The sequence below is a fragment of the Serinus canaria genome, chromosome 1A, assembly GCF_022539315.1.
Source record: "Serinus canaria isolate serCan28SL12 chromosome 1A, serCan2020, whole genome shotgun sequence".
Lineage (NCBI taxonomy): Eukaryota > Metazoa > Chordata > Aves > Passeriformes > Fringillidae > Serinus > Serinus canaria.
The window spans coordinates 42,936,128-43,047,256 of NC_066314.1; the positions used below are offsets into that span (position 1 = coordinate 42,936,128).

General features: G+C 39.6%; 1 long non-coding RNA gene across 1 annotated transcript; it reads right to left on the reverse strand.

Moving 5' to 3' along the window:
* Positions 1-10,907: 10,907 nt before the first annotated feature.
* LOC115485210 (uncharacterized) lies at positions 10,908-110,065 on the reverse strand. Its single transcript, XR_007780001.1, has 11 exons — positions 109,672-110,065; positions 107,369-107,529; positions 90,731-90,986; positions 89,532-89,752; positions 89,269-89,344; positions 69,357-69,488; positions 24,324-24,451; positions 23,594-23,739; positions 20,561-20,658; positions 15,049-15,250; positions 10,908-11,505 (listed from the first exon to the last, which is right to left on the reverse strand). It is a non-coding gene; the product is annotated as an uncharacterized LOC115485210 (long non-coding RNA).
* Positions 110,066-111,129: the final 1,064 nt, after the last annotated feature.

A 111,129-nucleotide genomic window follows, 5' to 3' on the forward strand; every position in this document is an offset into this window, starting at 1 on the left:
CTGAAAAGTAATGCTGGGTTGTCTTCTTCATGTGAGGAGAAATGATGTTGCCAAACACTGTACACAAAACATTTCCAACAAGCAGAAATTGACACTGTATTTTGATCACAACAGATGTTTAATTTAGGGGCAAGTACAAAGTTGGGGTTTTTTTTTCCCCTCTGATAAGACTGATCAAAACTGTCACATAAAAGATCTACACTTTTCTTGGGGTCTGAATAACAGATACAAGCATAATTTGTGTGCTTCTTACTGCAGACTTGTAATAATCATGCAGACACACTGTAGTCAGAAAACTGGCAGGGATTCCAAATTGGTGTATGTGACAGACCTCTGGCACCAGCCTAGAGATGATCAGTGTCTGCAAAGCTAGTACACATACAGTGCCCTTGCATGCAAACAACAATCACACTATTCCTAAGTACACTTGTATCCTGGATTTTATCAATCCCATCGAAACTCTGCTTCACTCATCCTTGGGCTAAATCTTTGCCCAAATGTTTCTCCCTCTGGTTTGGCTTAGCCTTTCTTTTGACCCAATCCTGACTACCCTTTTTTGCCTTTCACTGCTCTTCTGCTCTGTCACAGGTTGCCTCCTTGGCAGCCAGCACCAGCTATTTAAGCAAAATCATTCATCTCCCTTACTCATGCCTCTGTTTTCTTCAAGAGGTCAGGGTGGGATGAAAGGAGATGTAGCCTCCTCGTGCCAGGGCAACCCTGAGCCACATGAAGAGGTTAGCAGATCTGAGGGGTGGAGAGGAAACCCCTGTCAGTACTTCTCTTCCCATACACACTTGAGCAATATCCTGCCCTGGACATGGCCTACCCTCAACTCTCCTGTATGCATTAGTATTTAATACCATCCTTTTGTTATCCTTTTAAAATATCCTTTTGAATTCCTTTTTATTTCACCTTCTCAAGTGCAGAGTATACTTCCCATAGTATCGGGAATAGAAAAAGGGTCTCTCTAAGTGCCTGTCTAGCTGAGTTTCTGATAAAAAGACCTCAGAGATTTTGGTTATATTATTCATTATATGAGTGTGCTTAAAGCCTTGGCTACATAAATTCCATGCAATTCAATTCCAAACATACAACTTTCAAGAAATATTTTACTCCTGAAATAAGAAGCGTTTTGGGAAAAAAAAAAGGGGGGGGTTGGTTGGTTTGGTTTTTTTTTAATTCAAAAAGATGGCATTTTGATCTAAAGCAAGGATCATTTCTGTGGTTTTGAAAGCCAAAAAATGTCTCTTGAAAACCAAACAATTGACTTGAAACACAGATGGGGTTCTTTTCATTAAGTAGTGGAATACATTGACCAAAAGAAGGATCTTCTATAAAAAAATTCTCCTCTTCAGCCAAAAAGTTTAAATCTCCTGAATCTCCTGAATAAATGCACAGCACATACTAGAACACCAAATGGAACCATCTTCATTAGGTAGATATATATATATGTGTGTGTGTATATAACCACTGAAGAGCAATGTGTTCCATATAAAACCAGAGCATTATCAATTCCATATGTGAGGTGTTATGTAACTTAAATGATTTTCTCTTTCACCATTACGCTTCAGCTTTCACCAGAAACTTCAAAGACAAGTAAAACATTAGTCATTTAACTGGTGATATATAATACTCCCATTTGTCATCTCTGGCAAGGTTCTGCTTTCAAACTTAAGTTAAAGCAATTAATTTGTGTCCTGTGAGACATAAGAACCTAAACTTCATTGCAGCAGATCTCTGATAAAGCTGAACATAGAGCAAGGTCAGACCTTGGAAGGAAAACTGAGCACAGTGTTGAATGACTGCTACAATTATTTTGTTTTTCTGTAACTCCTGAAATCTTGTATGCTACTCTGCTGACACTTCCTTGGAAATAGCTGCATCATTTTAGCTAAAACATTTCCTGCCTTCTCCCCTCAGCAACCCACAAGAAACAGCCAAAGGCATTTATTTAGCATTGAAAACATCTGAACAATATATTCACATTTCAGAAAGTATGGAAGAATTGAAAACAGTATAATTTAGCGGAAAGAGCTGGGTCATTTTTTCCTAGGAGCTATTACCCATGCTCTGCATAATGGAAATGTTGCCTTTTTTTTTTTTTTTTTTTATCAGTAACCACTGCCTTGTCACACTGCCACTCTCTAGAATGGTTAATATATAACTCACCAATGTGTCAGTTTTTCCCTAAAGTGGTACTTCAGGCAGTGCAGGGGAATTCCCTTTGATATCTGTGCCAGAGCAAAGGTACAGTGGCAGCTGTAGTTATACAAAAGGGGGACTCAGCTGCAAGGACAGCTTGGGAACCTCTGTCTCCCATCCCTGCCTTGCCTCCGGCTGCTTCTTCACACTCCTGCTTCTCTGCAACTGTTTTTGGGTTTGTGCTGTAAATCAGGTCACTGAGCTGATCCAAATTACAAGCAGGCTTTTTGTTTACAGAGGTGTTCTTAATACAGGCTGCTTTTCTTACCAGAACGATGCCAGAAATTGCAGTGCTGGTGCAACTGAGGAGGCAAAGTCCTGGGACAGAGAGGAGAGAAAGGCAGTTGGGATAGAGGATACTGGGGAGGAAGCGTGCCTGAGTTCATGGAACTGCTGGCTCAGGTGGTGTCTCTTCAATTAATAACGGTAAGATGCAGTCAGGAGGTTGTTGTCATAAACCATTAACACACAGCAAGTTCACACAAAAAGATCATGCACTTGTTCTAAAAAAAAACCTGAAATTAAACAGTAAAACAGCTCCATATGTGACTTTTGCAGGAAAAGTAGCTATATACATAGGTGTTAGAGAATGTGTGTAGGCATATGCACGTGCATATACACACAGATGCATATTCTCACACATTTACACACACAAAAACCATCTCTAAATTTAAAATAAATGCAAAATAAAACTCACTTCAGCGTTTTTGACAGTCTTCAAAAGCATGCAGCTCTGATCCCCTGGATGGCTGGTTCGTGTAAGCAACAACCAGAGAAGCCTATAGAGGGAGCAGGCCGCCTTCTTTTCCTCAGCAAGAGGAGTTAACAACCTTAACTGATGATCCTGAGAGAAAGGAAATAGAAAGGTAGAGGAAGAAAATGTCTTAAGAAGCAGAGCCATATGCAAGGGCCAGAGCAGTTGCCCTGCAAACAGGGGGAACAGCACCAGAGCTGCCTCTCAGGGCATGGGCAAGAGAGCTGCAGGTTCACACCTACCATCTTCCTCCTCCCTCTTCTTTGTGTTCACACTTTGTGCCCTAGAGGGAGTCAGGAATTTCTTAGTGTTTCCCCCAGTCTCTGTCCCATCATTTCAGCAGCTTCTCTGCACACTGCAGGATGGAGATTTGCTTGCCTGGAAGTTGGGTAGAATTTCATCTTCCAACCCTACAGCCAAAGTAATAGAGCAGTGCCCAGAAGAAAAGGAAAGATGCAATCAGAATAGCCTGGCATTTCCTGTTGAACAAAAAGAAAAACTGAAAAAAGGCTGACCATGTCACAGACAACATAAGAGAAGCATATTAAGCAGAGCCAATTCAGAAGATAGAATACACAGAAATGTCATAGTTATTGTCAGTAGAGGCTATGTGACTGAACATTTACATGCATTTGAATTCACAAGTGCATACACAAAAATTTTTAATTCTTTAAGCCACGTATACCTGTACTGAAAGTCCAGAAAGCTGGTAGTTATTTGTATGGCTATAAAGCCCAGAAGGCCCATCCTAGATAGGTTTGTGTTTGCTGAGCATAACACAAATCTGTACCAAAAATCTCTACCTTACTGTGTTTATTATAGTCCAAAAAACCAGAGGATATGATCTTTTTCTTTTTCTAACAGATAGACAGCTGTGACAAAAAAGAAAGTTTAACAGAAACTGGGTGTTATTAAACCGACCAAGTTTCAGTCTTGGAGACCAAAGGACTAGCAGCTAAAAAAACCTGTTCAGAGCTTGACCAAGCAGTACATGCATTCTTAAATTAAAAATAACAATCAGAAATAAAAAACAGATCACAATGCATGGCAAACACACATGCATTATTCACCATGTTGCACCTGTGAGTTCTTCTTGTAGAAAGACTGGCCACCAGAGTGTATCACATAACTTATCTTTTGGTAAAAGTCTAAGGATGGGTATAAAGTATGTAATATTTATACATAAAAAATTGTACTCAAAGCTTTCCCTCCCATGCACTTAGGTCTAATAATACTTTAGTGTGTTTCTCCCAGGGAACAAGAGCAGGTCGTAGCACTGCAACATAAATAGTTAAGTACAATCCACGCAGCAGTAAAAAAGGAATACACTATGCCCTTCAATTCTAAAGCAATGCAGTATGAGAAATATAATAAAATAAAAGGATACTATTACTTTTCCTCATAATATGGTTCATTTTTTTACTTTTAATGCAGGTTTGCTGCTGCTTTCTTTTTGTTTGGGTTATTTTTTTTCCCCCATCATTAGAGAAAGACCATTTGAGGAATATACTCTGTACAGTGATGTGATTCAGCAACTTTCTGGAAAACAAAAACACAGCTCTATTTTTGGTGTACTAATGAAACACAACTGGCACTAATTTTCATTAAATTGAGCCTAACTGAAAGCAGGCAATGTACCATGTTAGCTAAAGCTCAGTGGTCTTAGATCACAATATTATTTTTCATGAATTTTTATTCATTATGTGCTGAACATAACCTGCTGCTAAATCAGGCCAGTGATAACAAATATATTACTGTGCAAGCTGTTGTGTTACCAAGAATGGTTCAGTAAATACATTTGCCTTTTTATCCAAATTTTAGATAGCTTCTGTCCATACCAACATGTGAGACCATTGTTTCTGAACATCTCCTAAGGGCATGTCCATAGAAAGGTTGTTCAGCAGTACCACAAAGGCAGAGTGCCCTGTCACGAGCTTGCCATGTCAACATTTTTTCCATGAGGACATAAAATGCTACTCAGACACACAATATAATTTTACATATTTGGTATTCTTTACCAGTAGTGCTCCAAGTCTGGGAAATTACATCAAGATCAAAAGGAGGTAGAAAATCCCCCACAGTCACCCACAGAGTGTGTTTGTAAAGGAATTTAGGAAGCCTTATGTTTCCTGGGTGTGTTTCCATTAAAAATATCTGAATAAAGATATTGTCACTTATCTAGTCTGATAGAGAAGTCCTGTCTCCAGGCAGGCATGATGTGGTAGCCAACCTGGCAAGCAGTGAGCGCCTGAGCTGGGCTGTGCTACATGTCCTGCCTTAGGGCACATGCTGCTTTTTCTCCAAGCAACATGTGGAGTGACAGGCAGCATGTGTCCCACGTACCACCAGGATCATTCCTGCCTCGAGCCACAGAAGAGCTGCCACTGGAGCCCTGCAGCCCACAGTGAGTGCAGCTGGGTGCCACACCCTCTATGAACCTTCTTGAAGATGAAAAGTGCTGCATGGGTGCCCATCCTTATCGTTCCTGGCAGAGCTGCACAGGGACATCGGCACCCAGGACCTGTGGGCTTGGCTAACCACCAACCAGCACAGAGCCTCTACTCTTAGAAGCACCAAGCAGTATTCCCCAAACATATTGTCATTTGCAAAAGAAAGAGTCATTTTGACAGCAAAGTCCTCCAGTGACTAAGTGGCCATGGTGTTACTGGCATTAAAGAACTGGCAGAATTTCTAACGTAAGTATTTCTATCAGGCTATTGTATATCAGCTGTAAAAACTTGCTCTGGGCTGATATTTGGAAAACAAGACCCAGCAAGATAATCCTTTTTTAAACACATTATCCTATTTGAGTAATCTACAGGTATGTAAATCAGGAAGTCTGCAAGTGTAGGCCGCACTCACACCCTTGCTGATTCTCCTTTGCTGATGGCCATCAGGGAAAGTGAGCACTGGCCATCCCAAAGTTCTTGGTCTGGGACTTTCCTTTTACCTCCAGGTGGCCTCAACGGTTCAGACAAAATGCTGGGGAGACAGGGTAGAGCAGACAAGCTGCTGTCAACAAGGAAGCATGGAGAAGAGCTCCCCCAGGAGAAAAATCCATCTCCTGAGAAGGCAAAATATTTAGCAAGGTATGGATCACCTTTGCACACAGGTGAAGAACAGCCACACATTCAGTTCCTGAATCCTGCCTAGCCATGCATGCCTCCTTCCAGATCTGGAGCAAGCCAACTTTTCCAGATAAGTGAAAGAAAAATTACACTTATTTCTATCTCAAAGGAGATTTCTGCTGTTGCTTCCAAATTAAACCAGCTTCTTGATCATAAAACTGTAACATTGTACTGGCCACACTGCCTTCTTGTTTTAAAAGGTTTGTCACATGTAGCACATCTGACATACACTTTGGTGAAAACATGTCAACTAGCCCTTCTGAATGGAGATTTCCAGATGTGCACAGAATATGCCCAGGAGAATTAAGTGGTTACATGCACCAGAAATGGAAAACTCATTAGCAAACAAACAGTAGCAACTTTTCATGTATTAATGATAAAGTATTCAGGATTTATAGTTAGAAATACTCTTTTCATTGATTTCATTATTAGAAGTCTGTTACATCTAAGCATTTTTTTAAATGCTGAATCTCATTTCCAAATACCCTTAGGGAACAACAGCCACAACAACAATATTAGAAACACATTACTGAAGACAAAATTAGAATAACTAAGCTCAACACTATACAAGGAAAATGCAGTGTTAAAATATATTAGTAAAATTGTTTTCTAACTATCCCAATGTTAAACATCATTTTGTCCTTGGAATGAACAAGGACAGAAATTTGTGGCATGCTCTTAGAGTACTAAACACAACTGTGGTTTATGCAAGTTATGTGCTAGATCAGTATATTTTCTCTGTATAGTTAAGGCCAAAGAGGTTTAGTAAGGTATTTTGAATTCATTTTTAGCTAACAAGTCTTTTTTAAAAAATGCTTTTAACCCTGCCTTCCTTTTGGACCACGATTCCAGGAAGTCCTGAGAAAATAGACAGTTTATTTTTCAGTACTGCTTACAGAGGAAACCTGGAGGGATATCTCATGTGAAAGAGATTCTTCAGTAAGCATGGAAAAGGCACTGCTATCACACCTGTCACACTGGTTGCAAAAGCAGCAGGAGGTGACAGATATCCACCAATCTGTACTGGGGCAACCCCTCAGATACTCTGTAGTATCTGTAGATTTCTGAGGTTGGTAGGACAAATGTTTCAGAGCACACATACTACCATAGCCTGGGTTAGAGATAGGCTTCCCTTATCACCGCTGAATAAGTCTCCACAAAACAGACATTCTCACACCACCTGTGCATAGTGCATGCACATGTGCAGGCTGGACAATGATAGTTTCCTATCACAATGTTGTTGGAAAATTCATTCCCTTTCTTTTTTTTTTTCAGGAGCAAAAATAGAAACCACATATTTCCAAAACCAGAACTGTGTCATAATGGCCAACACAGGACAAGAGGGAAAGGGGTTGTTGTGGTCTGCACTATCTTCTCACATTAGTAACCCTCCCTTCCTCCCCTTCTGCCAGCCCCAAACATGTGGCTGTCTCAAACTCTTTTAGGCAACATTGTAAAATACTTTCACCAAATATTCTGATAAAAAGAATCATTCAAATAAAAAAATATGATGATGAAAATACTCTGTTTAGAGCATTGCTTCATATTGGTGAATAGCTCACTTGCTATTCCTGGGTATTAGAGCTCAGTGCTTTTGTAGCAGATATTTTTAAATAAAGGTTAAAGAACATGTTTGTCCTATGTTACATACTTGAAATGTCTGAGGAAATAAACAAGCACCTGCTTCTCAGGGCAATACCTATGGTAGGGTTAGTAGGTCTTGAAACAAGCAGACAGGCCAATACACATGGGTTTCACAGATCATTCTCCAGCAAAAATCTGCACTTATGAGCTGACTCCTTATCTCCACTTCAATCAAATGAGCTTATTGTTAAAGTTTTACAAAGCAACCCAGCAGCAAGGTGAAAGATGAAGAGATTATTGAATAATAGATAAGAATATTTTTAGTCAGCTCAGATGTATTCATGTGTCTGACAAAGCACCAGGAAAAAAGCCCTCAGAAAGGTGCTGGCTGAATTCCAGCAAAAGCAACCTGACTGTCAGGGCCCTGCAAAGGCTGGGGTCTTCCCATGAGAGAATGCAAAACAGAGCTGCTGGGGAGGCACCAGGAAAGCCAAGAGAGTCTCAGGCACTGGGTAACTCTGTGGGGACATAGGCTTATGGTGGTCCTAGCCTGGGGCACTCACAGTGAGCAGGGCTGTGGGCAGCTGGAGAGTGCCTCTGCTGAAGCATCTGGGGCAGACACCAACAGCCCCAGGGGGCTGACATGGGATCCTGGGCTGTAGTCAGTGTGGGGGGAGGCCCAGAGGGCTGGGCAAGGCTAGTTAGAAATGGGGGTGCCCTCAGGGCCCTGATATAGTTATGCAGAGATGCAAGATTAGTACAAAAAAGTTGTACGTATTTCTGCTCCTGCAATTGATTAACTTTTGCTTCTTTTTCACTCAAGCCAACAATCCTGCCCTTAAATTCACAGCAGCTGGGACTGTAAACCTATTCCAAGGTCATTCTTCCCATCAGATTTCCTACAATGTAGTTAAATGAAGGGGCAACAAAGCATTTGTAACGATCTGGAAAGCACCTTCCCCATGCACAAAAGAAAAAAATACCAAATTGTCTGATTTCAGCCCTGTTCTTCTTCTTACCCTGCATCCATTACCCAGTGAGAGTCACTGTTTCATATTATGGTCTGAAGAGACAAAGAGTTTTAAAAGATCTTTTCACTGTGTGAGCCAGCCCTGTCCCTGCTGTCTTTCCCTTCTAATGAAGATCACAGAGTAGTTGACATCTTTGATCCTGAGAGCCTCTGAAGAAGTGAAGGTATAATGACATTATTCACTTAAAAGCTAGGGAGATACTGACTGAAACAGCATCTACTGAAATGAAGTAGCTGTGAATAATGAAGTGTCACTTGGATATTCAGAACTTCATTCATTAAAAAACATTTCTGAAAGGAACTGGTTCATGTGTCCCTGGAAACACTAACACAAGACGTGCCAGGCTAAATCAGACTTGGCATTTAGTCTGGAATCAAAGTACTTAAACATAGTCCATCCTCCCACAAAGCTAACTACAGAGCACAAACCCCTTCTTTTGCCTTGTGTACAACTATGCAGCAGTGGGCTAGAGACTCTCTTAAAAGGCAGGTGTAAACAGGGAATACTTATCTCAGCAATATTCAAGAAGCATAGTTCCTCACAGTGTAAAGGTATGACAGCCCCCAAAATACTGTATCATGTGAAAAGAACCAAACTTTTGTCTTTTGGACCAGTCAGAAACCTGTAGCACCATGGAGCTCGTTGCTGCTTAATCTACCTTGATTTTTTGACAGGACATTTTTTATGAACTCCTTGTTCCTTACCTAGACTGCTGTAGAAAACTGAGTTAACACGTTCAAAATTAGCTTGGATGTGTCTAAGTTATACCTTGGATCCTGTAGAGAAAAAAAAGATACAAACTGGGAGTTGAAACTACAGCATTGACGTAGCCCAGCATTTTGAACCTCTGTCCAGAAAGGCATTTCAGTACACATGTAGCTGTAAGGCTCTGAATGGACTTGGCAACTGCTTTAGCTTAATAATGGTAAAGCATGATGTGAGCTCCCTTCTGGATGGGAAATTGTCTCTGAAGGGTTTTATAAAATGCAGTAGAGCCTCAGGAAGCAGGAAACAACATTTATTCAATTTCTCTCCTCTCAACCTGAATGCACTGGAACTAGGATATATTGGCATAAAACTCAGACATATTTAAGCAAATGTCAGAGGCCATCAAAGTCTCAGCAAAGTCAGTTTTGGTGGGTTTGGGCAGGTACAGAGAGGGTCCTTTCCCAAAGCCACACAAGCCCAAGTGCCAAGTGACAGAAGTCAGGAGGAACACCAGAACATGGAACAAGGAGCCACATCATCTTTCTGTGAGGACTTGGGCAGGCTATTGTGCCACTGCAGAGTGCAGGGCCCAGAAGAGTGCTACAAGTAGCACAGCTTCTTAAGAAAATAGCAGTAAGTAAATCTGTATGCAATGCTCTCCTGGTGACAAACCAGTTCAAAAGAAACTCACAATTAGTACCTTCAGGAGAAGAACACCAGTCAAGAGCCCATCTGTGCACACTCACAAACACACAGAGACACCAGCATATTTATCCAAAACAATCCCATATAGCATCTCACTTCAGAACTTGTAGATCACTTGGAGGCACAGGTTCATCTACATGCAGATCATTCCTTTTGCACCCCTACGGATCCACCATTTGCCATCTTCTGCTTCCCAGCTCCCTCAAAGTGAAGTTTCAGACAGACCAAAATACTGAAAATCCCTGCCTGCAGACTGCAACTTTTGGAAATGGCTGTGTCAGCTGATACTCACCCCCTGTAATGACACCATTTGATATTTGAAGCTGTATTTTCATTTCTGAATAATAATGCACATGCCTCAACTCCCTTCTCAGATGTGTCATCCCACTGCTATTCCTTTCTTCTTTAGGCTACAGTTTGGTATTCTTTTAAGTGAACGTGATTACCAATAAAGCATTCCCCACTTTCTCCCACTCCCACAATTTCTCCCAGATCATCTGTTGTACTGTGCCATCATAAATATTTGTGTGGCTGCATGGTTAACCAGATCAAGGAACTGATCCAGATGAAAAACAGCCCCTGGGAAAAAATGTGCAATTTTTGCAATACAGTTCCCCACAAAGTCATACAAATGCTTATGCTGCAGTTGTATGAAGGTTTCCATAAGAATAGGGACAACTGACTGAGAAAAGGGAAGAGGAACAATCTGGTTTTTAAGCAGTTTTTCTGGCCTTAATGTGGTGCCATGGTTTGGCATCTGCTTTCACCAGCATTTGTCCACAGAAAGCACATAGAAATTCCTGCTTTGGGGAGTAAACAAGCACAGCTATTGAAAATTCTTTCTGAATACCCAGGGAAAAGTTCATTGCACAGCAAAATCTAACTCTTGCCAGCATTGGTGCTCAAGTCCATAAAGCCCAAAACAGGGTTCTTCCATTTGAAGAAGAGCATTCTCCTATCAGTGACAAGCTCAAGGATCCTTTGGAGTCGACTGTTAGCACTTTGGAGGCAAACAGCCTATTTCTCTTTTGCTTTCTCAGGATTTAAGGACTGGTGAAACAGAATGCTGCCTCATTACCCATTCCACAGCCCTGTGGTGTAAATGGAAGAGAAAAACATGGAAGCATTACCATTGGATTGCATTTTATCAAAAAGCCTTTTGAAAACAGCTCATCTCCCCATTTAACAGTTTTTAACAAACTAAGCCTAAAACTAGAGACAGAAAGTCCCTCAGTTTCACTTTTTTGTTTTTCTTCACAATAAAGTGACAGTCCCATTGCTGACATTTCTCAGGACTCGTGATAATCTTTTGTGAGACACGTGAAAATTGCAGTTAAATGCAAGCTTGCTGGTGAATAAAGCTCCACAGAAGGCAAACACTGTCCTCCTCCACCTGGAAAAAAAAAAAAAAAAAGGAGAGTCAAGAATTACTGTTTTCTCCCCACTAGTTTGTGGTGTGAGATAGTGGGGATACAAAACCAGCTGATGCCATGAGTGGGAGGACTGATTACAAAGAGTGTTCTCATTGTTTCCAGTAACTGTACAATTAACTTAAATTGTGGCTATCTTTTCACCAGGGGCTTAAGATATTCAGACTAAGGATAGTGTCTAAGTGAACATTACAATTTCCTGGAGAGATTGCAAACCAGTGATCCTCCCTGAAATTGTATATCATTGCTCACCCTTCACTAACCCAAAACACAAGGGCTGTGTGTTACCATAGGCTAGGGGACTTCCTCCACACAGTGCCTGTGCCATGGCAAGCGTAGGAACAGAGCTCTGACACAAATGCTGGGCATATTTAGCATCAGGCAGTAAAGATCAGGGGAAAATGTGCAGAAAGGTAACAGAAAAGGACTGATCTTCATCATATCTACTATTTGGGTAGCTCGGCTAATTTTGATGAATGCCAAGAGGGACTCAGTGATAGACTGCTAGGTGAGCATTTTTAGACATTAAAGGTCAGCTCGAGGGAGCCCAGAGAATGTAAAATCTACTGCTGGGCAGAGACTACTTAAGGAAGTTAGAGGCCTGCTTTTAACACATCCTCAGGAAAGCTGGCAAGAAGAATTGTCTTTGAATTTTTCCACCAACTGCCAGCTTTCTACACATCATTCTGTCTTTACTTCTGGTTGTATTCATGTGGCTTTTAGAGCTGTGATGGCCTGAGAATATGACCAAGGCAATATTTGTAAGGGCAGGTCCTATTTTTATTAAATGAAAGAGACAGGAAGCAGATAGATTTTCAGGCACATAAACTCATCTCCATGTCCCTGAAAGTCAATGTGCTTGGAAGTGTGTCAGAGTTTTTTCTAGCTATACCTGTCTAGGAGAATATGATATTCCCCTTCAACACCCCTCTACTTGATCTGATGCTCAGCTTTCTCCCTCCCCAGTAAAGCCTCCTCTAATCCTATCTCCATTCTGACAGCACTCCCAGCCTTGTTTGGATGCACTGAGTTTTCATACCTTCATTTCCACCTATCTTCCCATTTTCTCATCCTGCCCCACCACCTCTTCAAGGCCTCATTGAGCCAATCCTCAGGAGCCCTACTCTTATTACACTGAAGCTCCTTTGACAGGCCCCTGTCAGGCAGGAGCAGCTCCACAAAACTTAGTCTTCTGCAAGGCAAAGCCACCAGAGAGGTTCACACCAAGCCAGAACCACTTTCTCTGCCAGGCACTGCCTGATAACCAGATGATGGTGCTGTCCTGCTGCAGCCATCAGGAATATAAATAACCCTCAGAAATGGAGTTCCCTTCAGCTTTGATTATTTCAGCGAGAGGGTTCAATCCACTTCCTGGCACACAGTTGCAGGGACAAAGCCAGCAGGATGAAGCAGGGATGGGAATGAAAGGCTGAGTATAGGGTGAAGGAGGAAAGTGGTGAGGTGAGCTAGAGAAATGCTTAGGGTGCCTCTGCCCTGCAGAGAACAGGGGGTCAGAAAGGAGCATTCACTGTAGCAAGGAAGCAGCCTGTGCACAACAGGCATTATTTCCCCCTGCATCTCATAATAACACATTATTTTGTGAGCTTTGTCCACAGCTGCTGTGCAGAAAATACAGGAGCATTTTGCAATACTTTTAATGTTGTTGTGTCATAATGTTCTTCAGTTCTGCATGAAGTTAAAAGGCACAGGAACAGATTAGGACCCAGCTGAGTAAGGGGGGGGGAAAGGCAAAGGAAAGAAAATGGCCAAATACTTGCCTCAATGGGCCATCAAGAACTGAAGGGGCAGCCCCTGCAGACATGCACAGGTTGGCAGCGCAGCAGGACCCATCTGATACTGTGCTTCTGCAACTGAAGACTGAAGAGAGTCTCTTGAAATGAGGGAAAGGTGAGGGTGGGGCAGGAGAAGGAAGAATTTTGAGCAATTCACTGCAGAACACTGAATCTCCCCATAGTCAAGCTTAGCTAAGGGCAAAGAGTGGTAAAGAGTAGGAATACCTCAGATAGGAAGAAAGGAGAAAAAAAAATGTCCCAGGTTTCTGTCTAGCATGGACTGTATGGAGATTGAGCTGCTGGTGAATCAACATGAATCAGCCCTATTACACTCCAGACCACAACCATGATGTAAATTGAGGTGATGCAGCAGCTGAGTCAGAGGCACCTTGCACATCCTGGGTGAGGCACAGAGCTGGGGACAGAGCAAGCTATCAGCAATACCCAAATAAACTCATAAAACCTGAGCAACAGGCCTAAAGTATTTTGCCCTCTCCAGTTCAAATAACCAGTATGTATCATGGCAACATTAAATGTGCAATGGCTCCCTGCCTTCCTTTAAAAGAGCAAGTTCTCCTTCAGGATTGCTTTGTCTCACCAGTGACATCACTGACAAATGGAGGTGCTGTGACTACAGCCTGCCTCACCCCACTCAGGGGCTGGTCAGTACATATGATCTTCTCCCACCATGAACATCTGGAAGCAGAGCCACGTGAGGCAGCAAACCACACAGCAAAATAATACACATTATATTTACATTTTACCATTAGATGTTCTGTTTTTACTTTCATGCATACTAAAAAGAATTTTATGGGTTTTTTTTAATTGATATTGTGGAGGCTGCTGAAAAAGCAGGGTACATCGCTTTGAGCCCTGGACAAAGTGCTCCTCCTTTGACCTCGGATCTCTTTGTGCAATATGTTGTGGTCTTTTTGGATATCATCTCATTGGAAAATAGTAGGGACTGACAGAGTTGGAATACCAGGGGGACACACCAGATGGATGGGAACCAGGGACTTCAGCACTTTCTTTGATGTCTGCATTACTGCAGCTAGAGTGGGGCTGCCTTCTCTTTTGCTCCCTCTGCATTTTGCACATGAGGCCACACATCTGGAAAGGAAAAGGGCTCTCAGCAACAGCTTCATGAGCAAGGAAGAAGGAAACAGGTATATGTTCAACATCACTATACAGCCTACTACCACTACAATGTGGCCCTGATCCTGAGAGATAATACCAGAGCTTTCAAGGACAGTCTTATACCACAGAAGGCACTGCCTGCTTTGTCATTGGCTATGGTAAAAGCGGGCATGGGTATCACAGAAAATTTGACAGTGGTGCAGGTAGAGGGTTACCTGCAGTTTGTACCTAGATATCACCCTTTCAGCTTTCACAACATTTACAACAAATGGTAACAAATCAAAACACAACAGCCTACATAGTGCTGTCTTTACGATAAGGCAGAAAAGAATAACAAAAAGTTCTTCTTAATAAATAAAAATTGTGTGTATGTGATCTTTTTTCTACTGTGTTGAGCATACCAAATGTTCAGAGGGCCTCTATCTCTGTTGAACAGTTTTGATCTTTGCTTTGTATTTGTGCTGAATTAAATGCATGCAAAGGCCTGATGGAGTCAAAGGATGCCTGAAACAGGATTTAAGGTTGAATCATACAACCACAAAATAATTAAGGTTGGAAAGGACCTCTGGAACTCACCTAGTCCAACACCCTGCTCCAAGTAGATCCACTGCCAACACCCTATCTGGTCACTTGATCAGCTTTGCCTTTGCTTTCACAGCACTTTCCTGGGGCTGAGGCTTTGGCAGCAGTGGTGCTTTTGCCAGCTGAAGCTATTCCTACTCCATCTCCAATCCTGGTTCTCACAGTGTCCTCCCAGCACAAACATTTGTGTAGTCTCCTAAGGAAGTGAATCAGCTGAAATATAATCTGTACCACCAATGTCATAATAATTTTTCTATCCAGAACAGTTTCCCAGTCCAACATATTCTGCAGTCATACTCACAACCATGGTGGAAGAAGAGCCAGACAAGGACAAGCAGCCAAGAGGATGAAGGGAAAGAAGTAGGAAAGAGCAATGAAAATGCCTGCCTGAGCCAGAGCAGCAGATTAATGAATTCTGTGTTAATACTAACCCTCAGATAAGCAAGATTCAATTCCTGTTCAAGCCCCTTCACCACTACAATTTCCTTTTCAGGTGTGGGGCAGGGTGATTAGGTATTGCTTATTGAATATTTTCACACACCTGAACTTGTTTGGAAAACTCTATCAAATGTATAGGAATCAGGTGAGTCTGTATATGTGTCAGAAAGAAGAAACAAGCAGAAAGTTGACCTGAACAGAAGAATGAACGAAATAAAATTTTCCAACAGGAATAGCCAGACTGGCTGAGCTACAGAATCTGGGATGTCTCCACCCAACATTTTGTGGAAAGGTGTTTTCTTCAGAATTAGATCAAGCCTGAACAAAGCTGGAGTGAACTAACCTACCTTCACTCCAGCTTTCCCATCTTCACAATATTTCCATATTTGCCAAAAGGACTCAAAACATGATTTAAAATAATTGACAAGAAGATCAATCACTGACCAAAACAATCTGAAGAAATTCCAGACAAGGATTAGATTACTGAAAATTAAAGCAATTGATGCTCATTAGTGCTACTGCCAAGATAAAAAAAAATAAAAATACTTGATTAATTCCATCTAGCAGCAGTATTTAATGCAGACACCTGAGTCAGAAACCAGATCACACCAGTCCCTCTGTGTAATGCATGAAGAGTAGCAAGCACCTCCTGAAGATGATTCACTGCAACATCTAACTTACCATTTCTGTACAAGCCCATTGGAGGTCAAAACTGCCCTCCAAGCAATACTCAAACACCCACGCTCATCACTGACCAGTGAGAGGCTCCATGCACTGTCCTCTCACTTTTTATTTCAACCTCAGTCTCTCATTGCTACTGGTCAGAGTTCAAAAAGCAATTTTAAAGCCAAATACAGACTGAACTAAAACTGTTCACCAAAGAATAACTTGCTAAAAACAGTCCAAAACTGAAGCTTGAAATAATATTTTAAACAACGTAATGACATTGATTTGTTCAAAGATAACACTCCTACCCAGAGTGTAATATTGCTATATAAATTCAGCAGAAGTTGAAGTCTCCAACCAATCCTGACTCTCATCATTACCCTGATTTTAACATTAAATGTATCCTTGTAAACACTTCCAATCCAACCAAAAGTGGTAGTAGCAATAAGTTCTTGGCTCCTAACTGTCAAAAATCCTAACTCATTTCCCAACACTTACCACAGAACAGATGGTACCAAAAAGCCACCTTAAGAGCAAGGAGTAGCTTTAACTAGAACCCTGTGCCAAACCTTTAGCCTCTGTCTACAGTTCTTACAGGTTCAAACTGATGGGTGGCTTGAAGAGCCACAGCCCAGAGATCAAAGATATCCAAGTACACGATAGACACAATGCTCATGTTGTATACACCCTGACATAAACCAAACTGTACTGACAATACTTCTCACAGTAAATATCAAGTGCAGAGCTGCATTCCATTAAAAATAGAATACAGTATTTAAAATCAAGATATTCCCTTCCTAAAGTGTTAAGAATAACTTAACTTTCCAGGATTGATTATAAAGACACGACCTGTATAATCAGGGAAAGGGAAACTGTCCTAATTCCAATTCCTGCTAAATCCCATCCCACAAATTACTGCCTTATTCAGGAAGCCAAACTCACCCTGCTGATTATAAATTATTCTCCTCCAATTAGGTAATGGAAATAATAACAAATATCTTAAGTAACTAATGACAGCTAAATAGCACAGCTTGTATTATGGATACCAAGTATTCCATACCACAAAAATACTCCCAGAATATGAACAAAGAAAGTGCAGTCTGCATGAACTCCGCAAGAGGAAGAGGTACTGACCAAAATGTAGATAATTAAAAATTATTTGGGACTAATCTGAAAGGCAGTTAATCTATCATCCTTCAGAAGCATTCTACTCCAGTGTGTTACTTCATTTCAAAGATGTTATATGGGCTATTTTCTGCCTTTGTACCATGCCATTACAAGATTTTAAAAGTGAGTCATTAAGTGAACTCTGCAAGACCAGTGAGTAGAATATTTCTGTCTGACTAGTCTGAATGCATGCAAAGGGGAAGACCAGACTGAAAGCTGATTACACTGCTTTTAACCATGTCCCTGAGTGCCATGCACAGTCTGCACAGTGACTTTTAAGTGCCACGTGATTATTATGTAGAAGCAAGCTAATCTTTGGTGTATATTAGCTTGAAGCTTTCAAAGAGCATAATATATTTTCATTTTACTAGTCCTGAATACAAAGAAAAATTTAATAAAAACTCCAATTAGGAGCTCTGCTGGATATGAATATGGTCAAAAGGGTTTTGCAATTTGATATCCAAATGCTAACATATTTATCTTAGAAATTAGAGAATTCTGGCAGCTAACTAGTGAGATTGCAGCAGGGCAGCAACACATGAAGGCAACCTTCATTCTGCCCCCTGGCTAGCAGATTATTTGTAATAGTTCATGGATGAGAGGACAGGAGAAAGATACCAAAACTCAGCCTTTGCTGTTCAGTATTAAAATACTCTTGTGTGCTCATAAGCAGAACTACAGTTACCATATAAGAGCAGGAATTAAGAGGGAGGATAAAAGATTAGTTCCCCCTTTTGATAAGGAGGAATGGCCAGGGATTCAGACCCTCACCTCTAGCCACCCAACTGACTTCAATTTCTTGCCAGGTCAAGAGACCCACTGATTGTGCCTTCTGCTGTAAAATGGCAATAGCAGAACATCAGGGGCAGGGCAAAAGGAAGCCTGGAGACAGAGAGGTGTTGAGATGATATGAGTATAGCCAGAGGCGTAACAGAGAAGATTTGTTTGCTTAAAGGGACGGCTGGTTGCTCTAAGGTGCAATGGTCCTGCTCCACCAGGCTGGTTGCTTTAAGATGCAATGGTCCTGCTCCACCACTTTCTCCCCCTTCCTGGTCTGTTTCCCTTTTCCCACACACACAGCTTCAGCTCCTCTCTTGTGCAACTTATGATGCTCTATTGGTACAATAAAGCCAATTCAACTTACTAAGCAGTAAAAACCCTATGCTTTGCTTTTGTTTTGGAATTATTTTTTTATTTAGTGCTGCCAAGTTGAATCAGGTTAGATCTAGAGACAATGAAGAGGACAGCTGGAACTATGCAGCCTGAAGAGGGATGGAGCATGGGAGAGCAGCAGGATCTTCCCTCTTCAATAATTCGCGAGACTGGGAGCTCTAGCATGTAACTGCCCCCGACTGATGGACACCTCAGGTCCACAGGCACAGAAAAAAGGAGCAGCTGCTCTTTGCTAGGAGTGGAGATCAAAGCCTCATCCAGCACAGGCACCAGAACTCCAAGAGACCCCAAGAGATTGACAAGGAGCTTGCAAACACATAACAGAGCTGGAGCTTCATATAAATTTTTTTTAAAGAAGACTGAAACAGTAGCAGAGCAAAAATATAGGCAGGGAAGTTTACTGCCAGCTAAGAAGAATATCCTCTTTCCCTTCCCAGAGAAGTTATTAAGTCTTGGTTTCAAATGACTGCACAGTGCTACCCCACCAGATTTGATACTGTTATTCAGTTTGTTTGCAAATAATATCATTTTCCTAATCTATTTTGTTTTCATAACATGCTTCAAGGACACCCTATGCATTTATACAAGGGGGTACCAAGTGGCCATCTTCAGCAAGAGAAAGCTTTGGATCTGTGCAGTAGAAATTAGTAAAGACATTATTGGTTGAATAGACGCCTTTGCATCCAGTGAGGCCCAACAGAACATCCAGTGCCTCATTAAGAATTGTTGTTAGTTTTGGGATAATGTTCCAGAAAATTATAACCACTGTGTTAGCAGAGTAACAGCACATACTGCTCTTAGATCTTACCCCTGGGAAAGCTAAGGCTGTCTCCCTTTGATGCAGAGACTTTCCCAGTCTAAAGTATACCATGCATCTTGCTAGGGGACTCAGGAATATTTTCCTGATTACCACTTAGTCCATCTGTAAGAGGGCAGTGATATATACCTACAACACATCCATCATTCTCCTGAGTCCTGGGTGAATACAGCTAAAAGCATGCCCAGAAACACGCAGAAGCAGCAAGGACCATCATGGGACTGTTGGCACCACACCTGCCCACCTTTCACTTGCCAGCCTGCATGACTAAGCCTTCATTTAAAGCTGGATCCCTTGGGAACCACTGTCAGCACACATTTGGAGCACAGCCTGTACTCATGACTCTGGCTCAGTGGCCAGGTGTCCTAATTCCTCTGCTGCCAGGCCCCTATGGACTGACACAAATTACATTATTAATGCCTGGCTGTAGCTGCTGGAAGCAGTGAAGCAGGTTTATTGAGCAGATAAATGCACCACCTTGAAGAATAATGTATACTCTACCTTTCACAGTATTTTATATATACTTTATATATAAAGTACTTTCCCTGCAGTATTTATCCCTGTGGTGGTGAATTACACTGCATAAAGAAGGCAATCAGATCATAAAACCTGTATATATTCCTACACAGTGTGATTAACACAGAAAGGAAATTGCAATTGCTCACACCTGCTATATACATTGTCCCAGATGCTCAGAAAGAATGGTGGTTACATTTTTTTCTCACTTTTGAAAGATAAAGAAGAATATCATCTGTCAAACTTCAAGAGTAGATTAACCAGCCTCAGGTGAATTTCAAAATAGCAGTATTCAAAGGGCAGAGAGCACACCTCGCAATATGTGCTGCAAAGCTCCCAGTACACTAGAAGTGCAATAAATAAATGATCATAACAATAAAGCTGTCTTGCATGTAAATAACAATTCACCTTGATGTTTAAATTTAGCAAGCACTATTTCCCACTGTACATCAGTTTTGATGTACTTATAAGGCAAAATCACAAAGTGTTGTTCTGATAATCTCAACATCATGGTGCAAGGAATGGCACATAAAAACTAGGTAAGGAGAATTTAGGAAACTGAAAGAAATAAAAATATATTCCTGGGAAATTAAAACAACACAAAGTAAGTGTCTTCATGGCAGTTCACAGAAGACTCGAGGTAATCTATTAGCTGTTTAAAAAGTGATATAGAAAGGATAAAACTGGCATCACCCAGTTTTAGGCACTTCACAAGCATGCAACTCTTACCACATCCAGCAGGGAGGGAGAAGCTCCTTCACTGGCTGATCAGGACTCTTAACTCAGGTGGTCTTGGTTGCCTTGTTCTTGGTCTCACTCTCTGCAACCTACAGAAAAAGTTTCGGCAGCCTGGTTGGCTGATGTTGTGGCTGAGGCCACAGGATTCATCAGCTGGGCTGCCTCAGACACCATGAATACTTGCCCTAAGCATCTAATGCAAGTAAAAAAAAGTCTTGCCTTCCTTATCTAATACTGCATTAGTCTGACATTCTTTATTCATACATTATTTCTCAAATAAAAGGTATTGAAATAATTAACTAGTTTTGTTTGGGGTTTTTTTTGTGTGTTTTCTGAAGCATCTCCAGAAAACACACAAAAAAAATTTAATGTAATTTAAACATACCCAGTGCAAAATTCCAGTAATATGAAAAGCAGAAGGAAATAAATCCATAAAAGGTAGTTACATTTTCCCTTGACACAGGAGCCTACAGGATCCTAGGTGGCCACTGCTTCCCATCAGGCAGTGTCTTAAGTTCAGACCCTTTCTCAAAAAAAGAAGACAAAATTTGAGTTCAATTTTTTTTTTTTTTTTTTAAAGCTATGTAATTTCCAGACGTGTGTTTAACTCATTGTTTTTCAGAAACTTTTCATTTGGTTATAGCTCTTCTTACTGAAATTCCATTTTCTGCCTTCTCCCAAAGGTATGGTTTGGTTGTTTTATCTGGCACACTGAAAAACCCTGATGGAGGTAAGACAAGGTAGTCTCACAGGGCTGAAGCTGCCTGGTCTGGAGTGTCCTAGGCTGCCTGCTCCACTGGGGCTGAGCATAAAGCTCCAACCCATGTCTCCCAGACCATCACAAACATCACTATCTAAAACCCAAACACTCATTCCTCTAATGTTTGGAAATACATGGGAAAAAATGCAACGAATAACGTTCAGGTTTGTAGCTTAAACTATACACACAGTTACAGAAACAAAATGTGCTGCCACCAAATGAATGCAGCCAAAGGGGAAAGAGAAGGAAACTGGAGAGTCAAGAGGACCAGAGTGGACAGCACACTGCACAGAAGCAGTAAAAATGCAATGTTCTTCCTTCCCCTCTTGTTTTGCAGCTGGGCTAGGTTACTTTTACTTATATAGACTCTCTTTCTAGAGTTCTGTACTCCTGCTCATTGGTGGGAATACCAAAATCCAGCAAAACAAAACAGATTCTCAGGTAATGGCCTAAGCAGGTACAGATGAAGGTTAAGGGTTTCTATGCTCTTTAGAGCAAGGACAGGTGGAACACAGGGCTGACTAGAAATACAAGCCCTGATATTCCCTTCTGAGCACTACTCAGTTTGGCTCAACCATAGTTCAATCCTGCCCAAACCAGCTATATTTTCGAGATGTCACCTTCTGCTAGAAGTCACCCAAACCTGTTCAGCATTATCCCTTTATCTTCATGTCCATTCCAATATCAGTCACACACTCTTCACTAATTCACAACAACATGGTTTGGAAAAGAGCATTTCTTCTTATCTGGTATTTTTCCAACTGTGTCATTCCTATTCCACTACTACTTGCTCCAAGAAAAAATATTCAGCAGAACATACAGTTAGTATCCAGCAAAAGCTGCTGTGTAGTGTTCTTGTTGAGGAGAGAAAAGCAGCTAAAGACAGAACTGCAGCTCAGACTGTTATTCCTGAACTCAGGTAACTAAAACAAGAGTCTTCATCACCAGCTTATCACCATTATTGCAAGGAACACTAATTTATTTTTTAATTTTTCAACCAATACCAATTTGATTATCTGGTTTTGTGTATAAATGCACCCAATGTAGATGTTCCATGGTTTTACTCCATTCTCTAGGACATTTTTCTTTCTCTTCCAAGGCATCCTGTTTTTTTGTCTTTTCACACTGTTCCAATTAGGAATGCTTTTTCTTAATTCCATATTTTCTATATTGTGTTTAGAATTAAAAAAAAAAAAAAAAAAGCCCTGTAAGCCTAAAAACAACAAACTGGCACCAAACTGAAGTAAAAAGCTTTTAAAATGCTTCTAAATTTTCTTTCAAGACAGAAGCAAGATTACAATGTTTTTCTTGGCATGACATGTTCTCTTTGAAATACTGAGACTATTCTTGATATGTTCTTGTTTTCCTTGTATTTTATTTTAACAAGATGTGTCCTTTGGGAATGCATCACGAGTCCCTTTTCATAGGTTCACTTTGTCATCTAACTGTGGCATCTCTCCAGTGCCAAGTATGCAAAGTATATTTTTTGCTAAATGTTATTTAAGTGAGTTTGAGAAATTTTCACAGACCTACGCAAGTCTCACAGACTTTGACACCAGATGTGATATCTAGTGGTAACCCCAAAAAAAAAGAAAAAAGTGGTTTTTGCAGGAAATCCAGGTAAACAAGTGTTGGAGCTGTTGAAATAACATGAAAACCTTCTTGAAACAGTGAAACACTGAATTCAATACGGCTCTCAGTTACGAGTTGTTCAGAAATGCCAAAGTCCCAACACCCTGTTTTAACAGAATGCTGTAAAAAACAGTTTCAAAAACTATACTGACAGTAGATAAAGGAATGTGGACACATGGATGGAAGGAGAAAAATGTGTTGATCAAGATGATTGCATTTGATCAGAAAACAGTGAAAATGTGACTTTAAAAATGCAACTTTAAAAATCTGTTCCCTAAATTTCACAGTATCATGATTTTTAAGCCAGGGTCAGGATCCTTTGAAGGGCCACACTGCTAACCTTACAGTGACTGGGCTGCCTGTACTGAACACATATACATGGTGAGCAGTCCATGCAATCCATTGGTCAAATACAACTGTAATGACTGCTTCAAGGCTTTCTAAAGCTTAAATGTGTTTGTGGATATTGGATAAGACAAACAAAGAGCTATGTAGGCTGTTTGGAACAAATTGTTACATTAGTCTTCAGAGATCCTTTCAGTTGTGGATATAGTTTGGAGGCTAACATTTTTCTAATGTTTAAAAAAAAAAAATCAAAATAAAATTAGTCTGCACTAGCAGAAAATTAAAACCTTGTCAGGGATACTTCAGGACATTCAGTGACTGTGAAAGGCAAATCATTCATCCAGCTTGCTGGCAGCTAATGTTCAAATACATTGTTGACACTCTTCTTTTTTTCCAGAGTACAGTACTTGAGGATCTCTTGAACAAAAAAGACCTGTAAAAACAACAAACATACAAACAAAAAATTACTTCTAGAATGGTTATGATCTCTACTTGCAGTTTCTTGTCGTTTCAAACAATTCAGTTTCTCTTTCCTTCTCTCATTGCTTGATGCAAATATAGCACAGAGTACTGTAATGCAAAACCATATTCTCAGTTTCCCTTTGATACAGTTTTCTGGACATTCACAGCATATGGAAATCATGTGAGTTTTCTTGCTTCTCAGTTCCAAGTTCAGACTGCCTTGGAATTTGGAAATATCTATTAGAGAATTGTATCATCCTATTGTAACCCTCCCAAGCTTAGTCTTCATTTCTACTTTTCCCCCAAATAAACAAAAATTAATAGTTATTGTTGCTATTCATGAAGAGGATGAATTCCAGGGTTATGTGATATGGCAGGTAAACAGAAAAACTATCCTTCTTATGCAAGCCATCCATACATTATGCTAAACTTGGTGTAGAGAAAGCAAACCTCACAAGTTCTTGGCAACCTAATTCCATCACTGCTTGCAGACAGAATGAGATGACTGGTGGTGGTAGGAAGGCTGAGAAGAAGAGAGGGTTTTAAATGACATACCCTTGGTAATTCATTGCAGAAATCAAGCCTACTAGGTACAGCTGCTGCATGGCTGTGAAGATGTTTCACACGGCCAGCACTGCCCTTGACAGCAGGTGGGGTTTTGGATAAACAGCATCAGGAAGCAGCTAGCAAAAGACAAAAGAAACACTCTTGGAAAAACTATGTTGGAATTTGATCAACATGTTTTCCAGACAGCTCAGCTCCTAAGAGAAACACAGATTATTTCAGTTCAAAAGCAATATCCAACTGGGGAAAAATCCAAAAGATAAAAAACTACATAGCAGTAATGCTTGGTCAAAAGAGTTTGAGCTACTCTAATATTTGTGTGATACATATCAGTCCCTACTTCAGCTTTAGCATCTGAATTTGAAGACCCAGTGTTAGACTTCATCCTAAAAAAGAATGGAATAAAGGAAAGGAGAGATATACCACAGAAATGGTGCTTCCAATGTGGGCTCCTCCTGGGAGCATTTTAAGCTGGGTCCAGCCATCCCTCTCACCACTGTATGTTGCAGAGAGACAGCAATGCAAGTGTGTAAAGGCAAGATTCAGCTGCTGTGAGAACCACACCTGGATGGGTATATGTCTAAGACCTGTTTTTAATCTGCAGGCTTGCTTTCAGTGCATGCCTGTTCCTGAGGGATTCAGACATTTGGGACCCCAGACACTCATTTGAAAGGCTGCCTGCAGAGAGAGACAGGATGAGGAAAAACAGACAGTAGCTTCATTGTGCAGGTGCAGCATGATTATCCATCTCCAAAGAAAAGCTCTGCAGAAAACAGGGCTTTCTCAGACCAGTTTCAGATTTCTGGATGAGTTTCCACTGGAATTATCTCCAGCACAAAGCTCACTATCTTCTACTCTGAATGTGAGTCACTCACATACAGAACCACATACACATAATATAACTATTTTAAAAGAGGCCAAAAATAAAGAGAGCACAAAAGTCCTCTTTAGAATGAATGGGATAGAGAAAACCATATCTAGCAGATGACAATTGCACCAGTTAATGCACTTCTGGAAGACATTCAACCCTGTAATGTGCAGCATATAAGAACCAAAACAAAAGTTACATAACATTGCATTACATTGACATAGTTTTCTAGGTAGAGGCACTGGCTGGAGTTCATATAAACATATCCATGGAAAAATAATATCTCATCCACATGTACAAGATTTACCAAATAAGAAGAAGTATCACAGCACTTGGCAATTATCAAAACGTGCACTTCATAAAGTGTAGCTATGAAAAACAATATCCAGTGTTTCCTAATAGGAAATAGCTAATATAGGAGAAAGTGGGTTTTATTCAATTGTCTCCTGCCTTACGAGGAAACAATTTTATCCCATGGATACCATACAACACACCCCACACAAGTCTAGGCTTGGTAGCACTCCATATTTTGATTTTGATGCAACACCAGGACATACTTCACGTTGTCCTAATTCTTACTCTGCTCCATGTAAAGCTATTTCGGAAGCATTTAAATCTCAACATCCGAAATAGAAACTTTAATTAACATTTCAGCTATGAAGACTATTTTTAAAAGAGTAACAGTGCAGTTCTTATTCTGCTAAGCAAAAACTCAAAACATTCAAACTGCATGTTAAACATTACAAAACAGAAAGGGAGGGTCACCAGCAGCATCATTTGTAAGCATGTATAAGTATTTTTGTTCTTGATAATTAGGAACTAAGCAAAACCTTACCATGAGATTTGTCAGCAAACTTGTGTAGTTGCACAACACCTTGGAAAAAGACGTAAATAAAGCCAGCCTTAGCTGAGAATTTAGAAATATTGCTTCCATTATATTTCAGGGTCTGTATACTTTTTTAAAAGAGTTCTGAATCAGATCTTAATAACTTCATTATAAACCCTTGATAGAGAGCTGAGCATTCTTCTTTTCATATTTTTTCTCATGTGTTGAAACAAAAGGCATGAAATTATTCCAGAAACCTTGATCCAAATAGATAAAAGGAAGGAACTGAAGGAGTGCCCGATATTACATAAGACTTAATGTAAACTAAATTTTATTTCCCCAGGCTTTGATTGCTCCTATTCAATCCAGATACCTATGCTTCTTCTGGCTCTTTTTCTACCACAGCAATCTGCTCAAAGAATTCTCTCAAGCTGTGTCTATACTGTGGGAACCAACAGTGTTTTTGTAAATCTCAGGTGTGGGCATATCTGGCATGTCTTATCTTGACCTGGGGTGTATCAAGAGCCTGAGCCACTTGTTGGCATCCAGCTTACAAGGAAGGAAAGGTATACAAATTGCTTTCTCTTCACTTTTCATCCTGCTTTAAGAAGAGAATGTAGGCAGGCAGAGTGGGAGGGCATCACAGTGCAGTCCAGCAGGTGCTCCCATTTAGACCTAAGAAACTGTACAAGGAAGTAAAAATTAATCCTTAATATGGTGCTTATCCATGATTTTGCACATCTTTAAAGCACTAATCACTCTACAAAGTTACAGGCAAAAACATAACTAAATTTCTGCCCACGCAACCTTGTTATGAGGACACATTGTGATAGGACAAGGGGGAATGGCTTTAAACTGAAAGAGAGTATGCTTAGACTGGATAGTAAGCAGAAATTCTTTACTGTGAGGGTGGTGAGGCAGTGGAACAGGTTGCACAGAGAAGTTGTGGATGCTCATCCCTGGATGTGCTCAAGGCCAGGTTGGATGGAGCTCTGAGAAACCCAGTCTAATGGAAGGTATCCCTGCCCACAACAGTGGGGTTGGAGCCAGATGATCTGTCCCTTCCAACACAAAGTATTCTGTGATTATGACATCTTTACTAGCAATTAAATAATTCCTAAATTGTGAAATTACTTAAAAAAAAAAAAAAAAAAAAAACGAATCAAAAGAGACTCACAAATCCAGTTACCTGAAATGAGATAGCAGAAATCACAACTTCTACACCTGCAACATCAGGCTGAGTAACTATTGGAAACAATGACACGATGGTGGCTCTGAGAGAACGGCTTTAGTGTCTGGAGTAGCAACAAGACTGCACAGGAGCAATCATGAGGAACACAGACACATTGATTTTGGAAACCACTGAGACTTGTCACAGCAAAATATTATTCAGAGCTGCATGATCATAAATGAGGTTTTCATAAGCATTTAGGAAATTACATTCTAGCTAATTCTTAAAATTTGTTAGATTACAACGAAAGATACTTCCCTTATTTCAAGACATGAAAGATGAAGTGGCAAGTGTGCCACCAAGCACCTTTGTCAAATCAGGAGCACAGTCCACAGGAAAGGAGTGTGTGTGCTTCACTTACAGGGAAATTTCTTGATGCATCTTAAGCTTAAGTAAAGGAAGAAATGTAAGTTCCTTATGTATGTCTGAAGTAGGAAAAAAAATCAGAACTCCCTAAACATACTAGACAATCTGTCCAAAGCTCTGCAAAAATCAAATATTTTAAGAATAGAAGGCACTTCACTTCAAAATGGCACTTCATTTATTTCATTAAGCCCCTACAACTTACTGTAGGAGGAAGAGCATACAAAACATTTACAGCTGGAGATGCCTGAGATGAAAAATTCCCAAGAAAGTCCAAAAAGAGCTGGCAAATCCAGCTCCTCAAAATTGCTAATGTAATGCTAGCAGCACTTCTATTATTACATAACGGATTTTACAGGTATTCAGCCATTATTTTTTCAGGAAGGACCAGAACTATTTACTGCCTTATGAAAGTTCCAGATGTAGAAGAACGTTAATTAAACAACAGTTTTCAGCTCTATAATTCTGATTTCAGTAATGACTGACTAATTACCCAGCTTTATCAGTTGAAAGCCAACTGTTATCTTACAGAAAGTTATTGAAACCATTTAAAAAATATCTCCATTTGCTCAGCCAATCTAAATATCAGAGGTTGTTTTTTTGTTTTTTTTTCCCAGAATCATAGAAGATGATTTAAATTCTTTTCCTGGAACTGAAAATCAATGCTATGTGCAACCAGGGTGTTAAACATGGTTTAACATCAGAGCAAGAATTACACCACAACCAGCAAAAGGCTCTTGTAACACTGCAGTCAAGCCAATTGTGTATTGTCCCTTTCCAAGAACTCCACTGCTCAGAACCCTTTCAGATTTGTAAGACATTCCTGTTTGACATATTTCAAAAACAGTGTTCTAATGCATAGCTCTTCACTATGATTAAATTTATCCTTCTATACTGAAGAGAGACATAGAAACTTCTGCTCAAAATTGTGTGTTTTCTCCAGTCATAAGCATAACTCCATCATTTCTGAGGCAGTTAAAGACTCCCAAAGGCCACCATTGCCTCTTAACCTAGGTGGATTCCCTTCCCACATTGCCCTCTCTAATTTCTTTTCTTGTTCTGCTCTGAATATGAACACTTTTAAAATAACTTTTACAGGGTTTATATTCAAGAGAAACTTAGTGTTTTTTCATGGCAGAAAATCACCAACTACAAAATTCAATATAGCTTCTGAAAGGAATGTAACTGTCATTACAATGTATCACTCTGTTTCCCTTTTCCCTTCCCCTCCCTTTCCCTTTCCTCTGCTCTCCTCTCCCCAAACCATTCCTAATGTCACTGTTGCTTTACCCTACTACTGTGATAAACCATGAAACTCTTAAAAGAGTGACTGTCACACAGCACACCCACACAAATTTTTGTCGTGCTATCTACTCCATCCAATGCAATCTATTTTTACTACATCTGGAAGTGGGTTGAGATTAGGACAGGCAGTTAGAGCATAGTGCTAATAATGCCATGGGTGTGGGTTCACTTAAGAGTTGGACTTGAGGATCCTGTGCATCCCTTCCAACTCAGAATACTCTGTGACATTAAAGTGAATGAACAACTGTTAATGACAACTGACATAAAATTATGTCTGTCTTTATTGTTAATGCTGTCAGTCTGATAATACTGCTCTAATTACAGGACTATACTAAACCAATGAAGTTATACTAAATTACTACCTGTTGCCACATCCTAAAACTTGCATAACTAAGGTTTATGAGCTGCTACATGCAGCATCTTTGAGTTCTGAAGCCTCTTCTCACCAAAAAGCTGCAGAACCTTCTCGTGGATTTCACACACAGAAAGTAGAGGCAGATGGGATGAGCTGAGCAAATATACTTGGCAGGATTCATGCACTAATAGATCCAAAGATACAAAAATGGAAATTAGTTTTCTTCTTTTTATGTTGGAGTCATAGATTTCAGTCAATACTTCATGGATAGACCCAGTTCTTCATTGACAGGCTTCCTCCACCTGCCCTCTATTTAGGGAAAATACTTATCATTCAAAAATAACAACTGATCTTCCTTGTCATAATTTCAGATATAGATAGCAGCTTCTCTGAACAGGACAGTACCACCAAGCATGTTTGTTGGTGGGTTTTATTAATCTCAAATCATAGTCATTACTTATCCTGATACTGGTTTGTATTCACACAGTGACTCTGCTTCTTGCTTACTGTAAATCTTTGGTCTTACTTTTGTCTGTGCACTTGCTGATTCTGCTGGCTGACACTGGCACTCTGTCCTGCTCCACCTTCTCCCCTGAGTTTCCTTCCTCTCCTCCCTCTAATGATTGGTTTCCCTAAATTCCATTCATTAGAGAGGTCAGGAACAGACAGCATCCTAGCCACATGGAAAAGTGTTTCTTCTAATTCCCATTTTAGGATAATCTCTGTTCCAGATGTTTACAAGCATTACCTGGTTGTGAATTGCTAGTGTGCATTTGCTCTAAAATAGGCAACAGAGTGTAAGAGTATTAAATTGCAAAACACTGAGAGAAACAGCAGAAATTGCCATGTTGGTTGTTACAGCTGCTTGCCACACCTATAATTAGCATTGTCTCACAATTCCCATTCAGTGGTGGGTTTTTTTTTAGTTCTGAATACTTCACCAGATCTCCATCTCTGTAGCTTAAATTTTCCATCTGGACATCTGCTTTGAGGCAGTATCAGTCATAATAGAGCAACAATGTGTAAAAATGAATCCAAATAAAAGTCTGCTTTGCCCACATTTTGCTCATGTCAAAGAACAAAGGTTAACATTTTCTTTAGGAGCTTTTATATCCCCATATTTGGAGACAGAAGTTTGAAGCTTAGCAGGGAATAGCCTGGTTTAAGAGAACTTTTTCTCACATACATGGGAGGAGAGGAGACATGGAGGAGGGTAGTCTGGGACAGAAATCTTAAGGATTGAATTTTGGAGGAGTTAAAAGGTCAGAGTGAAGAGAAAAAAGCTGTCTACAAAAGGCAGAGAGATCAAAGCCTTCTAAGATGTGGTCCCCTTCAGAGGAGGCATCTCACAATTCTGCTGCAGCAAACACAACACAGGCAAACAAACTCCCTGCACCCTGGGGAGGGCACACAGGAAGGGTGGGTCCTTGTCCAGTTAACCTAAAGGCTTCAGATGGCTCACACAGGATATCCATATAAGTGCCATCTCGGTGCAGATGCTACTTTGTGTTTAAAAATCTCATTAGGTAGGGCTTATACTGTGAAACATTTTCTATTCCTCTTAAGCCCTGCGAAGTGGCACACAACAAACCTGTCGCTGAAAAAAAAAAAAAAACCCTGAGACTGCAGAAAAGAACAAGGAAATTATTTAGTTGTTTGGATCACCCTATCTTCATTTCCCCCTCAATACAATATCTTTTCTTTAAAATACAGTTTTTCAGGAACTTTCAGTATGTGCACTGCAGGAACACTTACCATTGGTTTCCAAAGACCCTGTACCTCATTCAATGCACACCAGATCTTACACAGAGATGCCTTCCAGAGAGCACTGTTGGCTCTTCAGGCTTGCTTCTTCTTCTGCAGAAGTTGTAAAGCATGTGGTAAAGAAGATTTATATCTTCCAGAACAGAAAGGATCATTCCACAGCTGAATACTTCCAAGAATAAATGGATTCTATATTTGTCTCTGCCACAGACTTCCACAAAAGGTACTTCGTGGACCTGTGTTCTTTCAGAGATATGTACAGCTCCTTAGTACATGTAAAGAGTGAAATGCCTGCGCTTAATAAATCCCTTGACTATACTTGTTTTTCAGCCTGTCTACTGTGTTGTTCCCAAATACCTCAACTGGAAGCCTGAATCTCTGCTACTCAGAACACAGGACAACCAGAAGACTCAGAACTAGAGATGGCTGAACTGACGTGTCCTGACTCCCAAAAGTGTGGGAAGGAGTCAGAGTCTGCAAATCCTTCAGCCCCACAGCTAGAAAGAGCAGCCACACTGAGATCCAGACACTTTTCCTGAAGAAAGCATTTAATGATTTGCTCCTTCAGATAAACCTGGACAGCCACTGCATGTGAGGCCTCCTGTAGCTAAACCACACTTTTTCTTCTTTGTCAGGGTCCTAGGTGCACCAAGATTCCTTACTGGTGTTGATGAAACTCACTGGAGGCCTCTCCCACCACCCTGCCCAGAGTCTAGGACTCCATTTCAACTCAGTCCAGAATCATCAATCCCTAAGCTAGAGATGCCATAGGAGTGCCAGCCTCTAGCCCTGCCTCTTGCCTGAACTTCAGATCCACACTGCACTCTTGTCTCCAACCCCATCTCTGGCCTCATCTCCTTGTTCCCAGACAGATAACCTGGCTGAATCCTGGATGTGGGTCATCACTCCTCCAGTCTGGGCTGTTGATGGAGCCTGTTCCAGCACCTAGCTATGCCCATCATGTTTGGGTCTCATTGGAAAGTATCCCATTGGTTAGGGAATAGCCTGAAGTGGGATGACTGTCAGCCCTGAGGTCTCTGTCCCACAAAGGAGAATGCTGCTAAGGAGTAATACACTTAAGGACAGCCTACACTTGGGTTCACTTATAACACACTCAGTCTCCAGCTAAGAAATTGGTCAAGCTGTGACAAGAAATCATTCTCCAGAGCACCAGGTAAGACAAGCACTGCCCAAGTCTTGGTTCTCCTGGACACAGGGTATATGCCAAATTAAAATCCTGTTTTCTTGTTCTTCCATTTTATAACTGCTATTCACTTATAGGAGTCACTGCTGACTCTAAATCTATGAGAGCTGATGTATCTCATTCATCTCCCACATACTTCCCCTTTTTGAAGAGTACAAAGTATCATTAAAACACCTTTTACAGAATGCTTTGGCAGTGCATCAGATCCCTCCAACCCTAAGCACCTTTTCCTTTCAGAAATTATATCTGAGTAGGACAGTGACACCTATAAAAAGCACTCTCTTGAGTGCTACCCATCAATGAGCCTTCAGCCAGGCTATAAAACAAGGGCACAGACAAACACGTGCCAAAACACAGGGTACGTCAGTTTGGGCATCTACAAAAAACATTCCCCGTGACATAAGCAGGGCAGAAATCCTAAATGATTCCTCAGCCTCTTTTGCGTCAGCCTCCTATCAGAGTTGGCATTCAATGCTGGCTTTCCACCTTTTTCCATCCGTCAGCTTTGACAAAGAGAATTTTATCTGCCTCTGCCAGTTTTAACACCAGAGTCAAGATGCTGAGTGGTCACAATGAGTGCAAACCCTGTGATGCAGTTTGAAACAAGTAGAGACAACGTTTTCCTGGAAAAATGTATCCAAAGCAGATGTAAGCCTGCTGAATGTAAAGCATGAGTCCACAATAGGACTGGTGATAGGAAGAAGGCCTGACAATTAGGATGGAGGATGCTCACCCCAGCTCTGCTATTAACATGCTCTATGACCTTGAGTTATTTCTCTCCCTGCTCACCTCTGTCCTTTTGATCACCTTGGCCATTCCAGTTACAAAGTCAACACTTTCCCCAGGTCCCTCATTTGACCAATGCTATTAGCATTCCCAGCACATTTTAGGTGGTGCAACCACCTCCAGTGAGATGGTACATTCCTGCATGGTGAGTCCACACCAGGGAAATATGGATAGCTTGGTGGTTGGTGATGGTGATGGCTGTCTCTTGGAAAGAGAGGTGTGCATTCTTGGCAGTAGCAGCAGCAATTTCTGACTCTGTGCTGGCCAGTGGGCAAGTGCAGGAGGAGGTGTAGGAGTGCCTGACAGCTGCCAAAATATCTGCTTCCCATCCTCTCACAGATAAAGACAGCAGACTGGATTTTGTTGTGTGTACCACTTCGACACATCTGCAGTGTTGCCAGAAGGTTTCAGCTGGGGACACCTGCTGTGGCTGAGCCAGTACAAGCCTGAAAACCAGGCCAGGGCTGTGGAGGAAGACCAGTCCATCCCTGCAACACCTCACTGGACTTGTGAGACAAGGGCAAACTCACCTGGCACTAGACCAGGACTGAAGGCATCCCCTGGCCCTACAGGGTAATGTCCCAGCTTCAGCTGTGAAACCTGAAAAAGACAATTCTCAGGGAGATGCAGCAAGTGTGGGGGGAGCAGGGGAATGCCCAAGGGTAGCCTCCAGTAACCTCAGCAACAGAGCAGTGTGAGGAGAGGTGGTACTGAAATGGCTGCTAGGGACAGCAGGCAGTAAAGCCACAGAACTAATCAGCACATTTGACTAATGATCTTGGTTGCCAAATATATTTCCAAAAATCCCATGGGAAGCTCTTAGAAATAACATTCATACTGAAGATGGTACCTATTTCTATGTCTCTTCTGACTGCAAAGAATGTTTCATTTTATTTGTATTCTTAATACTGAATGAGCAAATAAGGAGTCATGAAGCAGAACAAGTGAAAACTGCCTCTGCAGAGAAATTTCTTACCCATACCATTTTCTGCACTAGTTTCATGAGGAGCCATCTCTGGGAAAAGAGACAAATTACGAGGTTGGCACTTGCAGGTCCCATGAAACTAATAATGTTAGTGAGAGGATATGATATACAGTGACATTTCTCTGGCCATCAGAAGTTAAGGGAACAGAGAAGGGATGAAGATAAGTAAAGAAAACAGTTCTAATCTGAGATTTTTGGCTATGTGGTATAAAATTAACTATTAAAAACAAAACAGGCAAGTAATTATAGTACACTCTTCCAGCGTATTATTTTGCTTTATCTCAAAATTTCTCTTTCCTAAAGTAGATATTTTAGATATTTGAAGATTTGTAGCTTCTCTTATCTCCTGTTTTGATTAGAGCCTTTAATAATAGCATTAAAATAAAGAGTCAAAAAGAGAAGACAAACTGGGAATTCAACCACTAATCCCAAAATAGAAAAGGAAAAGATGTTAGTCTTGTTTCCTGACATGAAAGGTCCCAGGAGGAAAGACAGAAGGCTGAAAAAAAGAGAAAAGCCTCTTCCTTCCATGACATTTTTCAGAATTTTTCCATTATTTTCAGACCAAAATATTGTCAAAATCAAATCCTTCTCCCCAACACTTTTGCATTAAAATAGCATTTTCTAGTGGAACACTTCTGTCAAAATGTCACGACCAACTCTATTCAGCAACTTCTGTTGCCGTGGAGATCTTATCAAGGTTACAAATGCAGCATTAGAAATAATATTTTCTCAGACAAGCTGCTCCTTGCTTATCCAGCAAAGGAGTTTCTCAAATCCTTGCTCCCAAGAGCATTCACCTGCAAGGAGGGAGGGGTAGGGCAGCCTGGAGATTGCAACACTTCTCAGGAAAGTTGAGTCATTTTGAGATATACCTAGCCTACTTAAAACAGTTATTCCTGGCTTTATTTTTTTAATTTCTCTTCCTTCCTAGATAAACATATCTGGGAATCTCTAGGCTCTGAGTAAATTCTTGATAACTTTTTCCTCTAAAGGTAACAAGCCAAAGTCTCCATGCCTACATCTGCCTTTTAAGCCATACCTCCTTTTTCCCTTGGAAAGAAAAAAAAACAACCGATCCTGTGTTTTTATGGTTTCAGTTTATATTGCCTCTATCTCTGTCTATTTTTAGGGATCAGGGAATGGAAGGCAGCAGATAGCTGCTGATACCAGGCAGCGCTGAGTGAGAACCAGGCTCCAAGGACAGTAATTAAACTGTATTTGTTACTAGTACTTCCAGTATGAACCTTCAAAGCATAGATCACACCCATCTAGACATCGATAATTTAAGTTTCTCAGAGAATGGCATGGTTTTGTCTGTGTTTGTACACATGGATGTACACACCTCTTTACTCAAGTAACAGTCACTGGCTACATCACCCCTGACCTGATAAAACCAAAGAAGAAGGGTGTTTAAAGCAGTATCCTTTCTATCCCTTAGGGAAGTTACTCTGGGATATGTCTGTAATGTGAGACAGACCCACATTCTGCTTTCATTCATTAAGAAGAGGGCTACCCTTTTGAATCCAGACATCCCTTGCTCCCTACCTTTACTGACAGTGTAGTTTTCATGAAGCTCCCTGATTACCAGCTCCAAAACCAGATCCTCTTCACCTATCAGAGAAATGTCCTCACTATTCCTTGCCCTAAATGCACCCAGCCCCACTTTTTCTGGTCTACAAACCTTCAACAATATGGTAAACTCTCCTCTAAGGCTACAGGAAACAGACCCAGAAATGCCACAGCCACGGAACATTAGGCACTCATCCAAATAAAATTCACTCACCAAATAAAATTCCAAATATAAATTCACTCTGCTGGTTCAAATGCAATAAGAGAATTTTTGTAGGATTTATTGACCTGGCAAATTTTATGCTAGATCAAGAACTGCCCATCTTTGCATGGCCCCTCTAAAGTGGGACTAAACACACAAAGCCAATATCCACATCAGAATGCACTCAACAGGAATGGGATCATGTGCCCACCCATCACCTGGCTCAGATTTGTTACCCCATGTGATCCAGAAGGGGATATGTCGGGCAGGAACAGTCATGGTACCAAGGCTGGGAGGAATTCACAATCCATACAGAAGTGAAAGATTCTCCCCTGGATTGTGGGATTATGATTGGGTCTGTGGAAACTCCAGTTTAAACCAGAACCACCTTTGGTTTGCTCTCCTCATAAGGGCTTAGGAAAGGGCCCACACCCCAGCAATGCAGGCTAGCTGGTTGTACCTTGAGAGTTTGGCACCAGTCCTCTGAGTAGGGCAGTTTCCTCATCCTAACTGGACCACTCCTTAGTGACAGTATCTGAACTCTTCAGAGCAGAATATTTACAATGATTAACAGAGTCTGTCATTCCACTTGCAAAGCTATTAATGTTAGGTTTATCACTCCTCAAACATGTCTTTAGGTTGGAGAATTTTTAGCCATTTGTGGTTTTACAACTTTCCCAACCTTTGACCATGTTATGCTTAAGCAATTCAATAAAAATGACTGCTTCAGCAACACTTGAAGATAGGAAGCAGGGAATAACCAGTGTGCTTTCAATATCTTAGTGGTCAATAGTGGAATAAAAAATGTTAATCTGCTCACAGAGTGAACCTAGAATGGTCTCACAGTAGCCCTACTGAAAAAAGATGCTTAAAGAGTAATTGTGCAGGGTGTCTTTTAGGTAAGCCCAAGGAAGCAAGAAAAGGGCTCTGCTCTTGCTAGGGAAGATGGAAAATTTGAGACCATAGTTTCAAAGTAACAAATTATCAGAAAAAACATCCCATCCTAGAGTTCCAACTTCATCTCCCATTGAAGGCCAAGCAGGTCCTTCACAACTTCATTGTGAAACACCACACCTGCACCACCACTGCTGAAACCCTACTGTGAACCCCACAAAAGAGCCAGTCAGACTTAAAAACAAAGCAAAAGCTAATTTTCACAATGGATTAGTTCCTTGATCTGGCTCATGACTTCTGCACTGGCTGACTGAGGGGCTAGCTCCTTGCAGTGCAGGGGAAGGAAAGAGTACACGGAGGCAAGGAGAAGGAAGCAGAAACCCTGTTATCTATCACTGCCACAAAATGCCTCATATTGTGGAACCACAGCCTAAGGTCCCTGGTCTCTAGGAAGTCTAACCTCTTGAAAAGAAGTCTAACCAACATCCAAGAAAAAAAATCAGGCCATCTTGTGCTGATAGGTTTGAATGTGGCACCCTGACACACCACTGAACACTGCCTGGTAAAGAATCCTTCGATTTATAATGATTTTGGCAATTGTCTTTTGACTAACACTTTTCCTTTGTAAAACAAACAAAAAAACCAAAACCTCTCTCTCTATGTTACAAATACTTGCAACGACATGGGAAATGCCAAGGAAAATGCTATGAGAAATTAACCGATACTTCAGAGGAGTTTGGACACAAGGAAAAAGTAGACCATAAAAACCCCAACTAAGTGTGTTTCAAGAAGCAACAATAGCAAAAACTCATAAAACATGTAGTTGTTTTAGGAAAGCAGCAAAGTGATTGACATGCTCTTCAATCTCATCTAGGAAATTCATCTTCTATCACCTAAATCCAAGAAAAACAAATAGCTAAAATGCATGTATAACTCGTCCTTAAGTCACCAAACTACTGGGCAGTAGTTTATCATCATTCAGTGTAGTTGCCTAAAGCTTTCCATTCAGCTGTATGACCACTATAGAAAAACACTGTGAACTGTAACTGCTGTATTCAACAGATGATAGCCTCTGATGAAGGACTTTGTATCCTCAATGTAGGTCCTATTACTAAGGCCAAGGAAAAGAGAAGATTTTTATGACCAGATCTCTGCCACATCCTTATTGAAGAAATAAATATAACCTTCAGTTTTATGTATTTGTACTCAAAAAGGGAGCCAATAAAATTCAGGAAATCAATCTTCAGTGTTTCCCAATAAAAGCTACCTGCTTGTCAGGTTTTGTAGGCCAGTTAAAAATAATCAGTGAGATGAAAGTGTAAAGGAGGGAGCTTGGCCTTTTACATGTTCTGTTCATTAAGATCTTTGAACATTCCTTCTTAACCTCCATTCTGGAATAGCCTCATTAGTATAGTTTACAAGTCTTTAATTCACCTTGTCAATATTATCAGAAGTTCTCTTCCATACTTTGTCACCTACTACCAGTTCAGAGAAAGGCCAAACCTGGCACAGTTACAATAAACCAGTTCAGGGATGTAGGTTGCATTCATACCTATGCTGACAATTGCTCTGCTGTCCTGCAAGCTCTCCTATCACTTGTCCTTACCCTGCTTCTGAGATTTGGAACCAGACCCTTCAGATGGAGGGCTGTGTCACAGGGGCAGCCTAATGTAAAAGGTATGAAGAGGCCTTGAATTGAGAATGAGGAAGAGCCCCCCTCAGCAGGGAGTTTCCCCAGTCATCCACAGCCTACCCATACTCTTACTTTTGGGCAACACTGGTCATCTACCCTGTTACTAAAGGGCACACTTAAGCACTTAAAAAGAGGCTAGATTCTCATTTAGCCTAGGCATACTCCCACAGCCTTGGATAAACCAAGAAAAAGAAGTGGGGTTCAGACCTGCTGTGTAATTCAGCATTTCATGTATGATGTTTTAGGTAGTTGCAGACTGCTTTTTATTTTACTGAGACACCTGCTTTTCCACGGGTTGCCATGGAGCTACAGGGTCTAACAGCAGGTTGTAAATTCCACCTGGGGAGCCAAGATCCTGCAAGGTAAAAGCCACTTTGACAATGTTCAGGTTCCTGGCAGATTTAACCATTGGTACCTTCCCAGTGACAGAAATAAATAACTTTTACTTTCATCTGGCAGAGATGCAGTAATTAAATCCACAAGTTATTCTTCTGTTAATTGTGTCAGGTAGTTTTCTGCTAACAACTACTTGCTGTGCTCCCTCTGGGCCAGATTTGTCATTTGTCCCCCCTTGGTACCAATGCATTTGCAAGTCATATCCTTCACGGTCATAAACTTCCTTAATGATTAAGTTAACAGCATGAAATTCCAACTTGTAGGACTGACAAAACTGGACTTTGGAAAACTACTGCAATTTTTCTTTTTATCCATGAGCTAAAAAGGTGTTAAAGACACCATGCCATGTAGAGCTGCTTTCTGTTTCAGTTTGTTGATATTTTTATCCAGCATTCTGATTTTTGGACAAAATAAATAATTATTAAGACAAAAAGACATCATTAAAAGCAAGCTCTGAATTATTTTGGTTAAGAATATGAATTTTTTTTCCTATGTCTTACCTAGAGAAAAAATAAAATCAGGCTATGCAGTCCAAAAATAAATAATCTTGCAGAAATAAACTATTATATTGTAGTACATTTGAAAAATAGAAAAAATATTTTAAGATATAACTCCGGAGATGCATGAGAAAAATATTTATTGTGTTTTATCAATGCTTCAATCAAAAAAAAAAAAAAAAATTCCTTCCAGAAGAAGACCCAGAAATAAGGAGACCAGGCATGCTTACAATACAAGGCTTTGTCAAGCTCTACACCTGCATATGATAAAGACAGCCACATGAAAGGATAAGGCCATCAACTAGCTGATGATAGAGACTTAAGCCTTCTAAATCACATGGCAAAGATAAATTAGAACTATCTGCCACCTACATCAGATGGTGAAGGAGGCAGGAACACAATGCTCTGGATACCAATTAGTGGCATAATGGAGCCAGTATCTCATGTTCTAGTGTGTCAAATTCCAGCAGTGCCAGTGAGATCAGAGCAGAAGTCACAGCAAGGTCGCTGTGATCTGTCAGCAGGACAGCTTCAGCCAAGTACTGCATCCTAATCCCCATCTGCTGAGAATCTAGTGGAGGAGAGATGCCTGCAGTTAAAATATGCCTACAGCAATATCCTCCAAGGGCATCGGGCTAGAAGCAGATGCTATACAAGATCATAAAATGCAGCTAACTTTAACGTAAATGAACAGTTTTTGTTTTGGTACATGAATGTGTTGAAGTCTGTCTGCTCACAGAAACACCAAGGACCTCAGCAGTGTGTCAGGGACACATTACAGTACAAACACCTTCAAATCATACACCTCTCCCCCCACTTCCAGACTGAAAGAATGACCTCTATATGGAAGGATGACTTTGCCTGTACTCATCCCTTTGGTAGCTCACCACAAAGAGTCAGTAAGTTCACAGCATAGCAACTACACAAATGCTTTATTCTCCCAGCACCGATTGTCAGGCAGAAAAATAATGTACCAAGACAGCACACAAGTACTGTGCAGTGCAGTGCATGAGGCACAAAGCAAAACCCCTTGCCTTATCTTTTTTTTCAATGCCAGAGGTAATTAATCAGAATTATCCATACATGGCATCCTACCCTTCCACAGTGTGGTCACACTCCCAAATGTTAACCCACATCTGTCATGCTTCATACCTGTCCATGCTGTACATAGCTCCAGCAAGCCATACAGCTGCCAGAGCAAAGATGGTAAGGAATACAATTTTTCTAATACAATCAGAGTGGCTGCAAAGTAGGATTAAGTCTCATGCTTGGGCTGTGGCATGGGGCACTGGGGTTGCTGCTTTGTATATAGATACAATACTTATATGCATGATACAAAAATAAATAGTTTCCTTTTTTCCCATGTGCACTGGAAACCCTTGAGGTTAAAAAAGTAGCTGCCTAACTTGGTCAAAGTATGTGCAAATATAATAGAGAGAAGGACCCAGCCCTAGGGATTAGGAGACACATTAGTCCCATCTTTGTTCTTTTTGAGGTTCACCGGCTCCTGTTGTTTATTCATTCTGCCATTAATCTTCTGTCTGCTGGGAATTATTCTTAGAGGGACTTATCCTCAGGGAAGAAATTTGGAGTTAAAATTAACTTCTGATTATTCAAAACAGTTGTTGGAGTAAAGGAGGTGGGGAGGTCAATTAGTAGAAGACATAGCAGCAGTGGCTATGCAGTGCCCTTCTCAGACTTCTGCAAGCTTCCACTCAGATAAGGTTTCACTTTGCAGCTGGCCAGATCTAAGAGCCAGATCTTGCTGCTACAAGGAGTGGGCTGCCTCCTCCACCATTCCTTTCTATGCAATCCTGTTCCATTTCTTGTGTGGCTTCACAGCTTGAGCTGCTCTGGCTCACTAAAGCCTCAGAAGAATATTTACTTACTCATGTAGAATGAGGGAGTTTGTGGGCTCAGTGAGATGAACCGGCCTACCAAGGGCCAGAGGACTACCAAGAAAGAAAAGAGGAGAATTGTGCAGTTTATGACAGGAGGAAGAGTAGGAAGAGGGGAAGAGAAAGACAAATTAAAGAAAATGGCTTCTACATGTGATGTTAACCTTTAGATCTGCTGTACTGTACTATGACATATGACCCTTACATACCAAAATTGAAGGAAAATAAAAGCAATTTAAAATCTGTGAGGTTCCGTTTGTACCACTGAGATCTTTCTCTGCCTTGAAGTGAAGGAGCCAAGGCACAGGACAGAGACTGCATACTACAGAGGGACACAAGAGATGCTCTTACAGCAGAATCACTGTCTGGATGTCCAAGCAAGTGAAAAATTCTGTCATGTTCCTCTCCAGAAAGAAATTAAGTCAGCTAGGCAACAGCCTGATATGTGAGGACCTACAGGCTGTGCAAACAGGCAAGTGATTTGAACAGGTAGGGAGGCATGCAGGCACCTGGAAATTTAGATTTGATCAAGAGGTGGACACACTGTTTTAAGTCTGTATATAAATGCTTCCAATTTTGAATAGGCCAACTAATTCACCTGCTGAGAAGTGCTAGATTTCCTCATTTTTTCCATTTGCAAGCTATTTTGAAGTACACAAAGCAAATAGGGACCCCAGAAATTAGTTCAGAGAAATAGCCCATACAATCCCAGCAGAGCCACTCTACCAGCTGAGAGCTGTGGTCATGTGGAGAATCTATCCAACAACAAAATGCTACTTGCCTTCTTTGCCACCTCATTACTAAATCAAACAGTCTGAGCAATGTGATCAGGATGAAGGAAGAAGAAAATGGAGAACCATTGGCAAATGAGCAATAGTTCAGTTTCCAAACAGAACACTGAAGGCAAACCTCCAAGATCGTACAATCATCAAGTATCCTGAGCTGGAAGGGACCTCCAGGGATCACTGAAGTCCATCTCCCTGCCGTGCACAGGATATCCCCAAGAGTCACACCAGGTGCCTGAGAGTGTTGTCCAAACACTGTGAACTGAAGTTGGTGCTTTGACCACTTCCCTGAGGAGCCTTTTCCAGTCCAGCCACCCTCTGGCTGAAGAATCTTTTTCTAAGATCCAAACTAAACCTCCCCTGATTCAGCCTTCTGCTGTTTCCTCAAGTCCTGTCACTGGTCATGAGAGCGAAGAGATCAGTGTCTGCCCCTCCACTTCCCCCTGTGAGGAAGTTGTGGGCTGTGATGAGGTCTCCTCTTCTCCAGGCTGAACAGAACAAGTGACCTTATACAGCTTCCCCTAAAGGCCCTTCACCATTCCATGGAGAACCATAGTTCTTTGAACACTCCCCAATAGTTTATACTGTGGCACCCAAAACTGGCCCCAGCTCTCGAGGTGGAGCTGCCCCAGTGCAGAGCAGAGGGGACAATCCCCTCCCTTGCTTGGCTGGTGATTCTGTGCCTGATTCCCCCAGGACACCCCAGGTTGTCTGGTGCCTCCTGGCTGCCAGGGCACTGCTGGCCCATGCTCAACTTGCCATCCATCAGGAGCCCCAGGTCCCTTTCCGCAGCTCTGCTAGCCAGCCTCTCATTCCACAGTCTGTCCATACACCCAGGGGTGCCCCATCCCAGGTGCAGAATCTGGCAAACGCCTTAGGTTTGAAACTGTCCTTTGAAACAGGAATAAACACAACTGTCTCCATCTTTTTTCCCCTGAGAGATCGAGTCCTAATCTGTGCTGCTCATAGTCTCTGCATGATATACATCTTGTATATAAAAGCTGAATCTTTTCCAAGGCAGGGGAAGGCCATTTACCTCCCACGGTCTTTCTCTCTGCTCCTTTGCTGGCTGCCTGAGTGGACTGGTCTTTGAAGATGTCATGTTCAAAATGGATACCTTTACCTTTGCCCCATGCACCCAGGGGAGACCAGAAAATTTCATTTCATCACTGGATTTTTTACCATTGTATTTCCCACCAACACCTGCTCAGCCTCTTTAAGAAAAAGAGGCTTCTACACTGATCTCCAGAATCCCCAATTCTCTGGTCAAACAGCAGCAGCTTGATGTTCAGTGTTCCTCTTCATTACTAAAGAGCAGGTTTTGTTCTCTTCTGTTCAGACTGACACCAGGTATTTGATGTGCTCCTGCAGTCAAGCAATTTGTATGAAGATTTTTGGATTTCTGAGGCCCCACTGCTCTGCTACTTAAAATGTAGAGATAAATTAAAATTAGAAGACTGTAGGCAGGTTGGGATATTAGACACCAAGGTTTTATGTCACCTTTTTCAGGCCAATGATGCAAAGAGTGAGCCAGCACAGGTAAGTAGTGTATTGAAATGAGTGCCCAGAGGCTTAAGGGAAGGTGTTAAAAGACTCATTACTGTTTTGTGTGAGTACATGCCTTCAGTGAGACACCTGGCACTAACAGCTGATAAAAAGCCACCAAGGCAGCTCATGACAGCGCTTTCATGTGTGGCTCTGACAGCTGCTTTAGATTCAACACTACATCCCATGTGGAAGTGGAAAACCCAGGTTAAATACAGAATTAGCAGGTAATGAAGATAGGATCTGATGGAAGAATCTCTCCCAGTAGCTGAGTCTTCCTTCATCAGCAAAGCTGAGCAGGAATATTCCTGTCACAGTGAGGACTAATTGAAAAGTGAGGTGATCAGTTGTTAATTTCATAGCCTCTCTAGTGACCATAAAAGTGCATCTTTGTCATAATCCATTCATAAAACATTTCTCATTGTGCCAGCACAGACATCTTCTTATGCTGTTGTACCTCCTTGTGGAATTAAAACCAACAGCACAGGAAGTCTGAGTAACTGAGCATGAAAAACACATCAATAGCAGGGATAATGCCATACTGTCACAAAAACTTACCACCATGAATAGCTCCCACCAGAGGAAAAATCTAATTTAGAACTCTGCTTCAATCTCAGTTATAAAGGCTGACAAATGAAGGAAGACTTCCTTCATTTTTTTGTTGGAATCTTGCTCTTGATGAAATTTTGAATTCAATTACTGATCACTCGACAGGCTTTTCTTTAGATCTACTCAGCATTCATTTATTACTTAAAGACTATCTGATTCTGAGAGAAACAAAGATTTTGGTAAATAGTTTAAAACTAAGACTATCTTCTCTAAAATAAGTGCACTGTCTATTGCCCATCATGATGAGCATTTATTTGATGAACAAAAATGCCAATATAGTAGGAATTTATTTCAACATAAAATGCTTACTCTAACATTATTAATGTAAGTCTACTTTTGAGAAGTTAGGCAGAAGGAACAAGCAAAGCCTTCTGAAAATAATGATGACTTCAGAGTGTGGCACCAACTCTGTGCAGCTCAAAGCAGTATATGGTTACAACAGACATCTATTTTGCAGGGATAGGTCTCATGATAGGCAAGAGTGTGTTACATGATGAATCCACACTGAATGGTGTCAGTAGAATGGAAGCTGATTTTGGCTTCTTCACTGTTACAGGAAACTGCTCAGCTGACCAGAATTATGCAGTATGTAAAAACCAATCCCCCACAGAGGATCTTCGAAGAAAAATCACTTTCTGATTAACAAGTGTAAGTACATTGATAAAGGCACTAACTTGTATCCCATTGGACAGTAAACATTCCCCATTACTCCCAGCATTCACATTCTGGCATTCTAACCAGCTGCCTCAATAGGCAAGCAAGATAACTCCAAGACAGAGACTAGAAACATGCTCAAAGATGGAGTGTTACATGGTTTTCTGGGGTCCCAGGATGAGGGAAGAGACGAGACAGTTGACTCCATGCATCAGAAGGCTTGATTTATTATGATATGATATATAAGATATGAAAACTATACTAAAAGAATAAAGCTAGAGATTTCACTACCAAGGCTATCCTAAGAATAGAAAAGAATGTGTAAACTGAAGTCTTCTCAGCCCAAGAACAGGTGAACTGTGATAGGCTCTTAATTGCAAACAGTCTGACGGGGCCAATCACAGATTTCTCCCCGTTGCATTCCACAGCAGCAGATAAGAATTGTTTACAGTTTGTTCCGAGGCCTCTCAGTTCTCAGGAGAGGAAAAATCCTAAGTAAAGGATTTTTCATAAACTATGTCGGTGACAATGGAGAAGTTTAAATCAAGGTCTGGGGACCAGGAAGTCTCAGCCCTAATTCCTGTTCTACCACTGCAAGGCAAATGGTCATATGGCAAGTCATTACATCAATACCACCATGGCTCATGGAAAGCAAGGGTGGTTCATCCTCCTAGAAAAAAGAATACCAGTTGCATTACCTGCTATAGAAAAGCACTTACTGAGAACAGTAATTAGGGCATTATTCTTTTATCTGATCTTTATTGCAATCTATTTCTTCCACTATGTAACACTATGTCCACTACTAGCAATGAGAATTTCACACATGTAAAGAGACAAATATTATAGCATAGACCTCACTTCCGAAATCATAGCTTTTTTGGGGTTTTTTTCACCCTCTAAGAGAATCCAATCATTCTAGTGTGTGGATGAAACAGAACAGATCATATGCTCCAGTGAATGAAATAACATGGGGAAAAAAAATAGAAAAAATAGACCCAGATATGACTAAGTAGAGAGAGTCAAGAGAAACACAGCAGCTACAGAAGAAAATAAAAATAGTAAAAAGACATACCCAGTGACTGAAAATGTGAGTTATGAAACAGACTCAGAACATATGAATGAATGCTTGGCTTCCACACTGGAAAAAGAGAAATCTTTTCATTTCAAGAGACAGAATTTTAAGCCACTTCTTAAAAAAAAAGAACCAAAAATCCACAGTGTTTATAACAATAACTGACCTTCTCTTATGAACAACTGCATGTTTTCTTCAGTCTGCTGATCCCTTTCTCTAGTGCCAATACCAATCTAAACAACTCCCACCTTCTTCCCACCACCACCAGTCTGGTCCTGCTCCCTTCTTCATAAGAGCAGACATTTAGGAGCTCCCAGGGCAAACAGTTTTCAAACTGTTTTCAAACCCCAGTCCCCATCTAAACCCTGTTTTTTTCAGCTGCACAAGCAGTAGCTGAAAGACTTAGGAATTACAATAACTTGCCTGAAAGATGGGGCTGTGTCCAGAGGTTGCTTAGGACATCATAAACACACTTGCCATCACTTGCCTTAATTCATAATTCAACAAATGCTTGTTTCGGGATCAGCTGGCTCTGCCTCTCAGAGAGGTAGTCCCTCATCTCATGGGTCCACTCTCTACCCCATGTCTCCATTTCCTTTTGGCAGACACAGATATGTTTTGCAGCTTTACAATAAACAGGACTGAGGAACTTATGCACAGGAAAAATCGATTTCACCTTTTGCTCAAGTCACTTCTCAAGGGATGCATCTTCCACCCCACGTGTAGACACTTGAGAGTGAGAGCTCGTGCCTGGGGACAAGGACACAAGATTCTCTCTGCCCAAGACTGGCTTAGCTCATGTGTGTGTTCATGGAGTTACACTGCAGCAAACCCTAGAGCTGTCCTCTTTAGCTGTACATAGGCAGTCACTTGTTTGCTGTAACTGTATACACAATAAGAAAATTATTAAAGTAGCAACTCACAAAAGAATAAAGTGCCTCTCATGTTCCCTCTAGTTACTTCTATTTTGGGTGATTTCTTAAAGCAATTGCCCATTCTGCCAATAGATACCTGTGGATCCTTATTGCTCAGAGTCACTTGTAATTAACAGGATTCCTGTCAACAGAGACAAACAGAAAATCCAGCTCAAGACAGTTTTTCAAATATCCATGAGTGGACACAGTTTCCATGAAGCTAGAGATGATCCACTACTCTTGCCTATTACTTAATGTTCTAATCTTTCTCTATAAGAACTGCTAAATGCAAAAGCAAGGAAAAAACGTTTCCTAATATGCTGATAGAGAAGACAATTTGAGACTTCTTCAACCAATACGGCATGTCACAGTACATGAGAATTAGAAAGGGCAAAAAGAATGAGTTGCTGGAAAACAACATAATTCTTCAAGGCTGACAGAGAAGTTAATCCAAAAGCAGAGAGTAGAAAGACAGGAAAGGCATTCACTCATCTAGCCTAGGTAATGGGAATTTGAAAAATACGAGGGAGACAAGTTCCCATGATCTTATGAAAGAAACAATTCACAACGTGTTAGGTAAATGGGACAAACAGCACAGCCAGTGCCAGGCAGAAACTGGATAGAACACATAGGACTGGCAAAGATCCTGCTGTCTGACCTAAGTCTGGTCCTGAGCCTGAAGTTTCACACTTAGCCACCATGACAAGCCATAGATTCTGTCCTCCAAAGGTGACATCTGCTCCTCCCTCCATGCCTGGTCCTGCCTTCCTGTCACCTGTAGCACTCATCCAGCCAGGGGCTAACTCCAGAACAACTGGATGACCCACATGAAAACTCATCAATATATTGCAGGCAGGACCATTTTTTTGAGCTGCAGCATGGTCTTAAGCTTGCTGGGAAACCATACCTGAGTCTATAGCAGATGTCTGAACACCAAAAATAGCCTACAATATATATATATACAGAATTGCAACTTTTCCACTGCATGGAAATGATTTGTGATTTTAAGAGAGGCTGCTTCTTTTTAGAAATATATCTAATAAGGGAAGGGTCCCCTTGTCCTAAACCCTGTAGATCTGAAATACTGGCATAATGCTGGACATCAACCAAATAACTAATCAGTCAGAAGCCCTACTGGGTTAAATACATGGGCAACATGATGCTGATTGCAGATTTCAGGGTGCAGATGCTTTGAGAATGGATGCTGGGATGAAAAACAAGAATTGCTGAAGCTCTCTCAGAACATTCAGAATATCTTTTAAAATTATATGACTTTCAAAAAATAAAAAAACAAAAACAAAAAACCCCAAACCCAACAACAACAAAAAAGGCACCAAAAACCAAACAAAAAAATTCCAACCCTGCTAACTTTGAACATACTATTGTAGCTATTTGGCTGCTAACTCTGGGACCCCTCAGGGTTCATAAGGAAAAATAGCAGTAAACAGAGAGCCAGGGTGTAAATCCTACAAGGTTCTGTAATTTACCTACAGTCTCAGAGTTTTTAACCAGAATAAAAACTGTTAGATCACTGAATGAGGGCCAGCAACCTAAAGCAGAGACACATGCCTCTACCTCCTGGAACCTGAGGAAAAGAAAGGATCAGAGGGTAGCTCCCAACAGGGAGATTTTCCTCACCCTGTTTTTGGCAAGGATTATCAGTCCCCCTCTGCTGCCTCATTCTTTATTTTAGGAATAAAGATAATTAGCACTATCAGCTGTGCAAAATTTCAGCAGTTTTGTAATCTCTCCAACAGAAAGCCATCAAATGTGTTCTAGAACAAGCTGGACAAGCTGGGAACTTGCACCTGAACATACACCTTATGAATACAGCTACAGCACTTTCCTACATCAACGCACCCTCCATTTGTTCCACTAGCTCAGGGACCAACACATGACAAATAACTTCATAGCACCCCTAGAAATAATATAAATCTATGGTGACCTAGCTAGACTGCATGCAAAAGCCAGGAAGAATTATACAAGCAAAGGCTCATTCCTCTCCCTCTTTGAAGTGACTTTCAATCTATTTGAAGACTATCACATTTCCCCTCAGTCTTTTCTTCTCCAGGTAAATAAACCTTCTCTCATAATTTTTCATCACAGGTTGTGCTTTTAAGGCTTCTGATAGTTTTTGTTGCATTCAAGTTAACTGTAGTTCTAAAAATTAGTCTTACTCCAAGGAAATGTTGCAACTGATCTATCACTGTGCTGCACCAATACAGCAACAGCCTTAAGCAACCTCGAATTTTACTGTCAAACAAGCTTTGCAGAAATCAAAACTATTCTGTGAAATGGATCTTGCAGGGTTTTGTAAGAGCAAGCCCATGATCCTGCTGTAGTATCAAATCAAGGCCTTCTGAGGCAAAGGATTTTCAGTGGAAGAAAGAGACACAAGGATCTAATGCTCTAAAAGTACAGCAAATGAAAATGTTCAAAATGTCTTTTATCTCATTAAATGCAAACTCACGAAGAGCTAACTGTGACTCTACCAGCATGATACTGTAGAGGTGCTTAAAAAGAAAATAAATAAATAAAAGGAAATACAGAGGTAGAGTATTTGTACTGAGGTAGGAACTGAAATAGCGTGCCATCATGAAGAGACTTTGTTTACAATGGACAGTTTTCCACAATGACATTTACTGCTGCCACTAAGCTAAAAGAGAGATCAACATATTCACTCACGGAGAGAAATAGTAGATGCACCTTCTATTACAGGGGTTTTCTGAGGTCTCATGATGAGGGAAGAGACGACAACGTTGACTCTATGTATCAGAAGGCTTTGATTTATTATGATATGATATTTAAGATATAGAAACTATACTAAAAGAGTAAAGAAAAAGGTTTCACTACGAAGGCTATGCTAAGAATAGAAAAGGAATGTGTAAATTGAAGTCTTCTCAGCCCGAGACGGGCTGAACAGGTGAATTGTGATAGGCTCTTAATTGGAAACAGTCTGACGGGGCTAATCACAGATTTTCCCGTGGCATTCTACAGCAGCAGATAAGAATTGTTTAGTGTTCCAAGGCTTCTCAGCTCTAGGAAAGGAAAAATCCTAAGTAAAGGATTTTTCATAAAATATGTTGGCAACACCTTCTGTTACTGGGGAAAATGTCTTGACACTGAAATTTCATGGCTTTATCTGTACTGCAGGTTATATTGAGTTCAGTTAACAGTTTTTTGTATTGAAATTAGTTATTCCTCACTTAGCTACCTGACATCAGACATACTGAGTATCTACTACTTCTACAAACTGAAATGAAAAAAAAAAAAACAAAACCACAAAGCAGGAAAAATAAAATTCTGACAGCTATTATGAACTACATCTTTATTCAAAATCTTCCAAAACGCCTCTGAAGCAGGGAATTTATGGTTACTTAGTCTTTTCTTGTTACATCCTGTAATCCAGACACACTCATTAAACTCTAACTTCCTTCCAGTTTCCTAGGAAACAACCAGTATTCTCGTCTTAGAAACCTCAAAGTTCAAAGTATCTAATTGCAGGAGAGATCTGGATTTTAAAGCACCACCAGCTTTGAAGGCAGGCTAGGTCATGCAGAAGAATTTTATTTACCCAATTATTTGACTGGTTCCTAATTTTTTTCGTAAAACAAAAATATATCTTTCTGTGAATAAATCCTTATATTTTGTTCATTCTAGCAAAACCTGCCTCTGTTAACACTTCTATTTTCAATAGATAGCCTGCTGAACTGAAAAATAAGCCCATAGAAAATACTTCCTTCTTAAGATGGTTAGAAGTTAAAATTGCCTGTGGCTGTAGGAGATACCTTGGAGGATGACACAGTCATTGCTTTAATCAGGCTTTCTGATACTGTCTCACACAACACATTCATAATCAAGCATGTGACTACTGTCAAGGTACAGATCCTGTATGCTGACCACAAAACAAGATGGAAAACTATTCAAAGAGTAATTTTCACTAGGTTCCTCCAAGTCATTTCATACACCAAGAGTACTTACATAGAGTTCCTGTTAGACAGGTGCATGGATCTTATTCTGTTTCCATTACTCTCTTGGCTGCTAATGTAGCAAAAGCACATTTTAAATGAAAATAAGCTGAGCAGTGTTGCAAGCACCACACTGGCAATAAACAGGCTTCAAAATGGCCTTGAAAAAACACGAGATGCAATTCAGAAATGGTAAGTTCAAAGTACTACACTCAGGGAGAACTAATTGCACAAATACATAGTGGGCAAAAACTCTGAAAAGCAAAAGCTGGGAGTATAGGAAACAACAAATTGAACATGAAGTAATCCATTGCCATGATATAGAGAAAGCCAGAACTGCTTCAAATTCATTCTCAACAGTGTGGATAACCTTAGGCAGCCACTATTTTCCTTAAAACTGCACGTTTACTCATGCTTCTAGATAGACCCATGGTAGCTCTGGTAATTTAGAAGGGAACAAAAACTGAAATCCACTCATTCCCTAAAAGAATTAAATCACAAACATAAGGTGTCATTTCACGGTTAGTATGAGCAAAATTACATCTGCCAGCTTGTGCATGAAACGCTTTTCTCCCTTTTTAGTTTGCCTGAGAAGCCAGTGCATTATATTGAGAAATTCAGAGCATGGGATCCTCACAGTGCAAATGCCAAACCCTTCCAAGAATATGAGACCCACATTTGTGCAGTATGAACAGATGTAGTGGATGGAACTGCAAAGGTATCTAGTGTTAAGTACATGTCCTTGTGAAGTCACTAAAGATCAGCTTTACATATGAATACCTCATTTAATGGACCACAAATAGGCATAAAGCCAGGTTACCTGCATAGATATCTTTTCTTAGTAAGTCAAACACAGAGATGTCTAAAAATGTTCAAGTAAAAAAGTCCAGGAGGTTTTGTATGTCAAGTACAATATATGAAAAATGATGCTCCTCTGGTACCATATCATCATTAAGGTTGAAAAAAGACATCTGAGATAACCAAGTCCAACCATGACTCATATCTTACACTGAAAGAAATTGTACTTCAAGTATAATAGTTTTATTTATTATATTTTAAGTCTACATTTTCCACAGAGATCAGGCTGACATGGGAAAAGAAATTTGCACATAAAATTTGTGCACTTGGATACATTAGTTTCAGAAATAGTCACTTAAAAAAAATGGAAAAACATTATTTAAATCAACTCAAATACTCCTACCTTATCTGATGAGCAATGAATGGAATCGAATTTGAGACAACCTTCCATCTTCTTATTCCATTTATTGCAAGCAAGTAAAATGCATCTCCTATTATTTTCCTTTTCTGCAATTTCAAACTCTAATCACATCTTTAAACTCTTATTCACAGACCAGAATGATTAAATGTAATTCTGATGTTGAACAATTCCCTTTATCTACCTCGTTCTTCAGTTCCAATTATGATTATGGAACTGAGAGAAAGCAAGCCTACAGATTTAAATGTCTTTTAGTGTCAAAAGGCTATTAGGCCTTCAGTTCTGCCTAGTGTGGGGGAAAAACAAAAACAAAACAAAACCAAAAAAAAACAGGACAAGAGAAACCAATGGAAAATATGGCCATTTAGCATGATGCCACTTGCCACAAAATTCAGAAACTGCATCTCAAGAGATTCATCAATATCATCTTATATCTCCTCTGCTGCTTCATCACCTTTAGCTGGATTCCACTGTTAAAAGCAAATGTAGGAAGCTTTAACTTCTTGGATATCACTTCATCTTTCATATAAGGGGACTGTGAAAAAGCACGCAGGGTTCTTCAGGCAAGCAAGTAAAACAGAATTCTTAAAAACATAAACCAGGATTCTGCCACAGCATACGTCCCAGCTGAGACACCCAGGATACACAGAGAATCACCATACAATTTCACAAGTATTTACCTCATACAGAGTGACACCACACCACTTCAGAAGGCTTCAAACATCTGCTCTTTCTTGTTCTTCAACAGAACCTTTTATACCCTCAACATTCATGCATTGCACCTGAGTGCCTTCTGGTCTCTTTGGTGATTGGTCAGTGCACCTGGGCCTTCCATATCTCTGCTTTCAATACTGCTCACCTGCTTGTCACAGCTGTAGCCCATTAAGGATGAGGTTGAGCCACAGCCCCACTCCTAATTGGCACAAACTGTGTGCCTACAGGATTCTTTTCCCTTTAGTCAACATCAAGCAAGACTGAATGTTCTGGGTAAAGGATAGCAAGATATGTCTTTGGTCCATCAGATGCAGAGTGTATAAAACAAGCAGTTCAGGGCAGAGCAGTAACATGGGTTTTCTGTCTGACAACAGCAATGTTTCACATGATGTGAACAACTTCTCCATCTTAGATCCCTCTCTGTTCTGCCAGCCAGGATGTTTGAACAACCAAGCAATGAACTTCATCAGAGAGCTGATCTCTCTGTAAAGCAACTCAGCTTTACATTGGATCATTGGAACTCAGCTTTACATGGATCCATTCTGAGTCTTGTTAAATGTGCCCAAACAGATCTTACAGCACAATGAAAGGAACCTGAATGGACATGAATGGGAAGCTAGGAGCACTGGATTAAGTTGACAGAGACACTTAAAAAATACAGAGAATGACACTTAAAATACCACAAGGATAAGAAAGCCTGACATAACCCCACAAGTACAAATACTCCAACCAAGGATCTCAGATCAAAGCATCTCATATCCCATCCATCTGAAGCCAACCCAGGAAGTCCCTGATCCTTGAGCAGCTGTTTGCCTGTTCATCAAGTGTGCTGATGAAACCCTTTCTATGTTGAACTGAATCTTGGTTCAACAAAAGCAACTGGAGTGAAAACAATGCCTGAAAGAAAAGGAAGACAAAAAGATATGCAAGACCTCAAGGAAAACTCAGTGTAAGACTGATTCCTATAAATCTTATATGAAAACAACTAAGCTAGTTGTAATTCTTCTTTTTCAACTGTGTAGTGCAATCTGTGCACTGGGACATGTTTTAAACAAAAAGTTCCCAGATATGATGCGGCTCAAGTTCTTTTTTATTTTTTTGCATTCACATAGGAGAAACTAAGGAGCACAGCCAAGGAAAATAAGGTGGCTACAATGTACCATTTCATCAAGCCCAGGGAAAGAAAAACAAGCACTAGTACATACATCTCCAACACCCAGACACAAAACCAGGTATTTTTCCTTTTCAATTTTGTTTATTTGGACAGGCTTAGGAGGCCGCCCATTTCATAAAACAGGAAAGCAACTTTAGAGGAGTTATCCCCAGTTAGCCCAGAATGCTGTATATGGTTTAGAGCAGATGACATGCACCATTCCATCAACAACTCACCACCCTTCAGGACCAGCCCATGTGAGAACAATTGTTCTAACACCAGGAAGAGATCATACGAGTAAGGGGAAAAGAAAGCAAAAGTACATGAACTTCACACCCAGGTTTGTAAAAAAGCACAAAGGGAAGTTATGTTCACAACTTTACTCTGGAAGTCAATGAGATTTCAACATCTGAATTTTCCATTCTGTAAAATCATTCTTTTGTAGAATCTAAATTACAACATGAGTTGACACCCAAGCTGACTTTCTGAAGGATACTATGGTGGTCTCATAGCTCAGCCATCACATTACCATTGTATACCTGGAGAACTGAAAACTGATTACGTGCTCATGAGACAGTGCTGAGAATTGCACACGAGAATTATGTAGTTACAATAATGAGAAAACTGAATTTTCAGAAGAAATTAATCCACAAGAAGCTTCTGCTAAATTCGTGATAGTACCAATAGTATAGATAGTGCCACCTGAATTCTGTCCTAACATACTAGAATATTTTTTTGTACAAACCTCTTTTGTTAGAAATAACTAACTCTTTTGTCTTAAATCTAGTTTCTGTGAACTAGAAGAGAGCTTCTCTAACACCTACCAGACAATATTCTCAGTTCATTAAGAAAGTTTTTCTCAGATGCTGTTTCTTACTATTCACACAGGGTGTATACACAGCACAAAACGCCCCATAAAGAAACCAACATGGATTCCAAAAAACTGCATATAACACCCTATTGACTGTGATGCCTAACCAGTTTAAATATGTGCCTAAACACTGTCCTGAAGCTTCAGCAAAATCAAGTACAGGACACTTTCATACAGACTAACTAACTCCCAGATAATGTAATCCGAGATTGATAGATATTATCAAGATTGACATTACAATTCCAGGGTTTGATTGCAAACAGTAGCACAGACACTATATGAAAGTACCATTCCAGAAATGATAATTTAGATTAAACTTTTAAGGACAAACAGTGCAAAGGAACTTCACCACAATGATTACATTTGTTAACATTTCAGCTGACTGAAATACATTTTCTATCTAGGGATATGGCCTCTACATGCATTTCCAGTCAGCTTAATTTACATGATAAATTATTTTAAATAATATTCTCCAAGTTTTATTTCTCCTATATTCCAATATAATTGTTTTGGATAGCATCTCTTTTCTGCTAAGAACACGGATTTCTTGTAATACACTTAGCCACAGAAGATCTTTTTATTCAAGAGGCTCACTATATACAGAAAAAAAAACTGTAGCCTGCAAGTGACTAAAAAGCAGCCTGTAAAATCCTGTGCACAAGGACATAATTCCTATAAGATTTGCAACTGCACTAATCTTACATCAACCTTTATAGGCTGGGTGAGTAGTCCAAGTAACTCAGTTTTGGTAAATATGACAGGTTGAGGCAATGACAGAAAACACATACACCTTAGATTTAAACAGCCAAAACCACCTCACTGAAGTTACCAGCACTGGAAAACAGCTGTACGAGCTAAAAGGCAAGAAGAAAACCTGAAATGAGAATATCATATTTAATTTTGGCTCTGGTACACGATTCATTGCTTAACTTTTAGCTCTGAGCCTCTCTGTGCCTCAGATTTCCTACACAGAAAAACAGGGATTTGCACAATTTTTCATGGTGTATCAAATTTGATCTGCTCCCAAGCTTCTGCTAATAATAGCTCTGTGTGAAATGGAAAGTAGCCAGTTTTAAGAGCTGAGTACAAGTAAAGAGCATCTGTCAGTTACATAAAAAGAAATTCAAAACATTTTAGGCAAGGAAAGCATGACCTAGTACTCTGCTCAACAGTAATTGTCTTCCTGTCTGTATGTGAAGATGCAACATCACTTCTGATCCATACTCAGATTTTAGAGGAAGATTTCATTCTTACTGGCTGAAAACTCAAAAAGGAAACAAAAAAACAGAGGCTACATCCACTGACCTAAGTTTGTTTTTTTTCAACTCCTTCCATGTTAGCATGAACTTCCAGAGTTCTTCAAGGAAGTCATTAATATCCCCTATCCCTCTTACCCTGTCTGGCTGTCTCAGCTTTGCAAGTCTTGCCCATCCTTGAAGAGACAACTTACACTGCAGGCTGGGAGAAAAGAAAGGAGAGAATACTTAGGGAGGTGACAGCTGGAGAGATGCACAGCATCCCTGTTGGAGAAGCCAAAGGGGCTGGAGAAGCTCCCAGAGCCACTGACTGTAGGAGAGGGACTGCAGAACTGACAGCAGTGGGGAGAAAGGTGCCTATGGCATGGGAGACTGGCAAAAGGTATGGGGTGCATGGAAACTCAGAAACACACAGAACCCCTGACTTGGACATGCATATCCAAGGACTTTCCCCCCTGCAACCACAACATAGCAAATACAGCCCACAAGCAGATAATGCTCCAATTGGCAACCTGCACTGACTCATGGAGCAGAAGAAACCTAGCAGCACTGAGTGAAATGGGGATACCAGATGCAGCAGCAAAGGAGTGTGAGGAGGGAGGGGCTACATTCACCCTATGCACATTAGTGGTACAAATGTACTGCAGTTTTGGGCATGCAAATTTGTTTGGCTCAGACTTTAAGATGCTCCAGTATCGCTATTCTTTGTATGTTTTTGACATGGTTTGCAGCAGGTCTGCTCTTGATTTTCTTACTGATAGTCACAGATGAAAGGTCTTGCTTGGAGTGATAAAGCTGAGGGGTTTTTCTGTTAATTTTTAAACTTCCCTCTATTCCCCCTTGCACTCCCCTCATATCAATAAACATCTGCCTTCCTTCCTGAAGGCCACCCATGCTAGTGTATTCCAGCAAGATCCTGTTCCAGGTCACAGCACACAGCCCAAGCTTTGCAATTGCTTCACCTCTACCCAAAGGGATTTAAAGAATTAAACTTCCAGACAATCTGGAAAATCTAAGTTGAACATTTACTGCTATTAACCCCACAAAAGATTGCACTGGGCTGATATGCATAAGTAGTTACGGCATTTGGAAGCACAGACTTCGTCAAATGCATATGCCACCCAAGCAAGATATTTCCTACAATTCAAAGTCAGCACCCACTACTTAAACTGTTATCCTTCCCCCTCATTATCACTCTCCCCTCACACATATATTACTTGGCTTTGTCTTTCTCCCAAGAGAAAAAAATGGGTTTGATTCTCACTTGGCTAAGGCTACATGAGCCTTAGCTCACTGCATTCAGAGTGCCCAGACAGTGCAAGGATGAACCTGCAGGAACTGTTTTGAAAACCAATCAAATAATAATTTTTTAAAAAGGCTAGAAACAGGAACCAAACCAAATCCAATAATTACTGCTGAAGACCCAGTTCAGTAGCATCAGTGAGCAACATGCTGAGGAAGACTACCACATCATAAAAAGATCATCACCTTTTTATCAGTAAAAATCTAGTGCAGATGAAGGGAGATCTTGGCTGTTAAGCATTCTTCTTCATCATGCACACAAACCTATAAAGACAGAGAAGATATGAGATTACCAGAAGCTGAAAAGAAGTCACAATATGAACACCTCATGCCCTGCTGACAGTCAACCAGGACGAAAATGACCCAGAAAAAGATCTGGATATCAGGACTCAGTTTCACAGCCACTGCCTTGCAAGAATACTCACAATTTTTCTGTCCTTCATCTCTTTCTCCTCTGTGGTGGGTGGATCCTTCCACCATTAGCTTAACTGACACTTGCTGCTCCGTTCTTCTTGAGATTATTTTGATGTGGTTGGTAGTCACTGCTGTTTCAGTTCATCTCCCCCCCTCAACCTCTCCCTGAGCCCACGGCCTCAGCAGCAGTGTCCTATCCTGTTCTTTGCATTCAAGAACTATGCAAAGACAGAGGATGAACAAGGGCCAAGTTGGTATACAGAATGGAAAAAAAGTTTTGGCCCCCTAAAAGCAACTGAACTGCCTATTCTGAACGTGACTTGGGGCATTGTGGATAATGGCACAGCTCCTCCTGGACAACTCCAATAAAGGAAGTCATGCAGACTTCTCTATATGTAACAGTCAGGCCAAAAGAGGTAAGTGAGATCCAGAAAGTGGCCAAATCTTCCTTGCCCGTTTACCTGTTCCCTGACACCACCTAAGCATAGAGGCTGTTTCCACTGTTGCAATTCCACTGCAATTAGCAGTGCCTCCTATGTCAGACTGCTGTGCTCCTCTTTCCCTTTGAGCTCTCAGAGTTACAACTCTTGTTCCACTTCCTGAGGGACATCTTTTCTAAGACTCATCTGCCTGTCCCATCCTGCTGTTATGCTCCTGCTGCTCCACTTTTCTGATTTTATAGACAAGTAATGCTTGAGCTGCAATGCTCTGTAGTCATTGCAAGATCATAATATTTTAGAACAGAGTTAGAGAGGTGTAAAGGAATATATAAGGGAACTATTTTTACTATTTTTAAAGAAGGGAAGATAAGATGAATGAAGATAAAAGCCAGTGAGAGGAAAGCTGCAGGAACAGCCTAGTCTGCTCAGCCAGTACCAACCAGTTCCATCTGGTAAGTGGAACGAATTACGTAGTGCACTGTGTTGCTTTACTCTCCTGTCAACACAATCAAGCAAACGTAGCCACCTGGCGAGGTGAAGCTAGAGTGTTTTCAAACTGTCTGCTTCTACAAATGCTTGACATTCTTGATAAAGTTGTATCCTCTTTCAGTTACTGGAGAGATGTTGTTAATGTCTATAGCATTTGGGAAAGGCTTATATGCATCAACTGTACATAGCAGTGCAACACTGAACGTGCAAAGAACTTGAAAAATGTTTTGATTCCTCTTCCTAAAATGCTAAAAAATGAAGGATTTCCAACTCTTAATATGATAGTAGATCCATCTGTTTCTAATCTCATTGTTCTGGGTATTGCTTCCTGGCCCAAAGACACAGAGGGAAAGTCAATGATATTTTCCAGAGGGTGGAAATTAATTTGCTGGTGTTACAGCCAGTTCCACTGCTTTCCTCTAAACGACTCCACAGCTCAGGACTGTCAACTCAGCCCTCATTGTAGTCATTAGCTGTAGGGTATCTCATTTCTACAGACAAAGTTGAAGAACTATCTGTGCTAGAGAAGAGGTTATTACTGATAAAGTTCAACTTGCTAGCTCTTTGCCATGCTTGCATGCTAGTTTAAATGAGAAAAAATACAAATAAATCATTTATTAGCCCATCTTCTGTGAAAGTTCAGACAAATTATCAGTGGTTCTCTGCCACTTTCTCTTCAGTGTTACCACTGATAGCCATCACACTGTAGAGTTAGGGAGAAGCATCCTTACAAGACACAGCCTGCCTGTCAGGGCATACTGCAACAAGACTGCTCTGTTTCTACAGCATTTCTTGTCCTTGTTTCTCAGCAAGGGAGATTTGAGCACCTACCCTATAGGGTCAGCCCTCCACCCCCAGATTCAGCTGATACAAGCATTCCTTGCCTTGTACAACGGCAGTTTCCTGAAGCTATACCTATCAAGTCCTTCAAATGGACCTTTTAGCAAAGAAGAACATGATGTTTAATCTTTAATGCTAGTGCTTCCACAACAGATATCCAGAAGCAATCTTCTACATCAGTTCTGTGGCATTATGGAACACAACTGATTTTCTGGTGTGCCAGAAATAAGCTTTATATTTATGGCTTTTAAATAAAAGTCATTATAAAAATCAAAATCCTCCCACTCATGTTTTCAAACTGTATTTCACCTGAAGTCATTTTTTCTGTGAGTTAAACTCAAAGGAGTGTTTAAGGTGAAGTAATTTCCAGCTCCTGGGAATATTACATCACCTTTGTCTGCTACAAAAGTTTGGGCTCCGAACAAAGTTAATGCTCCTGTTAAAAGGTTCCTAGCCTTAATTCTCTATTTCCCATCTAAGGATCCCATTCCTTCCTGCCTGCTTAGATGTAGGTGCTCTGTGTTTACCTTTGTCTAAATAATCCTGTTTAATTCATAGCCTCTTTTGCCTCCATACAGTACTCTAAGGATTTGTGCTAACCTGGACAGTCCTCACAGAAAGAGAGGTCTAAAGGAAAAGTCACATGTGCAGTAAGGCATGTGGCTGTTTTTAGAAGAATCAATGAAAAACACCTTCTCCACATCAACATACAGATCATACTTACAGGACAATTCCCAAGACAAGAAAAGCTGAATATATCTAACATCTTACAGCAACCAGAGGAGGGGCATCCAAACTGTCTCATACAATTTTCAGTCATCTGGTCATTTTTCTTGCCTTGTTCTGTTTTCAATGAACTAATTCGTCTTACTGAAGAGGCATAAAACTAATCTAAAGAATATAATAGAAAATCAGATTTTTCTCTGCTGCTTCAGTGAGCTGAATCAGCATACAGGCAGCAAAGTCACATAAGGGAAGCAGCAGAGTCATGCAGCCAGGAGCAGGAGACTGAAAATCAGCATGCCAGCAGATCCCCACCCCAGGGCTTTTCATTCCAGTAACTAATAATGGACAGCCAAAGAAAACACTTGGCCTTTTGGCCTTTCCACCCAAGCAGAATTTGAAGTCCAGAGAGGTATGCTTTGCAATAAAATTAAAAGGGAATTTTGTATGCAAAGTTGCTCAATATTTTTATTTCATGTTAATCCATCCAATCATTCCTAGGGCTAATCACATTTAAGCAGGCAGTTCCATGATTTCAAACACTTTGTCCTTATTATAGTTACTGTTATTTATCCTTATTATAGAACAGTAGACAGAGTCCCAGAGCTCAGCCATCCTCAGCCTCTGAATGGATGCACAGTCTGGGGGAAGGGATAGCAGCCTGAAGCTTTGCCAGAACACCCAATCAATCAGGCACTCTGCTAGTTCCCAGCCAATGCCTGACTCCAGGTGTTACTCAGTTTCCCAGGTGAATCTGTCTACTGATAGGGTTTCGTGCTGAAGGATACTAAATAAGTATGTCTTTCACAGTTTCTGATACATTATTTTCCAATATGTTTCAGATCAAATTGGTAGTGTCCAGCACCTACAGATCAGTACAAATTCTGTATGCTTTTTAGGTTTTGATACACTTGTAGTATTTTTGCATAAGAACAAAGTGACATTTGGGATTTAGATCAGTAAAAACCAGGCTTCTTATGCATCCAAGTGGAATCCAGGGTAAAAGACGGAGATAAGGGAACTAGGGAAGTAATAGATATAGTTCATTTTTCCTGATCATGGTTGGTCCACCTTTCAGGAAAATCTGAACATATATCTTTGCTGGCCTGCCTGCCTTCCTTCCTCAGAAGACACAAGGCAAAAACAGACAGGCATTCCCTTTCCAGTTTCTTGTTTACAAAACAAATAGAATGTATTACTCCTTCAAAACCTCTGTTTGCACTCCTAACATGAGAAAAAATGTTGAGACTACATGTTTGATAACAAGTCATGACCTTTGCTTTGGCATTTGGAGTCCGGTTAAACTTGGCTTGTTAAGTTTTCAAAACACAGTCATTTTTGAAACTTCAATTAAATAAAGTCCACTTATTCTAAAATGAAATTATTTCTATATTTCTGGTTTAATGATATCCACAAAGATTATTAAAGAAGTCTCATTACCTTGCTTTATTTCTTTTTACTTTTTAATTACACTAATGGATGAAATTCTAGCTAGTGAGTGAGAGTGGTTTTAGTGCAGGGGTGGTGAGCTCATGAGCTGAATACAGCACACCAAGCAGTTCATCCAGGCTACAGCTCAGTCTTAGCACCACCTCACACAGCGTCCCTGAAGCACAGAGAGGCAGCAAGCCACAAATCAGCTGATCACTTGGGCAGCCTGAACAAACCATTTCTTCTGAAGGAATCACAGACTTTCCACTGTGTGCCTTCACCTCTGTGGCCTAAAGAACCACACCACAAGAAAAGTGGTCGGTGGGACTGTGGAGGCACATCCTCCAAAACAGCTGTGCAACCTCTGGCCATAGGACACGCTGTGCAGTGGTCACAGGACAGAGCAAACCTGCGTGGCCACATGACAGGACACACACACAGCCTTCAGCCATGACTCATTCCACATGTAACTGCACATGTGGCAGCCAGGTGACGGGGCAGGTAGATCTGGAGAATGTGACATATATACATGGCCACTTTCCAACAGGGGAAGGGACACACCTTTCCTTATCATGGTTTTCAGAAGCCATGTGACTGCTCAGCTGAAAGCAAAGGCACAGCTGCGTCAGAGCAATTCTGGTTATGGCAAATACACTGCTGCTCCTACAAACACAAAATTTTTTCTTTCTCTTCTTTGCAGATATTGTCTACTACATGAGAGGGTGGTCTGCAACTCCAAGATAACAAGACAGTCCATCTTATTACATATTAATGAGGATCAGTAGAAGGTTTCCTTTTCAACCATTTGACTGATAGTGAACATTCTTCACACAGGCAGAATGCTCAAGGGACATCCTAAGTGTCTGTTCATTCCTACAAGCTGTTTATAAAATTACAATAGAATAAAACTGCCCATGAAGAAGAAAATACTAAAATAATAGCTAAAGACATAAGTATCATTGTCCTTCACTGAGTGCTTGTTAATTTTTCTTACCTGATTTTCTGAAGTGTAATTATTGTTCATGGTCTTTTTTAAGGGAAAGGCTTTTCTTAAACCATGGAAAGACACAGGAACAGAAGGATCACAACAGTGACAGGAAGAGCAGGGAAGCAGCACCCAGACTTGTTAAGGATTCAGGGGTTTGTCTTTTACAAATGTAAAGTGACATCTGGCATAAAAATACATCAATAGGGTGAATTCCCACCCAAAAGTTCAATGACTGGGAAACAATTACAGAGTAAACATCTTCTTGGCAAAAGATCAAATTTCTCCCAGTGCAGAGACTTCACTGGAAGACAACAGAGATAACTCTACATTTGGTATTGCTTCATTGAAGCACTTCTGACAATAAGTTTTCACATTGCTGTGATGAAAAGCCATGTTTAGGAATATGTTTTAATCTATATGCTTCATGCATACTGTATCCAAACACTGTTCTGAAATGCAGTACCTGCAAGCAGGTGAGGTAAAAGTGGAAGGTCAGTGTCTTTCCTTTAGGACCAAATGTTGTTTTGATACCTGGATTAGGTTTCTCCACACAAAAGCAATGTGCTGCTGTTAACATTGAACACTTATCCTCTTGACGCAAACCAGTAATTTTCAACATGAGGGTTAGAAATTCCAAGAGGTTTATCAACCGTTGCTGGAGAGTCTGAGGAAGATGGCTCAGAAACACCAACCAGAAATACCTCTCAGGAAAAAAAGACAGTATGTCCATAAATCCATTCTCCCCTTATTCTCCCTGTTGAGGTTTCTATACTCCACCCTCACTCCTCTCCTGGGACCCCTTGGTCCTGTGGTTCAGTTCCCCATTTCTGATCTGCTTCTTTAAAATAATTCCCTTTTTACATTTGAATCCCTCCACTCTCCTTTACAAATACAAAACTTTCATCAATTAACTACTGAAAAGAAATTTTCTGTACCCTCCTACCCTGAGCAGACAGAGTTGGCCATTCTAAGAAGACAATTCAGCACCTCTTTGCTTTAAAAGTGTTGCACACTTAAAAATAAAGCCTGACATTCATCTACCTAACTTTAATTTCTTAATGACTTTCCCTCAGGTGTTCCTCTCCTAAAGTCCAATGTTAGGTACTGAAGTGACTCTGCATGCGGTGACTCAGGCATGCATACCTGATTACTCTACTTGTCTGCTTCCAGAGTGTCCAGGGGTTATTTCACAGCTTGACTGACATTCATAAAATGTAGCATTCAGTGGAATGGCAGAGATGAATCAGCTGGAGGGGAGAAAATTTATTTCTAGTCTTCTGTCTACACTAACAGCCAACTGCCACAATTCTGAGCACAGGACTCACAGTTCCTGACAGTGGCCAGGCTGTACCTGACCTCCACAAGAACAGGGTAGGAGAGATGGCAAATCCTCCCACTGCATCAAGTTACAAAGCCAACAACAGCTGTCTTGCCACAGGCAGGAGCATGTTGCCCTGCCTGTGGCAAGACAGTCTCACTGAGTGAGACTTTGGAATGTGCTAAGGAAAAGCAGGCTTTCTTCAGGTGCTGAGAGAACTGCCATCCCTATTTATGCAGCAACCCAGCCACATGGGCCACATCAGGTCAAAAGAGTCACAGATAACAACAGCATGTGGACAATCCAGATTCCCAGAGGAATGTGGGAGCAAATACATAAATATGCCTGCTGTAGCAGCACTTGTCCACTCTTATAAAACCCAGTTTGGAATGGTCCTATATTATTGTTCAATTTTGTATCGTGCTGGTTGAATTTGCTGAATATGAAGCAGAAGCAGTAGTAATTAGGCTAGGTAAATGGAACATATTTGACATAAGAACAACAGTTAGAAATATAGAAAATTCTGATCTCAGGCAAAGACATTTCTCTGAGTAGATTTACATTTAAAAACACACTTTCAAAATAAAGCAGAGACTCATGTAATTATTTTTATTCCAATCCTTCCATAGCAGTAGCCCAAAGGACACGTTATAGGACATGGCCTGGTGTTCACAAAGATCTGAGCCAAACTTTAAGCCTGTTTTTCTAATTATCTGCTAGTCTGCAAAAGCACCTGAGTTTATGACAAGATGTTGAGTTTAGGATTATCTCTACACTGAGTTAAGTTCTTAAAATACGTTATTACATAACAGTTTTTTGGGGCCCTTGCCTTCCTCCATTTACAACAGGATTTTCCTCTGGGACAAAATCCAGACAAAGTAGTGATGAAGTCTACGCTTTCTGGACACTCTTTTTTCCCACTATATCATTTGTTGCAAAAATTGGCAAATGATAAAAGGCAAACCTGAAGAAAATAGAAGGCGTCACAATGAAAGCAAATGAATGTGGCTTTTTGCCATGGAGCTCTTCTGCAGTGCCAATCAGGCCATTTAAATCACACTTTTCACTATTTTTTAGCAACTGCATGTTCCTCATCTTCCCATATGTGGCTTGAGATTGCAGGTTGTAATTTGAAGCAGAGCTAAAGAGTCAGCTTGGAGTTGATTTATGTGGATGTTTTACTTTGAGTATCAGCAGTACTAAACACTGAGTACTCTGAAATATCATCTCCTGAGCACATCAGTCATAAATTAGTGCAGATAACAAAGAGAGCATACAAAAGCCCCATCATGTCATGGGAGTTTTACGGAATAAATTCAGTACAAGGAGACACAAGAAAAGAAAGTGCATTAGGAAATCATCCTCTCTGATTTCAGAGCAGACTTTTGTCTAAGTAACTTTGAGACATTTGATTTTACAGTCTTTGTGTATAATTTCCTAGACTTTTCTCAAATCAAAGCCTGAACAGAACTAAATCACTACAACTCCTGTGTGCCTGTCACAAGTATCTACCATGATCCATAAGCCAAGGCTCCTGGACCCAAAAGCACAGGCCACTGAGCCAGATAAGCTGCCCTCCTGCCAGTAAATCAGCAGAAGAGGTTGCAAGACATTTGCTTCTTCAGGTGACATTTACTACCATTAGTGGCTGATAGAAAAGGTAATTCAGGGAGAGCAGAAAGAAGAATGTATTCTGACAGGTAAAACTCCCACCCACCACTCCTTTTGGATTTTGTGGACAATGCCCAGCACTTCCTATCTGTCCTATGCATGCATAAGGCTTTCTGAAAAAGCAGCTCCTCCTTCTTCAGCAAGCCTCCTATATCAGTCCCACTGTCCTTGCTAAGCCATTCTCAGCTCTCTTCCTTTGCCTTCCCTCCAAAGTCACTGCTCTCCCAACAACTCCCAGGTGGAATATCCTCCCAATTCCCTCCTCATATGTGTACAAGTTACTCCATTCCTGCTTGGTCTTCAATGACCCTACCCCATCTCCCTTGCTCTCAGGTTTTCTCTCAAGCAGTTTCCAACCTTGACTTCAACATGTGAACTCCCTTCTACATCCCTGTAGTCACCTGTCCTCCTTTCTGCTTACTGAAGTCCCAGCTTATAATCATCTCATTTTTATATCCAGACTCAGCTTCCCTCTTAATTCTCTCTCTCTTCTTGCACCATCTCCATGACTCACCTCTGTCATCGAGCTGCCTCCCATTCCTTCTCTCATTTCCCCCAGTTTCTAGGCCACACTACAACGCAACAGAGACAACTTTTGAGAGTATTTTTTAAGGAATAAAGAAACATATTCTTCCCTAAATTTTCCTTTCAGAAATTACTCAATCACTTGGCTGCTATTTGTCAAAGTTTTCCACCTCATGTTTTCCATCAGCAATGGAAAAGTGCAGCCAAAATTGCTAAGTCTTCTCAAAGTTATGAGGAACTGATACACAAAGCCATACTAGGATATGCTGTGGAGACTTAACAGCACAAAGTGCTATCTGCCTCTCTTGGAATTGTACTTACATACAGGTTTTATGCTTTCATTTCAATTATTGGCTTGAATAAATTAGCTCCATTAGCTTTAACTTTGCTTCAGTAAAAGACACTGACCCTGGTTAAATAGGAAGGGTGGTGAGCTCCAACTTTAACAGACTTTGCTAAAAATGCTTGCTAAAAATTCCACGCTTATGCACATGGTGGCTATGATCCACCTCCAAACAAGGAACAGAGCTTACTTGCCAATGTCATCCTGCTGCTCTGCTATCAAATCCTTGTTAAAAAGCACACATTAAGTCACTTGACTCTAGCATGTCTAAAATTTATGTGATCTGACATTTCCAAAATGGGTCTTGCATTTTGTCTATATGTAATTTCTTTTTATCTTACCAATGAACCTTAGAATAATTGTTAGTAGCTTTAGGCATATTGAGCTATGTGTCTCAGGTGTGTCTACAGACAAGAAATTCCCAAGCTTTCAAAGTCCATACACAAAATGCAAAAATCTTTGTAGAATGTATAATGATAATGTTTTAAGTTCTTCCTTCCAAAATCTTTGCTGAAAACTAAACAAACACATACACTCCCACACAGTATCCTTAAAAACCATGAACATTCTGTTTGTATCCCATGTTCTTTCTTGAAAAAATATATGTTACAGACATTTTAAAAGTTTTCTTATATTTCTCAGTAGTTTTGGTAGGCAAAAACCTTAAATTAAAAGGAAAAAAAGCAATGTAGACAAAACCAAACCATTGTGACTGTTTTAGTTCACTCCTGAAAACTAGAAGACTAAAATAAACTTTGTGTTTAGCTCACTGCATCAGCTAAGAGGAAAAAACCTCTCATCTTTCACTTAGTTTTTACTTGCTTGTCTTCATGAAAGCTTAGAAGATACTGGTGCTGCTTTCTTTCATTACAGATTTCCACAGACAAGACAGAAACAGTGCAACTGAAATGCCAGGGACAGTGAACTCATTTTATAAATAAAAGTGTGAGCATGTACAATATATAAAATACATGAGTTCAGATTTGGTCAGATAATATTCTTACACCTGTTCATTCAGGCTTTGGACCAAAGCACTTGCAGAGCCAGGGAATGATATTTGAACAGAGCTGGGTAAAAATAGATCTGCTCTTGTAACATTATCAAAAGGCTCTGACCTAAGAGATGACAATATCTGATGGGGTAAATCATCGGAATTGGATGTTTCCTCATGTTTTAGGATTGGTTAGTATTATTTAGTATGCATAAAATAGCTGACCCCTACTACAGGACATACTGTATTCATGATCCATAGCTGACTTCTTCAGTCCTATATCAAGTTCATTCCATAGTCCTATTTGTATTATACACCAAAACTATTCATTGCAATAGTTTCATTTGCAAAGAAATCCATAAGTACAAAATAAGTTACTTTACGAGATTAGTGCAGAACTTTGACAGACAGCAGCCTCTAAACTGTTTCCTCTTTTCTGAATGTCTTATATATCTTATGCATGCAGCTATATATGTAGTTAGGAAGAGTACTCTTTCCATTACAGCAGCTTTTGCTTCCATTGATAAAAAAGAATTGATACAGTATTCACTGCATTTTAGCTCTTTATGTCTGCTTTGTGACCAAGGCTGCTGTATGTGAGCCCACTTAGCTTTGCCTGCATGGCTGAGGACTGTGCCCTCTCTGCAGAACCATCCACCAGTGAGTGACTCTGCCCAGCACCTTTCTGCTGTGGTCACTCAGACTAACAGTGTGGAGCAAGCCCACTCTCTGCAGAGTCACCAAGGAAGATCAGCACTGGAAACAATTTAAACCTGTGCCAGGAAGGATAAAAGCTGTGCACTTCTGTATCAAGCAGGGAGGCAGGCGAGGAGGCTGTGTGCACTCATGCCCAAATGACAGTGAAAGCACAGGTTGCCCTGCTGAGCCACTTTTAATTCATGCTTCAGCAACTTTTGTAGGCACTGGTGACTACAAATATTATTGTATCTAAATACTATACAATACTATTATCTAATACTATCTAGACAAATACTACTACAATACTATTATACTGACACACAATAATAAGGCAAGTATGGCAATGCCTCCTTTGCTCAAAACCCAGAATGTTTTTTGTTGACTCAGAGTTTACATTTTGTTTCAGTTCACTGCATGTGAGACTTGGAAACCTTGGCTGGAACCTCCAGTTTTGTCTATACACAGAGCACAATATCAGTTTAAATTGAACAGTTTGTCAAGCCAGTAAAAGATCTGGTGGGCATGGATGACTCAAGAATGACATCTCTGCATTTGAATCACTCACTCTAGATTTCAATCAGCCGAGTCTTTGCCAAGCCCAGGGCTTCAGTTCTGAGGCAGTGAGATAGGGCATACTGCAGAAGAAAGCATTTGTAATTACAAATCAGTGTTCAGGGGGTTCTTCTCCAGTTTCATGACACATTTTCCAATGTCATCATTTTTGTAGTCTGTACTGTCAGTGTTTTCCATTTGTTTTTGCAGGAAAGATGGGTTTCTGCTAAATTTTAAAATTTTGGCCATTCGTAAGTTAAGCAGTGAAATAAGGTTAACAGTTCTTCTAACTCATTTCCCTGCAGCTGGGACTAAAATTAAGCAGTTAATGACTAGACCCATAACTTAGAAATACCTCTACAGAAATACATGCTCCCTCCTGAACACCTACCACAACACCCTAATTAACTAGCTAGCATAGTAGCCAACATTCCAGCTGCCTATGAGATTGCAGCACAAAATGGAGTTTCTAGTAGTCAAAAGAAGTAGAAAAATATGAATCTCTCTTCAGAGCAAGCATTAGAAATTCCCTGGAAAAACCCAAGGATGAAAAAGTTATCTAAGAAGCAAAAAAAACCAACCTGGTTTGCCAGAGCCATGCAGCTAAAATATGGCATTTCTTCCAACATGGTGAGGATCACTCCTGTCAGCTTCTTACTAAAAATATTGATGTTACATGAAATTTAAATGGAATTTAATTACCTTTTTGTGTGTACTGTCAGACAGGAGTGGTGCAAATATATACCCAGGAGAGTACATCTGACAGTAACTCAGTCCTCTATCCAGCACAGATACACCTCAAAGCCCTTTCCAAATCCTTGTCCATTTTCACACCTGCAAAATGAAGTTAGATCTCAGTCTTCTTTGCTTTACATGGCTACAGAGATTAGGCAGATATCAGAGTAGTTCACCTTCTACCAGTGTAACACAGCAAACAGGCTCTTTTCCTGGGGGTAGAAAAACTCTTAGAAGGGCCTGAGGCAAAACAAAGTGGAGCACCTAGAAAATCTTTCACCCTGCACATATACCTGGAGGCTCCCCCAGCAAGAGAAGGAAGGTAATTGCATATTCCCAGGTGCCTCCACTGTGGAGTTAAAGTGTCATGTGCTGTCCTACCCCTACAATAAAAAGTAGGGGTAAAATAAATTTTCCTTCTATGAGATTAATAACCCCTGCCAGAGAGCAGAGATCTCAAAGGTTTGCTTGATACAGATTAAGCATATACGCATATATATACACACACATATATGAAAAATGCATTATTCAAATATATTAGGGTAATGAAAACTCCTATCCTATGCAGTCAAGAAACAGGAGAGGAAAAATCTCTTGTATTGCTTTTGTATTAACCACCAGGCTGGTGATGACAGTCATGTTTTAGCTGTTCAGCTCATGGCAAGAGAGCACTTGGTACAGAAGCAAATTCTCCTTGCAGATGCCTCACAACAGTTTGCAAAAGCAGGTAAATGCTAAATATAACAGCAACTTCACAAATACAGCAACGGAGGAATGGACTAGTTAAGGAACTTAATTTCTTTTCTTTTTCTGTAAGTTACTGGCAGACAAGCACAAAACAAAGTTTCCCCAAATTCACTTCCAGCCTAAGATTAAGCCAGCCAGCTGCAGGCGTTTGCCATGGTATGCATGAGTATGCATGTAAGTTCCTTGAAGTTAGATGATTTGCATATAGTCACTGAGCCACCTAGTAGCAGGACTTTAAAAAGGACATATTTGCAATTCCATGCCCTAATAGACCAGGACCGGTCAACAGATCAAGTGTCTCCCATGTTGGTGTCTGCTTCTCTTTAGAGAGAAATGTTAGGGAAATGTTTAGCAGAAACAGTCAATATTTGTCCTTTGGCAAGTAAAAAATAAAGAAATGTCTTTCTTTTTCTTCATATAAACTGTGGCTTGAAGCTTTTATTATTTGTATTGCAGTCACATTACGTTACATACACAAACCAAATGGCTGAGACTCCTGGGATTTTAGATTCCAGTCAATACAAACTAATTGAAACAATGTGTGCTAGTAAACAGTGTAATGCTACATGGCAATGGGACCTTTGCTTATCATGTAGCTCCACGTGCACAGCAGAATTATCCTTTCCACACATTAAAAGGATGCTCTTTCACATAAAGAGCATCTCCTAAGTTCAATTTGAACTTTCACTACTCTTTTTAATGCTAGAGCATTTAGGAGATGAGTGATTTGCACTTTAGGAACTCAAGTGATCTTCTGGTTTCCCTGAATAACTTTAAAAGAAATGCCACTCTGTTAGAGGCAATCCGAATGCGTGTGACACTTACTGTACACGAAAGTGTTTCTTGTACAACTGGATGGGCACCATGCCAGCCAAACTCATCCATCAGGCTGTCAACACCTTACCCTTTTTCTGCAGTGACCTATGTGGAAAATTCTCTTACAAACAGCTGTTCAGATAATAGGCAGACAACAGGTTGTCTTAAACCCCCTTTCAATTGTGCATAAATGTTTGTGAATTTCTAGTTCCATCTGCAAGACAAACATGAACATAATGTTCTTTTGAATTACATTTATTATTTGTTTACATTTTATATTTGCAGCAACTCTTCTGGACCTCCTACCTCCACTGCCAAAAAAAGACTTTTAGTTCACTGACCTTTTCTAGCTGATGTTTTTGTTAGGATGTGAATCCTGCAGATGGAATTCAATTCTTTTCTACTAGTGCATTTTTTTTCTAAACAGTTCATCAGCAGATGTCAAAAGATAGTTCAGAATCATGTGACAAAAGCTCAGCAATGTGTACTGTGAATGTAATGAAGACTTGTATTTCACAAAACTAAATTACTATTTTGTTCTGTAAAGTAGTGTCTTTTCCAAAAGCACTGAAAATAGACAGACTGGAAGTGCCAGAGTAACTTAGGACCCTATTCTTTTGGACCTTCAAGAAGACTTGGACCTTACACTACAGGCCAAACTAGTTATACTTTCCCTAATTCCTTGGCTGAAAAATTACTTCTGAACAAATCTAGGCCTTGGATGGTGCCAAAAGAAATAAATGATTGACAGCTGTAGGTAGAATTTCCTGAATAAATACCTAGATGGCCATGTGTAATCATGTTGGATTAGATGTGTGAAGAAAAGTCCTGAGTTGGCCAGCAAAGACACTATTGACCTATTTCTGATGTCACCTTCAGGATGAAATGCACATCTAGGTCATTGTGCATACTCTAAAATGTTACCACTTCTCTTCCCTGAATTCAGAGGTAGCTCATTTCCAGATACCAACCAAAACTTGATGAGATAAATCCCCCTATCAACTCAGTTTTGGAAGTGGGATTTAAGCCTAAAATGTTTTCTCAATCTTTTTGAGAATTAATCTGGTAATTTTTTTGCAGTCTAGCATAGACTCTTAACCCCATATATAGCTAACCTGGCATATAAGCAATTTTAATAACAGCAACACCAATTTTAATAACAGCAACACCTGTCATTCAGAAGTGTGTTCTTAGTTCTCCAAAAGCTTCACCAGAAGCACCATTTCTTCTTTTTAAAGGTGAAAGCAGAGATGCAGACATATTCTTCATACTACCTGGCAGAAATATTCAGCTATCTACCTGCTAAATAACTCCTTTAGGAACAATTTACAGCAGTTCCTTAAGGTAGCCATATTTAATCCCATTTCAGAAGAAGATATTGTTTGTGAAATTAACTGTGCATGCAATGAGCCTTGAGAAACTACATTCGAGTTCACAGAGCTCTAGCAGTCCTCAGATTGGATTAGATTGTATCACCTACTAATGTTCAATTGATGATCTGTAGTAACTTTTTCCTCCTAATGTGACATTTGCTTTTCTGCCAAGAGACATCCTCTTCATTCTTTTATTCATGCACAAAAATGATACAACATTCAGTAATTCATACTTCTTACTCTTCCTTACCATTTCAAGTGAGCCCCATGACTGTAGTTCAGTGCACAGAACATTCCTTTACAAAATGTGGGGGCTGGTTTTATTTGTTTATCCTTTCCTTTACACATTTCCAAAATGTCAGCCCTGACATTTTGTATTTTTTAGTTCTTTGTGGTCTCAAAATTATGGATTGCAAGCTTAGTTAGAGCTATTATTGAGGGTGAAGTTAATCAAATACAAATGTTTATAAAACAGAGTTTTAAATGCTACAAGCAAAAAACATTTTTCCACTTTTCTTCAGACCTTATTCTATTCTCTATAAACACACTTCTATGGCTGATTCTTGTCCCATCAAAAACTTTTCTGACTCTTTTTGGTGCAAAGGTGTAGCAAATGCTAGTGGGAAGAAGGTTCAGTTCTGGGTGAATTCAAGAAAGTCAAAATCTGCTTAGGTTTCAATTCTCTCAGTGACATGAGGAGTATAATAATAATAATCTCCAGGGAGTCCCTTTCATTGTTGTCCATACTGATTGCACAGAAAACCCCTGTCAAAAAGATTTATCTCAATAGACACAATTTTTTAAATTCAATTAGAAAAGGTACTGTTACAGCATGAACTGATGTTCATATCATTTAAAAAAACCCACAGTCCCATGAAGGGGATGCAGGCAATGCAACCAGAAAGGTCAAACCAGCTACTCATTTTACATGGAAGCCATAGAGATGAAACTGGGGGAATATTGAAGAAATTCAATAGATATGCCAGAATAACTGATACTGCTTGAATAAATTAATAACCACCCTCATTTTTTTCACTGTCTTGTTCAAAGAGTCCTACAGGATATAAATTCCCCTAGTCTAAGGAACACAAAGAACACATATATCTATTCCATAAAACACATATTGTATAGATCACAAAATAATTTTTCGATTCCCATTCAAACAAAAGAAGACCAATTTCTGCCTGATTCTACAACTGTTTTACTGCTCAAAATGGCTGCGAGTGCAATACATGGCTTGGTGTATGTATATATAATACACACACAACCTGTTTAAAGGCCTAGAAAACCTCAGTGTACAATATCACACTAAAATTAATTTAAAATTTCAGACATCCATGAGCAGCTTTATATTTGTATACTTTGTGTTCATGGAGTTGGCCAACACGTGGATACTCCTTTCTAGTTCACCCAGAACATTTTACTCATGCTAAAAAATGGTATTTCGTTTCATGCCTAGAAAATACACTTTTGGTTAAAATCATAAAAAGAGGAAAATTTCCAAATCACAATGCCTTTTCAAAACCCAATTTTTAAATTTTCCAAGTTACAAAATGAAATATGCTAAATTGCCATTATTTTCCTTTTGAAATGGGAAAATCTTTTAGCATAGGACCTAAAAATTATTACCTTGATGCCTCCTAAAACTGCATTTTTTGGCAGTTTTGGTATTCACAAAAATGATCACAGCCTATAAGTTAACATCCCATACACAGGATTGCCACAGTCTACTTTAGCACCCAGAAATAAGAAAACAGTCACAAAACTTTTAAATCATCTATAATAATATCTGACATAATAGGAAAAAAATAGCATGTTTGTATTATTTCTTCACACCTATCCCAAAAGAAGTGCTCATAGAGAATGAATATACTATTAGGAAATGCTATTCATCATGCTTTATTAAAAACTAATAATGAGTTAAGTGATAGCACAGTGAAATCTTTGGCAAAGTTTTTCCTAAACAGGATTTATATTGTTTAGTAAAATAAAAATATAATACAAGCATAGCAATCAAATTATAGCAAGGGATAGTGTAGGAGAACCCATAACTTTGAAATTATTTTTGTTCTTTGTGAGAAAGATGTTTTTGGGAATATCCTCCAGCTTTGTTGTCAAGGAGTTTGGATTGCTTTGCAACACAATGTGTATGATACTGGGGGTTTTGGTGCACTGCTGATATCCCTTACAAAAATGCAGCCCCAGTGCTCAAGCTCTGAGGAAGTGGTACCAGTATTACTTAAGACTCACTCTTGTTCCTTGCTTAAGTTAACCCAATATATTATCATTTAGGAGAAAAGCCTCTTCAGTGCCTAATAAACAAGGGTGAGTTTAAAAAAAAACAACATAGCTTTCAATTTGAAAAGGAACTTTTACCTGCTTTATATAAATACTGAGAAAGTATTTATCTAGGCTAAATATCCTTCAGTCTTCTTCAGCTGCACTACAGATTTGTATTTATATCATGATACGAAAATACAAGATTGGAGTAAATATTAAACAGAAAATATGGAGGCTAAATCCACTTGTACTTACCAGAGAGAGGTTTTAAATCCTCTCAAAAAATGGTGTGCTTTGTTCCTGTCCCACTAAAGGAAGTTCAGTAATTGGCATGTTGTTGGTACCAATTGCCATGTTAACTAGAAGTTTTAAAATTAGACTAGATCAGAAAATAAAACTGACATAACGAAGATACCTTGAAATTGCAAGGAGATAAGGACTCTGTGATCTACCCAATGTTAATGATTGAAGGGACATAATATTTAAAATAAGAGCACTGCAAAGGATTTGAATGTTCTAGTGCTGCGAGACATGTCACAGACACTGAGTACAACCATGACTATTTTAATTCTTCTGACCTCAGTGACCCATTCAAGTATCACTGAGGAGGACATCTCTGAGGGTGTCCTCACCTTCATCATGTGCCCAGTCTCTCACAGAACTCACTGGCATGATTTCCTTCCTACCGCAATGTCCAGTTTGTTTTTCCAAGCTGCCTCTTCTCAGATTGCAGTAACTGACAAACCTTGCCCTGGGTAATTTTGTTTGCTGGATATGCTCTCTCCAGGACAGTTTTCACTAGGAACCTTTCCAAGGATGTGTCACCCTGAGTTTGCCTTGGATGTAGATGTTAGGTAACTATTTAAATCACACCACCACAGCTGCTTATTCCTGTATCAGATTAATGAACACTGCGCACCCTATCAGAGCACTATATCAATTCAAAATAAAAGAGAACTTGATCAACAAGATAATCATAAAGCAGAATTTTTTTCAGTGTTATAAAAGGGCAATTAGGAGAAAAATGATCAATGCTTTTAACTAAGCAAGGAGAAAAGAATTTGAACAATCTGTATGATTAGAGAGCCAGTTTCAAACCCATACAGGCAGACTGGTACAAACCTCTCCATGAACATCAGTGAGCAATTGAAACCTGTCTCCCAGACAAAGATGGAAACTTCAAGATTACCCTTACTACAAAACCATACTCTTTTAATAAACTTAGTTAATTTTAAACTTCATCTTACACTTAAAGGGCAGTTCTATTCACATTTTTACCCATAAGGAAATCAACAGTAACGTTTTCCAGAGTCCTTATCCTTGGTCAACTGTTTTTTGTTCTTATTTGTTCTGTACAACTACCTGTATAGAACTGTTGTTTAATACCCTATCATCTGAACAATCAGAACTTCAAATATGGAATGGCAATGGTTTTCAACTTGAATTAACTTCATTGATAAATTTATGGTCAGCCTCACATGGATTACCACAGTACAGCTGAAAGAAAAGAGTAAACAGCAGCACAAGTACAGGAACAATTGGTTCACCACTTAGACAAGAGCTGAAGGTAAATAAAGATGTTTCTAGTGCTCTGTCTGTAGGCTAATGACAAAAGATCTTCACTGAAACAACACAGTTGTTCTCTTCTACCCTTTTTTCTGTCATGCCAGCAAAAGTATCTGTGGGGTTACACTGAACAGCAGATCAAAGAGCTGATCTGCATCAGGAGTAGCACTTTCACTCTGACAGGGTTTTTAGCACCACCAGGAAAGGCAGAGTACTCCCATAAAGCTGTGTTTTCATCAATATCCCTGTCTCATCAAATCATGCCCTCATTTCTGAGTATCAATGGACTTTCATGCAAAGGTCACATCTCACCATTTGTCTTTAATATGCAATAAATAAATAATTAATAAATAATTAATAAATAATTCCAATAAATAAATTGGAATCAATATTATGGTAAAAATAGTTAACTGAGGAATGACATCCTCTATCCACAGAACAAGTTTAATGTCTCCTGTAGACATGTCCAGTTTTTATTTCCCTTGTAAAATCACCAATACAAACACTGTTCATAAAAGGGCTCTGGTAACTTCATAAGTGGTCGTGAGATTATTTAGCCTCTGTACCTAAGAACCAGTTTAAAGCTACATATTCACTTGGAGCAGCATTGAGCAAAGACTAGGCACTGCATTTCAGTTATTCATTTAAACTAGTGTTAGTTAACCACAAGTTTAATGCTTCCATTTTACGGACAAGTGGCTGAGTCTCCATGAGTGAAAAAATCCTAGTTACATCCACACAATCCTAATTCAGTTCAGCATACCACACTTAGTTTGCTTGAAATGAAAGAAAGAAATTACACTGCCAGATGTACTATGAATTTAGTACAACTGGTCCATTGGTGATGGTCCCTAGGGTGCAAAGAGAGATCATCAAATCTAGGACAAGATCAACATGCAGAATGTGTGAAATCCACACTGCTGTCCACCAGTCTGTGTTATTAGCTGGACATTGGAATTGAAATAAGAAATTAATTATTTTCTATGCAATGATAATATAGAGAATCATTCTATAAGCAAATCTAAATTTAATCTTTCCACTAATTATCTTTGTTTTTAAAGGGGAAAATCCCCCATTTAAGTAACAATCTCCATTTGTTATTTCACACTCAACTCTACATTTCTTTCAAAGCCCTACAGCTAGTTATAAATACAGCGCTTCAGGTTCTCAGTACCAAGACTTCACCGAACCTCTAAATCTCCTGATTTTTACATGCTGATACAGAAAGACAAGGGCTATCCTTCTGTCTCATGCTGACACCTCAGTTTCATTAATCAGGGGATTTCGGCTGTGTAAGTCTTCTCTGCCCTCTGAGTCAGTCATTTGTTTTGTTTAGCACTGGTACTCTTTCCTACCCCATATGCAATGACACAATTATTTGCACAGGGTTTCCAGAGGTACACTGAGCTAAACTAATAGGTCCCTGAAAATATGAGCAGGAGGTCATGCTTCTGCTCTTTATCTCCTGCTAGCTCTGGTACTCACCAGACCCTCATTAGAGATAATTTAGTGTGCTAAAATGGCAGAGTAAAAAACAAGGGTGGATAGTTTTCCACTACTCTACCTAGTGAGCTACATCAGCTCAGGAAGGGTTTGACAAATATTGAAACTGTTGTCCAGGTAGGGGAGAGAGCCAGTGCAAAGCACAGCTCAGCTCAGGGAAGAAGTCCAAAACCTTTCCCCTTCCACAGAAGATGGTACCTTCTCCTGATCCCTTTTCGTTTGCATTATTTTTAACCTTATCTGTTGCCTGATCCAGTTCACAGTCCCCCAAACAGTTGTGTCAACAACTGAGTGAGTGACAGCCTGAGTGTAGAATTTCTTCCATCAGTTTCTCTCCAAAGGCCACATGACGTCTGAGCAGTGTTTTGCTTCAGACATGTTTATTAGGTTGCTTTAAATCAGACCATGCGTGGAGGTGTTACCAGGCATGAAAGATGAGAATCTGGTGCATTCAGCTTTTATAAAGGTTCTTCTAGTCCACTCTGCTCTACCACAACAGGAAAATAATATCAAGTATGGAGGGCAGGTGTGGTATATTCCACCTTTGTTCTCACCTTCTTCTTCTTACTTAACAGGGTTAGTCTCCACAGAAACTAGAGATAAGCTTGCACCCCTCATTATCCCTAATAAAGCTTCATAACTACTCACCTGGCTATAAATGATTTGCACTGAAGCTGCTAAGAAAATTCAGAGTTTATCTCATGAATTTTTTAGAATTAGATAAATCTGATCAGCAAGAGATAAATTACCAATAAGCTGACTCCTACACTTGTTTAAGAGCTACTCAGCTCCAGGAATGCATTTCAGAAAAGCACTTACAGCTATCAGGAAATCATATCTAGTGATAGGCTGCATTTCACAGTAGCAAGGTAAGTTTGATGCTGTACTTTGGTTGATCATCAAAGCTGCAGAATTACAGGGGTAAATTTACCTGACTAGGATCTTCTGTGACTACAAGACTTCAGAATAGGATGCTTCAGACCAAGTGCAGCTGAGTTTGGGTGGCAACTCAACTGACATTTAGGAAAATGCCTCTAAGATCAGCCATCAGGACTCCAGTTGTACATTCTGCAAAACTTTCTCTCCATTAGATTTATCAGCTTTGTGCAGTGGCTAGACAAAGAGGTTCATAACTCCACACTGACATGTAGTTAACTATTAGAGTGTGGTCTGTGACATTTGTTAATCTGTTTCCAAATACAGCAAAGGGTTTATTTAGTGCTAATTACCTCACTGATGCCCCTTGCTCAATGTTGGGAGAAATTTCAGGTTAGTCTGGAAAACACTAGGCATTTGCATTCCCACAAGGTGAAACGCTGAGCCATGGATCATGGACCCAGTGTGTTCAGCAGAATCAAATCTCTACTCGGCACTTCTAAACTACCCATCTCCCATCAAGCTGCAACATGCTGCCAGTGGCAAGTAGAGTTTCCACCTTTCAAAGGCAGAAGGAGAGCAAGAAAATGAAATGAAAGGTGGACTTCCCTACAGATACAATTACAGTGCTTAGTTTCATCTCCAACCTGTTGAAAGCAGAGCAAAAGTATAAATATACAGAAGAAATCTGCTGTCAAAAACTTCAATGCACTAAAAGATCAGTAGATGTTCATGTAAAGCCTGTAATTTCATTTATTCAAAGTATTCTCACTTAAACATTTATTGCCACAAGTGTAAAGGTCTCTGTGAGATTAATGTGAATATCATTTTTGAAAAGAAGAACTAATGGCCTGCGTCTGAGATTGTCAAGCAGAGAGCCACAGTTTAATCTAAGCTCTATTGCTACATTTTCCCCATTTCACTTTCTCTGACTTGTAAAACCTTAGCATACCTGGATCTACAAAGAGCCAAAATCACCTGAAAATTCAGGCTGAGTACTCAAATACACTGTACAAATTGATCCTTTCAAAGCAAGGTAGGGATTGGTATTATTGAGTAACTTGGCTACATAAAATTCTCAAGCAAGTCTCATTGCTACGAAAATTTTAGAAAAAGGTTAGTGAAACATTTGAAGAGTAAACTGAAAAAAAAAGAAAAAAAATGAGTCTTATACTGAGACTGAGTCCTCCAGATCCCTGACTGCCCAGCTCAGAGGGCACAGCAACAGCTGAGGTGCAGCTGTCACTCAACAAAGTGATCAAAACATACATTGATAGCAGACCCCATGTGACCCTTACACTTTAGCCTTTCAGGGTTTCACAGATTTTAATGCACATGGATGTGGGATTTCTGAGAAGCTGAGAATATTATCAGATATTCATTCAACTGGGAGATCTATATATCTATGTCTAATCTCTATCTATATCATCTATATCTAAATATAGATATAAATATAGCTATTGATATGGCTATTTCACTTCCTGGTCTGCTTTATCTTTCAGGTGGAGGTGCTGATCCTCCCCTTTCCTGTCCTTAACCCACCCCTGCTTTAGCTCCTTTAAAGCAATAAAGCCAGTCCAATAAGCTTCCTTACTGCTTAGTGCCTCTGGGAACATTTTAGTTAGACTTGCAAATGTTGCTAAACGTGATGCTCGACTCTCACAGGAATTTTCCTCACTAAATTACTGATATTCATCCAGCTGACATTCTTCAGCAGAATTCCAACACAGCTATAGTGGCCAATGATCCTGAGGAAACAGTAGCAAACCATTTCTCTAGGCAGTGTAAAATTCACAGTCACAGCCATCCAAACAAAAAAGCCAGCATCATCACAAGGATATAGCGAATAAGCAGCCTGACATCCACCTAATAACTGCAAGGAATGGTATCCAGAAAAAGCATGACTTGGGTCAGACATCTATATGCCTAAGAGATCAGGGAGCAAGAAAGCATTTTATACTACTTAGCCCAGACTAAAAAAAGGACATTCCTAAGAGTACACTTGCTATTTTCTACTCTTTGATCCTACGAACAGTATCCAGTGGGATGATGGTGTTAAAAAAGTGTGGCTGTTGTTCTCCTCTACTATCTCAGCTCATAATACTCTGGCACTGGCAAGCACTGTGTGCAGAAGGAGGAGCAGAGGCTGGATACCAAAAAAACTTTCAGAGTTTACAGTTTTCCCCTTTCTGCAATTTAAAAAGAAACGCAGGAAAGTGCACCTTTATTTGTTGCTGCCAATTAACAAACCCTACTTTTTCATCATACAGTACAATAGCTCTGTGGTAACTCCAGAGAAAATTCACAGTTGTTGTTCATAAAAATACTTTTGGGGTTTTTTTGGTCTATATAGTCACTGAAATTAACCAGGTATGTTCTGGACCTTTTCACCTATTTGCCACTGAATAAGTAGCAATCACACATAGATTATTAAAAATTTTGCATAAGGTTCAGTTTTGTTTTGTCAGAGATTTGCAAAACTTTTGTCAAAATCACGTTACTCCTGGTTTGACTGGATATAGTGATGTTTTCACAAGGGCAAAGTTTAGATGGACAAAGAGATAAAAATATAAGGTCACTTAAGTGAGGCAATCTGAGCTGGACTGTACATTTTGAATGTACAAATCTGTAGACTTTTTACAAGGCTTTCCCCTTAGCCCTACACAACTCTTCAGAGAGTATCAGCTGGTGACTGCAGCACAGACCAGAGTCAGCTTTTATTTTTGGCTTGGATACAGATTTGTTGTGTGACCTTGATCAAGCAGTTTAACCTCTGCATTTCCTTATTAGTAAACAGGAATAATCACCATCCCTGACCTCACAGGCTTAATTCATGAATACCTGTAAAGAGCCCTGAGATCCTTGCCTGTATGTTGCTATAGGAACAAGAAGCAAACCTACAATACAATCATGTATGATGCTTTCATTATCCCAATCACAGCAGTACTCAAGCACTTCAGCCTTTCATTTTAATTTGCAGTAATACCATTATTGGGAGTGAAATAGCAGCAATGTTCCATTTCATCCAGTTTTGGAGCTGGGGAAATGAAGTACAGACCTCAAAATTGTGTTTTGATTTAACTTTCAAATTCAGTCATACAAATGAGGTAGATATAGGGAAGACTGAGGAAAGGAGACTCAGACCTACATGTCCCTTAACGGGTCCAAGTGGACACATGTACCAATTATATAGGCAGGATGGCCATGCTGCACTTAGCTGGACATCAAAATTTATCTGCCCTTCTTGTAGACTTAAGACATACATTGCAAAAGCAATGGTAGCAGTTTTAGACAGCCTAAGAGACCCACGCACACTTATCAAAAGGTAACAACAGGGCTTCATAGAAACTGGTGAGTGATCAGTCAGAAGTCCAGTTCACTGAGGCATAGCATGAGCACAAACAGGGGAGACCTTCCCACTCTGCGTCAGTCAGCAGCACAATTCACACTGACAGCAGGCAGTGAAGGTTCAGTGATTAAATGACCAACTCAGAATCAAAGATGGAAAACTGCAGTAGGTCTGTTATATGTCACATTAATCTTCTGCCCAACCAGTCTATTCCATGAGTGCCACTAGGAGCTGTGAATCAACACATGCATTTTTATGTTACATTTTCTTTTATATGCTGACATTTGTGATAAGATTTATGCAATAAAGTTTGTTTACTGACAGGCTTCCTTTGTTGCTTCTTACCCAGTCACCAACATTGCAGGCAGACATTTTAATCACAACATGCAGATTGGGAAGTGCTGAAATATCTCTGCTCTAAGCCTGCTTTACAATCTACTAACAGGACACATGGCTAAATCATCATATGACTTAATCTATCGACATAAAAGCCAGTATGGAATTTATATGGTGAAAGAACGCTTAAGTATAAAAGAATGTATACAGCAAATAATTTCAACTGATGCAGATTCAGCCACTCACTCACTGTCAAGATGCACAAGACTGCATCTGCAACAACAGGAGTCAACTTTGAAGAGATAGTCTATGTCATTAGGATGTACCAGTCAGCAAGTGTTCCCTATTGCTGAAAAACAGTTTCTGAATTAAGATCATCATAAAGTACAAGATTCTAAAGTTAAGCCACTGTAGGACATGGGATAAAAGAGAGGAAGAAGTAATTTATCTTAAAAATATATGTTATTATATGTTTATAATGTTTTCTTACAATGCTTATAGAAAAGTTTTGAACTATCTTCCATTTCATTTTTTTTAAAAAGAAGCTGTGGATTAAACCTCCTTCATAAAGCCTTCATAAATATTTTTTCTACAGTGCTCTAACACAAGCATTTGACCTAATACTCCTTTTTTGTTAGATTAGACAAACAAAACCTTGGCAGCAGTTTCTGGACACCAGTAAAAACAGCTGGGTTCCCTGTGAACCCAAAGATACACTTTAGAAAAAAGAGTCTATTGAAGACAGTTTTCTTTAAGGCCTTATCAAACTGCTCATCCTGAATATCCCACTGGTGACATACAGCCCGTGCACATTAGATGCACCTTATAAAAAGGTATTTTTGGAAGTCCAACTAAATTTGACAAACCAGCTCTTAGTATTATTTTGACTATCTGCCAACACTAAGGTTTGCACAAAATTATGATCTTCAGTACCTTTGCTAAGGAACAGTGCAAACAACACATTTGCAGCCAAACCCTGTTTATTAGCATAAGAATTTAGTAGGTTTAGCTGGTAAACTGCTGCAAACTTGGCTAACACAGCTGGGGTGCAGCATGAAATCTCTGTGCTGTAGAGTAGCATTGTACGAATCAGCAAACACAGAGAAATAATCACATTGGTATGACATGTATAGGAGTCACTGTTGGTTATTTTATATCAGGCACTGTATCTTTGCTGTCTTTTGTGGATTGAGTTAGAGTAATCCACAAGCCCAGATTAAAACAGATAACAAAACACTGTTCCTCTAGTTAAGTAGTCTTGACTACTTTCCTCTCATCAAGGGAAAAGCAGGGCAGAATCAGAGATCAGATCTTCTTCATTTGATCCTACAAAAGAAAGGAAACAAAGGGACAAGTGAAAAGAGGCTATAAACTCTCCTGTTGGGATTTTGCCAGGTGTTTCTCCCATGAACAATTAATGCAAAGACCAATGCCCTGAAATTTCATAGCCTGGCTTCCGCTTTTTCCACTCCTGCTTATAAAACCTTTCTATTACCACCGCAGGTTGTCTGTGACTGACCCAATACTTTTAGCATGGGAGGGGACTTCCTTTTTCCATCTTTCTTTTCCAGGCTGTTTCTGACAAACTCTGAGTACTTGGTCTCTTTGACACTGGTAATTATCCCATCAATCTTGGTTACAATATGTCAGCTGGAGGCTAGAATAAAAGCAATACCTAACTGTAGAAAAGCCCTATAAAAATGTTATATGCTACTGCTCTCAGATTATCTCAGCTTTTACATGTTCCAGAAGGTAGAAATCTTCATCTCTGCCATGCCCTACTGCCCTTTTTTCACTCTTTAGGCTTTCTAAAGCCTAGACTCATGATCACATTTTTAAAGATTTCATGCAAGTTGCTTGTGAAAGCTGCCATATTATCACCTACTTCCTTGGCAAAGCTGCAAAAGCCAGCAAAGCTGTTATTATTATCACTCTTCACATAGTTAAGACGCAATAGCAGTGGAAATAGCAAAGCAAGAGAGTGTTTTAAAGAAAAATATTGTCCATTAAAATTTGACCTACACTAAGCCAGGCTTTATATTATTACAGAAAAAACTGCTGATAACTGGAGTGCCTCCATGCTCACCAGCAAAGTTACATGTCCATTGAGTGGGTGAAGAAGGAACAGGAAAGGATGATGAAGATAGGGCAGTGCAGAGCAGCCCTCAGGGAGATAGAGTGTTTGCACACACCGGGGACTAGAGTGCTATTCAGCTTCTCTTTCTCCTTTGGAAATCCTAACAGAACTTGAGCTATTCCTGCTTCCTGCTCTAGAACTTCTGCTCCTTAGCTGAATGGCACAGCTCTTGCTTTTTGCACTGGCAAGAGGTCAGTCATCACATAAGCACTGCCAAGTGTTATAATTACTGTGTCCACGTGGTCGCTGTGTCTTATTGCCCAGTTATTTCATAACTGAGTGCTAAGTACTGCACCAGCTCCAAGCACACAGCTCTCACTGACTTCTAGGGCTCCCTTTACACATAGGTCTGTTGGAACAAACGTTTTTCATGACTTTATTTACTTGACCTGTCAATATTTTGGAGAACATAATGGTGCTTTGGAATGATTGCGTATTAGCCTTGTCTACGCATTGAAGCTGTACTTACACGTGTACCTCTTGCAGAATTCATTCATGAGGAAAACCATACAAGTTTACAAGTTAATAATCTCCCTGAATGTCAAAATCCAGGGCAGATCAGGATGTGCATTGTGTTGGCAGTGCTGCAAAGTGGGCTGTTTTAGTATTAACAGTAAATTTCCTAGCCTCAGTAAAACTTTTAATAGCTTTTGCAGCAGGTTAACAACTAGCCATGGATATTTGCCATAAGGAATGCAAAGCAAAGGGAAAAAAGGTGCAACTATTAAGAAAACAGTAGCTTGAGTTTTCAATTCAATAGAAAGACTCCAGTGCTTTCTTTTAGATTTACACTTCTGAGTAAAACAGATATCCCACCTTTGTTAGAAAGAACAGTGATTTCCAGAACCTACTGAACAGCACATTTTAGATCCCAAATATTTCAAACCAACACCAAGTAAGATTTTGTTATGGCTCCTAGCTATAGAATGCGACCGAGTAGTTCACATTACATGGGTTCCAGCTTCAGGTACATAATCAATGAGGCAATATTTAGCTGCAGAGAGCAATGTGGCAAAGTATCTTCAGCTGCTTCACCTGACCATCTGGTACATAAATAAAACCAGCCTTGAACCAGACTGTCTGCTGGGATGACTGACATGCAGACTCACATTTCCATCCTGATTTTGGGGATAGCAACTGCTGGAAAGAGGAACATGAACACATGAGAAAGAGTTTTTTCTCAGAACATGGACTCTTTTCTTCATCCATTCTAGAAGATAAAAAGCAGTGAGATCCTTATGGTGACTCTTGAGATAGCCAACCCACAGCAGTCACTGGTGATAGCCAAGAGTAAGGAACCAGACTTCTGGGCTTATGTTTCATCAGACACTAGTATTCTGTGATCATTCCCCTTCCCTCATTTTCTTCTGGTTATAAATTATGAGCTATACAGCATGTGTAAGCTATGCAACATTCTGCCTCTCTTGTCTGTCCCTGTAACTGCCCCTTCTGCCATCTCCAAATTTTCTTCTTGTGATTGTTTACAGAGTGCAAGCAGAAAGTAGGTCAGACAAATGGAGACTGTCAGATGACTAGTTTCGATTTATGGACATGTTGTTGTCTCTGTAGAACCATAGCTTTTAGGGATTTGTTGTTACAAATCCCTAAAAGTTTGTTTTAGCCTGAAAGGCTATTAGACTTACTTCACCAGCAAAGGAGAAGGCTTTCTGCAGGAATTTCATCTGATTAAGTCAACAGAACTCTGCCTGCAGAGTGCAGCTTCCAAACATTTGGCTTCATTTTTGTGTAATTTATTCTTTACCTTTTCATAATGGAAACACTATGAAAAGCCTAAACAATTTAACAACTGGGGTTTATTTTCCTTTTTTCCCCTCATTTTGCCCACACACTCCAACACCAAAATCTCAATTAGTCATGATAGCTTAGAATCATAACCAGCCTTGGAAACATGTGTTTCATGTATTGCTATGCTTCATACAGCCATGTGATAGTGTCCCACCGTGCAATGAGGAGTGCACACCACAATGGCTGCTGCTAATGGCAGGGAAGGGGAGTACAATTTACAGCTCTTAACTCCTCCAGCAATGACACCACCAGTCAGTTATTGCGGCAAGTAAAATATTCTGACAGTAAGTCTGAAGTAAGACTGAAGTTGACAATAGTCCCACAAATGTCAGCAGAGTTTCCAATAGTGTTGACAGATTTGGTGAATTCATGGCATAGCAAGCAGTAACTGCTCCATTAGTTTTATGGTCTGGTAAGGCCAGAATGACAGTTTTAATGTTTTGTTTAACATTTTATTGTCAAGTCACCTGTCAGAACAACTGACTGTTCCCTCCAGACTCCTGTAACCTGTGTGAAACAGGTTACAGGAGTCTGGAGGGTACAGTAAAGAACCACAAGCTAGTACTTTCTTAGACTGTTTTAAAACATATTACAGCAGCAAAGTCAAGCAGTGCTTCAACTCTATTCTCAACAAAACCCTAACCAGATTTATTGGCTTAAACAAAAGAGTAACCACTTCCTCTTGTTCTCAAAAAAACCTGACAGCACAGCAGAGCAGAAGTGCAGAGAAAAGAAAGTTCAGAGAGGCCAATAAACATACCAGTGGTAAAATCTTAATGCTACTAAAATCCATGGTAGTTTTGCTATGAACTCAGAAAGACCAAAACTTAACTTCATATGTTTGCTTTTGTGTTGCGCAGTGAAACACATAGAAGATATGGTGGTCACCATTTCTCCCAATCATATGGAAGTTCTTCAGTGGTGGGGATATATGGGATTACACCATTAGATTGGGACCAGAAGTGAGTAGAAGTCAAAGTATAAATTTTTCTAATAATCTGGCCCATTCCCTTTGGAAAGGTCCCTCAGGAAATGTTTTAACTGACAGAATATAGAGCAGCCTTTAAACTGGATGAAAATCAGAGGAAATGGAAAACTGGACCCCTCCCCCTCTATATTGCCCACATTATGGCTACTGTAAAGGCTTACATTTCCCACCATTTGTTTTCTGTAGATATATTCCTATATTTGAATACATTGAAAAATCTTGCCCTAAGAAATAACATTTCTCCCCTTTTTCAAGGGGATACTGCAATGTTGACAGTGGCTACTACTTAGAATTTCTTACTGTAAAAATGTACAACTTTAACTACCATGGATAGGATCCCTCTGTCCTTATGAATCTGTCTCACCAGGTGGAAGTTGCGTGTCCATCCTCACCAGCTGCACAGGGACTCGGTAACAGGGGGAGAAATTCTGTGATTTAAATGGGGTAATTCCTCCTACCATAAAATACACTTCTAAAAGAAATGAGATCTCTTGAGTGAAACTCAGCCTTTCTTTTAAAAAATATTTTTAAAGCAAATATGCTGTGATTAGTCTCATTAACTCTTGGATTCAAGTAATTCATGGATCCAAATCAGAACATGAAAATGAGTGCATTATTACCAAAACTGAAAAAAAAAGTTCTAAAACTATTAAGCTGCTACTACTTTCCTTTGCAACAGAAATTTAAAAGGGTTTCAAGACCATAAACTCATGGTACCTGATAGCTTTTGCATCTTATGCTTTACCATGACACTGGATATTTCTAGCTTATTGTATCTATGTGACCAGTATGAAAGAGCTGAAAGTCTCATCAAGAGACTTTCCAAATTCATAAGGCCTTCCTCATCAGCTAGTTAGATTATTAGTCATGTGCCTTCTGAAGCTATTAAACTTTCAGTTATTAAATTTTCAATACTGTTCATTTAGTGCTTCCTTCCTGAACACAAGTATTTTTACTATTCCAAGGCAACAAATCCAGATCTCTTTAGAAAGTACACTGCTAATTGCAAGAAATTCAATGAGTGCCACAGACTTAGACTTAATAGCTTACTTATTTTGCAGCAGTCACCAGTTCCATACACATAACCTCAAAACTTCATTCTAACCTGTTGTTTCTAATCGTTATTTTTTTTTCCAACAGGTTGTTTCTCATCACTTATGTTAGTGACATGACTTTGCTGATACATTCAAAACTTATTTGAATCTTCATTTAGTTTTATGCCATTGGAACCTGGACACCCCTCCATAAAATTTTGGAGACAAAAAAATCACAAAACATCACAGAATCACAGAATTTCTAGGTTGGAAAGGACCTTTAAGATCATCAAGTCCAACCCATGTTCTAACAGTTCAACTAGGTCATGGCACTAAGTGCCACATCCAGTCTTTTTTTGAACACATCCAGGGATAGTGACTCCACCACCTCCCTGGGCAGATGATTCCAGTATTTGACCACTCTTTCTGTGAAAAACTTCCTCCTTAAATCTAGCCTGTATAACATGCCAGCTATATTAGATATCTCAAGGTTATAGTAAAAGGCAGTGACCACAAGGGAAGCCCATACTGCTTGGTGCTATCCAAATTAACAGGGGATACTTAAATCTCCAGCAAGGCATGACTGTATTGTATCAAGGTATACTTTACATAGGTGGACTGCAGGCAGTTCAGCAGTAAAGCTACAAAACCTGGCACAGACTGCAAAGCCTGCCTGAAAAGCAAATTCAGAAAGCAGTACAAAATTCAGCACAGATGAACTGAATCTATACTGATAAGGGTATTTGACTGATGTTAATTGATTTAAAGCTAATTTAAGTATTTCTATGTAAGATGAAGTTATAAGGTGACTGTCATATAAATACCTCTGTAGTAAGATATGGTACTTTCTTGTGGCTGCCAGAATTAAAGGAGGGTAATGTCATGAGAAAACAGGGACACAGTGTAGACAGGTGGCTTCTTTAATTTCCTTCTGAAAATGGTATCCATCTACAGACACAAACTGCCTGGCATGAACTACAGGGAATGGCTTCAGAAACACATAACTTCCAAATTTAGTCTCTACATATTTCAGAAGAAACATCTGTGGTTTAAGACATCCCAACATACCTTGATTTCCTTTATCAGCACAGTGTCAGCTTCCTGTCAACCTCACTTCCCAAATTCACCTTCCTATTTCCTCAGTCTGAAAAACAAAAACAGTAACTCAAAAGCTAGCAAAAGCAAGGGTGGCAATAGTGCTAATGATGGATATTTATTGTCTATTCAACTCACTTTAAGGGTTATGAAAACCACATAGAAGAGTTATTTCTCTAAAAGATCAGCTTACTAATATTTTCTGTCCGCTGCCAGTTGCAGCTGTCCTAACATACCTGCACTGCTGACTGCATGAGTCACTTGGAACATGACATCAGACCTTCAGCATCAGGCAGTGATGTCATTAAGCAGCCACTGACCAATAGGTTGAAATATACACAGGAGGTCTGCTACACTGATGCTGTTATACAGGCCTCTGAATTTCTTCTTTCCAAACAATCTTCTGAAACATTTAACACCAATATACAGTAATCAGTTTTTTAGCTCAAGCTGGGAACTGAAAAAGAAAACAAAGATGACAAAATAGTAAATACACAATAAATTTTAAAAGAGGTTCCTTTGCTTCTTGCTTTTTTTGTCAAGTTTTTAGCTGACTTAAAAAGTGATAACCACTTTTTAAGTAATGCCTCAAACTTGAAAAACAAACCATTGAAAAGTAAAATTGAAATCAATTTTAAAGAACAGACTGAAAGAAACTTTTTCAATAGCAAGCTCACAAGCAGCTTGGAAGGAAAAACAAATAAAAGAGGACAGAAAAATGTCCAAAATTAATGTAATACAATGTTCTGATTTAACAGTAGGTTGGCTCCTTGTGCTGGTTACTAGGTTCTCCAAGGTAGGACAAACTCTTGGACAAGCCCTGTACAGTGAAAGCATGGTAATTAACGTCTAAACATCCAGTTCTAATGTTTAAGTCTAGAAACTAGATGCTAACTGTCCATACACGGGAACTCAAATCTAGGAGTTCATACTCAGATGCTCACAGTAAAGTTCTTCATGGACTGTTATGCAATCTGCTGTAGACTCCTCTGTACCACCACAGTAACTCAGTAAGGAGTCAGGGAAGAAACTGCCTTATTTGGCCATTAAGTTTTCAAACTGGCTCCTACTGCCACAGCCTGAAATCCCACTGACTTTTGCTCGGAACTGGATTCAAAGACCTTAATAATCAGCTGCAATAAGGCTCAATCACAAATTAAGCAGAAGTGTTTAATTCTCTCTCTGAACTGCTGAAGTTAGCTAGCACCAGATGATCAAGTCACATAATTTCAAAATAAATATAGGGTGCTTTGAAGTTATTTAATCATTTGAAGACTTCATTGGTAGTAGAAAGGAACAGAAGCAGGACAGGAGGTAATGATACTCTAACATTCCAAAACAATTAATTTACCCCAAAATCCCCAAACTGCTCTCAATCTATGCTCCAGCCTATAATTGTGCTTAAGATTATCATGACCCTGGTGTAGGACCTTACCCTTGCTGAAGTCTATAAGGTTCACATGGAACCACTTCTCAGGCCTGTCCAGATCCCTCTGGATGGCATCCCTTTCTTCAAGCATTTCAGCTGCACCACAAAGTTCAGTGTCACCAGCAAGCTTGCACTTGATCCCACTGTCCATGTCTCTGAGAAAGGGGTTAAACAGCACCAGTCCCAATAATGATCCCTGAGGAACCCCACTGGTCTCAACTTGGACATTGAGCAGTTGACCACAACTCTTTGAATGCAATCACTGAAAGGAAATAGGGAAAAACACAAAAGATGTGCTCAAGAATTGAAATTCAGTGCTTCAGAAACTAACCAGGGCATACTGTGGCTGTTCAAATCCTGAAAACAGAGATGATCAGCCAGTTGCATCTTCTCCAAAAATATCCACTTTGTATCTAACAGTGTGAAGAGTACTTTCCTAATAAGCTCAAAAAACTTAATGCAGGAAGAAAGGTTGAAACACTGAAAACTTTAGGCATGGATGAGTTTGATACTTTATTCCAGAACAATAATTGGACAACAAAGAACTCTAAACCAGGAAAAGTAACAGCCAGCAGAAGACTGTGCATTCCCCTGCTCTGCTTCCAATTCCCCTGAGAACATGGGAAAATAAACTGAGGAAGTTAAAACCATTCCCCCAAGCAACCTAAGGTCTCTTTTGGCCTGCTGTTATTACAATAAAAGCAAACCTATTACAACCAACTTTAGTCATTATGTAGGATGGATTTTTAGAGCTGAAAGAGTCATCTCTGGCTCCCTTTAAAATCAATAAGGAAAACAGGTATTTAACAAGTCATTTATCTATTTTACTTTAGGCAGTGGCATTTGGATGAGAAAAATTGAGCTGCAAAATGAAAACAACAAGCCCTATAAATTTCCCTATTTCCCTCTACACACAATAAATGAAGTCCAGACAAGGAATTGCCTGTGTTTAGTAAAATGAATCCCACCCAGTAAGCCTGTAGCATACAGAAACTTCTCCCAGAGGCCTTTTGTTAGAGCTGTTACAGTTTCCATTATTTCCAGACTATCAGGCAACAACAGTGCCTTCATGATGATCTCTAGATGTGCAATGGAATCACAGATATTCAAAGCTCTTCCAGGCTCTTTCTAAGCCATCAGATCCTACCCCATGGACTATATGGATCCGAGGGGTACACCTGACCATTTAAATACACTTAACGATAAACAGGAAAGAAATAGATCAAAGAAACTTTTTTTCTACATTGGCTACATAAACTCCCTCCCTCCCATTGCAGAGACTTAGGACAAAACCTGAAAGACTGAAAACTGCAAGAAGATATGCTAAAAATTTGAAAAAAAAATTATATTAAGCATTCTTGATCAGAAAAACATAATACTAGCAACCCAGAATCTACAACACAGCATGAAAAATAATCTTTGGTTGAAGACCTAGATCAACTTCCTAACTCCATTTTTATAGCAGTATTAAACACGAATGGAGGAGATTTGCTATTTGCTATAAACTTACTCAGAAGCAGCTATAAATGCCAAAGTGAGCATTGCTCATATTGTAAGCTAAGCTTGATAACAGTCTAATATCTGAAAATCCAGATTTATTTATTATTTTATTTTTTTAAATCTGCACATGTCATAAAAAAAAAATCAGTCACTCTTTGGATAGGGTGTGCCATCACAATGCTCTTTTATGCTCCCTCAAACAACTGGTACCCAGAGCAGTGGAACTGGCAAATCTCTGACTCCAACAATTACTACAAACACCTTATTTTTCCACCTGAGTAGGTCCCCAAAGGACATAATAGTTCCAGAAATTATGTAGTATACAGGTGGCATTCACCATCAGAACCATTTCACCTGCAGAAAACTAGACCTCTTATTAGACTTTGTTATAGAACAAAGTCTTGTCCATCCTACAACAGACAAAACCACTGTTACCAATTATCAGTACAGCTTCACTATTTTATAGAAGGCTTTTGAGTCCCATGTTCACTTCGCAGCTCCTCACCACAAGACAGACATTGATGTGTTGGAGTGAATTCAGGGGAAGGCTACCAAGCTGACTGGGAGACGAAGCACATGATGTACATAGATGGAAGAATTGTGTTTGGTGAGTCTTTACAAGAGAGGAGTTAGGGGAGACCTAATTGGAGACAGACCCAAGCTACCTGATCCTTTTGAACCTGCTCTGTGCAAGCAGTTGCACTAGGTGACCTTTCAGAGGCCCCTTCCAACCTATGTAATTATATGATTCTGTGGAATGAATGAGAAAGTGAGGAGAAGACTAAATACAGCCATGAGGAAGCAGTTTCTATGGCTTTAATGCACACTTCCATCAGTTCCTAAAGGGTGCTCAGTCAGTATGCAATACTCAGAACAAGTCTCACCTAGCTGCCTGCCAAATAATGACATGTTTATATAGTTGGGTCTACACAGAGGCACTCAGACTGCCCACAAATCTCATCCCCTTCACAGCAAGCAATGATACAGCTGTCCTAAGGAACTGTCTTATCTGCACAGACAACTGAAGTAGCCAGACACAAAGCCTACCCACAAAGCAGTGAGGCTGCTCTTGAATGACTTTTAAATTTTCACCACTAACTAATGTTTTTCCTGCAAGAGAATCAGCTGTTTTCATGTGCCCTCAAATTCACAAATAACAACGCCCTAACAAGTGCAGAATGAATAGTTAACACATTTGGCTTCAAGATGAATGCTGCACAGCACTACAGACACAGTTACCAAGATCTTTTTACATGCTGTGTATATTTTGCCAATACAATCTGAAGTCCTGAAGAAATATATTGCCAACAGAAGCAACCAAATGTAAATGCATTCTGCCAAAAGAACTTGCTAGCTGCACTATGCCAACAGACTGTTTGCCAGCTAGATCTCCTCATGCAGAAAAGGCCATGGATTGCCACTGTCTTTCAGACTCTCTGTCAGATTCCAGTACTAAATGGATGGATTAACATTTTGCAACCAACAAGGTGACACTAGTTATCTTCATGACTGTTTTTAGTCACTAGTAAATACTAGTCAACACTAGTCAACATGTCAATTTACACCATCATCTGTACTGAACCTTGCAAACACAAGGCTGCAAATATCTGCAACTGCCTAAGCAGATACACCATAGGTGTGGAATCACTTAAGAACTCTGTGAGGTTTCATATGCTGCCACATACACTGCAGGCTTACTGCTCCACCCTGTACACTCAGACGCAGCAGACAAGAACCTGAAGCACCTTTGCATGCTGTGCACTAGTACAAATCAAAAGGACAGATGTCTCATACTAACAAAAATGGTAAGTTGTTGTTTATGGTTCACATTAGGATTTGAATTTTGTGGTCCCAACAATAAAACAGATAACAAGGTGATGATGCAGGGTATTTGAAAGTTCTCTGAAAAAGAGGTTTTTATTCCTGTTCACTAATCCAATGACTTAAGGAACTTTGTGGGGACATACTTAACCTGATTCAATTTCTTACGAGGGTTTGAAAGGCTATCCAAAGAAAAAGAAATAGAATAATCTAAGCATAGTCTGGTGATGAACCATGAAAAAGATTCAGACAAGACATCTGATTTGCCATTTTCCCAAAACATTTAATGTTCAACATTTAACCTATCAGAAATATCTTGAGCTTCTTTTATCTTCAAGAGAAAACAATTGAAAGTAATTTAAAATTTTTAGTGGATTAAGAGGAACTTCATTAATAAGAAGGTTTGGGAGAAAAGACAAATGCTGTCAAACTGACAAGTTAGCAAAAGGAAGCTACAGTTACCCTTGGAATCCTTCCTGTAGAAATTATAGTACATTGAAGAATAATATGTAATAATTTTGGTCACATCTTTTATAACATTTTCATAGTGAGACATTTACTGAAAAACAAACTAACAAAGCAAACTTTCAGTCAAAGGCAACATTCAAATGGATCATCCCCACTTCCTCAGCAGAGCATGAGAGAGGTCCAGTACAGATGAAGGACTGATGAGTAAACATAACCCAAAACCATCAATAACAACACTCAAATACTGTGATGGTATATATAGACTAAAATATGGGATCTGTTGAAATAACAGAATAGCCAATGCCTAATGTAGCAATGGAACTAGCACACAGGAGAAAATGAGAAGCTACACAATTATAGATCCCATTTCTTATGCCTATAGTAGAATGCAAACAAAAACATAAAAAAATTATGTCCACCAGAGATATTGTGACAATGCCTTAGAAAAGCTGACCTTGCAAATCCCATGAGCAAAATTAACCAAATGGTCTCTGTCATAAACACTATACAGCATTTTAGCATTATTAGCACTAATACAGATCAATAAGAACTACTGGTATCCTGTAAAATTCATACCAGGCAGACATATTCAATAGAAAAATTATTCCATCCAAATGAGTGACAGTTCATTGCAGTGGGAGTCATTAACTTCACTAAAATTTCTCTGGTCAGGATTCTAAACCCAGGAAGGCTCTTGACCTTCCCAAATTTTCTCTGATTTAGATCCCAACAATAACTAAATCAAGCTGATCAAAACCATTAGGGGGATAAAAGATATGTGAAAACAACTGCTAACTTAGAAAAACTGCAGTCTGACACCTCTAAGGCAGCAAGATGTCTCAGGAACCCATATTCTTAATGTGGCTAAAGAAATTCTGCTCATTTTAGGAGAAAATCTAACAGATGATATTTCCATGATGCATAGGATGAGGCTAAAAAATTAGATGGATTTCTTAGGGTAGAAATCTTGTCAAAAACTAGGCTGAAACTCATTATTGCTTTCAAGACAGTCAGTGTTTGATGATGGGCACTTCATGTTTCCTCACCAAAGTGCCCAGAGAGACCATTTACATACATTAAATTTCTGAAGGCAACAATATACTCTCTCTAGTCATAACTCCTGGAAAAATCTATTCTCTATTTCAAAGGGATAATTCAAACTTCATTAGGAACTGTACCAAAAACCAACTGCCTGCTAGAGGTCTTGGTTCTTTGAAAGGATTCAGCAGAAGAAAACACTTTTAGGTTCTTTCCGAGTTTCAAGCTGTAACAAACTAGGATTTTGAAATAAATTTTATATTCCTATGATACAATTTCTGTTTGTTCAGACTATTAGGCAAACACTTGCAAAGGTCCAAAGCAATTAGCAAATAAGCTTATGCAAATATTATACTGAAAATGTGAATTGAATCATGTTTATTACATAAAGCCTTTCAGAAATCCTCTTTAATCACCTAATTTTACAAGAATCTTGCTCTTGATTCCCATATAGGATTGGCCAGTCCTGACATGAGTTGAGACATCCATCTATTAAAGATCTGTTAGAGAAGCACACACAGTAACACTTGCATCATCACTGAAATAATTTTCCTTTAAAAAGCAGTTACCACATAGTCATGTGGAGCAGATAAAAATACCTCCAAAGTAATTACAATGTAGACTAGCTCTGACTCTTCCAATCTTTGTACTTTGGTGTAGTTCTTGTTGAAAAAATGTCACTATTCAGGATCTGTGTTGTTTAGATCACTAGAGATGGATATTCGTCCCACCTACTCATTCTTCCCACTTTAACACTGTTGTGAGGAGGTATTTCTGACATCCACCTACGCCAGAAAGAATCTGGTCTACAGCCTTTTTAAATCCCAGTACTCCGAAAGACATATTCAGATAACTGTTATAGACAGATCATTTTGTAAAACCTGCTCTTTATAGTTCTGCTTATGGCCCCCCAACAGGTCAGTTCTGAAAATCACCACTTTAGCCACTATTTCTAGAGCAGTTGCTCAGCTTTCAGAATAAGTGCTAAGATCATGAATCAGTCAGGTTTAGCTAGAGGCTAGCTGGGTAACACATGAATTCAGCTACAAATTCAGCTATTTTCATTTACAGAACTTTAAAACAGGTGTATAGTAACCTATGACTTGTATTTTGGCTACAGGAAGCAGTTTTCCCAATACAGCCTTAATAAAGTCCAAATAGGAAATATAGGCTGGGTGGGAGAAGCATATTTTGGAGAATTCTTAGGGTTAATGTTACTTTAAAGCTCCACTTCCTGTGAAATACTAGAGCCCAAATCAAGTAGGTGCAGGTTAAAATGAGGTTAAATGGCATTCCTTCAGCACCTAACGTAACATTCCTTCATCACATTTTCTGGCCTGAGGGTTAGCATTGTCATGGCTTGGGAAAATCTTGGTGGATGTTTCCTTGTTGAAGGGTACATTCAGAATCTCTCAAGTCCCTGAGCATTGTCTTCAGTAGACAGCTCTTGTTCTGTGGATGTTAATAATCACAATTAAGCTTATCTTTTGGGTCATTACCTCTTTTAATGCTTTTATTCTTTATTAGAGGCACTTCTAGGATAGCATTTGCATTATCACTTCTCACTTAGGCTTCTGGTGACTGAGCCAGGCTAAGGGTTAACGCTGCCTCAATTAATGTTTGGTGTGCTATTGTGCAGACTTAAAGCTTGCTTAGTCTCCACAGACCTACACTCCTATTTTAAGTTTTTCAGGGAACAGAATGCCATAATACAAATCTGAACTGCTATCAACTAAAGGGCTGTTTAGGCCTCAAGACATCAAACTCAGGATGACAAAATCTGAGCATCTGAACAGCCTGAACTGGATTTGTGGCAATTGTTTGGGTTTTTTTCAGAAGGAGTGTCTGAGACTGCCTTTTCTTCCAGCATGAAGTATTTCAGCTGGAAGAACCTGTTTCTACTAAAGCATAGTTTCTCTATCTGAGAACTACTATAAATTTTTTCTAGTGTTACAGTAACTATCTATGTAAAGCTCACTGAAATTGCATATGTTAGATAAAAAAATCTATAAAGACATTTGAGAAGCTGATCTTCTCAAAATATAAGTAAGCTTGAAATATTATTCAAATCATACAGAAAGCCTTTTTAAAATTACATTCTGAATACAGGTGTGCTGCTTCAGTTTGGTATGGAAAGGTGATGAGTATTGTTAACACCTGTTCATGCCTTGTAGCATGGCATTTGACACTGGCAGCACTCAGCTCTCTAAAAAGCCAAGGTATGAATAAAACACTTTTTGAATAAAACACTTCAGTAAAACTTAGAGTTTGGATCATCTACAAACTGGAATCCATATAAATTTTCACAGTAAAGGATGAAATATTCTTATTGTACTATAATTACATTCTCTTTAATTAAGGTGTGACTTTGCTTGGTGTTGTCTTAGATTACTATCACTATTGCTTTTTTATACAGGCATAAATATATGCTTAAACACTAAAACTTTGAAATCTGATTTTACTGTCATTAGTGGATCACAGTTAATGTACAGGAGGACAGGACACTCAGAACCTAAGGCTCTTTTAGAACTGCCTGCAGAATCAAATATAATTCTGAAATATCAGTCCAGTTTCTTTGACCGCACTATGACCATTCCCTCTTATCACGTGGTTCCTCTTCCTGTAAATTAAATATCCAGGAATCCTGTTTCCAAAAGTCAGCTTTATGCACTGGGCACACAGAGCATTCTTTTGTGGTGGCAGCATTGACACCATACAAAAATATCTGGGAAAAGGGCACTGATTTTTTTATTTTTCACTACACTCAACTGTTGGAAACAGCCTAATACCAACCAGTAACAGTGGTGTACACTAAAAGTAATTTCTTGTAACTATAAAACTTAATTATATTCATTAATTCTATTCTCTACCTTTCTATATCAAAAACTTAAAAGGCAACAGCTGTTGGCATACAAGCTGTTGTACAAAGTATACTAGATGATTTGTAGAATCAGTCCTTGCTCAGAAAACCATAAGCATCTTTACTTCCATCCTTAACAAAGTTTTATTCTGGTTGCCACATCTCTCCTACCCTCAATAATTTCCATATGTTATTCTACTTTGTCTCAGTGCTATTAACAGCCATTTTCTGACATCTTCTTGAAACTCCTTGCAACTTTTACTTTAGAGGCCCTTGACACTGTCTCTGTTTAACATCCTCACAGACAAGCTGACAAAGTATGGGTTATATCAGTGGACAGTGAAGTGGATTGAAAACAAGAATGGCCAAGCTGGGAGGATGGCATCAAGTCCAGCTGGAGGCAAGACACTGGTGGTGCAACCCAGAGATCACTACTGGGACCAGTACTTTCTAATACTCTCATTAATGACATGTGAAGGGACAAGAGTGCATCCTCTCCAAGTTCTGAATAACACAAAACTGGATAGAGTGGCTAATACACCAAATGGGCACACTGCTTTCCAGAGAAACCTTGACAGGAGGGAGAAACGAGAAAAGCCTCATCAGGTTCAACAAAGGCAAGTGCAAATTCCTGTACCTGGGCTTTAATAACAACAGGGTCCAGTACAGGCTAGAGGCTGACTGACTGGAAAGTAGCTCTGCAGAGGAGGACCTTGGGTGTTCAGCACAGAGAAGAGGCTCAGGTGGATCCTGTCCATGTGTATAAATACTGCATAAGAATAAACAAAAAAGAGGGAACCAAACTCTGGTAGTGCCCAGCATCAGGGTAAGAGGCAATGGCTGCACATTAAAACATAAAATTCATGTGGACACAAAAAACACATGTGGACACAAACCCATTATTTTTACTCTGAGTGAGTGTGAGTGATCAAACCATGGACCTTGTTGCCAAGAAATGGTCTGAAGATTGAATCCTTTGACATATTCAAAACCAGCTGGATGCAGCCCTAAGCAACCTGCCCTAGCTGACCCTGCCTGAGCAAGCAAGATTGAACTAGATGATCCCCAGAGGTTCCTTCCATCCTCAACTATTCTGTGAATTCTAAAACAAAGATATTGCTAACATTTTTGCTACCATATTTTCTTATAAAAGCCACACGGAAACAGGACTGAAAAGGAACAATTAAACCTCCAGGTTGTTATCATCTCCATGTCAAAATGTTGTTTTCTTAAACCCACCAGTCCTAAGAGAAGACTTCCACTCTCACACCCCCTAATTGAAGGCTGGGTGACTATAAAAACCTTACCATAAATTATTTTAGCCACATGTTCTTATCCCCACATTGTTTTTCAGTCTAACTATATTTTCTCCTCCCACAGGTTTATAGAGGTACAGGCTTATTTAGCTTTTATGGACTCTTACAAGATGTTGTCCCTTCCTGATCAACCTCAGAGCCTTTCCTGGCATATGCTCCTGTGTTAATTCATCCTTTATGAACATAGAACAGTTGAATAGCAGACATTATTGCTCAAAAGCTATACTAACACCTTCCTCTCTGTTCTGTCGTAAAGAATTTCCTCACTCTTTATGCATAACTGCACATAACATACCCCTCATTAATCTCACCAAACTAAATTGGAGAAATCAATAAAACAGAAGACTCAGGTGCTTACTTGCAGTGTGCTTACAGTCCATTCTAGTGGGCCTAACAGATGGGAGGCTCCTTTCTGCCTCCTCATCACAATCATAGGGCTCGCTGCAGCCATTTCATTAAGATCTTCCTTCCAGTCATTAATAAATTTCAGTCTGTTTACTACAGTTGTATTTCCACCCACGCACATTGTCTGAGGCAGCAGACTGCTTTTCTCAAAAAATCTTCAGTAGCCCCTGTAGATGACCTGAGAAGCAAAATTATCTCAGCCCTGAGAAGATCTAACTCAGGTTAGGCCAGCACAGACCAAACCACCAGAGAGTAGATAAGTTTGGCTTCTTTTAAACAAAGACAAAACCTGCATTCTTAATCATGTCTATGAAAAAAAGTTTCAGTCTTGTTCTCCATGTCTCATTCTCTCTCTACAAATAAAATAATAATAATAAAAAAAAGTAAGGTGTGGGTTAAACTTTACAGGAGTTGCAGAAATACAGGCTCATCTGTCACTAATGAAAATGGGACTTCAGGGGTTTGAAATTTACATTCAAGTAAGCTTCTAATTTAGAGAAGACACTGAAACAGAGCTTCAGCAGTAGAGCTGGCCAGTTGATAGCCCAAAAATAGCCATTAGCAAAGCAAATATAACTCCAAAGAGATGTAATCTATTTAGAAGTACTTTGGAAGGTAGAAGGTGATGGAAAGAGAGGAAAATCTAATGTAGAGACCACTTATAGCTTATGATGCAAATGAAACATGATCCCATGGCATCTCAAAGCTTGGGTTATATTTGTCCATGAGATACCAGCTCCTGATCTTCTATATAGGGTTAGGACAGCATTGTAATACTACTTCATTTTGCCCACACTCCCCAAAATTTTGAAGGGAAGCGAGGCAAGAGTTATAACACAAAGTGAGAGAAATTACCCTTTTATACTGAACAATCTGCTGTTTGGTGCTCTTTAGTCCTCTTTGCAGTTATATTGTTTTCAAGAAGACTTTGTTTATGTTCTGACATTTATCATGTCATTACAGTCATTAATACACGGAAGGCTTTTTTCAAATCCCATTTCAATTACCATTCCTCCTATCTTCCATTTCTTGGAGCAAATACATGATGTGAAGAGTGGTGGAAGGTGCTATTTTGTCTTTGAATATAATACAGTCTACGGAACTAAAATAGGCTGAAAAAATAATTCCCATTTTCTGTCTCTTGTAACCACAATTCTACCTTCTACTTAGAGTAATTGTGCATATTCATAGAAAGGAAGCAAATGGCAATCCAATAATAGATAAACTTACTGTAGCTAAAATTAGAGAATAAATATCAGCTCACTGAGAACTTACCCTCAATTCATTAGCAAATGTTATCCTCAGTGTCTCAATACATATACACTGCTACATGCTCTTCTAATTCTCAGCAAAATGGACTTGCCTCCTTTCTCATTATGATTCTATGATTGTACTCCATCTGAATACAGTTACTCTAAAGAAAGAGATGCTTACCCTTTGGTTGAGGTTATATTTTTAGAGTGTCAGTTATAAAGATATACTAAAGCTGTGGCTCCCTTTTACTGGATAATAAACATAGCCCAACAGCTGAAAAGATATATTTACAATCTTCCCCCAGAATCCTCCCAACCCCTTACTGCTAAGAAAAACAAGTGGGCCACTGCAGCATGTCCCAGAACTATTTTGGTATTGGGGAAAGTGCAAGTTCCAAAGCAGTGTGGAAAAATGCCCTGCCAGCTGCTCCCCTCTCATTCCAATGCAGGCTTAACAGTCTTCCCTGGTCATCTGCTAGATAAAAGCACTTTCAGATAAATTGCTTCTACATCATTAGTGCCACATCCACAGAGATTTTTCGGTGTCTAAAGGCTTAAAGGTTCAAATGAATTGCTGGATGCTAATCAAGTATCATACCTCAGCTGACCTAGAGTAATTGGCTGTGTAAGTCAACAAAAAAACTGCAAAGCAACTCCCAGCAGGCCAGCTCCCCATTAGGGAACACGCTCCCTCACGTTACTGCGTCTGCCACAGACTGAGGAGAGCACAGGGGCCTCCCGAGGCCCAGAAAGGCGTCACCTCAGCCGCCTCTGCCAGAGTAACATTTGCATTTATAAATATAAATCTGCTTTCAAAGCTCTGGCACCCGAAAGTCATTGATGCTTTAGCTCTCACCAGTCTGCTAGCCCCGTGCCAGGCACTCTAGCTCACTGCACACCGAGGGCTTGGCTTAGCTGAGCCCGTCCCATCTCAGGCCTGCTGACCACAAGCTGCGGCCTAGGCCTGGGCTGGCAGAGCACGGCATCCTGAGGGAGGGAGCAAGCGGCTACTCAGCCGAGGGGATTCAAACACAGATTCTTACCTTGTTCTGGGAAGCATGAGGGATTTTTAAAGGGGATTTATCATGCAGGTCATGCTTCTAAAGAAAAGTTTAAAAAAGTGAACCTCCAGTGAGTCAAAACCTTGGAGAAGCAAACAAATGTCATGTGCATGTGAATTTTTTCTAGATCACATGAGCTCCTGGATTGATATATACAGCATTAATGACAGCAATAAATGCCAGAATGACAACAACATTGTTGTTATCTTATTGAAAGAGTTCCATACTGTTATCTCCTTATCACAAAAGTTTCATACCTTCTTGATGGTACTCAGAGCACTGACTCTTTCTTCTTCACAAAGTAGCCAACCAACTCCAATTCCCGTCTCAGCCACCCACCCCACTCTTTTCTAGCACTCTTCTTCCCATTGGTTACAGCTGGAGCCTGTTAAAGTCAAGCCTGCTCCTAATCCTTGATAATTGGCCCAGCTGCAACTCCTTAGGGGTAAGATTACTTTCTACACTACCTTTATTTTCTTGTATTCTATCCCCATATATAATATGGTGTGGCAAAGCATTCTAAAACTGATCCAGTCCGGAGAAGAAAAAGGCAAAGTAGTTGGATGGTCTATATGAACTGCACATAGACACAGTTTCTGAGTCAAGCTGTGCCCCAAAGCCAGACAGACATGGTCTATCTGCTAATGCTGCAACATTAGTGCTTCCCTGTCAAGGCCGCAATTGTGAGTTCAAACAAGTAGTCATAATATGTAGCATCACCTCTTTCATTTTGGCCGTTCTGCTTCTTCGAATTAAAGCTTTCCATTAGTATTAGAACATGTTCTTTCTTCAGAATGAGTTTCAGGCTGCTGGTAAGTTGCAGTCAAAGGTAGAACTGAAGCCAACTTACACCAAAATTCAATAACCAAAAAAGCACTGCAAAGGCTTCATCTACCACACAGTACCAGCATACAGCCCAGATTTGCACAGCTGGAGCCAAATCCAACACTTTTGGATTTCCAGTGCTGTTGTCTAGGTTAGCTAGATCTATATGTGAGCATTGCTATCCCACCTGTAACTGCAATGTAGATACAGGGAGTTATCATTAGAGCTCTGAACTCATATGGACAACAAAATTGGCAATTTGACTTCAGAACTATTTGAGACACTAAATTTTTCTTAGTGGGCTAGGTTTTATTAGAAGCTATGGATCACAACTGGAAGGACATTGCAGTGCAGTAAGGTGCCATGAAAAAGCTGAGAAGCATCCAAGTAATTACATCTATCTCAGTGCAAACTGTGCCAAACTTCCAAAACATCCTGTGGTCTGCCATTTCAAAATGAAGCTGGACATTCACTATTCCACATTTCAATTGCCTACCTTAATGCTCTTATGAACTCAGAGTATACTAAAATTTAAGGGGAGGAAGTTAAGCCATGAGAAACTCCTATTAGTCTGCCAAGACTAATCATTTTCCCTTTATACTTTTTTCAAAAGCAATATAGGACAGTACAGCAACATGAAACTCCACTTTGCAGTATAGGTATATATTTAAGGTCAACTATATTTCACAGGCTTGCAGTCCCACTGACAAACTGTTTTGAAAAAAAAACCTCTGGTGATCCAATCATCCAGGAAAGAATCAAGATTAACAAAATGCTAAAATTTAAAAATGCCCCAGAATTTCTGGTATTTTTATCCTCTACCAATGCTTTTATAAGCAATAATTTAGAGGCCGTATTGCAGATAGAGAGGGACAAAGTTATGAAACAGCACAGCCACCTATCGATTAACCCTGAGCACCATTGGAAATGTTACTGCCTCCATATCACCTTTCATATGTTCACATCTGGTAAAATACAAATCTGTTTCAAATATATTCAGATTCTTCCTGAGGGCTTTGGTTTTTGTCTGGCAATAAGCAAATTCTATCTTCAGTTTCCAGCTCAGGATTGAATGCTGGGAGCTTCTGCTACAACTTCCATCTGCAGAATTTCTTGTGTGGGCAGCTCCACAAGAAACTCTTCAAGGCAGACTGCAGCTCAGAAGACATTGATGGCTGTGTTTGCATAATGTAGCGACAGTAGATATAAACACTGAGCATGTTTTACATTTCATTTCAGAGCATATATAGGCATCCAGAAGACAGGACAGAAATTCCACAGAGGAAAATCCAGAGTCACTGCTGTTACCTCACCTTTACAGCTGTGGTAGCTATGAAACATGCCACCACACAAATTCTGGATTAAAAAACTTTTTTTTTAATAGAGTAGAGGGGGACATTTAATTGCACACAAACATAAAATAAACCAAGAAACAAGCAGCTTTCTAAAATACAATTGCAAAATGCATGCTGCTGGTTGCAGAAAGGACTATCTTCTTAAGTTAAAAAATGAGAAACAATACATATCATACACTAACACATCTGTGGCTGATACAGAATTTAAAAAAAAAAAAAGACAGATGACACACAGAAACTAAGGAGTCTTTGCTGTGGGTTACTGTCAATGAAAAGCTCAACTTGACTGTCACAAAGAAGCTGTCAGCAAACTCATCACTGCTCATGACCAGAGGGCTGACTAGCACTGCTCAAACAATGGGTGGGACCAACATAAGAAAGGAAATGGAACCCAAAACGTGCTGTTTGATTCCATCCCATCCATGGTTCCTCCCAGCAACATTGTTCTGCAGCCTAGCCAGAAGCCATACTCACATATGCAGTGCCTTTAATCACCCAAGTCCTATTGATTTCAATAGGAATCAGGCTCCTAAATGCATTTGTCAGTCTTAGCTTCGTTGCTGTTGCCCTCCAACAGCAGTGAGAAGCTTTTGTGCTACCCTGCTGCTGCTTCAACACCTTTCCAGGAGAAAGGAGGAAAACTACATGCATGTCTTAGGCATGATTCATGTCAGTTTTGCAAGGAGACAGCCACACAGTCAGCACAAAAAGAGACACCAGGAAGCATATCATTATGTATGGCTTTTAGCAGTAAGTGACAGCAGTGGCTGGCTACCACTATATCAGCATACCTCTTTCAGAAACTCTGACAGCACAGTCAAATATGAAGGAAATTCCTAGTTGCCTCTTACTTTCACACATCTTTGAGAATTAGATTTAAGGCTATGCAATTGTGTTATATAAAACAGCTATTTTACATGTAAAATGTTGGGCATAGTTATCCTGGCTGTCAAGCAATTTCATTGCACCACTTTATAATATCACAGGGAAATGTGTATTTAAGGGGTGACTCTCTTTAGACTTATGTTCTGTTAGTGTTCTATCCCCCTTATGAAAGATGATGGAAGAAAAAAAGAAAAATAACATATGGCAGCTATTGCCAAAGTAAACACATCTTGTTCTGAAAACCTGCATGCCCCTCAGTTACTTCAAGAGAAAAAAAGAGCTTTTAAAAAATCAATTCCATTTATTGCCTCCCAGGTTTTGATTTTTTGGTTGTTTTGGGTTTTTTTATGTTTTTTTTTTTTTTTTTCTGGCAATGAGACATTGTTGGCATTACAAAGATCTGACATTCATTAAAGAAAAAAAAAGCAGCTGTGCTGGAAATCATGAATGTCAAAGAAAATTGAGAATGCTAGCACATGCTGAGTCTTGTTCTCCAGCATATTAACAGAAATGCATTCCAAAAACAGGTTTTATCCTAAGGAACCCTGACCAGGGGTAGAAATTCTTCTTGCTATGGAAAAAGAGATAAATGCACAAAATGATAGTCATTATTTATATTACTTTTAATGCTTAAAGCCTTAAGTGGTCCATGGACACACCACCACAGACATCACTTATTTTTGCATACCACATGTCATCACAGGCTGTCAGCAATGACAGCTGACTGACAGTTCATCTCTTGCATAAATGAGACATTGCTACTGGTCAGACTGTTCTGCTCCCAAAGAAAAAACAAAAAAAAAAGGAAAAAAAAATTCTTTCTAGAAGGACTTGAAAAAGTAGGAATTAAAATTTCATCTGGTCCACTGCACTACTCCAAGGCAGGGCTGCTAGGGTTTAAACAGTATTCTGATATTTTTTGACTCTATATCTACAATAACCTATATGTGATTACAAGAAGACACAAGTGAAATCAAACATCCCCCATCCCAGAAGAGGTTTCTACAAACTAGTTATAGAAAGAAATATGAAGACTGATACTCTAAGAGTTGCACTTTAATTACATGTTCTGTTTTCTGGCAGGCTGTTGTAAGCTGTGCCTTGAAAGTGATGCTTTAAGTTTGAAAATTGCTGAACACAGGAATGCCTAGGTTGGTAGTCCTTGCCATTGGCTTACAATTATTTGCTACACTGTTAGCACATCAGAACAGTGACCAACGATTGTCTAAAAAAACAACACAGAGAAATGAATACATTCATTTTCTTCATCTGTAAGAAATTTTGTACCAACATACTGACACCATTAGATTGGCTTGCAGGTGAGCAAGTAGTCTTTTCTCACCAGTGAATAATAAGAATTAATGTTTAATCTATCAGGTGATAGAAGTGCCATTTAAGTAACTGAATGTTTTGTGTTCCTCCTGAAGACAGTGTGATTTTAAGCCTGTTTTCGTAAGATGCCTTCAATAAACTTATTTCCCTTCTGGAGATATTTATATTTCCTAACTGCAATCTTACCAATTACTTCTATGTAATAAAAGTCTCAGACTGTAAAAAAAGTAAAGCTAAGCACATTTTCAAAGTTGTTCTCCTGTTTAGTCATCACATTTTGGGAACAAAATGTTGGCTCTTGGTTAAAGAGGAAATATCAGAAATTCCATATGCAATGAAGTTCCCAAAATGGCAGCTCATAGCTGCAGCAAAGTGCTTTCACTGATGCAAAAACAAAAATCTTAATCCACATGGGCAAATTAAGTACTATTCTTATTAACTGCAGCTAGTATGCACCATAAAATCATATTTTTAATCTTTTTTTTATTTTTGCCATTCATATCTGCCTTACCCTTTTTTTCATACCTGCCTTACCCTTTCGGCTCCATTGTTTTTCTTGATGCTCATTCTTGTTGTTTTAGTTTTCAGAAATTCTTTCTTTCTATCATTCCACTTTAGTTTCAGTTCAGTCCAGAACTCACTGCTTACATGTTCACAAACAGCAACCACTTTATTCTTGAAAAGAGCTGAGGAGCAAAAGCAAGAAAACAAAACAAACAAAACAAAACAGAACCCCACAAGCTAATTTGCAACTATTTCAGTTTCACAAAGAGGGCAATTTGAGATGTTTACACTGCTGGAAGAGGGAAACTTTTTAAAGGAAAGTTTAGAATTTTTGTGTACTATTTCAAAACAAAGTAAGAATTACTAGCTTTACTTCACCCTTGCAAAATAATTCTCTATTATTTACAGATGCCAGTCTGGCCTGGGTTACTGTTTGAAAATATTCCTTGTTCATCAAATCAATATCGCAGCTAATCTGAGACTACTTAAGTGACTCTTGATGAGTCATTGAAGTTACCATTTAAATTATCTACTTAAGTCATTCTGATGCTCATTTCTGCACAGGATTACCATTAAAGTCATAGAAATAATGCTGCTAGATAAGCCAGTGATCCCGCTGTTTCCAGAAGCACTTGTAAAAAAGAAAATCCTTCAAAGGATGTTGTAAGAAGCCCTATTGTGACAAGTTCTAGAATGGCCTGCCCATGCAGGAAATTTTTTTTTAATTACAGGAAATTCATTATTTTTACATCAAATGCTCAGACTTGATTTCAGTTGGACTTCCATATCCATATAGCAAAACATAGTATCAGAGACAGATGTGAGAATGTTGAGAATGTAAAATTTAATTTTGCTTGAACTTTTATAAGGCATCCACATTTACCTTACTGAAAAAAGATTTTTCAGAAATACAGATATAGAGATAATTTAAGTAGTATAAAACAGTGCAACATGTGAGAAAACTGCCATGGGCCAAATCCTGCAGGCTTTCAATTATGAAAATGAAAAATACAGAAAAATACAGGACTGATTTATTTTTTAGTAGGAGGTGAGGAGGGGAAAAGAATTGAAGGCTTTCATGTGTGACAAGACACAAAATCCACAGTATTACTACCTATATCCATTTAATCTCTCTTAGGAGTCTTCAACTCCCTTAAAAATGCATACTGAAAATACTACTCCACATACTAGCACAAATGAAATTAGCACATACTATCAAATAAATATTTTATCCAGAACCAGTAAAGAGTAAGTACAGCACTGTCACCAAATTATTGAAAGTCACCAAGACATACAATAGGAGATGAGGGCAGAGAGTAGATCCTAATTCCCATCTCTGTACTGCACACACAATCAATAATCAAAACCAATCTTGGCTAAAATTCTTAAGAATTTTTGGGAAGAATTAACCCAACAGACTTATACTAAGGCATACAGCTCACTAAAATGAGGCACAGGAGAAAGAAAACAACCATTTGATCACTTCTGCCTTTTTCTGTCCAGAATTCAGCCTCCCATGCTCTGCAATGCCTTTACAGCACCCACTAAACGTCTTGGAAGATCTCCTAAAGGCCAATGGAGACCATTAACTCTGGTCATCCATGCCAGGAAAGACATTTTCATATATTATCCAACAGCATCTTGTATGTTTTTCTACAGTGGAATAGCTGAGACATAACATTATATTTCAAGAGAGTCGCTGAATGTGTTTCAAGACTTAGAACCTGTGTGAAGGAAAAACACTTGTACATCTTTTGCAAGCTCATTTAGGCTATTCAGTGAAGCTGTTTGAAACTCAAGAGCAATGGAAGCATCAAAATGAGTGAAATGTAAACAAAATGCAAATGAAATACTAGAAATCTAAATCAATTAGCAGCTTCCTGGCTCTTGGTTTGGGTTTTTTGTTTTTGTGGTTTTGTTGTTGTTATTACTGCTGTCTGTTGGATTACAGTCAACTACAATAAAAGGTGAAACAATCCTTGAGCAGACCAGCCCTTCCACATAGCAGAACAGTCATAACTGCCCTTCTATTAGCAATGGTTATGGCTCACACAACTTCCTTGCTGCCAAGATAACCTTATCACTGTAGAAATAGGCATAAAGGGAAGAAAGGAAGAGCAGAAAGGGAACTGGGAAACAGAGAACTCTTTAAAAGCAAGCATTCAGCTGTATTTCTCTCTCTACTCTTAATAAAAATTCATTGCCCCTTCAGCATACCCTTGAAGTGTCACCCATTCCCTGGCACAACCCTCTATACCTACTCTCAGGCTGGCCCCACACATTGCCTTACATGTTTTTGAGCACATTCTTTTCCCCACACTCACTCAATCACACCCTCTTCTTCCTCTAGTACTCTTCAGCTTTCACAGCACAAGTATATTACTCACAAAGCTGAGTTGGAAGTTACGTTAGATGTGGATGTTACCAAGTACGAGTGATGAAGGTCAGTGTGTTAAGAAGTTTCTTCTTGTGGTTGCAGAAAAAAATGTGGAGTATATACTAGTTAGCAGCCAATGAAGCAGAGCCATCCAATGGTTCACATGAAAAGTCAAACATGAAAGAACACCCAGTTTGAGTTTCTATTATACCACATTGAACAGGTTCTCCAGAGTTCTTATGATGAAGTAACATTTTTAAGTAGCTGGATTCACACAGTATTACTCAAAAAGAAAATATATGAAAGTATAGCTTCTTTATATCATTTTACATTTAAAATTTGGGTTAGTATTTAAAGTCTATTCACTAAGAATGGCAATGAGGTAATATACTGTACATCAAGTTGAAGTTCATAACATGGTAAATGCTCAATAGCTGTAGCCATGAAAGATGTCTTCAAATATCTGCCAAGGCAGAAAAATTATGGTCACATCTGTAGTTTACAATCCTTAACATAAGAACAAATTTTACAGCACCTTTAGAAACTAATCTACCGAAGCAGTTTCTCTGAATGAATCAAAATCTTTGTAACAGGAAAAACAGTGAAAGAACCAATCTTACCTTAAAATAAACTACCATTTCTGTATAATGCACACACAGAGTATTTAAAAACTGTTGAGAATAGGTAGGGTCAGCATCAATTTTAAATTTGTATAGTAAAATACTTGTACTACATGTCCATTCTTTGTTATTTAGACTTTATTATAAGAGGCCTGTACATTGAGTTCAACTGGGGACAAAATGTGTGGCAGACATTACTTCATAGTGAAAAGGGACTGCTCCCGTGTCATTGAACAAAGAAAGCACACCACTGGAGTCAACACAAAATAATTCATTTGTAATTATTACTAATTTTCTGAGATCTAGAATGAAATGGTTTTATGATCTCTAATACTAGGGCAACACTACACGTCTTCACAAAACTCACAACACTCTTACCCAGCATAATACCAAATCCATAACTGGATATATTCAGGTCCCTTTCACATACATGAAAGGCCCAAAAGACTTTACAGACCTTTGTCAAAGTCCATCTGGCAGCAGTCTAGATATAAATACTACATAAAACTGATACAAAGATGATAACACTTCACAAGGTAAAAGAAAAGATAAAAGGAAAGATCTTTGAGGTAATCAGAGAAAATCAGAAAAGCAAACAGAGACAAAATCTAAAAAGCACATGCTCACCATTTATATTACAGCATTTTAATTAATGTGTTCAGTTTTTATTTATTTTAGTGGACGTTGTTTGGTACCACTTACAATGCATCTCTAGAAATTATCTGCACTTTTGATCCTCCTATCAGGGAAAAAACATTTGCAAAAAGTCCAAGTATTCAATTGCA